Consider the following 142,480-nt stretch of genomic DNA (forward strand, 5'->3'; position numbering starts at 1 on the left):
GGGGGCTGGAGAAGGGGACGACAGAGGATGAGATAGCTGGATGGCATCACTGACTTGATGGATGCGAGTCTGAGTGAACTCCGGGAGTTGGTGATGGACAGGGAGGCCTGGCATGCTGCGATTCATGGGGTTGCAAAGAGTCGGACACGACTGAGCGACTGAACGACTGAACTGAACTGAACTGAACAGAGTGGTCCTATTTGTGTAGTTAAAATCCCCACACTGTACTTCTGTATGAGCTGTCTGTGTAAATCTGTACCTCCTGGCCGCTTGAGGTGGGTGGGGAGGAGTCCAGGGGCAGAGTGTTTTACAAGTGGAACATCCTGGTGTGTTACCTGTGCAACTCTGAATCTTTTACTAACTGGCAGAACAAAGTCTCACTTTCATTCTCATTCCTCAAGTTGGTTTAGGTTCACCATATTCACAGATTCCTCCCAACCAACTTGTGTTAAGTTCTCTTTCCTCCACCCATCTCCCTGTGCCAAAGAAATATCCCAGGAGAATTTTGCAAAAATGACATATTTGGTGGAGAAGGAAATGGCAACCCACTCTAGTATTGCTGCCTGGGAAATTCCATGGACAGGGGAGCCTGGCAGGCTATAGTCCATGGGATCACAAAGGTCAGACACGACTGAATGACTAAAACAGCAAACATGTTTAATGTATAGATTTGAGGAAAAGCTGCCTGCGCTACAGAGACTACAAGTAGAATCTGTAATAGGGGCGTGAATTATATGGGAATGAAAACTGGAATCTGGGGCAACTTTATTAAATCAGTTGGATGTTCCCTATGTCAACATCTAACACCTTTCATTTGCTCCAAAAACTCTCTTTTTTGTGGAAAGTGTCTGTTCAACCCCTGATCAAAGCTACAGCAAATGCAGGGTGGTAGGTAGGTTCCAAATGATTCAGGGTTTCTCTGTATCCCACGAGGGCTCGGGAAGTAAGACAAGCAAGGTCACAGAATCCTCCAAACAGAGATGATCCATCATGGGTACTGTGAACTGGAAACCTCCAGGCCCAAGGCCAGGAGCAGCCCTCCAATCCCACTGCAGCCTGGAGTCTGTGGGCTGGTGCAGAGCTCAAGGGAGGAACTCATGGGGTCTTCCTTCCCAGGCTCAGGCTGCGGGCCTCTCAGGAGAAAGAAAGTCAAAACATCACATGCCCAACTGCTCAGTCATTTGAACAAGTAGGTATTTCACATCCAATTTACTTATGAGACCAAGGTCAACATGCCCCAATGCTATAAGGATTCCCACTGCTGGGAGGCTGTGTGAATGTTACTGAGACGCAGAGACCAGCCAAGCCTCCCCCATGCCCACGCTGTCCTGTGTGGATAGCAGAGAGGCTCAGCTCTGTCTCCCTGTCTGGAGTGAGTGTAGGGTTTGCCTGGGTTTGTCCTCTTTCCTGCTCACACACAGTCACAAGCAGGGCGGGGGGTGGGGCACGGAGGCTGCTGCTTTGCACGGGGGTGGCAAATGTCACTGCCCATTGACTTACGTTTTTGTTCAAGAACTTGCCCTGGTACCTGTGGTTCAGGTGGATGAGCTCAGCTGCGCCCTCCTGTTGGCCATTCACCCAGGCACCCACGTACTTGCTGCCCGTCTCTGCATAGAAGTAGGTACCCTGCCCGTGCCTGGTGAAGACGAAGAGCACAACACACTTGGTTCTGCTGCAGTGAAAACCCTTCCAGGTTTATGAGACAGAAATTTAAATCCAGGGGGGCTTAGGCTGATGTGGCTCACAAGCAAAATGGCTTCTATATCTGGGCTCATTCAAAACACATCCTGCTCACAGTCCAGGCATGGCTGGGCACCCCTGCTGGGCAGCAGCAACCTCCTGCCCATCAGCTGGTTGGCTCAGGCAAGGGCCAGGGCTCCCAGGAGCTGTGGTTCAGCCCCAGCAGGTTGTCCTGTGCCCTCCATGGCCTGGGGCCCTTGGGCCTGTTTCCCAGGGAACGCACCTGACCAGCAGGGCATTGCCCACAGGCTCTCCCTAAAGCTATGAACTGCAGGGCCACGCTGCCCAGTGGGCTCCGGTCATGATTCTGTTGCTTAGTCACGGTCGTGTGCTCACGACATGAACCAAGCTGTGGGTCCGAGGAGGGGATCGAACCTTTGGTGGGCGAACCATTCTCCAGTGTAGGTGTCGTTGTTGACGTAGTAATACACGCCGTGGCCGTGCCGAAGGTCATCTGCCCACTCCCCTGGAGGGACCACACAGACGTGTGTGTATGCACATACATATCTCCACATATGCACGTATTTTATCATGCAGAACACATATCTTGTCATACGTAATAACATATACAAATAGAAATGTTGTTCAAATTAGATTAACATCGACACTGAAATCAAAATGACCCCAATGAGATTAGGCTCGTAAGGATTTGAAAGAATGGAATTAAATCCTAAATTAAATTGCTTTGAGCTGATTTAAAAAGCAGACGGAGCTATGTCTGGAGCCTGTTTTCTAAGATTCATGAAACAAAACAAAAGAGAAATCCCATCTCTAGTAGGAAGATCAGTGACACTCTCCACTATGGTCTCGGGTTCCAGCAGAAGTCCCGAGGCAGCCTCGGCTCTGGTTTCACGTGGCCAGCAGGCAGGCTGCTCCAGCCTGCCCCCATTGTCCCTCGCCTGCATTTACTGAACAAGTACCATCGGTTAGCCCTGGTTCTGAGCATCTCACCTGTGTGAATCCATCTGGTCCTCACACTGAAGAGAAGGAGGCAGAAACAAGGCGGAATGAGGTCCCTGAATAAGGTCACACCTATTGTCACCCCAGCTCCAGGGTTGGGCTCACAGACCTTTTTAGAAATCTGATGAAAACTAGACAATTTCTGCCCAGAAAAGCAGTCCAGAGTCTAACCTTTGCACATGGTTTGTAAAGCTCACCACCCACCCCTGCCTGTCGGAACTGCTTTCATCTGTTGTTGGGACTGACTTCCCTGGTGGCTCAGACAGTAAAGAGTCTGCCTACAATGTGGGAGACCCGGTTTCAACCCCTGGGTGGGGAAGATCCCCTGGAGAAGGAAGTGGCAACCCACTCCAGTACCCTTGCCTGGAAAATCCCACGGACGGAGGAGCCTGGTAGGCTACAGTCCATGGGGTCGCAAAAAGTTGGACGCAACTGAGTGACTTCACTTTCACTTTTCACTTGTCATCACGCAGGTGACAGTGGTGGGGGGAGCAAGAGTGAGGTTCATGTTAGGGGGCAAGAATCTTCCTGAGACGTAACTCTGCCATGTAACACAGAAGTTACAGCTACGGCAGAGTAAGAACACCTCCCAGAGCAGAAGCCCTCAGGGAAAGAATCATCATCTAAAAAAACAACTCCAAGGAGAAGAAAACCACCAAGCACCAACAGCCTGGGTCCACCCTACTACCCCGGGTCTACCCTCACCCCACAGCTTCCCTACCCCCCCAGCAAGAAGGTTTGCTTCGTGGTAACACTTCACCTTCATATCTCGATCCATCTGGGTAGATGAACGTGCCTTGGCCGTGCTTTTTGTTTCTAACATATTCTCCGACGTACCGAGCACCATTTTTAAATTTGTAGATCCCCTGAAACACAGTGATGATATAATTTATATCACTCCTGAATTTAATGATTGCTAATAGAGCATTAAATCGGGAAAACCACCCATTCAAGTCACCGATTCTGACCTGGCCATGTCTTTTACCATGCTCATAGCTCCCTTCATATACGTCCCCATTGGGCAGTCTCGCTTTTCCGTGTCCGTGCCGTTCACCTGCCTCATTCCGTTCCCCTTCATACTCCTGGACAGAAGATAATCACAGCTACTCTTTATTAAGCATTAACCATGTGCTAAGCATTTCATAAATTCAACAGCATTCCACTGAATTCTCCTAACCCTTGACCTTGTCTTACAGGTGAGGTAGGCTCCAGGCCTGGGTGACACGGAGCATCAGTCCAAGCTCACACAGCTGGTACCTGTTCATGGTGGACTTTCACTCTTTCCCTCCACTTTATTATGATAATCCTTTACACTGTAAACAAAACCAACCACTTGGGGGAAAATGCAAGATAGTCCAAGTTGTGTTCTTTACAAGGACATGTTGGAAGTATTAATAGCATTTGCAGGTGGAGCAGGTCCTGAACCCACCTTCCTCCAATAATCCATAATTTAAAATACAAATCATCCCTGGGTGTCCATGGCCTGAAGACAGCTTTGACCTTGAGGAAAGCTCTGATGTCAGGAGAGGAACAGGGGGAGCTGAGGAATGAACCAGGCTCAATGGTCAGCTTGAGTTTCCAAACTCAATTCAGTTTAACTTATTTTTAAACTCAAGAGACTTAAAGTTCAAACACTCATAACCCAATAGGAAAATAATTACATATCTACCTTTATAGTGGGCTTTCCTGGTGACTCAGATGGTAAAGAATCTGCCTGCAATGCAGGAGACCTGGGTTCGACCCCTGAGTTGGGAAGATGCTCTGGAGAAGAGAATAGCAACCCACTCCAGTATTCTTGCCTGGAGAATTCCATGGACAAAGGAACCTGGAGAGCTATAGTCCATGAGGTTGCAAAGAATTGGACACAATTGAGCAAGTAACACACACATACACACACACACACATCTTTAAAGTAAATCAATAAAAAACAATACTAGTGTCTCATTTCCCTATTGTCTCTATCCTTCATAAAAGACATGTTTCTCAAGCACCTAATTACATGGGTGTATTGGAGAAGGAAATGGCAACCCACTCCAGTGTTCTTGCCTGGAGAATCCCAGGGACAGAGAAGCCTGGTGGGCTGCTGTCTATGGGGTCACACAAAGTCGGACACGACTGAAGCGACAGCAGCAACAGCAGCATGTAAATAATAAACAATGAAATGGCAAGGGCACAGAGCATGATCTGACCTGGACTTGGATCTGGATAGACATTAGCACAAATTCAGACACATTGGCATCCCGCTCCAGTACTCTTGCCTGGAAAATCCCATGGACGGAGGAGCCTGGTAGGCTGCAGTCCATGGGGTCGCGGAGGGTCAGACACAACTGAGCGACTTCACTTTCACTTTTCACTTTCATGCATTGGAGAAGGAAATGGCAACCCACTCCAGTGCTCTTGCCTGGAGAATCCCAGGGGCGGGGGAGCTGCCATCCATGGGGTCACACAGAGTCAGACACAACTGAAGTGACTTATCAGCAGCAGCAGCAGCAGATACATTAAATCAAGGGCTTCAGGAAAAAAACGTTTTTGCAGTTTTTGTGCTTTCCTAGCACTGTTTGGCTCAGAAATTCATGCTCAGAATATAAGGCAAACTTTTATAACCTTACAAATTTGTTTCAGGGTTAGTCTAAATCAAAATGTATAAAAGACTCCCCTTCCTTCCCCAGAGACTCCTAATTATACCCAAAACGAGCCGCAAGGTTGGCACCTTTCTCAGTCCCTTGGACAACAAGAAGATCAAACCAGTCAATCTTAAGGGAAATCAATCCTGAATATTCATTGGAAGGACTGATGCTGAAGTTGAAACTTCAGGATTTTGGTCATCTGATGTGAACAGCATTGGAAAAGTCCCTGATGATGGGAAAGATTGAGGGCAGAAGGAGAAGAGGGCATAGTGGAAGGGTCGGAAGAGTCCAGCTTGGGATGACCAGCCATTCAAGGAAACTGCCTCCATGGAGGGTAACAGCAGGACGCTTTCAAAGCCTTCTATTTGGAAATCTTTGCCTTTAACGGGAGGAGGAATGGTGGAGGAGGGAGCGAGAAGGGATGTGGTAAGCAGACGTCATAACGTTTCACCTTTCAGAGCCAACTTACAGGACGCAGCGCCCGCTGTGGCCAGCATGGTCCTTGTCCTTGGCTGGGCCTCCCGGAGGGACTGTGGCGGGCCTCCAGGCCGCCCCACTCTCTGAACCCGGTTTCCAAGGGTCCACGCAACCCTGGGAGCTCCTCCCTTACCCGGAACTCTCACCCCAAGATCATTCTCTCCCTCCTCTTCCAACTCCTCCGAGCCCAGGTCCGACATGGCTTCGCCCCAGTCTGGATGCCCGCTGCCGCCTGCGCCTTTCTAGTCGGTAGGTACCAGCTGCCTGCACCACCGCGTCCGTCGTCGCCATGGAGACACGGCCAGGCTCTCTCCCTCCCAGCCCTGGCCGAGAAGCTGGGAGGCAGGGGAGGAGTAACCGTTAACGTTCGGGTGCTGTCATAGCAATGGGACGCAACCGCCAACCGCCGGTTGCCTTCCCGGAAGAGAGAGGGGTGGGGCCTGGGACCGGACAGCTTGGGAAGGAGCCAATGCCTGCCTTCAGGTGCTGTCATAACAACGTAAGGAGAGCCTCGGCCAATCGTCACCCAAGGAGGAGGGGGGGGCGGGGCCTGAGGCGTAATGGGTACCCACCTGCTCTCTTACCAGGACACCCCCTTTAACCAGCGGCTGGGTGATGCTGAAACTAGAAGGGGTGGAGGAAGCTCATAAGGCCAGCTCTGGAAAGGGCCTTGCCCCTCCTAGAGGTGGACACTGACTCTTCTCAGCCCTGGCCCTTGGTTCCTTGGGTCTCTCCATAGGCCCTGCCTGCCCCTCATTACCTTTCTGGGCTCTTCCGACCCTTCCATGTTGGCGGTCCACAGAGATGCATTCTTTGCTATCTTTTCTTGTGTTTGTAAGCATCTTCTCCTGACTCAAGGAGTCAGCTCCAACTCATTAGCAGATACAAGTCTACCCTGATGCCAGTCAGGTTTGACAGCCCTCCTCCATCCCAGATGTGAGACCAGTCTCCTGGGAGTTCCCAGTGGAGCTTGCTCCCTCACACACACGCACGCACATTCACACTCATTCCCACTCTTAAATGGGCCTCTCTTAAGCTTCCCTCCAGTTATCTGACACTCGGTCTGCCCAAGACCCCTCATGATCTCCTTCCCAGTTCCTCTTGTCACCACCCTGATCCAGGCCTTCTTCCTCCCCTTGTTAACTCTGGCAATAGGCTCTGGTTCAGCCTGTTTGTCTCCAGACTTAGGCACTCTTAACCACTTCACCCTCCTCCTCTACTCGGAAACCCACATGCAGACCAGACTGCATGCAGACCGCTGTATTCACTATCTCCATATTCAAATCCCAAGTCATCCTCTCAGCCTTCTGGTCCATCAACACCTTCCTATACTTGTTACATGATTCAGATAAAGCAAACCGTGAAAAAAAATAATAATAAATAAATAAATAAAGCAAACCGTGAGCACTGTCCCCAGTACATCCTTCACGTCCCCTCCTCTGTGCCTTTGCCTGTGCCAGATGCTTCCCCTGGAAGTCTTCCTTCTGATGGCCTTGCCTATAGCCAGAGCCATTCTTCAAAGACTGGCTAAGGAACCACTTCCAGAAAATGCTCCAAATTCATGATAAGGATGCCCCCGGGGAGGAAGAGGGGGGCAGGGTTGGAGAAAGAGGAAAGGACTTCACCTCTCTGTGTCATCTGTCTATTATCTATCTATCCATCTGTCTATCTAGTTTAAAGGTCTGAGCGTGACAATATGCAAAATTTAAAGTAGTGAGTTTTTATTAGTATGTATTAACCATATTTTCTCTGTATTTTTAACTTTTTACTCTATATATTGGACACCTTCCACCTGCAGCTTCTTCTGATCCTTCAAGTGAGTTGTTCTCACTGTCTTTCTGTTAATTCCCATTGTACCTTGAGCCATCTTTATCATACACGCAGGACAAGCTCTGTCTCACGTCACAGTCATCCAGGTGGTTTTCTGATTATTAGACACTCAGGAGCCACACTGCCCTCATCTCTGCCTCCCCACAGCACCTAGAAAAGTGTTTTGCACACAGTGGATGATCAACCAAGCCAGGGAAATCCAGTCCACGTGAGCCTTTAGATTCCCCTGGTGAGATGCAAATATGTTCTTCCTTTATCAGGTATACTTGAAAGCATCTCTATTTTGCATGTGGAAATAAACAAAGACCACCCAATGAGAGCAAGCAAAGACTTTTATTTGGGGCTTGCTCTAGTAAGACGGTCAGTCATGATCACTTATATTTTGAAAGAGACTAAGAAGCAGGCAGAGGAGTTGGAAAATTTTATATAGGAAAAAAGGTAAGAATTTAGTATCCTGCTTGGAGGCTGAGAGTATGGGGAAGCTGCTGGAGGGCTCAGGAGAACCCAGGCATCCTATGTGATTGGTGAGGGTAGAAATTCAGCTTTCTCTGATTGGCCCTAAGCTGGAAATGGGGGCAAAAATTAGGTAAACTCTCAGCTATTAACCATGTCCTGGCCATTTGGCGGTGCGTGTGTGCTCAGTCGTGTCTGACTCTTTGTGACCCCGTGGACTGTAGCCCGCCAGGATCCTCTGTCTACGGGATTCTCCAGGCAAGAATACTGGAGTGGTTTTCCATTTCTTCCTCCAGGGGGTCTTCTCTACCCAGAGATCATCTCCTGTGTCTCCTGCATTGGCAGGCATATTCTTTACCACTGAGTCACCTGGGAAGCCCCATTTGGAGCCTATTGTTAAAGGGGTTCTTGTTTGCTCCTGGATCAGTTAGACAAGGACTGAGTTCCTGCGGGTCTGGCCTACAGTAGGGTGGTTTCCTGGGAGGGTTACTGTAGATAGTGGGTTGGTTTCCTGGGCTTGCTGCTGCAAGTTGTGGATCAAACTTTTTAATTTTTAATTATGGCTTGGCCACTGTACATTTGTATATCTAATTCTTAATGTGTTTTTGCAAATTATACAAATAACTGTTTTATCTTAAATCTAAATATTGCATGGTATTCTTAGTGGCTTTTAAGGTTTAATACCTTCTATAATAATAATATTCCCAATTTTTAATTATTTAAATCTAATACTTTAAAAAATTGATCTGCTGCTGCTGATGCTGCTGCTAAGTCGCGTCAGTCATGTCCGACTCTGTGCAACCCCATAGACGGCATCCCACCAGGCACCCCTGTCCCTGGGATTCTCCAGGTAAGAACATTGGAGTGGGTTGCCATTTCCTTCTCCAGTGCATGAAAGTGAAAAGTGAAAGTGAAGTCACTCAGTCGTGTCCAACTCCCAGCAACCCCAGGGACTGCAGCCCACCAGGCTCCTCTGTCCATGGGATTTTCCAGGCAAGAGAACCGGAGTGCGTCGCCAGTGCCCTCTCCAATGGAGGGAAAACAGGTCTTAGAGTCATCTTCATTTAGTGGAAATATTACTCACCTAGAGCCAAAATGCCCAACTTTAAAGTCTGGGATCCCACAGCCTATTAGCTTTGGTGACCTCAGGGAATTCACCGGTCCTCTGAGCCTCAGTTTCCTATCCTGCTATTCTTGTTCAGTTGCTAAGGTATGTCCAACTCTTTGTGACCCCATGAACTGCAGCACACCAGGCTTCCCTGTCCTTCACTATCTCTCAGAATTTGCTCAAACTCATATCCATTGAGTCACTGATGCCATCCAACCATCTCATCTTCTGTTACCCCCTTCTCCTCTTGCCCCCAATCTTTCCCAGCATCAGGGTCTTTTCCAATGAGTTGGCTCTTCATATCAGGTGGCCAAAGTGTTGGAGCTTCAGCTTCAGCATCAGTCCTTCCAGTGAACATTAGGGTTGATTTCCTTTAGGATTGACTGATTTGATCTCATTGCTGTCCAAGGGACTTTCAAGAGTCTTCTTCAGCACCACAGTTCAAAAGTATTGACCCTTCTTTATGGGTCATAAAGCCTTCTTTATGGTCGAACTCTCACATCCCTATCCTGTTAACTGAGGGGAATAAACCCTTCCCAACTCAAACAGCTGCCCTGGGGATCAAAGATGACACTTTATTAGCACATTATTTATTATGATAGCTATATAATGCTATCAATAAAGATATTACAAAAGTATCACACATCATTAATAGAAAGTTCTCATACCCACCTCCCCCTAAAGGCATGTTGTGGGATGTTGCTGGGGCAGGAAGCAGTGAGTGAGGAAACACAGAGTTTCATCTAACTGGCAGCATTACAGAGCCCAAACCCATAAAGCAGATATACAAATAATCCCCAGGTCTTCCAGAACACACAGACCTTTCCCTCTGAAACAGCTGCATAATGGAAAGTTGCAGTCTTAACCACATCTCAGACCCAAATCCATCACTCTTAGAAAAACAAAACAATGTACAGGCAAATTAATGCGCAAGACCCTACAATTATATTGTTTGCTAGCTGCAAAGTTAAAAACATTGTAAACACCCCAAATGAACAACATTTCTTGTGGGAAAAAGTGGGGACTTCGGAAGGACCGATGATTGTGATTTTCTTCTTTATATTTGACAGATGCCACATTTAATTCAGTTGACCATGTCTTTCTATAATAAAACATCAAAACATTTTAAATATTAGAAATCTGGAATGAAATGGAAATACAATCAAGAATATGCAACTAGATGTTAACTTTTCCGCACATAAAAAAAAATGTCAGAAATTCAAATTTTCTCTCACAATGCCAGGAAGTAATAATGTTCTGACTGTGCTGGCAGTGTTTGAAGAATTTTATAGGAATTGTCTTATTAAATAATCACTGTCATTTCCCCCTTGTACAGCTAAGGAAAAGAAGTCACAGAGAGGTAAAAGACATTGCTCAAAATCACACAGCCAGTGGGATTCAAACCATGCCATCTGACTCAAGCTATTACTGTTAATCACTATACTCTACTGCCCTCCCCCCAGATCTCTGATTTAAAGGAATAACTATGGTTTTCTGGAAGTGACCTTAACCATCTACCAAGTGGAGAAACACTGGCTCAACGATCCTTTGATTAAAAAAGCCTGAAAGTGGTTTAAACACACCCTGCTCTGGCTCACACCATAAGCAGCTGGATGTCTAGCCATTGAGTTATTAGATCCTAAAACTTACAATTTGATTTATGCCTTAAGCAAATAAGTCAGAGTCCCCCCTGCCCCCCCAAAGTCCCTTGTGGCTCTGTTGGTAAAGAATTTGCCTGCAACGCAGGAGACCCAGGTTTGATCCCTGGGTTGGGTAGACCCCCTGGAGAAGGAAAAGGCAACACTCTCCAGTATTGTCTGGAGAATCCCAAGGACAGAGGAGCTTGGGGGACTACAGCCCATGGGTTAACAAGAGTCAGACATGACTTACTGACTAAATCACCAGCATCCCTCAAAAATATCTTTCAGTCAATCTATAGTAATTTCATTACCCTGCAGGTTTAGCAGTTGTCCAAATAAGGTAAAGTGAGGTAAACTTCAGGACTGGCCCCCCAGCTTCCTGCAGCAGCAACTAGCCCAGAGATGGCTTCCAGAAAGAAGTTGCTGTCGCTCAGGTCAGGCTGAGAGCCCCACCCACTCTCTCCCTAGGAGAGACCAGAAAAGGCCTCATTAGGTCCATGGGACCCCAGGCAGCCCCAGCCTCTGTGACCCTTCACCCCTAGGTGACAAGCAAGCATTTGGTGATCACAGAAGCAGAGCTTTCCAACTCTGGAGGCCTGCAGAGCGCTCACACAGCAAGACCATCTCTAGGAGTTTCTTCCCAGGAAAAGGGAAGAAGTCCTCTTCTACTTCCTCCCCTGGCCCTGGAGGTACTTCCATAATCCCCCAGCCAACCGGCCCCTCCCATCACCCCCCGGGAGAGGGTTCCCGTCCTCTCCCCTTCCCCCCTCCACCCCGCCCCCACCCCATCCTTGCGCAGATAAGGCCTCCGAAGGAGAAGGGAGGGGCTCGGCGGCGGCGGCGGGGCCTCGGGTGAGTGGAGAAGGCCAGGACCACGGTTTCTCTGAGCTCCGTTCCCCCAGGCAGAAGTTATCTTTTTGCTTTTCTTTAGTATAAATGAGTGCCCCTCCTCTCTCTACCTTCCCTACCCCCAGCGAAAAGGAGTGATGGAAACCCAGTCGAAGGTTCGGCGCTGAGGAGCTGAGAAAGGTGCCTTGTGCTTATAGGGTGGGACTACCCCAGGGGGAGGAAAGTGCCCTGGAGGCCTCCTGGGGGTCCGCTTCCAATCTTCCACACCTTTCTGACTCGCCTCCTACCGGGGTCGGGCTGCCAGGCAGTTGCCATGGCGACTGGCTGAGTCGAGGCCCTTCCCTACTTGAGAGTGCAGTGCTCTGCGAGGCCGCTCTGTAGTGTCGGACTTTGCGACCTCGTGGACTGCAGTCCGCCAGGCTCCTCTGTTCAAGGGACCCTCCGGGCAAGAATACTGCACTGGGTTGCTATTTCCTTCTCCAGGGGATCTTCCCAACCCAGGGATCAAACCCAAGTCTCCCACGCTGTGGGCCGATTTCTTACCGACTGAGCCACCAGGGACCGTGGGCGGCGGAGAAAAGTCCCAGAGGACTGGTGCAAATAGGGTTGGTTCCCTGTTTGTTTACAAACTGCTCAGATAAAAACCACAAACTTTTCAACATAATGAATTCAGGCCCATCTTCACTGTGGAAATGGAAGGTTGTTTATTAAAATACTTGTATTCTTGGGAATTGAACTCCTCAGTTCAGTTCAGTTCAGTCGCTCAGTCTTGTCTGACTCTTTGCAGCCCCATGGCTGCAGAGGCTTTCCTGTCCATCACCAACTCCCGCAGCATGCTCAAACTCATGTCCATCGAGTCAGTGATGGCACCCAACTAACTCATCCTCTGTCGTCCCTTTCTCCTCCTATCTTCAATCTTTCCCAGGATCAGAGTCTTTTCCAATGAGTCAGTTCTTCGCTTCAGGTAGCCATAGTATTGGAGTTTCAGCTTCAGCATCAGTACTTCCAATGATCATTCAGGATGGATTTCTTTTAGGACTGACTGGTTTGATCTCCTTGCAGTCCAAGGGACTCTCAAGAGTCTTCTCCAACACCACAGTTCAAAAGCATCAGTTCTTCAGCGCTAAGCTTTCTTTATGGTCTCACATCCATACTTTACATCTACACATGGCTACTGGAAAAACCATAACTTTGACTAGATGGACCTTTGTTGGCAAAGTAATGTCTCTGCTTTTTAATATGCTGTCTAGGCTGGTCATAGCTTTTCTTCCAAGGAGCAAGCATCTTTTAATTTCATGGCTACAGTCACCATCTGCCGTGATTTTGGAACCCAAGAAAACTGAACTCCTATATTTAAACAAACACACACTTAGAGGTGTACCTACTGATAGATATAAAAACACAGGCACTGCAATTGCTTTTTTTTTTTTTTTTAATAGAGTCTCTACGGCATTTAGTGGGTAGGAGTCAGACCCAAATTTGAAATCTTAGCTTTGTTTGCTTTTTTCTGAATAAAATGGAGGCAGTAGTTCACTGTCCTTTTAGGGTTGGTGTGAGGTCTAAATAAGATGTTTATAATGAGCTTAGTGTGTGCCCAGCACACAGTAAATCACCTGGTAAATACTAGCTATTATTATTAATAATTACATTGTTGTTGCTCAACAATAATAGTAAATGTTCACTATTATTGTTAATAACTACACTTCGGTTACTCATATATAGAAACAAACACGTTCTGTTCATCAGCAGTTCTCTGGGGACGCTTTGACTCCAGATTATCTTGGTCATTTTCAATTGTGTCTTCCTGGAGAAGCTCAAACTGCCAAACATGGTTCAGCCAGGTAATTGTGACAGTCAGAAGCTACTCTGTTAACAACAGATGATGTTTAATGCTTATATTCAATACCACTAATACCCATAAAGGTGGAAAGAGACAGAAGTTTCTGGAAATACACAGATAAGTAGGTTTCTATGTGTAAGGAGCTCTTTTAACTGTTTGAGGTTGTGTCTCTTATACGAGTACAGCTTCCTGGTGGCTCAGATGGTAGAGAATCTGACTGCCATACTGGAAACCTGGGTTCAATCCATGGCTCAGGAAGATCCCCTGGAGAAGGTAATGGCTACCTACTACAGGACTCTTGCCTGGAAAATCCCATGGACAGAGGAGCCTGGCAGGCTATAATCTATGATTATCACTCTTATAAGCGTGGCAGTTGACAAGAAGGAAATACAGATCCCTACACAGCTACCCAAGTTATGCAGTTTAATGGAAGGATATTGAGAACACTGTGGTCCAGAGAGGAAATAAATTCTTTTCCACTCAGGTCGTGGGATTATGCAGTAATTCATCACAACCAGACAGGCTAGTAGAGTCAGCCGGGGTGGAGACAGGAAACATCAGGAAGCTGGACAGATATTTCATGTTGGGCTGCAGCTTGAGGATACAGACTGTGCTCCCCTCCCCCACCTGATAGCTGTGCCGGGCACACAGTAAGCCCTCAATTGAAGAAGTTTATCTCAGTGGTGTTAGCTAGCATTTTGCGACAGAGTTGTACTTTATGCAACACTTGGAAAGGAAAGAAAAGTAAAATATATCAATTTTACATTCTTTTTTTCTTCTAGTTCATATCTTGTTTGTTTTTTTAAATTCTCCTTAAATCAGACTTCATTTTCAAGGGGCTCTCTCAGTATATCAGTTATAACTATGACTGAGTGTGTGCTGGGTCCCTAGTCAAATACTAGGGGTTATGAGGAAATGAGGAAAAAAAAAATTACAGGCTCATTTGGGACAAATTTGACATCAATCCATGCTATTAAAAAATTTACTGAAGCTATAATATCTGATGGCTACATGTTAATGCCTTATTCTAAAATGAATGTCCTTCCCGACTAGCAGATAAGAAGGTTGGTTCTGCATCTGATATTACCTGTGACCTTGCTATGACCAGCAGTGATGGTGGTGGAGACCCCATGGGACAAGGGGCTGCACCTTTCAGGGCCAGACGAGTCTCTCCGAGTAAGGAGCAGAGGAGGAGGCTGCAAGCTGAGTGACCTGTCCACACTTCCCAGAATCAGGCTGCCTGACCTGTCGGAGGTCATAAGGGTCAAATAAGATGTCGAGGATGAGAATGCTCCGGAAACGCCAGATGCTGGGGAAATGTAACATGCATGTTTAACTTACCTTTTGAAGTCATCGATTATATAATATTTGATGCATACAGAAGAATACATATTCAGAAATGTCAGTGACGTAACAAAGTCACTCAGTGAACACCTGGGAACCTCTCCCCCAACTAAAGAAATGAATGAAAAAATGAGGCAAATCATAACCCTCTGAGTGCATAGGTCTCTGTCCACACCTCAAATCTGACTCTACTGTAGAATTCAGTTGTATAGGATGAAGGGTTACTGGGCGGTGGGAAGGAACCACTATAAACACTATACTATAAGTATAAGACTATAAACTAAGACTATAAACACCTACTCCGCATTGCCTTCTAGAACTCCAGTCCTGCCCACTCCAGCAGAGTGACTGATCGCTGCTGCTCCCCTGCCTGCTGTAAGTCATTTCTCTTCTCTGCTAATTTTCTGGGCAAAACAGCATCTCAGAGTGCCTTTACTTTGTATTTCCTTGATTATCTGTGGAGATAAGGCCCCTCCCTCCCCCACCCCAGGGCTCCTTCTCCCTCTACATTAGCTATTGCCAACTATTTAGATCACATTTCTCCAGGACACCCTCATGGGTCCTTGTGTGTTATTCCCTTGTTCTCTGAAACACAAGACCCATGTTCTCTACCTGGGGGATAGTTCTTCAGCTTTAATACAGTAATCCCCCTACATACAAATCTTCAAGCTGTGAACTTTCAAAGATGCAAACATGCATTCCATCAGCGTCAGGCGTGAGTGAAACTGCAGCTTGCCCTTTGTCTCCTATTGCTGATGACCCTTCAGCTCTTTAATCTCCCACCTCCTCTCCCTCCTCCAGTCAGTAACTCTTCTTGTCTGTTCACTCAATGCTAGCCCCCATATGTCAGCTGTTGTCCTGGACTACTGTACTTTTCAAGGTACTGTTCTATAATACTAACATTTTTTTCTTTATTTTTTGGTTGTTTCTTTTGTAGATTATTTGTGTGAAAAGTATTATAAATCTATCCCAGTACAGTACTATATAGCTGATTGTGTTCATTGGGTACCTGGGCTGAATTTGTTGTCCTTATGAGCAAACTGGACTGGGAATGGAACTCATTCATACATAGGGGACTTACTGTACCTTCCCTAGATGTCATCTCTGGGGCCGCCTCTCCTGATGGCGAGACGCCTCTCTGGCTCCTTCTGACACCCCTCTGGCTGTGGTTGTTGCCCCCCCCACCCGCACCCCTGCCTAGTTGTGACTTGTGTTTCTGGGTCAACCTCCCTAGAGGGACCAGGGCCTTGACCCCTGCAGTCTAGCACACAGCCTAGACTTGGGTTATTAAAATTACTAAATGCTCTCAGAAAATTGGGAAAATACAGTAAAGTTATAAAGAGGTAAGTAAAGATGACCACTAACCCTGCCTTCCAAGACTTCTTGGATCCTCTGCTTATCCTCCCAGCCTTCTTAATTGGGGATGTATTTGTTTTTAATTGGAGTAGTTTTATTTTTCACTTACGATTATGGGGTGACACACCCAAGTGTCTTCAAAGGTGTTTTCAGGAACAATAGTATTTCATCTTAAAAGTTCCCACCCGTGTCCATGCTCAATCCTGTCTGACTCTTTGTGAGCCCACCAGGCTCCTCTTTCAGTGGAATTTTCCAGGCGGGAATACTGGAGTGGGTTGCCATTTCCTCCTCCAGGGGATTTTCCCGACCCTAGGACTGAACCTGCACCTCTTGTGCTTCCTACATTGGCAGGCAGATTCCTTACCACTGAGTAATGGGGGAGGCATTTCACCTTAGTTCAGTTCACTTCAGTTCATTCATTCAGTCTTGTCCAACTCTTTGTGACTGCATGGACTGCAGTATGGCAGCCTTCCCTGTCCATCACCAACCCCCAGAGCATGCTCAGACTCATGTCCATTGAGTCAGTGATGCCATCCAACCGTCTCATCCTCTTGCTCACTGGAAGGCTTGGCCCCGGGCTCCCCCAGGTGCTACCTTTTCTAGACCACTAGGACATAGTTCACTCTAGTCACCTCCTGACTCTCCTCTTTGAGGAGGGAGAGGGGAATATTCATTGGAAGGACTGATACTGAAGCTGAAACTCCAATACCTCCTCCTGCCTTCAGTCTTTCCCAGCATCAGGGTCTTTTCCAATCAGTCAGCTCTTCGAATCAGGTGGCCAGAGTATTGGAGTTTCAGCTTCAGTATCAGTCCTTCCAATGAATATTCCCCTCTCCCTCCTCAAAGAGGAGAGTCAGGAGGTGACTAGAGTGAACTATGTCCTAGTGGTCTAGAAAAGGTAGCACCTGGGGGAGCCCGGGGCCAAGCCTTCCAGTGACCAAGTGAGTGCCGAGGTCATCACTGGAAGCTGTGGTGGCAGCTGGCACTGTCACCCCGGGGTGAGCAAGGTGGAGTCAGCTGCGTGGGCAGAGAGCCTCCCCGTGCACAGCCAGACCTTCCCAGGCTCCATGTTGGCTGGGAAAAGATGGGTTTGGTAGAGAGAACATGAGTGCAATTGCCCCTCGGTTTCTGTGGGGAGTTGGGTCTAGAACCCCACCTCCAGCAGATACCAAACTCTAAATATGCTCAAGTTCTTTATATGGTATGCTATTTGCATACAACCCACACTCATCCTCCCATATACTTTATCTCTGTTGCTATTGTTTAGTCCTAAGTCCTGTCCAACTCTTTGCGACCTCATGAACTACAGCACGCCAGGCCTCCCTGTCCTTCACTATCTCTCGGAGTTTGCTCAAATTCATGTCCATTGAGCCAGTGATGTTATCTAACCACCCCATCCTCAGCCTCCCCCTTCTCCTCCTCCTCTCAATCTTTCCTAGCATCAGGGTCTTTTCTAATGAGTTGGCTCTTCACATCATGTGGCCAAAGTATTGAAGCCTCAGCTTCAGCATCAGTCCTTCCAATGAATATTCAGGCTTGGTTTCCTTTAGGTTTGACTGGTTGGGTCTCCTTGCAGCCCAAGGGACTATCAAGAGTCTTCTCTAACACCACAGTTCAAAAGCTTCAGTTCTTTAGCATCCAGCCTTCCTTATGGTCTAACTCCTGCATCCAACGTGACTACTGGGAAAACCATATCTTTGATTCTACTGACCTTTGTTGGCAAAGTGATGTGTCTGCTTTTTAATACGCTGTCTAAGTTTGTCATACCTTTCCTTCCAAGGAACAAGCATCTTCTAATTTCATGGCTACAGTCACCATCTGCAGTGATTTTGGAGCCCAGGAAAATAAAGTCTGTCACTGCTTCCACTTTTCCCCCTCTATTTGCTATGAAGTAATGGGACCAAATGCCATTATCTTAGTTTTTTGAATGTTGATTTTCCAGTCAGCTTTTTCACTCTCCTCTTTCACCTTCTTCAAGAGGCTCTTTAGTTCCCCATCACTTTCTGCCATTAAAGTGCTATCATCCAGATATCTGGAGGTTGTTGGTATTTCTCCTGGCAGTCTTGATTCCAGGTTGTGATTCATCCAGTCTGGCATTTCACATGATATTCTCTGCACATAAGTTAAATAAGCAGGGTGATCCTTTCCCAATTTTGAAGTAGTCCGTTGTTCCATGTCCAATTCTAACTGTTGCTTCTTTACCCGAATACAGGTTTCTCAAGAACCAGGTAAGGTGATCTGGTATTCCCATCTTTTTAAGAATTTTCAAAAAAAAGAAAAAAAGAATTCTTCAGTTTGTTGTGATTCATACTGTCAAAGCCATTTGCATAGTCAGTAAAAGAGAAGTAGATGTTTTTCCGAAATTCTGTTGTTTTCTCTATGATCCAATGGATGTTGGCGATTTCATCTCTGGTTCCTCTGCCTTTTCTGAACCCAGCTTGTACATTTGGAAGTTCTCGGTTCACATAGTGTTGAAGCCTAGCCTGAAGTCAGGTTATCTCTAGATGACTTCTAACACCTAATACAATGTCAGTGCTGTGTCAATGGTTGTTGATGTGTAACAAATTCAAGTGTTGTGTCTTGGACCTTTCTTGAATTTTTTAAAAAATATTTTTAATGTTTTCCATCCACTGGTTGGTTGAATCTATAGATGCAGAATCCAGAGGTGAATAGGGCCACTGTAGCCACATTCTCCCACCAGGCTGTTAACATATTGTTTCAAATAAAAGTACCCCCTCTTCATAAATCACCAAATACAGGCCCAGAGGGAAATTTAAAGTTCAACCCTGTGATTTATAACACATAATTTACCAAACCACACCTCGACTGAAAAGTGTCAAGCTTTGTGGAAGATCTCATAAAAAGATTCCAACTCGCAGACTTCCCTGGTGGTCCAGTGGTTAAGGCTTCACCTTCCCATGTGAGGGTCGCAGGTTTAATCCCTGGCTGGAGGCTAAGGTCCCCCATGCCTTGGGATAAAAACACCAAAACATAAAAACACAGAAGCAATACTGTAACAAATTCAATAAAGACTTTAAGATGATCCACATAAAAAAAAAATCTTAAAAAAAAAAGATTCCAACTTTCTTATCCTGTTTATCTGCACTAGCTCCGCTAGAGGGTGGGGGGCGGGGGGAGCATGGTAAGACTCCACTCCTTTGTTGATGAGCCAGATTCCTGTTTTCCTCTCCCTGACCTACTACCTATAGGCTTAAAACTAGGAGGAATTACAACAGACAGGTTAGCCCTGGGGTGGGGCTGGGGGGTTCCTGGCTGAAAGCATAGGTCAGTGCAAATATCCAGCAGCCCCTGTGGAGCCAGGGTCTGGCTATTCCCAGGGCTCTCAGGCATTTTCCAGGGACCACTCCCCTTATTACAGCACAGAAAAAAAGCAAGAAACATCACCGGGGGCTGGGAGCAGGGACATTTGACCCTGTCTTACACAGGCAGTTTGCCGAGGGCCACCCTTGCAAATGGGCAGGTGCCTCAGTGTTAGATGTTATCACAGGACAGCTCAGACAGTAAAGAATCTGCCTGCCAGGGCAGGACATGCGAATTTGATCCCTGGGTTGGGAAGATCCCCTGGAGAAGGGATCGACTACCTACTCCAGTATTCTTGCCTGGAGAATCCCATGGACAGAGGAGCCTGGCGGGCTCCAGTCCGTGGGGTCACAAAGAGTCATTCATGACTGAGTGACTAAAACACACACCCTTGCAAATGGGCAGGTGCCTCCATGTTAGGTGTTATCACAGGATTTGCAAAGCTACTCTCCGCAAAATGTGTGAAACGCAGGATGTGAAAGTTGCTTAGTCATGTCCGACTCTTTGCAACCCCATGAGGATACAGTCCATGGAATTCTCCAGGCCAGACTACTGGAGTGGGTAGCCTTTCCCTTCTCCAGCGGATCTTCCCAACCCAGGGATCGAACCGAGGTCTCCCGCATTGCAGGCAGATTCTTTACCAGCTGAACCACAGTATCATGAGGTCTAAAATCCTATCACTAATGAGTCATGGCCTAGGCTAAGCATGTGTGTGTGTGCCTTCTATCTTTTTATTTTTACGTTAATTTTATTATTATTACTATTCCATTTGAAAAAAACATGGCTTGGTCCTTTTTGTGCCTCTTCTCGCAGCCCAGAGGCAGCAACTCTCCACTCTGACCCTTTTCTCTGTTTCTAAAGAAACTATGAGTTCCCTGAGATTGTTCTGTCCAGCTTAGACCTCTTCTCAGCACTCTTGTTTTGGAGCCGAGCTCAGTCTCTGACATTCCCTAAGAATGTTTCTAAATACTGTTAAACCCCGCTGCCTGGGCCCTTCCCATCGCAGATGAGCGGCTCGGATGGGGACAGAGTGAGTCAGCTAGGGTTGAGTCAAGAGAATGGCAGCTTGCAGCACCCCAAGGCCTGGCCTTCTTTTTATTTATTTATCTTTGTCTGTGCTGGGTCTTCGTTACTGCTCAGACTTTGTCTAGCTGCGGAGAGCGAGGGCTACTCTAATTGCAGTGCCAGGCTTCTCACCGCAGTGGCTCCTTTCGTTGCCTGGCACGGGATCCCGACTGAAGGACGTCAGCAGGTGCAGCTGCTTGGCTGTAGCGCACAGGCTCAGTGATTGTGATGCCATGGCTTAGGCGCTATGAGCCTTGTGGGATCAGGGATCGAATCTGTGTCTGCTGCGTTGGCGGGTGAATTCTTCACCACTGAGCCACCAGGGAAGCCTGAAGGCCTGGCCTTCTTCTCTCTGGGCCCCCAGGGACCTAGCAGGCCTGCTTCTCCATCCTTGGTGGGACCACAACTCCTTGGCATGTGGACTCTTGTCTGCCTACAACACAGGACGTGCTTCTAGTGGGAGGCTTTTCATTCTGTTCTTTACCAACAACATTAGTAACTGAACCAAAAGCCTCCCTGGTGCACTGGTTGACCACCCCATACTGCTAGAATTCTTGCTTTTTGATCAGTAGAGATAAAACAAGATGCCTTCACAGTAAGTAAACATGTTCTGATGTTACCTTTCCTTATCTCTCCAATAATATTTCATGCTTTCTTTCCATGCCTCGAAGCTGGAGGCATTTTCTTGTGTTCTGAAGCCCAGGTTCCTCAAGGTTCCCTGCTGGGGCCCTCACCCACCTCTGCCCTCCCCAGGCAATGTCTGCCCTCTCTGGATTTGCACCTGCCATGCCTCGTGGTTTCCCTGCAGAGACAGAGCTTCTTGGTGGAAGGTCCTTTTTTTTTTTTTTCCTCTGTCTTATTTCTCATGGCAATCCCTGCTTCTACATAGAGCTCATTGTGCATGTAGTTCAGTTCAGTAGTTCAGTCATGTCCAACTTTTTGTGACCCCATGGACTGCAGCACACCAAGCTTTCCAGTCTATCACCAACTCCCAGAGCTTGCTCAAACTCATGTCCATTGAGTCAGTGATGCCATCCAACCATCTCATCCTCTGTCACCCCCTTCTGTTCCTGCCTTCAATCATTCCCAGCATCAGGGTCTCTTCCAATGAGTCAATTCTTCACATCAGGTGTCCAAAGTATTGGAGTTTCAGCTTCAGAAATTCCTTTAGAATTGAATGGTTTGATCTCCTTGCAGTCCAAGGGACTCTCAAGAATCTTCTCTAACACCACAGTTCAAAAGCATCAGTTCTTCAGAGCTCAGGTTTCTTTATGGTCCAACTCTCACATCCATACATGACTACTGTACAAACCATAGCTTTGACTAGACAGACTTTGTTGGCAAAGTAATGTCTCTGCTTTTAATATGCTGTCTAGGTTGGTCATAGCTTTTCTTCCAAGCAGTAAACATCTTTTAATTTCATGGCTGCAGTCACCATCTGCAGTGATTTTGGAGCTCCCAAAAATAAAGTCCGTAACTGTTTCCATTGTTTCCCCATCTATTTCCCAGGAAGTGATGGAACTGGATGCCATGACCTTCATTTTCTGAATGTTGTGTTTTAAGCCAAGTTTTCCACTCTCCTCTTTCACTTTCATCAAGAGGCTCTTCAGCTCCTCTTTGCTTTCTGCCATAAGAGTGGTGTCACTGCATATCTGAGGTTCTTGACATTTCTCCTGGCAATCTCAATTCCAGCTTGTGCTTCATCCACTCTGGCATTTCACATGATGTACTCAGGCTTCCCTGGTGGCTCAGAGGTTAAAGCATCTGCCTGGAATGCTGGAGACCCGGGTTCGATCCCTGGGTTGGGAAGATCCCCTGGAGAAGGAAATGGCAACCCACTCCAGTACTCTTGCCTGGAGAATCCCATGGAGGGAGGAGGCTGGTAGGCTACGGTCCATGGGGTCGCAAAGAGTTGGACACGACTGAGCAATTTCACATTTCACACTCTGCATATAAGTTAGATAAGCAGGGTGACAACATACAGCCTTGACATACTCCTTGCCCAATTTGGAACCAGTCCGTTGTTCCATGTCCAGTTCTAACTTTTGCTTCTTGACCTGCATACGGATTTCTCAGGAGGCAGGTAAGGTGGTCTGGTATTCCCATCTCTTTCAGAATTTTCCACAATTTGCTGTGATCCACACAGTTAAGGGCTTTACCATAGTCAATAAAGCAGAAGTAGATGTTTTTTTCTGGAACTCTCTTTCTTTTTCAATGATCCAGCAGATGTTGGCAATTTGATCTCTGGTTCCTCTTCCTTTTCTAAATCCAGCTTGAACATCTGGAAGTTCACTGTTCATGTACTGTTGAAGCCTGGCTTGGAGAATTTTGAGCATTACTTTGCTAGTGTGAGATGAGTGCAATTGTGCAATAGTTTGAACATTCTTTGGCATTGCCTTTCTTTGGGATTGGCATGAAAACTGCCCTTTTCCAGTCCTGTGGCCACTGCTGAGTTTTCCAAATTTGCTGGCATATTGAGTGCGACACTCTCACAGCATAGTCTTTTAGGATTTGAAATAGCTCAGCTGGAATTCCATTGCTCCACTAGCTTTGTTCATAGTGATACTTCCTAAGTCCCACCTGACTTTGGACTCCAGGATGTCTGGCTTGGTGATTGGTTATCTGGGTCATTAAGATATTTTTGTATCGCTCTTCTGTGTATTCTTGCCGTCTCTTCTTAATATCTTCTGCTTCTGTTAGGTCCATATCGTTTCTGTCCTTTATTTTGCCCATCTTTGCATGAAATGTTCCCTTGGTATCTCTAATTTCTTGAAGAGATTGCTAGTCTTTCCCATTCTGTTGTTTTCCTCTATTTCTTTGCATTGATCACTGAGGAAGGCTTTCTTATATCTTCTTGCTATTCTTTAGGATTCTGTATTCAGATAGGTATATCTTCTCTTTTCTCTTTTGCCTTTCACTTCTCTTCTTTTCTCAGCTGTTTGTAAGTAAGTAAGTGTCAGTCACTCAGTCGTGCCGGACTCTTTGTGATCCCATGGACTGCAGCCTACCAGGCTCCGGTGTCCGTGAGATTTTCCAGGCAAGGATACTGGAGGGGGTTGCCATTTCCTTCTCCAGGGGATCTTTCCGACCCAGGGATTGAACCAGGGTCTCCTGCACTGCAGGCAGATTCTTTACCAACTGAACTACAAGGGAGGCCCTACAAGGGAAGCTGTTTGTAAGTCCGCCTCAGATAGCCATTTTGCCTTTTTGCATTTCTTTTTCTTGGGGATGGTCTTGATCACTGCCTCCTGTACAATGTCCTGAACCTCTGTCCATAGTTCTTCAGGTAAACAGTAGGTGCTCATTTTTGGTGCCTCTCTCACATGGATGACCCCACCTTCCAGCAGGGTTGAAATTGCCTCTTTCTTAAGAGCAGGAGAAAGGGGTGAATGTTCCCTGTGAATAGAGGGTGGTGAAAGCCGAGCCTTCCACGTGGAGCTGTCCACTGCTATGTCCTCTCTCCATGCCACTGGACTCTTGGACACATTGGCACTGCCTCACAGACTGGCACCAAGAGATGTTCATGACTTTCCTTCTGATTTCCCAGCTGCATCTGCTGTCCCCTCCCCAAGGTTCCCAGAGGTTTCCCTGAACTCTCTGGATGTCCCCCCAGACGCCTCCCTCTTCACTTTCACAACTGACTCCTTTCGGTGACAAAGGGAATGGGGGTAAGACTCCACCCCACATGCCCTCTCACCTGCAGGGGGACTGCGCTCTGCTCCTGCCCTTCTCCTTCACCCCTTCTCCAGCCCGAGGCTCATTCCTCCTCACATACTCTGAATTCCTGGTCTTTCTTCCTGGAGTGGGACTTGTGTCATTCAAGCTTGGAGCTCCCTTTCCTGCCCACCCCCACCTTCCCTTCTGGCTGCTCCAGGACCTGGCCTCCTGGGGGAGGGGCTGACTCCAGTCTGGGCCGGATATGCGTGAGACGAGCTTCCTAGGACAGTGTGTCACCCTATAAAACCAAGTGCGTGGATCACAGCAGAAGGACCCAGGAGTCAGTTAGAAGAGGCTCCCACTGGCCAAGGACTGGGCAACGTGGTCCAGTGAGATTCAGGGAGGAGAGTAACAAAGGCAGTGGATGCAAACACAGCGACTGTGGCTCCGCCCACTAATGCTGAGCATGAAAACGCAGAGCACAGAAGACTCATGGCTCACTTTTGAAGAATACTAGAAAATCAGCTCATTATCTGGGCAACTGATGAATAAGGAATTTCACCCATATCCTGCCTCTCCTATATGAACTGTGCCTCAGAGTTAACTGAATAATTGAATGACTGATGAGGGGACATTTCTCTTTTTATACATATATATATATATATATATAATATATAATTATATTTATATAATTTTACTTATGTATTATTTACTGAGCTGGGTCTTCGTTGCTGCCCAGGCTTTCTCCAGCTGTGCTGAGCAGGGGTTACTCTTCATTGCAGTGCAGGGGCTTACTGCACAGGCTCTAGGGCACGTGGGCATCAGTAGCTGCGGCCCACAGGCTCCTTAGTTGTGGTTCCCCCGCTCTAGAGTGCGGGCTCAGTAGTCTTGGCACGTGGGCTTACTTGCTCCACAGTATATGGGATCTTCCTAGACCAGGGATTGAACCCGTGTCTCCTGCATTGGTAGTCAGATTATTTACCACTGAGCCACCAGGGAAACCCCAGCGGAGGTGTTTCTTTTTATAGAAGTATGCCAGCAAATAAAAAGGAAACAATGGAATTCTGATGTCAGCATCTCACAAGTATGGATTCTATCTCTAATGAAGTAATGAGTTTAGCTGCTGCTGCTGAGTCACTTCAGTCGTGTCCGACTCTGTGTGACCCTGTAGATAGCAGCCCACCAGGCTCTCCCATCCCTGGGATTCTCCAGGCAAGAACACTGGAGTGGGTTGCCATTTCCTTCTCCAGTGCATGAAAGTGAAAAGTGAAAGTGAAGTCACTCAGTCGTGTCCCACTCTTCGCGACCCCATGGACTGCAGCCTACCAGGCTCCTCCATCCCTGGGATTTTCCAGGCAAGAGTACTGGAGTGGGGTGCCATTGCCATCTCCAGAATTTAGGTGAGGCATGTCTGATACCGCAGAGGATGACCCAATGCTCGGTGCCTCTCTGCCTTGAATCAACTGGAATATGATCAGACCTCGAGACCTCATTGCCAGTTTCAGGAAATACAAAGGAAATGCACAAAGAATGAGTTTGATCATGTCATAAAGGGAGTCAGCACAGCACACAGTGTAGGAAGCTCCACAAGAAGAAGGGCCCAGCCTCCATGATGACAGCAACAAATGGCTCAGGACAAAGACAGAGGGCAGTCTCCAGATGGAGAGACCTAGAGACATGTCAGACGATACGCGGGTGGGCTGTTCGGGTCCCCACCTGAAAGTGAACTCAGAGCACGAGACCATTTACAGGACACTCAGGGGAGTGAAAGCATGGTCTGGGCAGTGGATGCTGCTACGGGATTATTCTTGCTTGGGGGAGCCATGATGATGGTAAAGTAGTTATGCTTAAAAACGTATCTTTTAGAAATATACACTGAAATTGTACAGGTGAAATATAATGTCTGGGATTTCCTACAAAATAATCCTGGGGCAGGAAGTGGGTCAAGACAGGAAACAAAATTGGCCATTCGTTGATGGGGCTTTGTTATGTTATCTCCATCTATGCTTGAAAATGTCCACACATTTAAAACATATCCCTTCTCCTCCCTAAGTCCCACTCCAGCATTGGGCCTTTCCTTTCTCAGTACAGCCAACCTTCCTGGAATGGTTTTCTGCTCCATGCTGTCTCCTCTCCCACACCCACCCCGCCCCATACCCATGGAAACCTGTTATCCCCATCCAGGTGAAGTCAGAAGAACCCGACTTCTTCGCAGCCTCCAGTGTCACCCTCGGGCTTCCTGGACATCACAGTCTTCTGGCTTTTCCCTCTGCTCCATCCTCAGCTTCCAGCCTGTCTCTGTGCCTGGCCCATAGGTGTTGGCAAGCTCTCTTCCCTCCTGGTTGTCTACACCCACATCGCTCACCAGCCTAGGGTTCTTCCACAGACTCCAGATACGCATGTCCAACTCCAGTCAACATCCCCACTGAATGGTCCTTCAGGAACCGATCGCTCAACAAACGTAAACTAATTCCCTGTCCCCGCCTCCGCCCCTCAAGTCTGTCCTCTGTTCCCTCTCTCTGTGAAGATGCCACCATCCATGTAACTGCCCAGGTCCAACAGTTGGCTGTCACCCACCTCCTCCTCATTTGCCTTTCTCTCACCTCTTAGACCTTCCTTCCATCTGCGCTCCCAGACAGCTGCCATCACAGCACAGATTGCTGCTGGAGTCCTCAGCCTTCCCCTCTCACTCACCCTGCTCATCCCTACTCCCCAGTCAGCCTGTCTTAGAGGCTTCTGCCCTGCAGTGCTCCCTCTGCACAGACTTCTCTTCTCCAAGCTCTAGGCCAACTCCTAGTGTGCTCCTGACATGTCACCTCCTGTGATCACCAAGTCTGGGTCAGGCAACCCGCTTTGGCACCCATGTCCCCTGTTGGACTTCCCAGGTGGCACAGTGTTAAAGAATCTGCCCACCAATACAGGAGACTCAGGTTCGGTCCCTGGGTCAGGAAGATCCCCTGGAGGAGGAAATGGCAACCCACTCCAGTATTCTTGCCTGGGAAGTCCCATGGACAGAGGAGTCTGGTGGGCTACAGTCTATGGGGTCACAAAGCGTCGGACAAGACTTAGCAACTAAACAGCAACAACAGTATCTCTTATTATAACATGAGTCGGTGTTGTGCCCTGACATCTCCACTAGCTGGAAGCTCTTGGCAAGGAAAGGACCACATTTGTCCCATGGTGCACTGTGTCCAGGGGGCTCCCTGGCTTCCGTCCCCTCCCAGGTCAGGCAGTGGGAGGTCCGGAGCGGAGCTGGGGCTGCGGATTCCCTGAATCTTTCCCCCGCTACTCCTCTGCTAAAGTCCCTCTCAGTCCAACAAGTCCCTGTGCAGCCTCAGCGCCCTGGATCCCAGTGACAGCCCACTCCCCTGACTTCCGCGGACCTCAGGTGCCAACTTCCTGACGCTGCTCACCTGGGAGTGCCCTCCCTAGCACTGTTCAGGCTTATATAGAACTTTATAGCCTTGCTCTGTGTTAAATAATGTTCCCCCTTTGCCCTGCTCCGCCCCACAAATTCGTGTTCTTCCTTGAAGCTCTGAATGTGGCCTTGGTGAAAACAGGATCACTGCAGATATAATGAGTTTAGTTGAAGTCTTCCTGGAGTTGGGAGTATAAACCCAGCATAACTGGTGTCCTTAGCAGAGGGAAAGAGAGATACAGACAGAGGGAGAAAAGACAATGTGAATGCAGACGAGCCGGGAGAAGGTGAAAACAGAGGCTGATGAGAGCCATGTAGCTACAAGAAGGCGGTGGCAGCCCTCTCCAGTGCTCTTGCCTGGAGAATCCCATAGACAGAGGAACCTGGAAAGCTACAGTCCATGGGGCTGCCAAGAGTTGGCACGACTGAGCAGCTAACACAGACACACACACCCCGACAAGGTCAAAAACACCCGGGATGGTCAGTGACACCAGAAGCTGACAGAAAGACGTGAAACAGAAACTTCCCTGGAGACTTTGGAGGGAGCACCGCACTGCTGACATCTTTCTTCTTTTTATCAGATTTTTTTTTCTTAATGTGGGCCATATTTAAAGTTTTTGTTGAATTTGTTGCAATATTGGTTTTGTTTTTATGTGGTTTTTTTTTTTCTTTTGGCTGAGAGGCATGTGTGATCTTAGCCCCCTGGCCAGGAATCAAGCCTGCACCGCATGCACTGGGAGGTGACGTCTTAACCACCAGACCGCCAGGGAAGTCCCCTGCCCACATCTTGAGCTCGGCCTTTTGGCCCCCAGAACCGAGAGACCGTAAATGTCTGTTATCTTAAGTCACCCAGTTTGAGGTCCTTTGTTATGGTCACCCCAGGAAATGAACCTGCGTCCTCCCTCATGCTCACATCAGCTTCTCTCTGAGAGGAACAGCCTGTTCCTGCCACACACCTTTGCTCTATGAATCCTGGGAAAGCAAGGCCCCTGTTGACTGAGGCCCCCGTGCCTGGCTCGGGACTGGCTCCGGCAGGCACCCAAGACATGTCTGTTGGATCAGAGTGTTTGTACCTCTCACTGGGTCTGTTTCTCTTTTTCTGAAATAAAATCAAAATAAACTCGAACTCGACATGCAAGTTTGAGGTTAAAAGCCGAGGGCCACCCAGGCAGGTGTGTTCAGAGGCAGCCCCAGGTCTGGGCACCCTGGGCTCATCTCTCTGGAAGCCCGGCCATCAGCTCTAGCACCGGCAGCCCACAGGCACTACGGTGCTGACCCATATGCTTCATCATGAGCTTGAAATGCTGGATGTGAAATGTCAACTGGGCTGGAAATTTATTTGTTGATTTACATAAGAAATGTCAACAAGTTGAAAGAAAAGGAAGAGTGTCAGATTCTTAAATATAATTTCAACTTTGGGGAAATGTGTGTGATTGTAAAAAAGACTTTTAGGTGATCACCTACTTTAACCAAGAAAGTGGCCCTGTGGTAACATCCCAGCTTGTCTCCCGTCCTGAGCTTACATGCAGCCACGTCAAGCATAAGACCTGGTATGCCCACTGGAGCAATTACATGTTGTCATTTCAAAATGTGAACTGTTTATTTGGAACTTTCATACAAATTTACTGTCTCCCTAATACTTTTCAAATGTTTCTTACAATCATACAAAATATTAACGTAAAAACCATATTTTGTTAAATATTACTATTTTGATCTTTGTAAAATTAATAGGGCTTTCCTGGTGGCTAAGTAGTAAGAATCCGCCTGCCAGTGCAGGAGATGCAAGAGTTGCATGTTCGATCCCTGGTTTGGAAGATCCCCCAGAGAAGGAAATGGCAACCAGCTCCCGTATTCTTGCCTGGGAAATTCCATGGACAGAGGAACCTGGTGGGCCACAGTCCATGGAGTTACAAGAGTTAGACACGACTGAGTGACTAAAACAACAACAGCAAAATTGATAGATGAATATTTCTGGCAAATATTATACAGACCAGCTCAGGTGCCTCTGGTTTTTCCCGGTGTGCCACACAAGCGTCATCGCTTTCTAGGTGAGAAATGGTGTAGCAACAGAGGGGCTCCCTGTGCTGAGTCCTCCCGCATCTTTTCATGCTGTTGGCGAACATGGATGAGGCCTTCTGAGTTGGGCAGGACCCTGAGAATCCCTTGGTCCCAGGCTAGGGGCCAGGAGACAGGTTTAGAAATAACCAGTACTATAGTGTTCATTGTGATAGATAAGTCAGGACCCAGAGGTTTCCGTAGCACCCTGGGAGAGCAGTAAACAGACAAATACTTGATCTGGGTCTTGAAGTTTGAGCTCACTAGAAAAGGCTGGCCTGGAGGGCCAAGGCAGAAATAGCAACTTGATGTGTGAGAAAGTCTTGGAAACTGAAGAACAGTCTGAGCTTTGGTCTTGGAGTCATGAGTGGGTTTGGGTCTTGCTTTCTAGCTAGTAAGGACTGGGGCTCGTTGCTGATCCAAATGGGGGTCTTGAAAGGGTTTTCTCAGGAACGCCAGGGTCCAGTCTGCTTTGGGAGGGCAGTTTGAGGTACTGGAGAAGTGGATTTGGGGAGGGAGGGCTTGCTTGGAGGCTGGGAGCCTGAGGAGCCCTGAGCAGAGCCCTGGGCAGGTGAGAGTGCAAGGTGACTTGGAGGGACTGGGAAGCCAGGCTGGGCAGGCTTGAATCCACAGGAATGGGGAGTTAGGGAAGGGAGGAGACCTGTCTGAGAGAGGAGGTCTGGGGAAAAACAGACCTCACCAAGGGGAGGCAGGAATCAGGAGACGGGCCGCCTCCCTTGCAGGGTGAGCAGCTGCCATCCTGTGGCTGAAGCGCAGGCTTCAGTGAAGTGGCAGTTCTCCTTCCCACATGGAGGAGGCGTCTCAAAAGCCAACAGAGCTGGGGTATTTGACACCCAGTTCAGCCAGGGGGAAAGAATGGCACGGTGTCCCCCAGGCACAGCAGGGCCCCCTGAGACCCTGGGTGGGTCTCCCAAGACTCAGGTGGGTGCTTGCCCAGAGGCCACAAGGCCCTGGGCCCTCTGTCTCCTACAGACTTCTTCGGCATTTACGGCCAGGCGTTGAATTTATTTTAGCTTCAAGCATAGTTTAACCATGCGGACACTTCTGCCTGGAGTTTCTTTTCTGTCTCACGGGGCCCTTCCCGGGAGCTGCTTTCCTGGGAGCAGGCACCTGGGCTGGGTTTGGATGCCATGTGTCCACCCTGGGTGCTCTGTGGGTCCCAGAGGAAAATAATCAGGCTTGGGCGGGGAGGGGGCGGTGCCAAGCGTCGGGATTAGGAGAGGGGATGTCTGCACAGGGGAGGTTGGTCTAGAGCAGGTGACTGAGAGCAGGTGAGGTGAGCCACGTGTCACATTTACACAGGTGTGATCAAAGATGGGTCAACGAAGCTATCATGGGCCCCATTTTCATTTAATACAACGTCAGTCTGAGTCTGACTCCTGAGAGGAGGTAATAGGAATAATGTTGGGGGCAGGTGGCAGCGGCAAGGCTGCCCCTTTAGTGCCATCCTTCCTTGGAAGCCGCGCTCTGGGTGGGACCTGCCTTGAGGACAAAGCGCCCTTGGGGAACGCCTCTTCGGCAGTGGGAACTCAAGCCCGGGCGCGCGCAGGCAGGTGCTGGCGGACCCGGGGCCGCGGGGAGGACTCCTGCGCGGCGATGCCCCGGGCTCCGCGTGGGGGCGCCCCGCCCGCCGTCCCCGGGCTATCAGGGCCCCCGGGCGGCTCCGGGGCCGGGGGAGGACGGGAGGAGGATGAGGCGGAGGGGAGGGGCCCGAGCCGGCGCCCCGCGGTCGCTGAAAGTGAAAGGGCCGCCGGGGCCTCCGCGCCGCCCCAGGAAGTCGCGACAGGAAGCGCCCGCGGCGGCGGGGCCGGGCGGCGGGGCGCGGGCCTGGGGGCGCAGGTGAGGCGTGGGGACCCGGACCGGGCGGCGAGAGGGTTTGCGATGCGCGGACCCCTGCCCACCGCCCGCGCCGGCCGGGCCTGGGGACTCGGGCGCCGGGGCCGAGCGACACCTGCCAGCGCTGGCGACGCGCGGAGAGCCGGGGTCCCTGCGCCGGGCGCGCGTCTTTGTGCTCGTCCCGGGCCGGGCGCGCCCCGGGCCCAGGGCGGCGGATGCAGCCGGACGGGGGTGGGTCTAGGGGATCACCCGGGCGCCCCGGGACCCGGGGGCGGAGGCGCGGAGCCGGTGCCGGGCCGGCAGCCGCCCATCGGAGCTCCGGGCGCGGGCGAGCCGAGCCGTCCTCCCGGACTCCTCCCGGGCCGCCGGGCCGCGGTGACAGCTATGCCGGGGGTCGGGCGGGGAGCAGGGCGCGGGGCAGTCGCGCGGCGGAGACGGGGGCGTGCCCGCCTGTCCTCCTCCGGGACCGACCGCGGGGAGGAGCCGGCGCCCGCACCCGGGGCCTTCGGGTTGTTTGTCTGTGAGCGGCTAGTCCCCAGAGCCCGGAGCCTCCGGGAGTGATTTACAGGACTCAGAGCCCCGGAAAGTCACCCGGCCTCGAGGCAACGACCTTCTGGCTTATTTTTCCTCCTGCCCCCACCCTCCTGCCGTCCCAGCCTCCGCAGCCGCCGTGCTGATCCCGGTAACCTGGCCACCCGGGACTGCGACCCCAGTGTTGGAGGCCCCTCGCCCCACCGTCAGGTTTGAATTTCTCTAGCCCGTCTTTCCTTTCCTCTCCGTGAGCTGCCTACCTAGAGAGTGCCCACCTGCCCTCGAATTTCAATCGTCTAAGGATGTCTGAGTTGGTAGCTAGATTAAATTTCCCCCATTGCTCCTTCTTTAAGGCCTTTTAAAATCAACCTTGAGAACCCAGGACTGGAGACCCCCAGAGTCTTACCACATGGTTTTGGAAGCGCCTTTGCAGGTTCTGTGTTGTGCAGACCACCTGGGGTGCTGCTTGTTGGTGGGAGAAAGCGATCGAGATGGAGGGTTCGCATTTGTATTGAAGCCCAGGAAAGAGATACTGGCTATTGTCATTAATCTTTAATATTGCTGACAGCCTAAAGCACAGACCATAGAAAGTGTTTTCTCTGGAAAGCAAGTTTCCCTCACTCATTCTCTTTCTCTCCCTCGTAAAAGAAGAATGTACGAAAACTTGTTTGCCTTAAAATAAGACCCAGCTTAAAAGCTTTGCCTTTAGGTAGATTATTTAAGGTATGCATGGTATTGCTTTGACTACTGACAACAGAGCTTCAGTTGTGGGAAGACCCTTTCTGTGTTATTCTCTTCATTGCTTGCCTTTGAGTCTCTTTTTTTACCTCCAGTGAGTACACAGGACTCTTCCCCAAATGGTGAGGCCAAAGGCAGAGCTCCAGAATTCATATTGCCTTCAGGTCATTCCGTTTCATAGTTTTACAGTTTATAGACTAAGCTGGGCTCTTTCACATGATGGGTATAAAAACATGCTTTGTGGATTGTAACAGAGATGCTGTGGTGGGGTGCTTCTGAAGTTGTTATCTTTGAAACTGGATATTCTTACACTTTTCCCTGCTGTGGTGGTGTGAGTTCCAGGTGTCTATTAAGAGCCATTTTTTTTAAAAAGTGCATGTTCTTTTTATGTACTTGGGTTATGTGTCAAAAACAAGGCTTAAACCAAGTGATTAGCTCCAGTTATGCTGTTCTCTCTTTGGAGGGGACCTGCCCAGAGGAAGCAAGGGGGGAGGGGATTGAGGGAAACTGGACCAACCTGAATTTGCCCCAGGTGTCCAGCGCCCCAGGCCAGCCTCTGGGCCAGCCATGGGGCTGGCAGGAGAGCACAGAGTTGTCAGCGGTGTCCTCGGAGCTCTTGACCAGCCCTCGCTGGAATGATCATTGGTCACCGGTCAGACTTTGGAGGAAAGGGCCTAATTAAATCAAGCTCTTAACGTCCAACATGTAAAATCACTATGTTTACACATCTTAATTGCACCGACGGTGAGAATTTATAGCACTGGAGTTCACCCATTTTATAGGAGGAGGAAGAACCATGGTTTTCAAAGGAAATCCAGATTTTTTTTTTCCTGCTGATTTTTCCAATGTCTTCTGGATTTTGTTTTAAAGTTCCAAGTTTTACCAGCCTTGAATTGAGGTTGATGGATTAGTTGATGTGTTCGTATATTCTTAGTCTCTCAGTCATATGTGACTCTTTGCTACCCTTTGGACTGTAGCCCGATCGGCTCCTCTGTCCATGGGATTTTCCAGGCAAGAATACTGGAGTGGGTTGCCATTTCCTCTTTCAGGGGATCTTCCCAACCCAAGGATTGAACCCGCATCTCCTGCACTGCAGGCAGATTCTTTACCTCTGAGCCACCAGGGGAGTCCCTTAGTGGGTATAATAGATGCAGTAGGATACTTCCAGATAAGCTGTACCTAGAGAAGCAGTGTCTGGACAGAGGAGGACATTTGCTTCTGACTGTCCATTTCTGGGTGCTGTAAAATTCAGACCAAATCCTTTACTTTAAAGTCATCACCCAAAAATTATTTCTCAACGTATGGGTGTGGTCACTTCAATCGTGTCCAACTCTTTACGACCCTATGGACCATAGCCTGCCCACTTCTCTGTCCATGGGATTCTCCAGGCAAGAATACTGGAGTGGGTTGCCATGCCCTCCTCCAGGGGACCTTTCCAACACAGGGATGGAGCCCTGGTCTCTTATATCTCCTGCATTGCCAGGCGGGTTCTTCACCCCTAGTGCCACCTAAGAAGCCCCTTCTCAAAGTATGTTTAGGTCCAAGTAGGAGCCCACTCATTTTGAGCAGAATTTTAATAAAATCTTTTTAAAATCTAGAGATATGAGCAACAACAGTGTTGAAACGCGTGTGGAACTTGATTCCACACGTCTCCTGGGTGCTGGCTCTGTGCTAGACCAGGGAATGGGGGCTGAGCGGTCGCCTGCAGTCCCCTGATGCCTCTCTTGATGTCTGCTGAGAACAGAACCAGCTCCTCCTGATTGGGCATCTCCTCCACACCAGGCTCTGTGCTCAAGGCTGTCCACAGATCGCACATCTCATTTTTAATAGCAACCCAAAAAATGTAGATGCCACCATCCCTGTTTTTTAGCTGGGGCAAGTGAAGGAACAGAAAGTTTGTGACATGCCTGGGATTACCCAGCCCAGGGCCAGCCACAAGGGCAGGTGGCACTCCAGGCAGGATGAGGAGCTGGTAGGAGCAAAGGTGTAGTTCTCCTGGCTGAAGCAGAAAGAGGGGCCTCATTGCCTCTCTGAGAGGAGATGGGGGTCAGGGGACGGTATGACAGCTTGTTGTTGTTCAGCATCGCCGCAGTCATGTCTGGCTCTTTGCAATCCCATGGACTGCAGCACACCAGACTTCCTTGTCCTTCACTATCTCCCTGAGTTTGCTCAAACTCATGTCCGTTGAGTTGGTGATGCCATCCAACCATCTCATCCTCTGTCACCCCCTTTTCCTGCCCTCTATCTTTCCCAGCATTAGGGTCTTTTCCAACGAGTTGGCTCTTCCCATCAGGTAGCCAAAGCATTGGAGCTTCAGCTTCAGGACCAGTCTTTCCAATGAATATTCAGGACTGATTTCCTTCAGAATTAACTGGTTTAATCTCTGTGCAGTCCAAGGGTGTCTTAAGAGTCTTCTTCAGCACCATTGTTCAAAAGCATCAATTCCTCAGCATTCAGCCTTCTTTGTGTTCCAACTCTCACACTTGTACATGACTACTGAAAAAACCATAGCTTTGACTACACGTACCTGTGTTGGCAAAGTGATGTCTCTGCTTTTTAATACACTGTCTAGGTTTGTCATAGCTTTTCTTCTAAGGAGCAAGCATCTTTTAATTTCATAGCTGTGTGACGGCTTGCCAAGGTGCGTTTTGAAATCTCACTCTAGAGGGAAGGCAAGTGTGAACATGGGGATCCTGAGGCCCTTAGGAATATTTTAGATCCTCTAAATTAGAACTATTGGCTGTTACTTGTCTGTTATCTCAAGGAAGTTGCTTAAAGACATTGAATATATTTCTAAGCTTTAAATCAAAATCAATGTTCCATCAAAAGTAGCCTTCTTTAAAAACACCATATAACCTGTGACTTTTCCATAAGCACCAAGATGGAACCGTACATGTTCCCGAGTGCGTGGTGTGCTCTGTGATGTAATGCATGGGTCCTCAAGATTCCTCCTCACCCAGCAAACATAGGAGAAAAACTGGAAGACAGCACACGTGGCGAGGTTGGCTTTGGGACGGGCGGCCAGGCCTCCCTGCCCCTTTCTTCCTGTCTTGCTCAGAAAGGGGCCATTTTCCAAGGCCCCTGCAGCAACCACAGGAGTGAGAAATGAGGAGGCTGATTCGAGGTATTCATCCCCATGGCATTACATATATTTAGACTCCATTGCAAAGCCACAGTCAAATGATGGGCTTGAAGACCCACCACCTGGTCCAGGCCTACGTTCCTCTCTGTTACTGTAGCTCAGACGTGGCCTGGGCCCCAGTGGGGGAATCAGGACCGGCTGGTTGGTGGCCTTCTGGTGACTGAGCACCTGGTGTGACCTTTGGGCTCCTGCTGGTCTCCTGTGAGTATGAACCTCAGTTCTGCGGAGTGCGGTGATGAAGAGTGAGTGGTTGATTTCTGGATGCCTTCCGGATGGAGATAAATTCAGCCGTTCTCTCTCCATTGCACCCTCAGAACATCATGTGAAGTTCCTTTCAGTGATGGTTGAATAAGCTGCCCACGCAGGGCAGACGCTCCACCCCCGCCAGGTGGCTTTTATGGTGGGAGTGCCCTGTGGCGCCTGGCTCTGCTCTGGGCTGGGTGACCGCACTGCGTGCAGTGACTTCCGCCAGGGCCTCTGACGACACCTGACCTTTCCACCCCTCCTTCTCCTTGTAGACGGCTGAGCCTCTGCTGGAGGGAAGAGAGGAGGCGAGTCCCCACGAGCATCCTTACTCGCTTCCTGGGATTAAGAACCTATTTATGAAGCATCTTATTTTATGACTGAAGCTCCACATCCAGGGAGGCGTCAATGGCCCAGCTTCCCCCTGGCATTCGCTTCATCATCTCGTTCTCCAGGGATCAGTGGTAAGTCGGGGCACCATGCCACCCTGCAGCCAGCAGGTCCCCCAGCCCCAGTTTCCTGATAAGACACATGTGGATGCCCGCCCTGCCCATAACTGTTGAATGGTTTATCCGTGGTGGAAGTGGTGACCAGGAACGCTGCTGAGTTGTCCACCTGTGGTTCTGCAGTGACAGACAGACTGAAAACCTCTGGGGTTCGCAGTGGCGAAGGATGAGTAAAATGGCTGTGGGTGAAATAAGTGTATTAACTCTGAACTGAATGAGTGGCGTCACTGAGCTGGGACTTTGGAAGAGAAAATGAAATCTGAACAAGTTAAACACAGACCAAAACACCGCTTTCTGTTCCGAGAGCACCTTGTGTGCTCTCTGAGAGTCCTTCTCCTAGGAGACTTGTGAATCCCACACCCACTCCTTGGAGGAGGCTGGAGCTGAGGGCGGAGTCTAGAGCTGGGCTGTCTGGTCTCTAAGCCACTCTCTCTCCTGCTGATCTCTGTCGGGAAGAGAAGTGTGTTCCCTCTACCCTGTTAGGTTGAATGACTCGGGGCATGTGAATTAAACTGACAAAGGGCAGATGCCAAGAGAGAAGACAGATTTAGCCACGTGTATGTGGGAGTTCACAGAAAAAGGTGACTCCTGGGGGCCTTAGAATTTGGGGTGTATATACCACCTTAGCAGGGGAAGAGAAGAAGGAGGGCACGTTTGGGAAAGCAGATGACTTTTTGGAAAGGTAAACAGGCCCTTGGGAGACTAGCAGGGAGCCAGGATACAGTTGTGACAGAGTCTGTTTCGGTGTGAGGTGGGTGCTTCCCGCCTCTGGTACTAAGTCTCTCCCAGTTGCTCCCAGGGAGGACTGATGACAGTTGAGTTGTTTTGGGGGCTCTGTTTTTAGGCAGATGAGAGATTTCAGAAACTCAAATGCCTTCTGCTCAGGGTGATGTTTATGCCACAGCGTGTGTTCTGGGTCCCCTAAGCTCCATCTCCCGGCCATGTGCCGCCTACACATCCTTCGCAGCTTCTCTGGCCAGGCTGGTGGCTGGTGTGCCCACAGGGTCTCAGAAGTGACTTCAGACATCTGGCTCGTCCTAGAACAGTTTGCTTGTCGATTCATTTCCCATCTAGTGCTAGTCTAGACAGAAGTGGTTCAGTACTTACCTTTTTTTAGTGGGTATTTATTTTTGTTTTCTTTTATAACTTTATTTGGATACAATTTTTCAAACTCACAGGAGAAAATGATAAGAATGTTACACAGAACTCCTGTAATCACAACCCCCACCTCCCTTTTTTTTAGGTTAAAATCTCAGAGATAGAGCATTGCTTCTCACACTGTAATGTGCATGGGAATCATTCAAAACTTGTTAAAATGCTGATCCTGGCTCAGTAGACCTGGGGTGGCACCTGAGAACCTACATCTCCCAGGTGATGTGATACTGTGGGTCCACAGACCATTCTTTGAGTAGCACAGAGATGGCATATTTGTCTTCATTTCTGTTCCATCTCTACCGCAAACTTGCTCTTTGACCTTGAAAGGTTATTTAACCTTTCTAGACCTCAGCTTCCTTGGCTGTAAGAGAATCAGTGTCAACATTCCTACGAAGGACATTTTTAATATATTTTTAGCAGCACTCTGATCTTCGGGGAGCTGACTTCCCTCCCTTGTGTGCAGCTGTGACCAGCAGGGGAGTCTCAGGATCTTCTGTCCCCTTACAGAAGCCTGAGATGGACCCCTGAGGCTCCATCCCTCTGACCTTCTGCTGTAGCCCAGGTCCAGCAGGAGGCAGGAGAGGGCCTAAGGTGGGCGAACCAGCCTCTCTGTCCTGGGACTTTGAATCTTGAGTAGAGTAAGCCTAGGGCAGAGCAAATGGACAGAGGAGCCTGATAGGCTACAGTCCATGGGGTTGCAAAGAGTGGGACACGACTGAGCGACTTCACTTTCACTTTCTTTTCATCTTCTCTCATCTGTGTGTGTGTGCAGATGTATGTACACACACACGCACACACTCACACATGCTTTTTCATGAACCATTTGAGAGCAAGTTGCAGACATTATACCCTTTTATTTCTAAATACGTTAGTATGTATTTCCTGTAAATAAGATATTCTCGTGTAACTGCTTCCCTGGTAGCTCAGATGGTAAAGAATCCGCCCTCAATGGGGCAGAGCTGGGTTCTATCCCTGGGTTATAAAGATCCCCTGGAGGAGGGCATGGCAGCCCACTCCAGTATTCTTGCCTGGAGAATCCCCATGGACAGAGGAGCCTGGTGGGCTACAGTCCATGGGGTCACAAAGAGTCAGACACAACTTAGCAACTAAGCATAGCACATATAACTGCACACAAAGATCAAAATCAGGAAGTTTAACATGGGTGTAATGCTGTTATCTAATCCACAGTCCATGTTCAAATATCCAATAATGTCTTTTATAGATTTTTCTATAGAGTTTTGAAATCTTTCTACAGATTTTTCTTTTTCTTTTATAGATTTTTCCCTGGGCCAGGATCTAGTGTGTGGTCACACTCGGCATTTAGTCATCCTGTGTATTTAGTTTCCTTTAATTTGGAACCATATCTTGGCCTTTCTTTGTCTCCTGTAAGCTTGTCATTTTGGGAGGGTACAAGCCATTTATTTTATAGACTTGCTTGTGGCTCAGCTGGTAAAGAATCTGCCTGAAATGCGGAAGACCTGGGTTCGATCCCTGGGTTGGGAAGATCCCCTGGAGAAGGGAACGGCTACCCACTCGAGTATTCTGGCCTGGAGAATTCCATGGACTATGTAGTCCACGGGGTCACAAAGAGTCAGACACGACGGAGCGAGTTTCACTTTCTTTTGAATGTGTCTGTCGTTTCCTCATGGTTGGATTCAGCTTATGCATTTTTGTCAGATATAACACAGAAAGGAGACAGCTCCTCACTGACAGTCATGGGGTTACAGATGTTGGTGGGGCTGAGGGGACTGGATGAATCATGTGGTGCTGGGTTGAAATTAAAGATATCAAGAAAAACTGGAGAGCAGGTAAGCAGAGAAATATGTGTGTGATGTGTGGGTATGTGTGTGTGTGATGTGTGGGTATGTGTGGGTATGTGTGTGTGTGTGTGTGTGTGTGTGATGTGTGGGTATGTGTTGTGGGTGCATGTGTGTAAAATGCCTGCTCTCGGCTGGAGATAGGCCCTGGAAACAGCAGCATCCCAGCAGCAGTGAGCACCCCTGGTGCTAGATCTTGGTTTCTGTGTACCATTTCCTATCGAAGGAGCCAGGCAGGCAGCCTTGGAGACTAAGATGGTGTCATCACTGGGCGAGGGAAAGTGAGATGAGCCGGGAATACCTGGTGTCAAAAAATAAGACAGTGCTTAAAAATGAAGTGGCTCCCACTGGCCGAATATGAGATGAGATTTTTTGTTGGCTGTGCTGGGTCTTTTTGCAACCCACAGGCTCTTCGTGGCTACATGCAGCCTTTCTCTAGTTGCAGCGGGTGGGGGCTACTTTCTAGTTGTGGTTCACAGGCTGCTCACTGCTGCAGCTTCTCTTGTTTGGGGCTCCAGAGCACACAGGCTTCAGTAGTTGCAGTGAGTGGGTTTAGTTGCGCCGTGACATGTGTCATCTTAGTTCCCAGACCAGAGATTGAACCCATATTCCCTGCGTTGGCAGATAGATTCTTAACCACTAGACCACCAGGGAAGTCCCTGGGATAATATTTTAAATAAACAATACTAGTAATGAGTTATAGCCCATTGACTGAAACGAGTCCATGCTCCTATAACTGAATAAGCATAAATGGGAGGAGGGAAAGCTTTCCCACAGTGGGATGCCAGCCACTGAGTACAGAGCATGAGTGTCCAAGCTAGATTGTCACCTTCTGAAACCATCAGGAATGCTTGGTTTAGGTAAGGAGCATCAGTAGACACACAAAATTGGGAGAAAGTTGGGTGAACAACTGGGTTAGCTACCTAACCTCAGAGTGTTTTCCCACAAATGGTTATTAATGAGTAGAGAGAAAATGGCATCTTCTCTGACGGGCAATGAGGCAGAGAGCCCCCAAACCAGGTGGTCAGTACTTAACGTCGCTGACATCATGGCCCCCTTTAGGGTGCTCTGGAGGGACTCCTATCACGGTATGTGTGGTTTCCTTGTTCCTAAAGTAAGATGTCTTCTTACTCATTTCTGTGCCAGGTCATTAGTGATAGTGATAGTGAAGTCACTCAGTCGTATCAGACCCTTTGTGACCCCATGGACAGTAGCCAACCAGGCTTCTCCGTCCATGGGATTTTCTAGGCAAGAATACTGGAGTGGGTTGCCATTTCCTTCTCCAAGGGATCTTCCCAACCCAGGGATCGAACCCGGGTCTCCCGCATTGTAGGCAGACTCTTTGCAGTCTAAGCCACCAGGGAAATCAACTGTTCAGTTATTCTCATCTAAAGCATTTTTTTTTTAACTTCTTATTTGCCTATTACCTAGATAAATAAGACTCAAGGAAGGAAGCTGTATTCTCCCTTAAGTCTCTGAACTAGGAGCAGGCTGCCATTTATCTGGGAATGCAGGCAGCATCTAGGACATTTCTGAGGATGCTTCGAAGGAGCATTGCTGGGAGGGGCTTTTATGGCTAGAAACTTGCGGTTAACCCAAATACTGCTGCTGCTGCTGCTAAGTCACTTCAGTCGTATCTGACTCTGTGCGATCTGATAGAAGGCAGCCCATCAGGCTCCCGTGTCCCTGGGATTCTCCAGGCAAGAACACTGGAGTGGGTTGCCATTTCCTTCTCCAATGCATGAAAGTGAAAAGTGAAGGTGAAGTCACTCAGTCGTGTCCGACTCTTAGCGACTCCATGGACTGCAGCCTACCAGGCTCCTCTGCCCATGGGATTTTCCAGGCAAAAGTACTGGAGTGGGGTGCCATTGCCTTCTCCGAACCCAAATGCTAGTCTTGTAGTATTGCTAGATACAAAGAATGCTACCTATTGTCAGACATAACTACAGAAAGTAAGTGGAACAATGATGAAGTTAAGGATCAAATTATTCATTTTTAATTGTATTTGCTTAGTATTCACAAGCCTAAATGTAGCACAAAACAGGAATCAAAGTATTGGATTATATTAGTTTCCTGGGGGTGCTGTAACAAGTCCACAAGCTGGGTGGCTTAAGAGGACAGAAATTAATTTCTCACAGATCTGGAAGGAGGAGCCTGAGATCCATGTGTCACAGGGCTGTGCTCTCACAGAAGGCTTGAGGGAAGGACACTTTCTGGCCTCTTCCCATTTCTGGCGGCTGCTGGCTGTTCATGGCAGTATCTGTCCTGCTCTGCCCTCATTGCCTCGTAACCTTTCCTCCCTGTCTATCTCTGTCTCCCCATGGCCTTCTATGAGCACCCATAGCTGGATTTAAGATCTCAGTGGATTTGACGTCGTATGTGAGTTATATGACGTCGTATGTGAGTTATATGATGTCATATGCATGCTAAGTTGCTTCAGTTGTGTCTCTTTATGACCCCATGGACCATGGCTGGCTAGGCTCCTCTGTCAATGGGGTTTCCCAGGCAAGAATACTGTAGTGGGTTGCCATTTCTTCCTTCAGAGGATCTTCCCGCCCCCCCCAACCCCCCCGGGGACTGAACCTGCATCTCTTAGGTCTCCTGCATTGGCCGGAAGGTTCTTTACCACCAGTGCCACCTGGAGTTGAATATTCAGTTCAGTTCAGTTGCTCAGTGGTGTCTGACTTTGTGATCGCATGGACTGCAGCACGCCAGGCTTCCCTGTCCATCACCAACTCCCAGAGCCTACTCAAACTCATGTCCATCATGTTGGTGATGCCGTCCAACCATCTCATCCTCTGCCGTCCTGTTCTCCTCCCGCCTTCAATCTTTCTCAGCATCAGGATCTTTTCCAATGAATCAATTCTTCACATCAGGTGGCCAAAGTGTTGGAGCTTCAGCTTCAGCATCAGTCCTACCAATGAATATCCAGGACTGATTTCCTTTAGGACTGACTGGTTGGATCTTCTTGCAGTCAAAGGACTCTCAAGAGTCTTCTCCAACACCACAGTTCATAAGCATCAATTCTTCAGTGCTCAACTTTCTTTATAGGAGTTGAGTGTGACCTCAGCTAATTACCTCTGCAAGACCTGATTTCCAAAATAAGGTCACATTCTAAGATTTATAGTGGACATCAGTTTTGGGAGTCACAAAGAGTGAGACACGACTGAGCACCTTTCACTTTCAGTTTTGGGAAAACAGCATTAAATCCACTACAAGATGGATAAAACAAATACTATCCAAAGTCCTTACTTCATAAATGATGAAGGAAGAAAGTAGGTGAGGATAGAATTACAAAATGGGAAAGAACTTCCAGAAGGCTATTTAGGCCTTTCATCCCCATAACCTAGGATAACCCCCAGAAGTGAGACGTCTGCTTGCCTTCCAGGACAAGGGTGTTTCCATGGCCATTAGGAAGGTACCAACCCCACAGTGTGGCTGCTGTGATTTAAAAGTGATCAGTGGGGCCGTGTTCAGACCTTCTGGAACGGAAAACTCAACCTCTAGTGGCCGGCCTTTCCCATCTCCCCAGGGTTCTACATAAGAAGATGCAGAAAGAGGGAGAAAGGACACGGAGTAGAGTCGACCTGATGGTTTCTAAATAAACGATAGGGGTTCCTCTTCAGGAGGCACATATTCCGTCTCTAGGAAATGCCTGGTGTGCAGTGTAAGTTGACCTTTGCCCTGATTCTGCAGGGCAGGTTGCCTCCGAGTACCCTGCTAAGGTCACAGAGCAAGTGGCAGAGTCTGATGGGCCTCCTGAGAGATAGTGCTATCAGCCAGGCTTACGAACATGCCCTGATCTTCCTAGACAATATCGGGCTCCTCAGGTGGTAAAGAAACTGCCTGCAATGCGGGAGACCTGGGATCCCTGGGTCGGGAAGATCACCTGGAAGACGGAACTGCTACCCACTCCAGTATTCTTGCCTAGAGAATTCCATGGACAGAGGAGCCTGACAGACTACAGTCCATGGGGTCGAAAACAGTCAGACACAACGGAGGGACTCTCACTTTCCCTTTCTGGTACTCTTGGGGCTTTCCAAGTGGCACTAGTGGTAAAGAACCCACCTGCTAATGCAGGAAACAGAGACCTGGGTTCAATCCTTAGGTCAGGAAGACCCCCTAGGGGAGGGCATGGCAACCCACTTCTGTCCTGGAGAATCCCATGGACAGAGGAGCCTGTCAGGCTACAGTTCATGGGGTTGCAAAGTCGGACACGACTGAAGCAACTTAGCATGGCAGGCATGGCTTATACTCTTCCCAGAGGGGCTGATTCATTAGGGTGTTTCACTTCCAAAACTGAACTGAAAACATCCAGAGGCAAGTTCTCCACTCTGTAGTACCCGATGACTGTGCTCTGGTCCATATCACCATGCATGGGGCAGTCCTGGGACCTCCATCCACCCTGCAGCCTCTGTGCAAGTGAGCTTCACTTGCAGAACCACCCATGAGGGAAGGAGGCAGGGACCCCAACAAAGAGGCAGGGACTCCAGAGAAGGAGGCAGGGCCCAGGAGAAGGAGGCAGGGGTCCAGGAGAAGGAGGCAGGGGCCCAGGAGAAGGAGGCAGGGGCCCAGGAGAAGGAGGCAGGGGCCCCAGAGAAGGAGGCAGGGGTCCCAGAGAAGGAGGCAGGGGTCCAGGAGAAGGAGGCAGGGGCCCCAACAAAGAGTCAGGGACTCTAGAGAAGGAGGCAGGGGTCTAGGAGAAGGAGGCAGGGGCCCCAACAAAGAGGCAGGGACTCTAGAGAAGGAGGCAGGGCCCAGGAGAAGGAGGCAGGGGCCCAGGAGAAGGAGGCAGGGGCCCAGGAGAAGGAGGCAGGGGCCCAGGAGAAGGAGGCAGGGGCCCAGGAGAAGGAGGCAGGGGTCCCAGAGAAGGAGGCAGGGGTCCAGGAGAAGGAGGCAGGGGCCCCAACAAAGAGGCAGGGACTCTAGAGAAGGAGGCAGGGCCCAGAAGAAGGAGGCAGGGGCCCCAGAGAAGGAGGCAGGGGCCCAGGAGGAGGCAGGGGCCCCGGAGAAGGAGGCAGGCATCCAGGAGAAGGAGGCAGGGGCCCAGGAGAAGGAGGCAGGGGCCCAGGAGAAGGAGGCAGGGGCCCCAGAGAAGGAGGCAGGGGCCCCAACAAAGAGGCAGGGACTCTAGAGAAGGAGGCAGGGGTCCCAGAAAAGGAGGCAGGGGCCCAGGAGAAGGAGGCAGGGGCCCCAGAGAAGGAGGCAGGGGCCCCAACAAAGAGGCAGGGACTCTAGAAAAGGAGGCAGGGGTCCCAGAAAAGGAGGCAGGGGCCCAGGAGAAGGAGGCAGGGGCCCCAGAGAAGGAGGCAGGGGCCCTGCAGAAGGAGACAGGGGCCCCAGAGAAGTAGGCAGGGGCCCTGGAGAAGGAAGCAGGGGCCTGGAATGACTGGCTAGTTTTCAATAACCTGTACAGCTGAGACAGCCTAGATATGAATGCAGGTGTATTATGGCCCCAGGGCTCTTCAGACCTGGACACAAGACAAACTCTATTTCTGGGTTTATTTATTCTATTTAATAGATATATTAAATATATTTTAATTTTAATATTAATATTTTAAACATTCTTAATAAAACTAGAATGTTTATAAGTGGAAAGTTCTGCGTAGAGAGTGGCAAACGTGAGCCCAAGGCCCATTTAAGTAGAGCCACTCTCTCCACATCCTTCTGGGCTAGGTTATTATGAGATTCTCCTGGTGGATAGCACACCTGTAAGCTGGTGGTACATAGCATCCCTGAGGGCTCCAGATCTTTCTCTCATATTGGTTCGGGAGGGGCTGGAGGTGACTCACTCTGAGAACGTTTTCTTACTCCTTGTGGAGGTGAGAAAAGGGAACTCTGCATTCAGGTGGGGGCTGACCGGGGTTGCCCCCAGCCTACACCAGCCCTAGCAAGTGGTCATCTGAATGACCAGTGGATCTAGCTGTGAGTTGGAGAGTCAAGTGTTGAAAGTTCCAGTGGTCCAGAACCTTCCTAAGTTAGCACAGAGGAGCAGTAGGTGGGATCATGGAGAGCTACCAGCAAAGAAGTGAGAGCCCCCTGACTCCCTACTGGGATAACAACTTTCAGAAACACAAGGACAAAGGCTGGACTTTGGTCACAAATCCACCGAACTTGCAGTCTGTGTTCTTTGAGGTAGGTGACAGAGTCATTCTGTTATAGTTGCACATTTTTCCTATCTGCTTATTGACAGGGACTTGAAGAGCAAAGAATCCTAGGAAACTCATCAGCAAGCATTTCCTTGCTGAAGGATAGAGCCTGGGGGCATTCATTTTATAAGTGTTTATTGAAAAGCTGGCAAGCCGGTGTGGTGCATACCCACTGAGCACAGGTGTTCCAGAGGTTGAAGTTTTGAGTCCTATTGTACTGCCAAGTCTTTTTTCCCCCATCTGAAATATGACTTTTTTTTCTTTTTTTAATCTGGAAATATTCAACTCCTGCCTTTTCTGGAGTTAGGACTTCTCTGGTGGTTCAGATGGTAAAGTGTCTGCCTGCAAAGCAGGAGACCCAGGTTTGATCCCTGAGTCAGGAAAATCCGCTGGAGGAGGGCATGGCAACCCACCCCAGTATTCTTGCCTGGAGAATCCCATGGACAGAGGAGCCTGGCATGCTACAGTCCATGGCGTCGCGAAGTCTCAGACATGACTGAGCGACTTCACTTACTTACTTTTCTGGTGGCCAGAGAGGCAGATACCCCTAGGAGTCTTTATGTTAGTGTAGGAAGCTGGCCTTGAGAACTAAATCACAACACTAGAAATGTGGGTGGAGATAGGAGGAAGTTGTTGTTCCATAGCTAAGTCATGTCTGACTCTTTTGAGACCCCATGGACTGCAGCATGGCAGTCTCCCAGAGTTTACTCAGATTCATGTCCATTGAGTCGATGATGCTATCCAACCATCTCTTCCTCTGCCGCCCATTTCTCCCAAGGGTCCTTCCATATTGAGGGCCTTAGAATGAGCCACCCTCCTGGGGTCGTGGCTCCCCTGCAGAGAAAGAGAGAGGGGGCCCCTCTGGGTTCTGTGGCCTCTGCCTTCACCTTGGTTAATGACCAAGTGAAGCCTGCACGCAGTTTGAAGGTCATTGGCATTTCCAGAACAGAACAGGATGGATTCTTCAGGGTTGGGGGCTGGGTCTCAAGATGCAGAGGGCCTGCCTTCCTGGCTGGAGCCCCTTGTCATCTCTTGCCAAGGATTTTTTCCTCCTGACCTGTTTTCTTCCCTGAAGGGTTGTTTTTCTATAGCCTGGTTCAAACGTTCAGACCAGAATAAACTTTCATCTTCTTGCTAGAGCATCTTGTCTGTCACTCCATACAGCTCAGCTGTTCCTCTCAAACTGCTTTTCTCATAAACCAGGGCTTTCAGCCAATAGTTTTTATGTCATTGACCTTATTCATAGCTTGTTGGCATCACTAAGTTGTTCTCACTGAGGTCAGTGAAATATTTATATTTCTTTATTTCTTGTGTCCTTCTAAAAAGTTGCAGAGAAGCTAAAAAGTAAAAAAATAAATATGATCTTAAATGCCCAGGATAGCAGGCTTGTAAGTCACTTGCAGTTAATTTTGTTACAAACTAAATAATCTTTTTTTTTTTTTTGGTCTACGCTTTAAACACATATGTACATCTGGGTCCTAGATTCCTCTTTGATTAGTTTTCCCCATGAATGTTTAATTTCAATTTACAAAGTAAAAGTGGCACCTGTTTTAAATATTCTATTGTAGTGATATGATATATAGGATTCATCTTTGATATAGGACTGAATAAATAGCATACAGCATAAGGAAATTTAAGAATACAGTTGCAATGTATTCTTAATGCATCTTTTATTATTTTGTTGAAGTATAGTTGATTTACAGTGTTGCATTTAATGTTTGCTGTACAGCAAAGTGATATGCATATTTATATTCATTTTCACATTCTTATCCATTGTGGTTTGTCATGGGATATTAAGTATAGTCCCCTGTGCCATACGGTGGGGTGTTGCTGTTTATCCATTCTGTGTGTGATGGTCTGTGTCTGGCAGTCCCAAGCCCCGACTCTGTCTCTCCTCCTTGTGGTTTCTGCCTTGGCAACCCCAGCTCCGTTCTCTGTGTCTGTGAGTCTGCCTGCATGTTGTGGATAAGCTCATTTGTGTCAGATTCCACGTATAAGTGATGCCATGTGTGTTTGCCTTTCTCTTTCTGACCTATTTTGCTTCGTATGAAATCTCTGGGTCTGTCTGTGTTGCTGCAAATGGCATTGTTTCCTTCCTTTTAATGGTTGAGTAATATTCCACTGTGAATGTGCGTGCGTGTGTGTGTGTGTGTGTGTGTATACACACCGCACCTTCTTTATCCATTCATCTGTCGGTGGATGTGCACGTTGTTTCCACGTCTTGGTTATTGTGAATGGTGCTGCTGCGAGCACAGGGGAGCACGGGCCTTTGTGAACTGTTTTTGCCTGGCATGTGCCCAGGAGTGGGACTGCTGTGTCATGTGGCAGCTTATATTATTTTATGTCATCCCTGCCACTGTTTTCTGTTTCAGGTACAGAGCCTTCATTTTTATTTTGACATTTTTGCTGTATGCAAGTTTTCACTTATCTCGAAAGCCTATCAGCATAGTTAAGGTAAGAAACCATTCAAAGCACTCGGTTCATTTCCTGCCTGTAATCTCTATAAGGAACAAGTTACTTTAAGAGCCACTTGTTGGGGGGGGGAGTGTGGGGGAGACTCGTGAGATGAATGGAGAAAATGGATTGTTTGAGAAGTAAGCTATTTTGCTGCTCTGCTTTTTGGTTTCTCTTTCTCCTGAATCTAAAATCTCTAAAATGGTTTTAGGATTTATAATTTCAGGGGTAGTATTATTTTCAGTTATATTCGTTGACCATTCCAGAATTCTAGGTCTTAGTTAAATACCTCTTCTGTCTTATATGGATTTTCTCTCCAAATATATCTGACCTAAAATTGCTCCCCAAATTGCTTCTGCGGTTATTAGGTTTTCATTCTAAGTCTGACAGTGGTTCTGCTTCTTCATTATTCTTAGAACACTGGGTTTCTGTGTGAATGATGGGTGGGCAGGAGTTATTAAGCAGGGGTTTAACTCGACTTGAAGAAAAGGAGATTAAAGTAGACATTCCTACATAATAGCCAGCTACAGCTTAGGGGAAAAGCAGGAATCGGAATGACATCATTTTGCCTGCAGACTGTCAGCAGGCTTGAATGACTTTTGACTCTTTATTCTAGAAGGACGAGGAACTCATCCAGGGCCACAGATAGTTCATTTACAGTTCGACAGCCCCCTCCGCCCCGCACCCCCCCCCCGCCCCCCACCCCCCCGCCCCCCACCCCCCGCTTTCTCCTCACTGGTGGGGCGCTGGTCCAGGACTGTGATTCCTCTGATCTTTGTGGTCCTGCAGCCTCTGCTCCCCCAGGGGCCCGAGTGCTGGACAGCTGCCCTCGTGGGCTACAGGCCAGTGGCAGCGCCAAGGCTGGTGCTTCTCTGGACAGTCCTGTGCTCCCTGCTCTCTAGCAATTCCCACCGGATGTGAAACATAGTCCATTCACCCCAAGGGTTCTGCCATTCCTCCTTGAGTTCTAGTGAGTAGGAATTTCCCCAGCCCTTCAAGTCACTTTTAATAGTCTCCCTTTTTTTGATATGCCAAGTTTTAATAACTATGGAAATGTTTGCAGACTTTAAAATGTGGTTTTCGAAAGAGAGAAAGGGACAGGGCAAGAGATGGTGGGCTTTTATCCACTCTACCAGCATCTCTAAAACCAGTACCAAGGACCAACCACCCCTGGAAACTTAAATTCAGCCCCTTCCTATCTTCCTGGTTAGGGAAATAAACATATGACTCAAGAAAGGCAAGTTATGAAAATGGGAGAGACGGTTGAGGGGGCCTTAGTGAGTGCTGTGGAACTGAAGGAGCTAAAGAGGTCTGGAGCTTTCCTGAGGTTCAGGATCCAGCCTAGAAGGCTGGGTGTGGATCCTGGGGCCAGTGCCCGACGTGCTAGGTGGAGGGCAGCTGTCACCCTGCAGCAGCAGTCGGACAAGTGAAGGGCCTGTGTCGGGACTGGGGTAGCCCGCAGGTGGGCTGGACACCAGAGGGTCTCCTTCCGATGGCCGCGTGCATCCCCACGTAGCCAGGGCCACTCTCCCGGCTTCCCTGTTGGGGGCTTGGGGCTTAGTGATGAGGCAGTCCTGTGAGCAGCTTAGTTGAGTTTTCATCAGTCACAGTAAGGGCCACTGGCTGAGCCCCCAGCCTGACCAGGTGCACGAGTCCCTTGTTTAATATCATCATCACAGTTGTCCTGAGAGCATCCCTTCGAGGAAATTGAGACTCTGGAGCCTAATTCCTTCACGAAGACTGGGGCCACGCCAGGTGAATTCCATGGGTGTTGGCTTACTTAAGGGTCCCTGCTCTTAATCTTGCTGGCTCAGGGTCTCTGTTGTCCAGTTGCTCAGTTTTGCCTGACTTTTTGCGACCCCATGGACTGCAGCACGCCAGGCTTCCCTGTCCTTCACCATCTCCCAGAGCTTGCTCAAACTCATGTCTATTGAGTGGGTGATGCCATCCAACCATTTCATCCTCTGTTGCTCCCTTCTCCTTCTGCTCTCAGTCTTTCCCAGCATCAGGGTTTTTTCCAATGAGTCTCTTCTTCCCATCAGGTGGCCAAAGTATTGGAGCTTCACTTTCAGCATCAGTCCTTCCAGTGAACATTCAGGGTTTCAGGGCCTCTAGGGTAGGTTTAAGTACCTGAGTACATTCACAGCATCACCCCCAGATTTTCCTCAACACATATATGGTCTGACTCAGCACCTTCAGTGTGCCTGGTTGTGGATTAGCCTAATCAGAACCCAGGGGCTTCTTGGCCTTCTGAGATGGATGACGTGTCCCACTGCATGTGATACCTTCCTTTGTAATGCCTTACAAGGCTTTCACATGCCTGATTTAGCTCATCTTATTTATAAACCTAGAAGCAATAATGATCCTGTTGACCCACGGGACAGTTGGAATTATCTCTCACCCATATTTATTAACACATTATGAACAAATAAAAACATATTTGCTTCCCTAGAATTGATCACCAGGGGCGATGCATTATATAGTGATTCACATCCTTTCATGTCATTTATAGCTATCTGACATGTCATGTCAGCATGAGGCTACTCTGTTCAGACTTACTGCTGATATCTGTCATTTTCTCTGATTTTAGTAGACAGCAAAAAGGAAAAATAAGTGATAAAGATGAAAACAGGTCTGGGAGGAGGTGGGGTTACAACCTCATTCTCTTTTCAGCTGCTCTAGATCTAGCCCCGCCTCCTACCTAGAGGCTGGAGGGACACTCAGTGAGGGACGCTTCCCAGCCACCCCTGCCCTGGGTTGGGCCAGGACAAAAGTCTGAAAGCAGGGGGTTCTCCAGAAGGCTGCTGGGATCCAGGTTCTCCGGGGGGCAGAGACCGATCTGAGTGTGAATGTTCAGCTCTCTCTGCACACGCAGGACCAGGAGGAGAAAGCTCTGAAGTCCAGAGGCCAACAGAAAACAAAGCCCGAGGGACTGGAAGTGCTCACCGAGGCTTTGGAGGGAAACTTACTATCTGGAGACTCAGGTTCAAGCCCTGGGGTGAGAGGACCCCTTGGAGGAGGCACAGCAGCCCATTCTGCAAAGAATGTCCAGGAATTAATTACCAAAGTGTGAAAAAGATAACATTTTTAAGCCACTATAATCCAATTATTATGGTATTACATGAAAACAAACAAGGAGGTCAGTAGAGTAGTATAGAAAATACTGTAGAAATGCGGTAAAATGGTGACAGAGGTGATGGGAAAGGATAATTCGTCTAATAAGTGGCGATTCACCTGGAAGCTTCATAATATTGAACCTCTGTCATATAAAATAGATGGATGAATTAAGGGTTTGAATGTGAAAAATGAAAAGTACAAATCCAAGAACAAGATCATATCCATTTTAGGGGTGTAAAGTGGGGAAACCCAAAGCAACGATGGACGGAGGGGTTGAAGAGGCAGTTCACAGGCGAGGGATCTGAATTTTAGGAGCTGTACTAACTGTGTGCAAGCTTGCTGGTATTCACAAGTGCAAGTTCAAGTAACAGTGCGTCACTTTATACCCACTGATGGGCAAAGCATATAAGACAGCGACATCCCTGGCGACATGCGAAGGGTCTGCAACCTTTGGGAAAGTGTCTGGGTAACACCTGTTGACATTAAAAATGCTTGTCCTTCAGTTCCTGTTTCTGGGAACTTTGTCCATAAAAATAAAAGCACTTAGGAATATCGGCATAAGCATCTTTATTGTAGCCTTATTGGCAATAAAAAAAAAGGGGGGGGCAAAGGGGGGAGGAAAAACCCGGGCTATTATGTGAACTTAATCAGCAGGTGAAAGTTTGAATAAATTATAGTAAATTCATATTCTGATATGTACAACTACTTTAAAAATGAATTAGAGCAAAATCAGTTGATGCAGAAAAATTCCTCGGAGGTATTTTTGAGTAAGAAGAGTGAAAGTGTACATAAGTCCATGTAGAATGATCCCATTAAAAAACAGACAGTGACCCCGAGGCCTCCCTGTGTGTTTCTGAACGTCTGTGTAAGTGGGTGTGTGTCTGCATGTGCAGGTGTGTGTCTTCATGTGGCACCCGTGACGCAGACGCGCTGACCACCACCAGGGGCTGCTGTAAGTGGGGCACCGCTTGTCTCTTCCCCCTGCTCTGAGCACTACCTCATCCACTCTTGCCGCTGTAACAAAACCCCACAGACTGGATGGCTGTAAAGAGCAGACATTTCTTGCTTGTGGTTCTGGAGTCTGGACTTCCCCAGTCATGGTGCCAGCATCATAGGTTTCTTCCAGCCTGCAGACAGCCACCTTGTATCTTCCTATGCTAGAAGGTGGGGGAGCTCTCTGGGGTCCTTTTTTTTAAATCTTATTTATTTTTAATTGAAAGATAACTGCTTTACAATATTTTGTTGGTTTCTGCCTGTATCAACATGAATCAGACGTATGTTCCCTCCCTCTTGAACCTCCCTCCCACCTCCGATATCCCACTCCTCCAGGTTGTCACAGAGCACTGGTTTGAGCTCCATGAGTCATACAGCAAATTCCCACTGCTTGTCTACTTTACGTAGGGTAATGTATATGTCTCCATGCTAGAGTAGCATGGGGGTCCCTTTAAAAGGGCACTAACCCCATTTATGGACTTCCCTGGTGGCTCAGATGGTAAAGCGTCTGTCTACAATGCAGGAGACCCGGGTTTGATCGCTGGGTTGGGAAGATCCCCTGGAGAAGGAAATGGCAATCCACTCCAGTACTATTGCCTGGAAAATCCCATGGACAGAGGAGCCTGGTAGGCTACAGTCCATGGGGTCACAAAGAGTCGGACACAACTGAGCGACTTCACTATCTATAACTCCATTTATGAGGGCTCTACCCTCATGACCTAATCAGCTCCTACAGGCCTCCCCTCCTAACACCATCACCTCAGGGGGTTAGGTTTCAACATACGAATTTGGTGGGACACCAGTACTCAGAGCAGAGCGGGCACCAGAACTTTCACTTCTCTTCCAGGACTGCTTCGGCATATTGCTTCCAAGAGTTCTCTTAACCCAGAGCTTTATAAAAGGAGCGTGAAGGACTAGTTAGAATAAATGGACCCACACAACCTAACGCGCTCTAGAAAGTTTTCTAAACATATGCGCTTGGTATAGATGATGTACACACTTGTATGTGCACATGCGTGCATCTGTGTACACACACACACTAAACTCCACGTGTGATCCAAAGGTGGAATGAAGCTGACACAACCCCATCCTCCTGATGACGCCTGAGTCCCCCGAGTGATTCCTGCCCCCCCACCCCATTGTCAGCTGTCAGCATCTTCTGGGCCCCTTCCTGATTCCCCCTGGGTTATCTCCTCCGTTAGAATGAGCAGCTTCAAGGAGGCCTTGGCCAGAGAACCCAAGAGCAAACCCGTGTTTTTGGAATGAATGAGCAAATAGAGTTTCTCAGGGTGTAGTTGTTCAGGTTCAGAGTTTGGAGCATAGGGTCTTCATTAATGTACATTTACATAAAAGACGATTATGCCTAAATGGCTGATGGGCAAGTGCATGAGCAGCCACGCTTGTCCCTGCCCCTCCCCCGCACACAGGGCTTCATGACGTCATGGCTGTTCTCTGCCTCCTTCCTTCAAGTTGATAACCTGTCCTCTCTTGCTCCCCACCCCCACCACCACCTGCCAATCACTGTGGCAATTCATTTTGTTTTGTGGTTTATTTTGCTGTTCCCGTTCCATTACGTATCACATGGACATTTATTAAACCATCATGAGCCCCAAGTACCAAGAATGTTCCATTCTGCTCCTCCTCCCCTGGCGTCTAACAACTCTTATTTCTCAGCTGCCACATTGTCTTCTGATTGATTGACTTTTAATAACTGCCTGCTGTGTTTTGATTAATTTCGTGTGTAAAAAATTTGCAAAGGAGACTGCCTTTATGAAAACAGAAGGCTAGCCGCCCCCCTCCCCTGCAAATGATTTTATGATATAAGAATCAGTTCACCTGGTGAGTTTGTTATGTTTTTACAAACTAAGATAATCTTAGTTTTATTAATCCTTATCTTCCTGCAAGCACCAAATTTCAGGAATATCCTCAGAACTCATTATACTCAAGTAATCTTCAACCTTTTGTTGCTTTTGCTGCAGCCTTTCCATGGGGTGGGGTGGAGATTGCATTTCTCATGTGAAAGCCAGGGGTGAAGGGGCTGAGTGAGAGGAGGGGCAGCTGGAGGCATCAGGCTGCCTCAGTGTGGGTGGACTCCCAACTCACAGCTTAGCCAGTTTCTGGGTGCTTCTGAGGACAAGCACTGGAGGAGGAGCTCTCCACACACACCTCCACCTGCTCACCTTTACAGCAGCGCTGGGGTGGGCTGCACTGTGCTGGCTCCATAACGGGCGGTGGGAGCTCAGCTCCCGTGACTCGGCCCAGGCTGGAAGCCGGAACAGCGGCACACAGTTCCTGGCTCAGAGGCTGTGCCCCTGACCAGCAACACCAAACCAAAACAGGAACCCTCTCCTGCTTGTTGATGAAACAAAAATGGGTGCTTTCTAATCCTTTCCATCCCCTGTGGATGGTGAAAGAGGATGTGGACCTGCCGTGGGAGCTGCATCTACAATGGTCCTCTTTGCAGATTTCCATAAGAGACAGGTGTTAGGAACCCCACATCAGCCTTGCTCACAGGTCCCTCCCTTGCATACCGCCTACAGGACCCTCGCATCCTGCCTGGGGCTCCTTCAGTGAAAGGTGAATAGACAGCATCGGTGGCACCTTGGGCCTGGCCCTGACGGCTTCCGAGAGAAGCATCAGGGGAAGGTGGGCAAACACACCCACTCCTGAGGGCAAAGACAGGAGAAGCTTGCATCGGGTAGCCGGGGAGGTGCTGGAATCCAGCTTCACGGAGAAGGGCAGGGCTTCAGGCTCCCCAGGCCCTGTCCCTCAAGTGGCCCGAGGGGGCCCGAGGGCACCGAGGTGGTGCTGCCCACCCCACTACCGGGCGGGTGAGCTCAGCTAAGGAAAGCTCTTTGCTGAGTGTCACCTTCAGTTTGGAAAGCAGAGCCTTGGCTAGTTTTATGGCCATGTTTATATTATAGCAAGAGAGCCCAGTGATGATGACAAAGCCGTGTGGCCAGAGTCGCTGTGTCCTGTGTGCCAGGCCAGGTCTCAGGGGTGTGTGTCCATGTAAAATCAGGAGGTGTCCGCTCTGGCTAACCACGGCCCTGGCCAGGCGGCCTCTTAAAGGACATCAGCCTCTTTGGTGACTCCCTTCTGAAGAGACAGGGTGTCCACGAAGCGCAGGTGGTGGACGGGCCTCCTGGCTGCCTGCACCTGGCGGACGGGGGTCCAGCCCACTGCGGTCCTGTTGCTGCGTGTCTTGACCCCGGGGTAGACGCCCCTGCCGGGCCCCCTTCCTGACATCCGCCCAGGCCTGGCCCCTCAGGCTGCTGTTCCCCCTGGGGGCCACCTCCCTGGCCTTGAGGACACCCCCCTTCTACCCTAACTCATACTGATTGGTTCATCTGAGCCACGTGTAGCGAAAACCCCAGAAAGCCCACAGCAGGAAAGAAGTGGGAGCCGGGGGCCGTCTGGGGAGCGGCACTGCGTGACTCCCACACTGCCTGGCAGATGCGTGGAGTCCTGTCTGCCACTCCTTGTGTTTCAAGGAACAAGTCACCTGTTTCAGGTCCCCAAACCACGATGGCCCGGGCTGCCATATGGCACTTTTCGAACGTGCGTGTCCTCCCCCAGGAGCACCCTGAGCTGGTTTTAGGCATGTTTTTGAGATACAATTTGCACAAAATAAAGTCCACAGACCTCAGGGTCTGGCCTGGCAAATATTTGAGGTCTGGCCCCTGTCCAGCTTTCGAGGGCTCCCTGTGCCTCGCCCCCGTCATTACCCCACCGTCTCTAGGTGACCACGATCCTCTCAATGTCACCTGGATTCTTCTCCCTCCTCCTGAGCTCATGAGCAGAGTCCTCCCATGTGTGCTCCCCTGTGTAAGGCTTATTTTGAGATTCAGCCTCTTGTCGACCTGAAGCTTGTTTCAATGATATAAATACAGCAGGATGGATCCATGCATCTGTTTTGGGCACGTGGTCCTGGGTGTGGCCCGGCTGCTCTGAGCAGTGGTCTCTGGGTGGCCGTACAGGCTATGCTGGCTGTGTCTCCGCTCAGGAGGGGCTGGGCACTAGGGAGCTCGGGAAAGGTCCTCATCAGCAGACATGCAGTGGATTCTGCAGAGACACTGACCCAGGGGTGCCTTATTCCCTGAGAATGCAGTCACCCTAGGATGGCTGCCCCATACTGCACCCCTGAACCCCACTGAGTTCTCTCTCTCTCTCTCTGGCTTCTGTCCACCCGACGGGTGTCCCAGGGTGAATTGCACAGCTACTGCACGGCTTCAAATGATGGGAAAGTCGGATTCAGCAGCCAGAGCCAAAAAGCCAGAGCTGCTCCTGCTCACCAGCTCCCAGACAATGGGACCGACTGTGGCTGGGCCCCGTTCGGTGAGTTCTCCGTCTCTTCCCCAGCCCCCACCCCAGCCCCCATGCTCACCCCAAAGGCTTCCTCCACAGGTGGAGACCCCAGAGCTGGCTGGCTGGCCTGGCTCCCCTGGCCCAGATGATCTTAGCAGCGGTAACAATGTCCTTGGATTGATGCAGCCACGCCTCCAGTTGCAAACTGGTCCCTCCTCCCAGCAAACCAGCCTCCCGCCTTCAGCTGCTGCTGTGTCTCCAGTGCCCGTGTGCAGGGTTGTCCCTTAGTGCAGGGGTTCCCAGCCTCCAGAATCTGCTGCCTGGTGATCAGAGGTGGAGCTGATAAAATAATAATAGAGACAAAGGGCACAATAAATGTAATGCACTTGAATCATCCTGAAACCATTCCCCTATCCTGGTCCATGGAAAAATTATCTTCCATGAATCCAATCCCAGGTACCCAAAAGGTTGGGGAACACTGGATTAGTGATTAGATCTACTGAAGGTCGGGCTTGCCAGGTGGCGCTAGTGTAAAGAACCTTCCTGCAAACCAGGAGACATAATGAGATATGAATTCGATCCCTGGGTTGGGAAGATCCCCTGGAGGAGGGCTTGGCTACCCACTCCAGTATTCTTTCTTGCCTGGAGAATCCCACGGACAGAGAAGCCTGGCAGTTCATAGGGTCCATAGGGTCGCCAAGAGTCGGACACAACTGGAGCAACTTAGCATGCATGCCTACTGAAGGTCATTTGCAGGCTGCACTTGTCCAAGCTGGAAGTCAGGACTGACAGGGCATAAGCTGTGGGTGGAAGCAAGAAAGCTTTGCTGGGGTGCTGGCCGGGGCAGGAGTAGGGGGTGATGGTGCTGAAGCAAAGCCAGGGTAACGTGAAACAGAACGAATAAACTACAGGCTCACCCCAGCGATTGGGATTTGACCCGATGGGAGGATATTTATGTGGTGATAATTTTGCAACGTGGCAACTTTATTTCCCATTGCTGCATTTTCTGTGTTACCATCTGAGGACACCACCCAGCCCTAGCGAGCAGAAGTCAGGATTTCACTGCCCCTCTCCTGGATGTATGCTGACATTTAGTGAAGGCTAAGCAACACTCTGGCTCTCCCATTGCTTCTCAACCCGTGTAGATCAGGACAACTATCAACAGCTGCTCGGAGCCCTGGACTACTCCTTCCTGTGCGCGTACGCCATCGGCATGTACCTGAGGTAGGTCTGACTGGGACCATGAGACACAGCTGGTCCGCTGGGTGCAGAGCAAGGCTCAGGCATGCTGAAGATCCAGCCCGGTCCACAGGCAGTGGTCCTCTCGTCTCTTCTCAGAGATGAGGTGAGGTGGGAGCCAGCGCACGCCCCAGATGTCCTGCTGACCAGGCAGACTGTCCTCAGATGGCTTATCCTGGCCCGGGGTTAGATGCACGGTGAACCCTGCAGGGACCTGGTCACTCTGGAGCAGGGTGCCGGCAGCTCCCCACTCAGCAAGCCCAGCAGAGCACCCTCTCCTCTGGTTTCAGGGACTGTCGTCTGTTTACTAACCTGCCTAGCATCAGAGCAGTTCACACGGGGTGTGCCTGGCGTGTCCACTGGATGCCCAGCTCAGCTGGACCAGCGCCTCCCCTGCCTGCCAGAGGCCATCCTGCTGGGCAGTTGGGGGTGTGGACTCCAAAGACACGTTGCTGGAATTTGATCCTGGCTTTGACTACTCACTCAGGTGGCTTTGGACAAGTCACTGCACCTCCTTGGGCCTCAGTTTCCCGTTTACAAAACTGGGGAACCAGTAGTTCTTAACTCACAGAGGTGTGCTGCTACTGCTGCTGCTGAGTGACTTCAGTCGTGTCCGACTCTGTGTGATGAGAGTTAAATAAGTTAGTATATGTAGGATGTTCAGAAGAGGGCCCATCTGTGTTCCCAGCATCTGTTACATATGATCGTCATTACCTTGTTATTGATCCAGTTCTGAAGTGACCTAAGAAGGTGGTAAATGTTAGCAGGTATAGGACATGTGATTGGCCAGTTAAAAATGGCTATTGTGTCATTCTAACCAGGTTTAACAAAAAAAAGAAAAGGCTTATAGGGACCAAGGCCTTTAGTCCAAAGAGACTTTTGTTCAGATAGAGAGATTTTAGAGCTTTGAGGATCTCTGGTTTCCCTATAAATGTTTACCTTCTTTGCTGAGACCCACCCAGACTGTGTTATTATCCAGCCCTGGGCCCCACCCCCCAGCTCAGGACCCTGTGGGTGGCTAGGTGGCTGGTGCCCAGACAGGCAGTTTCTGCTGAAATGCCGTGTTGAACTTATACATCTGTAGAGCAGCAGGGCTTGTCTGAGCGCAGCTCAAATAATAGCAGATGCAGGACAGAACGCGAGCCCAGCCTCAGAGAAGGACGGGGTAAGCCTCAGGTTCCCAAGGGCCTCGACTGTAACCAGCCAACCAGCCATATTCTACCCTAGGGTCGAATGTTTATGACCTATAGGCTACAGTTTTCCTAGACACCAATAGTCAATCATGTAAAAAGACCCAAAGGTTGAGTGTGTCTTTCTGTTACTGGAAAACAGTGTTTAAACGTGGTTCTCAGCTGGGAGAGACTGGAGCCACTGCTGGTTTTCTCAGCTGGAGAAGGAGGGCGCTGCTGGCATCGAGTGGGCAGAGACCTGGGTGCTGCTAAGTGTGGGACAGGACCCAGGACAGCCCCTCACCACAAAGAATTATCCACCCAAGGTGCCAGGGATGCTGAGGCTTAGAAGCCTGGTTTGAATAAAGTGGTTTTATCATTGCTTATTTATTGGCAAAGATAGTTCTTCATGCACTTCGCCAACAAAGGCTATTATGAAATAATATTACTTTATTATGAAATACTGTTATTTATTTCATAATGACCTAACTTGAAATTCACAGTAGACTTGTGACTCGAGGGTTTGCCTGCTTCCTTGCGTGGCCTTTCAGTGACCCCATAGCCTAGTGATGTGGACGGTGCTGGTTTAATAGATAAATCAGACCCAGTGACACCTGCATTGACCCAGCTCGATGCTGGCAGCTTCAATCAGGGGTGGTGTGGCTTTCATTACCTGTAGGAGCCTGATAAAATGCGGAATGCTACCCCTTCTGTTAGGTCTTTTCTTTAAATACTTTTGAACAGAGACCAAATTGAGGCTCAGTATTGTCTAGCAAGGCTGGAGGACTTTTGAAAGCCCAGCAATGGCAGCAACTCTCTGGAGGCCCATCTGACTCTGCAGTTGGTCTGTGACCTTGGACACCTCAGCCAGCCCCCCCAGGGACATGGCTCCTCTTCTCTGAAGTGAGCAAGATGAAGTAGATAATTTCTTTAGCTCTAAGGTGCTCTCGAGTTTGTACGTGATCAGGTTTCTACTCAGCTTGAAAAATGACCTGAATGCTGTTTATAATTTTAAATCACTTCCTCTGTTTTCATGTTTAAAAGGTCACTTACATGATACTGGGTAGATTTTCTTTCTTTCTTTTCTTTTTTTTTTTTTTTGCTAAATTCGAAAGGTAAAGCTCTCTAGGGTATTGGTTCTTGAGATGAAAGACCAGAATTTTGGAGTTTGTTCCCAGGGGAGGCAGGTGTCATTCTTCATTACGTTTCATATTTATCTGACTCCTAGAATAATTGCATGGAGGAAAATGAGACCCATAGGGTTGAGTGGAAAAGGCTCATAATCGTTAATGATTGCCCTCCAGCTTTTTTATTCAGTTAATAAGTGACAACATCAGGCTGTTCCATGGTGACATTTCCTACAGGGCAGTAATAAAGAGTATTTCCGATGGCACTGGGCAGCATGGTGTGACGGTGGTAAAAACCTGTTAAATATATATGCCCTAGTATGAAACTTTCACCCTCCCCAGAAGCACCAGAGCTATTTTATTGCACACCCACCACCTGCCAGGTGCTTAACCAAATTTACTTGTCTGAGAGCCTAGGCAGCTCTAGGAAGCAGTTCTCCCGAAAGATTAGCTCTTTATTGAGTCATCCTGTTGTTTAGAAGGAAGATAGAGGCTCTGCCCCCGTGTTTCAGGCTTTGCCTTAAAGAAAAGGCTCTGTCGGTCTTTAAACCAGATCACAGTGGTTGAGGCAGGAGGGTCGTCAGCAGAGTCCCTTTCGCTGCTCATCCACAGGCTTGCTGCCAGCCAGAGGGTCGAGAAACTTGCTCAAGGTCCCAGGTGGTCCCTTTTCCTGCCACCTGTCTACAATCCAACAGTTGCAACTTTAAAACACTATATATTCCCTGGCTATTCTTTTTATATAAAACAGGATTAAGCCAGCAGGACAAGTTTTTTGGTTTCTTCCACTGGCAGTCATCCTTTCTGTCAGAGTGTTTCAATTTTATTATTTGACAGTGACTTCTACTCTAAATAGAAAGTCTTAAAGGATGTCTCTGATTTCTGGAGAATAAATGCTCCACTGAGAAATAATTGTCATTAAAACTTCCTGGAAATTGAAGTGCTTTCAAGTTCTAAAAGCTCAGAGGACAGCATGAAAGCATCCGGAAAGAATGGCCGGGTCATTTACGTTATGGGCGTGTTCATTTGCTCCTGTTTGTCTTTCTTTTTTCTTGTCCTCAGTGGCATAATAGGGGAACGCCTCCCCATCCGGTGTTACCTAACCTTTGGGATGCTGGCCAGTGGTGCCTTCACTGCCCTGTTTGGCGTAGGGTACTTCTACAACATCCACAGTTTCGGGTTCTACGTGATAACTCAGGTGAGGTCTGGTCCATGGCTCACCACATGTTGGGTTTCCACCATGAGCTGGATGGGGTGTTCATGTCACCTCTGCCAAGAGAGAAGACTGCGGAGCATGGGAGAGGCAGCAGAGCTGTGTCCTGTCTGAAGTGAAGGTCAGCACTGGACCACACGGCCCCTTCTCTCTCCTCTGCTCTGAGATGCCAGCAGCCACGAAGTATTTCTTGAGGTCAGGAGTTGCCACTTGAAGAATCCTATTTGATTTTCCCCAGCAGGGGGATTGGAGCATGAAGCCCTATGAGACCTTCTGGCTTCATTTGAATGCGTTTGAGATGCTCTGTCCTGTCACAGATTTGACTTCTCCAGAGTTGGGGGATGTGGGTGTGACAAGGGGAGGAGAGGGTTGAGGGGCCTTGGGGGCAGTCAGTGGGGTTGCGGCCGGCCCCTTCTAGCAGGCCCAGTGCTGCCTGGAACACTCTGCTCTGCCCCTGCTCTATCCAGCAGCCCTGTGGATAATACTGACTGGACATGGAAAAGGACTCAAAGCAATGATGCTCAACTTCTGAGGCTCTCCAGAGAACCCAGGAGGATGTTCTAAGATCATGGGGCAAATTATATGTAATTTGCTCTTACAACTTTCACCACAGGACTTCAAAGAGTTTGGCTGTTTTTGTTACCAAAGTGATATACACTTTATAGTAATACAGAAAATTAGAATTCCCCAGAGTCGCAGCACATTCCTGGAGGGAAGGCTGAGCCTATTGGCCCCTGAGACCAGACCAGCGGCTCCCAGGCTGCCTCCTGGAGGCCAGTCCTTCCCTGCGGAGTTTGGAGGAGACTGGAGGTTGGACCTTGCTTTGTGTTGTCCCCTAAAGCTGCCCCCTGAGGCCACTGAGATGAAAGCAAAGCCAGTTGCCGATACACTTTCTAAGTCCCTTCTTCCAGTGAAAGCTCAGGGCGCTCTTGGCAAGCGGAGAATGTTTCTCCAGCTGCCAGGTCAAGGTTATGCTCTTTTCAGTGGAGCCTTAGCATCTATACCTTCTTGATGGTGGAAGGAGGAAAAATGTGCAATTTATAAGCTACATTTGTGGTTTCATCACAGTTCTATAAAACAGAGAAGGTTTTTCTCTTTTTATAAAGTTTTAGGTTGGAAAGACATGGGACAGCTAGGCCCCAAGCTGTTCATCTTTCAGCAAGAGATTTTCTTTTCTTTCTTCTCTCTGCTTATTCTAAAATTTTCATAGTAGGCACACATTACTCTCATAATAAGGTATATACATGTGTGCTCAGTAGCTCAGTCGTGTCTGACTCTTTGCAACCCTATGGACTGTAGCCCACCAGGCTCCTCTGTCCATGGGCTTATCCAGGCAAGAATACTGGAGTGGGTTGCCATTTCCTTCTCCAATATATATATACATATATAGGGCTTCCCTGGTGGCTCAGTGGTAAAGAATGTGCCTGGAATGCAGGAGACCTGAGTTCATTTCCTAGGTTGGGAAGACCCCCTGGAGTAGGAAATGGCAACCCACTCCAGTATTCTTGCCTGGGAAATCCCATGGACAGAGGAGCCTGGCAGGCTACAGTCCATGAGGTCGCAAACAGTCGGACATGATTGAGCAACTGAGCACACATAGACACATATATAGTTAAAATACAGGTTTGGTTATCAAAGCTCCCATTGAATGGGTTTCCGCCCCTTCTTCCTGTGAGGTCCGGGCTGTACACCCAAGCCCTGAGCATGGGCTCCCTCCATGTGCATGTCCCCCTCAGTGGTCCCCTCCTTTGCTCTCTGTTGCAGATCATCAATGGACTTGTGCAGACCACCGGCTGGCCCAGCGTTGTCACCTGCCTTGGGAACTGGTTTGGAAAAGGCAGGTGAGGAAGGCAGCCTGTTTCCAGCAGCTTTCATTCTTCTGATGAAAACTGGACCACTTTATTTTTAGTTTTTCTTCAGATTGATTACAGAAAAATCACCTTAGTCTACTCTATGAGATAAGATGCTTGAAACCTCTGGGACTTGGGGGTCTGAAATTCAGATGGGCCTTGGTCCCAGGAGATGCCCCCCGTTGCAGGCAAGAAGGAGTTTGAATCACCCTCACAAGCCCACCAGCAGCCTGGGCTTTACCTGGCCTCCCGGGAACCTGGAAGAAATCAGTCAGGGCCTTGCCCCAGGCCTTTGGAAGCAGAAGCTACACATTCACAGACTGGAAGGTACAGCGAAGTGTTGGCGGGTCCTGTCAAGGTCACGCAGCACCTGGTAGCAGAGCCGTACTCATTTCTGGACCTGACTGAAGTCAGAGGCCATCCTAATGTTCGTGTGACACACAGCACAGCCAGGACCACGATTAGAAAGTGATTGGAGATGCTGGACAACATAGGGAAGCTAAAACAGGAAACCCACTCATCCAGCTTTATTTAGCCATGTTCATCTGGCGGGTTCATCAGCATGAACTTTTGTTAACAAGATGTTTCATCAAATGATTGTATTCAGATTGCACGCTTGCTAAGTTTCTCAGTCGTGTCCAATGCTTTGTGACTTTATGGACTGTAGCCCTCGGGGCTCCTCTGTCCATGGGGATTCTCCATGCAAGAACACTGGAGTGGGTTGTCATGCCCTATTCCAGGGGGCCTTCGCCATGCAGGGATCTAACCCACTTCTTTATGTCTCCTGCATTGCAAGCGAGTTCTTTACCACTAGCACCACAGGGGAAGTAAAGTGAAGTGAAGTAAAAACTGCTCAGTCGTGTCCAACTCTTTGCAATCCCATGGACTATACAGTTCATGAAATTCTCCAAGCCAGAACACTGGAGTGGGTAGCCTTTCCCTTCTCTAGGGGATCTTCCTAACCCAGGTCTCCCACATTGCAGGTGGATTCTTTACCAGCTGAGCCACAAGGGAAGCCCTGTATTTAAATTGCAAAGGCACAAATTTAAATTTCAGGCTTTCCAAGAATTTCAGGAAAAGGCCACTTTCCTCTTTTAATCATAAAATGAATAAGCTAAGAGCGATGTAATTATACAGCCAGAGTAAGTGAAGATACAGCCATCTCATAAACAGCTGGTCCCGAGCCTTGCAGAGATGGTGTGTGCACTGCCTGTTTATTTCGGGGTGAGTGCTCAGTTGCTAAGTCACGTCTGACTCTTTGTGACCTCGTAGACAGTAGCCTTCCAGGCTCCTCTATCCATGGGATTTCCCAGGCGAGAATACTGGAGTGGATTGCCATTCCCTTCCCCAGGGGATTTTTCTGGCCCAGAAATCAAACCCGCATCTCCTGCATTGGCAGGTGGACTCTTTACCACTGTGCCACCTGGGAAGCCCCAATTATTTCTACATCAGCTCATGCACGGTGCAGGCACTGTTGTGAGGTTACGTGCTGACCCATTGAATCCCTGAATCCCTGAGACCTCACATGCCATTTCTTGCTGTGTTGCAGGCGAGGTTTGATTATGGGAGTCTGGAACTCTCACACGTCCGTGGGCAACATCCTGGGCTCCTTGATTGCTGGCTACTGGGTGTCCACGTGCTGGGGTCTGTCCTTCATCGTGCCCGGGGCCATCGTGGCTGCCATGGGGATCCTGTGCTTTCTGTTTCTCATCGAGCGTAAGTACCATGGCTGATGACCCCTCCCCAGGGTGGGTGGTGGCTTCTGGGGGATGAGTTTAGAAGAGACTGTTGTGGCTTCGTCCCGGGCAGGCATGCGGTTGCCCGGCTCTCCCAGGCCAGGCAAACTTCCTTCTAGTTAGGTACAGGCTTCCCTGATGAGCTGTTGTTCTCCTGGTCTGGTTGGATTTTCTGTTGTTTCCTGATTTCTGGAGTAAACTGATGCTGAAACTCCTCCCGCCTTGTCCCCTGGCTCTGCAGCATCAGGCGTACGTGGTCTACCTCCGCTGGCCGCATTGCTCACTGCCCAGCCCATGTGGCTGTACCCGCTCACCCCAGTCTTGCTGCCACAAACTGAAACGTGCCTTCCCAGTTATTTGCTCTCCGATAAGATATATCCTTGACAATGTTTTAAAACCATGGCATGACTTAAGCTCATATATCTTAATTAGACAAGAATGTTCTACCAGAAAATCCAATCCTTTGTTCCATCCTGGACTCAATACCAGACTTCTGTTTTAACTGCATTTGAAAGTAATTTTAAAAATCATGATTGGCAGGACAAGGATCCTAACAGTTACACTAACCGTAAAGAAGCAGGGGCTGCTTTAGCTCTTTGTGTCAGGGTATTCTAATCCCACAAGCTATTCTGATGAGTTATATTTGGCATTTACATCTTTAATTTGGTTTAAAGCTAAATAAAATCATATGGTACTAGACAGTGCCCCACTGTCAGCCCCCAGGTAGAGATGCTCTGGAGTCAAATGACTTCATCCCTGTGGAACATTAATTGCAGCCTCAGCTTTGCATTCAGAGCAGTTTCATCATCCAAAAGATTAAAGCATATGAAGTTTCTCACTTCTTTTTTCTTGTTTCTAATGGTAAGCTTTGCATGTTTAAAATAACTACCCATTTAGTGGAGCACACAGGAGGTTCTCAGGCCAACGTTGTCCTGTCAGTGAGGACAGAAAGTTAGATGAGGAATTACTGCCCTGCCACACCCAACCCTAGCTGCCCCCCAACCCCATGCAAACAGTGGGGGTGCTGCTCACCTCCCAGTTTCACTGTTTTCTCAAGGGGCTGAGTAAGCTTTTAGCAGCATCTTGAAATGGCCCGAACAAGTGAATCGTTAAACAGCTTATGGGTGGGGGAGCCTCCTTGCACACCTGTGAAGTCAGCTGTAGCTTACATGTCACCGAGGTTCCAGGAAAGGCCACCACATCGCCTGTTTTCCTCCAGGCTGTCTCCCCAGCACCTGGTGCCGGGTCACCTGGACTCTGCCAGGGCTCCTTCCACTCCATCACCTGGACAGTGACTCACAGGGCCCCCCACGAGTCACTCTGCCCAGTGTCCAGAGTCCACAGTGGCTCTTATTCTCCTCCTTAATTGACAAAGGGGCGGTTCTGGGGGAAAGAGGCGAGGTGGTGAGGGACGGAGCGTGCGGCAGTGGATGGGAGCTTGTTCGCTGGCCTGGCTGGGGCTCAGTCATCCAGGGTGGGACAGGTTTTCCAGGAACAAGGAAGTCCTGATTTCGTCTTTGAGCATCCTCCCCAGAGCCGCAGCTTCTGTGGTTTCTGAGGGGCTGGGAGATGCTGAGAGGGTCTGTGTGACAGTGATTGGGGGAGGGGTTCTCCCAGAGGTACTTTCCTACCTATGCACCATCCTCTCACCCCCTCTCCTGTTTCTATGGTGACCCAGGGGCTTTGTACCCCTTCCTGCCCCCCACCCCCAGCCCACTCTGGGATGAAATGCACCTGCCCAGGTTCCCCAAGGCCCTAAGATGTTGCTGGGAGAGGTATTTGCACTGACTTGGGGCACACTGAGCACTCGTGTCCCCCCTCCCTGAAGACTAACAGGGGTCCTGGGGTGCTGCAGGCTGGGGGCAGGAGCTGTGGGGCTGAAGTCCCAGCCACAGAGGCCCCCTCCCCTCCTTTCATCACATTCGTCTGGTCGATGCTGAGTCTCCTTACATGCAGTCTTAGCCTTTCGCTGTTACTGGTAAATATGTTCAAGGTTGTGCAAGGCCATCCATTGAGTTCCTGATCCCCGTTCTTCACAAGGCCCCTAGAAATGTCCTCTCACTGCTCCTCCTCCTCTGCCCCACACCTGCCCCCTCCCCTGCACTCCTCCCGGCTGGGGCAGGGATCTCTGCACACTCTGGTCCCCCCTCCCCTCGAGCATCACTCAGTCACCCAGTCCTGCCCTCTCTGCCTTGGGCAGCTCCTCTCTCCACAGGACTGGCCGTGCTTGTCTAAAGACCACTAGAGACCACACTCGGCTGCTCCCTCTGTCCTCGCCTGGCCTCCGCCAAGGTCCCCAGGGCCTAGCTCAGGGGGTTGTGCACACCTGCTCACGTGGTGTTTCTCCACCTTCCCACTGACCATCTTCCTCTTGAGATTGAGCTCTAGAGCCACTGCTCTGCATGCGGCTTTGACAGGATGCCAGTTGGTTGTGCGCCTGACACCTCCCCCTGGGACAGCCCCCGTAGCCAGCCTCGTGGGAGGAGGCATTTCTGTGGGCCCCTGACCATGCCCCCGCCCCCAACGCTGGGACCCAGGCACCAGGGCCCCACGTCCACGAGTCCCAACAAAGAGAGAAATGGGTGGGCAGGCTCGACCCGAGCCAGGTGCTCACGAATGAGTCTTTCCCTCCTGGTCCCGCTGTCACCTGTGAGCCGAGTCCACTGTCGACACTGTCACTCTAACAGGCTGCTGGTTGTCCTCTGCAGCAGAACAGAAGACCATGGGGTGCTTTCTGTCAAAGGGATCGGTACTGTATTCTTTCTTGTAACAAGGACGTGGCGTTTGTATGAATGACAGGAGGCAGCTATAAGCACACCCTGTGTCCAAGGGCAGACCACCTGCAGAGAGGAAAGATCAGGTCCGCGTGCATCTTGGTGATTTATTTCTGCCCCCTCATCGTCCCTGATCCCTGACTCAGGGCTGGCTGGCAAAGCTGCAGCTGTGTCCTTTCTTGGGGCCAGCAGTAAGGGACAGGCCGTCCCTGCTCATCTTTCCTGCCCAGGGCTGGGCCCAAGGGCCCCGTGGGCACCCTGTCCTCTGGTCCCACTAGGGCTGCCTGGGAAGGTGCCCTCGGACATATCCCAACCAAGGGTCACATGTGCCAATGTCCTACAGGTGAAAGCCCAGGAAAAATGCACCCTGGGGACTGGCCATGCCCACAGGGATGAGCCATTGGTACTGCCCCAGGGGCTCACATTATGGGCGCCGGAAAGCTGGGGGTTGAGAGGAGCTGATGTCAGTGCATATCCCCAGAGCCAGCAGGCCCACCAGGGCTCCCTGGGCCTACCCTCAGCAGAGGGTGAGCCAAGAGGAGCCTGCAGCCCAGGATCACATGTGGTCCAGGGACCCCTATACTATGTCCGCCTCTGTGTCTTGCAGGAGGGAACTCCGCTGTGGGAAGTTTAAAGTCCTGTGGCTCAGTTTGTGTTTCAAGGCAGTGAAACTGTCTCACCATCTTTTTATAAAAAAGACCCAGGTTCTGGGTGGTGGTGGGGGAGCAGAGCTGTTGAAAGGTAGCTTTCTGGATTCTCAAGAAGTAGGGTTTGCTTCCCAAGGCTACTCAGGGCAATAAGCTGAGCTCTCGTTCCCAGATCACATGGACATGGTCTTAAATTAGGAAAATGAAAAAAGCCTAGCTTCTGGATTTGTTCCTTTTCATGTCTTTCCCTCCATCAATGAAAAATTAATCAGTAGATTTAAGAAAGAATTGGGAAGTTTTATTTGAGCCAAATTTGAGGGTTGCTATTATCTGGGAAGCGTGTCTTAGAATGCTCTGAGAACTGTTCCACCAGTTAGAAGTCAGGACACAGATCAGGTTTTTGAGACAGGAGACTACATCAAATGTCATGTTATTGACAGATTACAAGTCCAGGTCTGAGCAGTGTCGCGGTGGGTCCTGTGACCCCTGACCAGACCCAGAAGGGATGTGGTCTTTAAGGACTGCTCTGTGGATGCTGGGAGAACATTGTTCTTCCTGGATGAGCGGATGTTCCTGCCAATGGGGAGATTTGAAAAGTGAAAGTGTCAGTCGCTCAGACCTGTCCGACTCTTTGTGAACCCATGGACTATAGCCCACCAGGCTCCTCTGTCCATGGGATTCTCCAGGCAAGAATACTGGAGTGGGTTGCCATGCCCTCCTCCAGGGGATCTTTCCAACCCAGGGATCGAAGCCCGGTCTTCTGCGTTGCAGGCAGATTCTTTACCGGCAGAGCCACTAGGGAAGCCGCGATGGGCAAGTCTGGTCTGTGCCTAATCCAGATACAGAATTCACAGTGAGGAGGAGAGGTCTCCAAGGGGCAGAGACGAATCTTCATGTTTAGATTTTTCTTTGCTTGCTATAAAATGTGACTTATTTCACACCTCCTTGCATTTCAGTAAAAGGCATTTTGTTCTATTTCAAGATAGGTGTTTTGTGCCCACTAGTCTTTCCTTCTTATTCATCCCATAACATTAAATGACTCATCCTAAATGTTATCAGAGTCCCACTGCTCAGATCTCCTGGTCATATTTTGTTTTCTTCTGACACTTATCCTTTAAATATGTCTGACAAGGCTGTTCTCCACAGTACACGTATGCTCTGCTTGTTTCTGTTTGTAAACTATTTTCTGTTCTGCAAAGCGGGCTTCAGATTCATGATGACCTGCGTTTGCTGGCACTGGTTGCCTGTTCTGCCAGCTTCAGTGCGCAGGGATCAGGCAGTCTCAGGGCCTGAGTGAGGGAAGGGGTGTGTACATGTGGGTTTGTGCAGGGATAGCCAACCTCTGCCCTCACCCCACCAGACAGGCTGCCTCGCGCATTGTCTTTTTTTTTTTTTTTTAATGGTTGTTTATTTAGTAAAAGTGTCAGATGATGCCTTGTTCTGGTTTAATTTCTTGTGTTGGAGGAAGCACCCAGACCTGATTCACACTGTTCCTGTTTGGTGTTTCAGATCCGAAGGACATCGCCTGCTCGTCCTCCCCAGCCACGGTAAGGACACGCTCTCTGCTTCTCGAGCCTTCCAGGGCCGTGTCTGGTCACTGTCGTCAGCCTAACCCTGTCTGTCCTGTCAGTGGGTAACAAATGTGCACACCAGTCCCACCCTCAAAATATTGGCAGTTTTAGGAAAAGATTACTAATAGTGGCAGTGAGCATCGCTGTCCTCGTGTGTAATCGGCCTTGTGCACAGCTCAGACATATGGAAGCGCATCCCTGTGCCGGAGGCATTCCTGCACTTGTGTGTGTGACCTGGGCTGAAGCTGAGTCATTTCCCTTGCTCAGTCCCCCTGACAGCTCGAGGAGCCCCTGGGGTGCCAGCTTCTCCAGGTCTCATGGGGAATTGGGGCTCCCCTTCCTCTTTCCAACTCTCAAAGGGATTCGGTCAGAGGGAGAGACTGGACTGATTTCTGGAGACGTTTCTTCAGATTCTACAACAGTCCCAAAGTTCTCTTTCCCACAGGAATTGTGCTCACTTCTTGTAGGGCCCTGGGGAGACCCATGGGTGGGGGGAAGAGAGGGCTTCTTGAGGGGCTGCAGAGGCCAGGGGCTGGGGCTGGGCTGGGCTGCTTCCCCTCTGCTCTGCCCCTACGCACCTGCCCCTCATCATGAGCAGAGCTCTGTGCCAAGCTGCACGTGCAAGGCCTTTCACAGGTGCTGACTTCCGGGCACAGCCCCGTCCTGGGAATTTCCCATCCGAAGGTCTTCTTTTCAGCATGCAGTTTTTATTTTTCCAGTTCTTTAACGATTTTGTTACAGAAATTTTAAAACACGTGAGAAAGTAGAAAGAATAGTGTAATGAGTGTGCATGTACCCTTTACCCGCTCGTCTCCTGGTGTCAGTACCCCTTCGAAGACCGCCCCCCTTCTCCTCAGAGTTTATTTTGTATGCAAATATTGGTCACCATATTATAACATTTTGTCTCTATTTCAGTGTGTGTTTATAAAATATAAGGATTCTTTTTTTAATTTATTTTAAATTTTTTAAAATTTGTTTATTGGCTGCTCTGAGTTTTAGTTGCAGATTCCAGAATCTTCTTGAGTCATGTGATCTCAGAAGTTGTGGCTTGCAGGCTTATAGTTGCTTTTTGTCATGTGGGGTCTTAGTTCCCCCACCAGGGATTGAACTCATGTCCCCTGCATTGCAAGGCAGACTCTTAACCACTGGACCACCAGGGAAGTCCCATAAGGACTCTTTTATTAAAAACAAACAAACAACAACAGAAAAGAATGGAAAAACAATAGGGGAAATCAATTAAACTTGTCAACAGAAAAAACACACAACCTGTAAGTTGTGAGTGATGTTTTATTCAGAGAACTCACTGAGGACTGAAGCCTGTCAGTGGCTCTGACGAAGTGTTCCAAAGAGGTAAGGGAGGGGCCAGGATGGATAGGAGCTTTTGCTGAAAAAAAAAAAAAGCAACATACTTCAGAAGATTATTGCTAATCACAAAAAACCAGACATCTCAAGAAAATGACTTTATTGCCCGTGTCTGTATGGTAAGATGCAGGAGGCTGGGCTCATTGAAATTATTCCTTAGATAAGCATCCTAGATATCTTAGCTATCTATGGCTAAGATCCTTTTTCATCTTCCTGAAACCCCTCAGGGCACACCTTAGAAGGGGGCTGTAGTGGCTGATGGCTTGGTGGCAGCAACATTCTTTGTTTATTGAAACTGGAAGGCAACATTTTTTGACCATAAGTCAAAAGTTGGTTCTTTGAAAAGATCTATAAAATGGAGACTCCTTTAGACTGATCAGGAAAAAGACAGAAGATTCACATTACCAAAATCTGGAATGAGAGAGGGGATGTTACTACCAACTTTATAGAAAGAAGCATAAAGGAATTCTATGGACAACTGTATACTAACAAGTTAGATAGTTTAGAATAAATGGGAAAATCCCTAGAAAAATATAAATTGCCTGAACTGACTCGAGAGAGAATCTGAATAGACCTATAACAAGGAAAGAAACTGAATTATTAATGAGAAGTTTTAATGTTAATACAAAGAAAACCCCAGGACTAGAGGACTTCGCTGGTGAATTCTGACAAACATTCAGAGAATTAATACCAGCTATTCACAAACTCTTCCAAAGAAATAAAAGAGAACACTCCCCGCTTATTCTATATTATCCTATAATATGAGAAAACAAGACATCACAAGAACAGAAAACTGCAGGCCAAGTTCTCTCATGAGTGTAGACGCAAAACTTAACAGAGTACTGATCCAGCAGCACATGAAAAGGGTTAAGCGTCACGATTCAGTGGGATTTATTCCAGTTTCAGTCCAGTTCAGTTCAGTCGCTCAGTCGTGTCCGACTCTTTGTGACCCCATGAATCGCAGCACGCCAGGCCTCCCTGTCCATCACCAACTCCCGGAGTTCACTCAGACACGTGTCCATCGAGTCCGTGATGCCATCCAGCCGTCTCATCCTCGGTCGTCCCCTTCTCCTCCTGCCCTCAATCCCTCCCAGCATCAGAGTCTTTTCCAATGAGTCAGCTCTTCGCATGAGGTGGCCAAAGTACTGGAGCTTCAGCTTTAGCATCATTCCCTCCAAAGAAATCCCAGGGTTGATCTCCTCACACTTGGTTTAACACCTGAACATCAATTAATGTAATACTTACCTCAATAGAATAAAGGACCAGAAACTCTGGGGTCATTTCAATAGAAGCAGAGAAAGCCTTCAACAAAATCCAGCATCCCTTAATGATGAAATACTCAGCAGACGAGACATAGAAGAGACTTGCCTCAACCAGATGAAGGGCATCGATGAAAACCCGCAGCTAACATCACACTTCATGATGAACGATGGGATGCTTTCCCTGTAACGTCAGCAACAGAACAAGGATGACTGCTCTCACCATTTCTAGTTAACATACAGAAGTTCTAGCCAGAGCATCTGAACGAGAAAATGAAATTAGAGGCACGCAGAATAAGTCAGAAGTGCCTCTTGTAGACAATGTGATCTTGTCTATAGGAAATCCCAAGGAATCCACCAAAAACCTATTCAAACTAATTAAAAAATTAGCAAGATTGCAAGATACAAAATCAGCATATAAAAGTCAGTTGTATTTCTATACAGTAGCAATGAACAATCCAAAAGTGAAATTAAGAAGGCAATTTTATTGACAGTAACAGCAAAAGGAGTGAAATACTCAGAAATAAATTTAACCAAGGAAGGACAAGACTGATATACATTGAAAACTACAAAACATTGTTGAAAGAAGTTGAAGGCCTAAGAAATGAAAATACATCCTGTATTCACGGCCAGGAAGACTCAGTGAATATTGTCAAGATGGCAGTATTTCCCCAGTGGACCTACTGATTGTGTGTAATCTATCAAAACCCTAGCTGGCTTCTTGGAAAAAATTGATAAATTTATCCTTGGTTTCTTATGAAAATTCAAGGAATCTAGAGTAGCCAAAAGAATCCTGAAAAAGAACGAAGCTGGACTCACACATCCCGATTTCAAAACTTACTACAAAGCTGCTCTAATTAAGGCTCTGTCTATGTTACTATTATAAGGTTAAACATATAGATCGATAGACGAGAACTGAGTCCAGACACAAACCCTCACGTGTATGGTCAATTGTTTTTTGACAAAGGCGCCAAGACCATTCAAGGGAAAAGATAGTCTTTTTAACACATGGTGCTGAGACAGCTGGATAGCCACATTCAAAGAATGAATTTGGAACACTTCTTCATACCATACACAAAATTAAAATGGATTAAAGACCTAAAGTGAAAGTCACTCAGTCGTATCCAACTCTTTGGGAACCCATAGACTATACAGTCCATGGAATTCTCCAGGCCAGAATACTGGAATGGGTAGCCTTTCCCTTCTCCAGGGGATCTTCCTAACCCAGGGATCGAACCCAGGCCTCCCACATTGCAGGCAGATTGTTTACCAGCTGAGCCACAAGGGAAATCCAGAAGCACTGGAGAGGGTAGCCTTTCCTTTCTCCAGGGGACCTTCCCGACCCAGGAATCGAACCAGGGTCTCCTGCATTGCAGGTGGATTCTTTACCAACTGAGCTATCAGGGAAGCCCCGAAGACCTAAAGGTGAGAGCGAAAACTATAAAACTCTTAGAAGAAAATACAGGAGGAAATCTTCATGATCTTGGATTAAGCCAGCCTCCTTGGATATGACACCAAAACCACAAAGCATGGAGGTAAAAACAGATAAATTGGACTTCACTGGATTTAAAACTTCTAGGCTTCAAGGGATACCATTAAGAAAGTGAAAATACAACCCAAAGAATGGTAGAAAACATGCACGAATCGTGTATCTGATCATAGACTTGTATCTAGATTATGTAAAGAACTCTGCATTCAGAAGAGTGTATCATTCTGTTTCTCCTTTGCCTTTAGCTCTTCTTTTCTCAGCTGTTTGTAAGGCCTCCTCAGACAACCATTTTGCATTTTTGCATTTCCTTTTCTTTGGGATGGTTTTAATCACTGCCTCCTATACAATGTCACAAACCTCTGTCCATAGTTCTTCAGGAACCATCCTAAAGGAAATCAATCCAGAATGTTCATTGGAAGGACTGATGCTGAAACTCCAATACTTTGGCCACCTGATGTAAAGAACTGACTTGTTGGAAAAGACCCTGATGCTGGGAAAGATTGAAGGTGGAAGGAGAAGGGGACGACAGAGGATGAGATGGTTGGATGGCATCACTGACTCGATGGACATGAGTTTGAGCAGGCTCTGGGAGTTAGTGATGGACAGGGAAGCCTGGAATGCTACAGTCCATGGGGTCGCAAAGAGTTGGACAGGACTGAGTGACTGAACTGAACTGAACTAAAGTATATAAAGAACACTTAGAACTCAGTAATAGAAAGACAACCTAGTTTAAAAGGGCTAAAAGAATCTGAAGAGGTGTTTCTCCAAAGAAGATAAATAAATGGCAAATAAACACATGAAAAGCTGTTTAATGTCGTGAGTCATCAAGGAAATGTAATCCAAACCATAATGAGATACCACTTCATACTCATTGCACTGGCTGAATCAAGAAGATAATAACAGATTGGAATACTCATACACTGCTGGTGAGGATATTAAAATGGTGCAGCCACGTTGGAAAACAGTCTGGCAGTTCCTCAAAACGTTAAGCATAGAGTTACCAGATGACCCAGCAATTTCACTCCCGGGTGCAGCTAACAGGAATTAAGTGCGCTGTGGCGCATGTGCCCCCAGTTGTGACTGACTCTTTGCGACCCTGTGAACTGTAGCCCACCAGGCTCCTCTGTCCGTGGAATTTTCCAGGCAAGAATACTGGAGTGGGTTGCCACGCTCTCCTCCAGAGGATCTTCCCAATCCAGGGACAGATCCCAGGTCTCCTGCATTGCAGGTGGATTCTTTACCACTGATGCCACCTGGGAACCAAGAGAAATTAAAACATATTTACTGTATACACACACATATACACACATACACTTACACACCATAACCCCAGTGGCTGAGCTGTATCTTGTCCAACAAGCCTATGTGGAGAGTGTTTTCTTCCTTCTGAACCTGCTGGTGTAAGAAGGTCTCTTTTTTTTTCACTTGTTAGAGAAAAACATTGGCCTATATTATTTCTGAAGGCCTTTCAGTCTTAAAAATGTCAAAGCCATTCATAAAAGTTAAGTTGCCTTAACCAGCATTTTTACGTTTTTTTATTCTTCGGTCTTATCACTTTGCCGACAAAGGTCCGAATAATCAAAGCTATGGTTTTTCCAGTAGTCGTGTATGGATGTGAGAACTGGACCATAAAGAAGGCTGAGAGCCAAGGAACTGTGGTTTTCAAATTATGATGCTTCAGAAGACTCTTGAGAGTCATTTGGACTGCGTGGAGATCAAGCCAGTCAATCCTAAAGGAAATCAACCCTGAATATTCATTGGAAAGACTGATGCTGAAGCTCAAATACTTTGGCCACCTGATGTGAAGAGCCAGCTCATTGGAAAAGATCGTGATGCTGGGAAAGATTGAGGGCAAAAGGAGAAGGGAGTGGCAGAGAGTGAGATGGTTGGATGGCATCACCGACTCAATGGACATGAGTTTGAACAGACTCTGGGAGATAGTGAAGGACAGAGGAGCCTGGTGTGCTGCAGTCTGTGAGGCTGCAAAGAGTCAGACAAAACTGAGTGACTGAACAGAAACAGTTGGAGTATAGCTGATTCGGGGCCTCCCAAGTGGTGCAGTGGTAAAGAATTGACCTGCCAATGCAGGAAATGGGGATCCACTCCCTCGCCAGGAAGATCCCCTGGAGAAGGGAATGGCACCCCACTCCAGTATTCTTTCCTGGGAAATCCTACGGACAGAGGAGCCTGGCTGGCTGCAGTCCATGGGGTCGCAAAGGGTTGGACATGAGTTTGCGATTGAACAACAGCAGTGTTCTTCAGTCTTGGATGATTCTTCAGGAAAGGATTTCACTTTTACCCTCTGTTATTCTGAGGGTCTGGAGTCTTGAGAATAAACTGAGCAGCCTTTGTTTTGTTTCAAACATTTGCCTTATTTTCCCTGGGTAGCATTTTCATGAAGACAGTATGCTTGCGGCAGTGAGCATAGCTGTCATTTCTGGTCATTGATTCAGTAATTGCTCTAATTAACTTTATTCCCTCAGCATCTGAGAGGCTACGAGAATGGTGCACACAGGTTCTGGCCACAGAAGCCGGTCCCAGCCGAGGAGAGGAGCAAGCCTCCGGTGAGTTCCGCAGTCAGGCAGTGGGGTCCTGCCTCAGTGACCCCTGTTGCCGACACCCAGGGTGTTGTGTTTCTTCAGTTCACATTTGTTCACTTTGTTTGGATGGTGAGCTGTGCTTCCTTTAAGTTTGTGACTCAGATTTGTGAGCGATTCATTCATTGGACAGCCATCTGCAGCATTTGGGGTTGCAGCCCCTCTCCAGGTGAGACTGTGCCAGGGCATCATCCCCTCACTCCTCACCCAACATCCGTCACCCCTGTGGACCTCACATCCTGGGGGGAAGAGGGCAGGTGTGGGGTGCAGAGAGAAAACTAACCAGGCAGAGCTGCCCAGGGGGGACTGAGCTAGTTCAGGCCTGGTCTTGGGAGCTTCCCTGAACCAGTGGCCTTGGACAGAGTTGTCTAGGAGGGCTGAGTCTGCACATACTGACCCAAGGGGGGTTTCATGTTGGGAGAGCATAAGGTGGGCTGGGAATAAGAGGGGGATCCAGAAACAGCCTAGAAAGTCAGCTTCCAGCCCCTTCACTGCCTGTCCATTATACAGAAGAGGAAGTTGAGGTACAGATGGGCTGAGCTCCATGCCAGGTTTGCCTCAGAAATGAAGAGGTTAGATGCAGTCCAGGGCTCTTCCCTGGCCTGGACCTCACCTGAACCTCTCCTCTTAGGATGCAGTCAGCCCTTTGTGTCCAGAGGACTGTGAAACCTGCCCATATGGGGGCCGACTGTTCTTAGCCATCGTATGCAAAGGATTGGAGTATCTGAGGATTTGAGTCTCTAAGGGGAATCCTGATACCAATCCCCTACAGATCCCGGGTACCAAGGGAGGGCTGTGCTCCCAAGAAATGCCTTGCATCGCTTTTGTCTGGCTGACCACACCCAGCTTCAGGGCCACTTTATATTTGGTTATAATCCTTGAAAGTGTACGGTATTCTCAAGTCAGTTAGCTTAAAGGATAAGTGTTCTAAACAGACTTCCTACATTTTTTTTTCTTTATTGCCCAAGGGAACTATTTCAGGTGGTTGAAATAATGGAAAAAGGAAAAATAGTATCTCATACAGTTTGGTTCTTGGATTTAGTGAAATTCAACTGAAATGTTTTCAAATCTCTACTCATTTCTGAGTTTCTGTCAAAATCAGGTATCTCAGATTGGGCTGATGTAACAAAAATATCATAGACTCGGTGGCTAAAACAATAAACATTTATTTCTCGCATTTTAAACATGTATTTTTGGAGACTGGGAAGTCCCACATCAAGGCTCCAGTAGATCCGACATCTGGAGAGAGCCTGCTTCCCGGCTGGTGGGCAGCTCCCTTCCCCAGGAACCCTCACTTGGTGGAGCAGGGAGAAAAGCCAGCTCTCTGCTGTCTCTTCCTATATGGGCACTAACCTCCTCACCCAACTCCACCTTTGTGACCTAATCACCTCTAGGAGGCCCCACCTCCTAATTCCATCATGTAAGAGATAGGAGTTCAACATACACATTTGGGGGGAACAGAAATACCAGTATAAAGCATTGGGTCTTAATCAGGGTCCATTGTGTCCGACTCTTTGCGACTCCATGGACTATAGCCTACCAGGTTCCTCTGTCCATGGGATTTTCCAGGCAAGGGTACTGGAGTGGGTTGCCATTGCCTTCTCCAGGGGATCTTCCCAACTCAGGGATCGAACCCGGGTCTCCCGCATTGCAGACAGACGCTTTACCATCTGAGCCGCCAGGAAAGCCCTTAATCAATGTCCAGATAGCTCTAATTCCTCTCCATTTGTTGCTGAAGACTTACCTTTTTCCAGAGGTGAGAGCCAGGCCCTGTATTCTAATGTAGTTGTGTGTGTGTGTGTGTGTGTGTGTGTGTGCGCGCTCAGTTGTGTCTGACTCTTTAGGACCCCATGGACTATAGCCAAGCAAGACTGTCTCCAGGCAAGAGTACTGCAGTGGGTTGCTGCGCCCTCCTCCCGGGGATCTTCCCCGCCCAGGGATCAAACCTGCATCTTTTGCGTTGGCAGGCAGATTCTTTACCACTAGAGGCACCTGGGAAGGCTCTCTAATGTGGTTACTGGCCAGGAAGGCTAGCCCTGTCTTATAAATGTGACTTCCTCTTCCTTTTTCTTTTTCTTCTACGAAAGCCTATTTACCAACATGTCACTAAAGAGACAGTGACATATTCCGAGGCCCCAGGAGGTCCTGTTTCAGGCTGACCTTGATGTGGACGTGACCAGGCAGGCGTTGGCCGTGGTGGAAGGGCATCTCCTTTCAGCTAGCCCCAGCGCACTATTCAGGCTTGGTCCCCTCCCTTCTGTCGTAGGAGGAGCTCACGCACCAGAGGTGGCCCCCGGGCCAGCAGGCAGGATGCGTCACCTGTTTGACAGCACACCCTGGTGTCCCCTTTCACAGAGTGACCAGCTCAGAGTTGAGCCTTACCCAGGCCCCTGACCACAGTGGCTTTTCAGCTGGGACTGCTTAATCCTTTTCTGCCCCAGGCATGACTCCTAATGACTTCATGGAAAAAAAATCATAAAGAAGGGGGTAGGGCGAGGACAAGAACGTGAACAGAGAAAGAGGCTCTGGGGTCACTTCCCATGTGGTGACCTGCATCCAACCTTGCGGGTTTTCGTGATGTCATTTTGGGGATGGTTGACATTTGTCCTCCTTATAGCTATGCGTCTTTTTTGTCATCTTTGGCTTCTCTAAGGGTCTTTTGTCTAATAATTCTTTCCACTTCTTGTTTTTTATCTTTTTAAATTTTATTTTTATTGAAGTATAGTTGAATTACAATGTTGCGTTAATTGCCTGCTGTACAGCAAAGTGACTCAGTTATACACACATATATTAACACATTCTTTTTCATGTTCTTTTCCATTATGGTTTATCACAGGATATTGGATATAATTCCCTGTGCTCTATAGTAGGACCCTGTTTATCCATTCTATGTATTCCAGTTTCTATGTGCTCATCCCAAACTCCCAGTCCTACTCTCTCCTACACCTCTGAGGGTCTTTCTGATGGGTGTGGCTCAGCAACCACTTAAAGGGTGCTGAGCGGGTGTTTAGATGCTAAAGGTTAATGACCTAGATCTAAGGGATTGAGGGGTGGGGCGGGAAGGAGGTCCAAGTGGGAAGGGATATATATACATATACATACAACTGATTCACTTTGTTATATAGAAGAAACTAGCACAACATTGTAAAGCATTTATACTCCAATAAGAAATTCTTTAATAAAAACAGAAATAAAGGTTACTCCATCCGACAGCTCCACGTGGGGCCAGCACAGGTTGAGGCTGGGCTGAGCCGTCTCTCATGCAAACTCCCGTGTGTGCTTGCTTTCATCCCGCGGAGCCTTTTTGCTCTGTGAATGTGTAAACCTCAGAGTGCGGGCCCTAGGCTGAACGAGCTGTCAACCCACTGAGGGCTCTCTGTCCCAGCAGATGCCCTGGGGGCTCTAGGCATACCGCTTCCCGTACCCAGTTCCCCCAGCAGGTCTCTGTTGGTTCCCAGAAGGAGGCAGCCTTGCTCTCCTGGTTCGCTTTGGAAACCAACCGCCCAGCCCCTGACCTCACGGATCCCTCCTCCAGATGCTGCAAAATACTGGCCTTAGGAGACTGGAACCACCCCCTCCTCACTCCCCCAGGTTGTGCACAGAGGATGAGCAGGTGTGGGCAGGAGGCCTGTCTTAAATGAAGACAAGGCTTCCCGGCTGGCCTGAGGGGCTCCTCATGGCTTAGGGCAGAGGGGCCGGACTGGGGCTTTGAACCCAGTATACAGCATACTGTACCCAGTGTTCTGAACAAGGAAGGGTCAGTGCCAACTCTGGGCTGTGACCAGGTGGGTTTCTGTGCTGGACCTGTGATTACTACCCTCCTGGCTGAGCAGTCTTTTCTCTTCCTTTTTTCTCATTATCTGGCTGCATTTCATGGTTCACCTGTCAGAACATTTAGTGTTAAAAAAAGTCTATCCTGCGGTTCTCAGCCTACTGACACAAACGACTTTCTGGGGGCCTGCTCCCAAGATTGCTATGTTGGGTCCAGGGTACAGCTTGGGAGTCTCTCAGAGTGCCCAGGAGATGCCAGGGTTGAGAACAATTGATTTCGTTTTCTACACAGGACGGCTGGTGCTAGTGGTAAAGAACCCACCTGCTATTGCAGGAGATGTAAGAGATACGGGTTCAATCCCTGGGTTGGGAAGATCCCTGGAGGAGGGAATGGCAACCCACCCCAGCACTCTTGCCTGGAGAATCCCAAGGACAGAGGAGCCTGGTGGGTATGGTCCATAGGGTCTCAAAGAGTCGGACACGACTGAAGTGACTTAACACACACACAGGACAGCTGTGTAATTCTCCAGAGAGAAGTTTATCTCCAGACTCAAATAGAGGGTCTCTGTGTTCACATACCTCTGTGGCATTGTCTTAAGGAGGATGCTCTGGTTCCAAGCGGGGGCTTGTCATCGGCATCCTGGAGCATCAGAGAACGTAGTTAATTGTGGCCATGCTCACCAGAGGCCAGCTCTCGATGTCTGAGCCATGCTGGGTGCTCAGTGCCCGAGGGGCTGCCTGTGCTGCAGCCTGCCACCCTGCTTTCCAAATTTCTGTTCTTCACCAGAAGAGAATTCTGATATCAAGAAACAGATGTGGCAATGCTTTGCCATTTTCTTTTTTTTTTTTCCAATTTAACTGCATTTTGAATACCGCTTGCATAGTTTATAGTGTGAGTGAGTGATAATCACTCAGTCGTGTCTGACTCTTTGTGACCCAATGGACTGTAGCCTGGCAGGCTCCTTTGTCCATGGAATTCTCCAGGCAAGAATACTGGAGTGGGTGAGATAAATCAATAAAACCTGTTTGATTTTGTGGAAAGTCTGGAATACATAGAAACATCTCTTTTTAAATCTTTGACCTTCATAGTACCATTATGAGGACATTTTTCAATCATCGTTGCTCTGATTTGATGTCCCACCCTGAGTTGGGGACCACTGTTCTTTGCTTTAATGATGATAAACTTTAGGGATGTCCAGAATCAAAATTTATGAAATATTGGAATTAGTTTATGAAGTTTAAAATAATATTGTTTGTGATCATGTGTGTCCTTTGTGAACTCCTTAACTGACATTTCATACAAATTACACATAATTCTGGGGCTTCCATGATAGCTTAGTTGGTAAAGAATCCACCTGCAATGCAGGACACCCCAGTTTGATTCGTGGGCCAGGAAGATCCGCTGGACAAGGGATAGGTTACCCTCTCCAGTACTCTTGGGCTTCCCTTGTGGCTCAGTAAACAATCCACCTACAATGCAGGAGACCTGGGTTGGGAAGATCCCCTGGAGAAGGGAAAGGCTACCCACTCCAGTATTCCGGCCTGGAGAATTCCATGGACTGTAGAGTCCATGGCCTCGCAAAGAAGTTGGACATGACTGAGCAACTTTCACTTTCACACATAATTCTACCACTGAGTGATAACCATTGTCAGTTTAGAATTTAGCTTCTTTTTCCCTGTAAAAAATCCAATAGTTAACCTACTTAAATAGGTTTATATTTAAACATTCAATGAGATCATAATGAAAATGCTTTTGAATGATGTTTTATTGCTTAATGTATCTAAGCACTTTCTCATTTCTTCAAATCTCACAACCTTTTTTTTTTACAGCTGCAGGATATGTCGGTTATGTGGATGTACTTTAGCAATTTTTCTCAATAATGGCGTGACATTAATCTTATCATATAAGTATTTTTCCACATCGAAAAGTATTTTTCGCAAATAGAGTCCTAGAGTTGAGTCAAAAGATTCTGCATGTCTTTGATTAGTGTTTCCCAAAACCACGTGCATGCTGATGGCTGTAAAAGCAATGGCCATGTGAGGATGCTGTCCAGGGCACACCCACCTCCCAAGTCGACGGCCTGATAGCACATTTTCTTCTCTTTCTCTTTTTCTGCGGGTTCGTCTCCAGGACCCAGAGATGCAGCGTCTACTGCTGTCGGATGGGAAACACTCTGGCCACCAGAACCACGTGGTCGTCCTCCCGGCAGACGGCGGGGGCGGCATGGCAGCCATCAGCTTCACAGGGGCCCTGAAGATTCCCGTGAGTACACGACCCTCTTAAGAGGGGGCATTTGTGAACAGTGTCTGTTTACTACAAATTACACATAATGCTGTGAATAGACACTGAGCTGTTAATGAGTTTAGAAAAAGAAATCCATGATCATATCATCTGCACATTGGAAATCCAAGTGCTGTCCTTAGTGGCTCAGTTTCGTTCAACTCTTTGTGACCCCATGGAATGTAGCCCACCAGGCTCCTCTGTCCAGGGGATTCTCCAGGCAAGCATACTGGAGCGGGTTGTTATTTCCTCCTCCAGGGGATCTTCCTGACTCAGGGATCGAAACTGTGCCTCCTGCATTGGTAGGCAGGTTCTATACCACTGAGCCACCTAGGAAGCTCATAGAAATCCATAGCATGAACCAGAATTGCAAGCAGATCAGCTCAGGACTGAATAAGGCTGCAGTGTTTTGTTCACCTGTTAATAGTTATAATATATATTATGTATGTATATTATGGATGTGAAATCCATGAGCTCCCAGAGCAGAGCATGCTGGGAGCTGTGCAAAGGCCTGTGAGCAACTGTGTTCCTCTGACATGGAGCTATGGAGGGGGACAAAGGCAGGGAGCCGAGAGCAGAGATGGGAGGAGGGGGAGAGCACACTGGCCCCTGGGGGCCACACTCTAGAACACTTGGCTCCTGCCCTTGGGTGCCTGTTCAGGGGAACAGATGCAGGCAAGGGCACTTCCCTCATGCTGGCCTCGGGGAGAATTGGAAGAGGGAACCCAGAGGCTCCACAGCAACTGTGCTGAGCTAGAAACCCAACAGTGCACGCAGAACCTCAGCATCACGGCACCCAATGAAGGAACTGAGAACTGTTGCTTTAAACAGAAAGTCCTGCCAGCTCCCAGATGAAACTGGGCTGCTGAGGACCCGGAAGCTGCTCTCCTGCCAGAAGAAACCACTGAACGTCCAGCCTGGACTCTCCAGGGTCCCTAACAAAGATCTCTGGGGGTTTGGCCTGCAGGAGATGCTAGTTCCAAATAACAGTTATTTTTAAAATTTGTTAATAACAAGTAGTAACTTTTCTGTTGTTACTTTATTGTGTAGCTGGGTCAAATACTGTTGCTAAAATTAAGGTGCCCACCATAAACAGAAGTTGGGTGGAGGCAAGAACAGGCTTCAGACCCCTGGCCTGGCCTGGCCTGACCTGGCCCTGCCACAGGCGGGCTGGGTGTGCCCGGCACAGGTGGTAACCACTCTAGGCCTGTTTCCTCACCTGTAGTGCAGGCTTGGTGGCTGTACAACTAGTTAGTGCTGTTCTTGGCATCAAATGAGATCATTAACTACACAACAGGCACAATGGCACGCACTTGGTAAGCATGAAGTACATTATACACACCTCCCATACTGGGTGTGACTGTGAAAATGTTGTTTAATTTCCAGAGCATTGGCATGAATTGCATATCGTGACCTCTGCTTGGATTTGAAGGGTGTTCATAGCTATGCACTGTGATAGCCTGGGAGAAGCAACCGGGGAGTCGGTTCCTTAGTGTTACCCGATTTCTCATACTCATTTCGCAAGTGATACCTGGACTTACTATCTCACAAGGGCCACCTCTTTCTACATGTAGACACGAAGTGGAACATATAAGCATTTCTCAATAGCCGCTAGACTCCACACCTCAGTTTCCTTATCAGAATCTACATGTCTCTTCTGGGTATCACTGAACTCAGGTCCAGCTGCTCGCTGCTTGAATTCAACACTTGAGAAGCAAATGCTGATAGAAAGGAAAGTTGCTTTAACCAGAGTAGCCAGCAGTCAGGGAGGAGGACTTGTGTCCCCCAAACCAACTCGAAGAGGCCACAAAAGTTTTTAAAGAGAAAAAGTAATCTCGGTTAATCACTGAGATGGAGGATCAGGGCCATCATCACCCCGTTGCCTGCAGGCTTGGCGACTCTTTGTGATTTTCCTCCAGATGCCGTGTTGTTCACACAGTTCGCTTGTGAGATTACTGAAAGGGAAGCCAAGGAGGAGATCTGGTCATCTGTTAATTATTTATTTTTCATTTTTACTTCTTTGATCTAGGGAAGAACTGACCAGTTAGGCAAAGTATTGTGTGAGCAAAAGATTTGAAAGATCTGGCCCCGGCCAGGAATGAGTAGAGTATGTGAGTGACTGGTTTAAGTTTAGTTAAAATGTAGTGGACAGTGACTGCAGCCATGAAATTAAAAGATGCTTGCTCCTTGGAAGAAAAGCTGTGACAAACCTAGACGGCATATTAAAAAAGCTGACACATTGCTTTGCTGACAAAGGTCCATATAGTCAAAGCTAAGGTTTTCCCTGTAGTCATGTGTGAATGTGAGAGTTGGACCATAAAGAAGTCTGCGCGCCAAAGAACTGATGCTTTTGAATTGCGGTGTTGGAAAAGACTCTTGAGAGTCGGAGAAGACTCTTGAGAGTCCCTTGGACTGCAAGGACCAGTCTACCCTAAAGGAAATCAGTCCTGAATACTCATTGGAAGGACTGATGCTGAAGCTGAAGCTGAAGCTCCAATCCTTTGGCCGCCTGATGTGAAGAGCAGTCTCGTTGGAAAGATTCTGATGCTGGGAAAGGCTGAGAGCAGGAGGGAGTGGCAGAGGATGAGAGGGTTGGATGGCATCACCGACTCAGTGGACATGAGTTTGAGCAAACTCTGGGAGATAGTGAAGGTCAGGGAAGCCTGGCAGTTTACTGTCCAAAGAGTTGGACATGACTTAGGACTGAACACCACCAGTAACAACATGTTATAGCTTTGCTAAAGAGACAAGACAAAAGGGGCCTCCTGCAGAGAGCTCCACCCTGCCAAAAGCTGCTTACAAATCCTGACTCGTCAGAACATCTCTCCATTTCTACGGGGTCATGGGCCAAGGTCTGTTTTCTGTCCTTCCCTCTCTTTCAGGGCGTGATAGAGTTCTCTCTGTGTCTGCTGTTTGCGAAACTGGTCAGCTACACGTTCCTTTTCTGGCTTCCACTCTACATCACAAATGTAGGTGAGTACCTTTGCTAGCAGCACAGCTGGGAAGTTCTGTTCACGGGCTGTAATCAGGACTCCCTTTTATCCACTGGTGTCTCTAAACTTGGGAAGGAGAGAGATGCATGATGCTCTTGAATCACATAGCATGATTAGTAGAAACGTGTAGACAAAGAGAGGTAGATGTGGAGACAATGAGATGGTTAGATGGCATCACCAACTCAGTGGACAAGAATCCAAGCAAACCCTAGGAGAAAGCAGAGGACAGAGGAGCCTGGCATGGGCCACGAAGAGTCAGACACAACTCAGCAACTGAACAACAACAGACAAAGAGAATCCAGATAGGAATGTTTTATTGCCATGATGAGAACCTAGATGGAGTTTAAAGGGCTGACCTGGTGTTCCCCAGCTGTGGCTACTGGTTCCCCAAGGGGCTTCCTATCTGGGGCAGCCTGCTTTTAAATTTAGGCTGCATCTGACTTGGTCACAGCAGCTGGTGAGCAGGGAGAGAGGCCCTGGGGATCTCAGATAATACAGCCTTCATGACTGACCTGGAAATCGCTTCCTGGAGCTGAGCTCTAACTCCGGGGCAGCAGACAGCTTGTCCTGCATTTCAGAAGTCCAGCAGGGGCTAAAGCTGTATGTTACTACACAGCAGACCAGTTTGTAGTAACATATACCCCATGTCCTGGGCGTGACCACAGGGGAAGACGGGAAAGACCAGCAGTTCTCTGAGCAGAGGTTCCTGTGTAGGGGCTGCAGCCACAACTGAACAGGGACCCAGACAGTCAGCAGGGCCTCTGGGCCCCCGAGTTAGGGATTTCGAGGACAAAGCAAAGGAACCAGGGTCCCTGGGAGGTGCGTGCCCTAGTGAATGTGAAAAGAGGAGAAATTTGGGGCATGGGGGCTCCAGAGCACAGACCACGTGTCCCCAGTGTAACTGAAAGCAGGGTGGGGCTGCTCACTGCTCAAAAGCTAATAAAGAGGCAAGGTTGGTAGAAAGGAAAGTTTGTTCTATGTTGGATGCTGGCAACAGGAGTGGGGGAGGGGTTGCATGTCCAAAGGCCAACTTCCCCTCACTGACGGCCAGCCAGTGGGCAAGAGCTTTTATACGTGGAGGGAGGGGCTACATGCAGAAACAGCACAGTCAGCTCTCACAGTCATCTGGATACTGGTCATTGGTGGTCTGACCAGGGTCATCTTGTTTTCAGTGCAGTTAATCTTCAGTTAAAGGTCCGTCTAGTCAAGGCTATGGTTTTCCACTAGTCATGTGTGGATGTGAGAGTTGTATTATAAAGAAAGCTGAACACCGAAGAATTGATGCTTTTGAACTGTGGTGTTGGAGAAGACTCTTGAGAGTCCCTTGGACTACAAGGAGATCCAACCAGTCCATCCTAAAGGAGATCAGTCCTGTGTATTCATTGGAAGGACTGATGTTGAAGCTGAAACTCCAATACTTTGGCCACCTGATGCGAAGAGCTGACTCATTGGAAAAGACCCTGATGCTGGGAAAGATTGCGGGCAGGAGGAGAAGGGGACCACAGAGGATGAGATGGCTGGATGGCATCACTGACTCAATGGACATGGGTTTGGGTGAACTCCGGGAGTTGGTGATAGACAGGAAAGCCTGGCGTGCTGTGGTTCATGGGGTCACAAAGAGTCAGACACGACTGAGCGACTGAACTGAACTGAATCTTCAGTTCCAGGATTGGTTTGTTTCCATTTCCTTGAGGCCAGTTCTTGGAACTGTGGCAGCTTATGTCACAACTACAATCTGGTCATCATTAACCTGCATTAACCATCATTTCACCAGGTAGGGGTTTTGGTGTCTGTAAGACAGCTCACAGGAGATGGCCCCAAATATTATCTATAGTCCTTGAGGAGGTCCTTGGCTTTGCTTAATAGCTACATTATTATTGTGTAGTCTCATTTGACTGTGTTCTTTTGTTTCTGCATTTTCTCACTGCTCTGATTAAACTCACTCTTTGGCTAAAGCTTTTCCACAGACAGAAGGCAGGTGGAGGACGCGGGCTGGGGGAGGCACCATAAGGTCCTGCTCCGTTTCACTAGCAGTATTGTAAGGACCAGCAGAGAGGGGCGTGAGCCCGAGGCAGCATGGCAGAGTTTCTCGGGATGGGAGTCGGAGGCAGTGAGGGGACCATCCAGCGTCACCCGTCAGTCTAGGTGGGGGTTGGGAGACACAGAGTTCTGTGCTGAGCATCCTGAGACCTCAGCCTCCTTCTCTGGGGGAGGAGGTTTCACCCCCTCCCAGGTCTGAAAGTGGTTGGGTCATATGGTCTATGTTGAGGGGCTCCCACGGGCCAGCCCTTCCCCAGGACGTCACAGCTGCCCTGAGGGGACACAGAGCAAAGGTGGGGTGATGCCTAGACAGAGCCAGGTGAAACCTCACCTTTCGGTTAGGAGTGTTCATTTTTCACACTTTCTGTGTGTCTGCCCACAAAGCACACTCCTTTTTTTTACATATACTCTGATAATTACTATTTTAATGCTAATCTGATCTGCTGCTACTGCTAAGTCGCTTCAGTCCTGTCCGACTCTGTGCGACCCCATAGACGGCAGCCCACCAGGCTCCCCCATCCCTGAGATTCTCCAGGCAAGAACACTGGAGTGGGTTGCCATTTCCTTCTCCAATGCACAAAAGTGAAAAGTGAAAGTGAAGTTGCTCAGTCATGTCCGACTCTGTGCGATACCACGGACGGTAGCCTACCAGGCTCCTCTGTCCATGGGATTTTCCAGTCATGAGTACTGGAGTGGGTTGCCATTGCCTTCTCTGCTAATCTGATCATGGATATCATAATTGCTGTTTGGTTTAAATCATGCTTGTGAAACAAAAGAATGTTGTGTGTGGCTTATACACTGCTGCGGCCTTCTCACAGTGACATTCTGCCATCATTTTTTTATAACTTTTAATTTTGTGTTGGAGTGTAGCCGATGAACAATGTTGTGATAGTTACAGGTGAGCAGCCAAGGGACTCTGCCATACATATATATGTATCCATTCTCCCCCAAAGTCCCCTCCTATCCAGGCTGTCACATGGCATTGAGCAGAGTTTCCTGTACTGTACAATAGGTCCTTCTTGGTTATCACTTTAAACACTCTGCTGTCATCCTAACAGATCACCTTGATGTCAAGAAGGCGGGGGAGCTCTCCACCTTGTTTGACGTGGGCGGGATCTTCGGTGAGTTCCTTTCCTCTTGTTCTACTTTGACAAAAGCGTTCACCACTGAGGTGGTGCATGGACACCCTCAGCCTGGACGCTGTTTGACTTGGCTCCCTACTGGGAGGCCCCCAGTGCCTGGCCTCTGATAGCAGGTCACGCCCCATCCTGGGCTCCCTGAGGACCAGGATACCTGGTAGGCAAGAGACTGGTGGTGCTAGGATGCTCACAGGCAAAGGGGCTTTGGGGCCAGCCTGCTCAAGGGGTGGAAAGGACCCAGGGAAGAGGTCCTCCTCTCCTTGCTGCTGTGGCAGTGCGGGCCCTGCCAGGCACGTACACCCCTCAGGATCCTCCGTCTGCCTTGCAGGTGGGATCCTGGCAGGTGTGATCTCTGATCGCCTGGAGAAAAGGGCCTCCACCTGTGGCCTGATGCTGCTGCTCGCGGCCCCGACGGTAGGACCGGCAGCCCCTCCGCCTCGTCACGGCCCCCACACCTCTGGAACAGCCCCCATGTCCTCCCACCCGCACACCTGCAGCTGCCGGCGCAGCTCCTCTTGGGGATCTGGTTTCCGGGACCTGGTGTCACCTCCACTCCGCTCAGGGCCCCCCACTCAGCCTCCCCTCCCCCAGCCCCCTGCCCCCTGCACACTGCGCACCAGCGCGGCTCCTCTCTCCTCCCTGCCTTCACGTGTGCATGTGTGGGCTGTTCTCTTTGGGGTGCCCTTCCCCTCCTCTCCCCTCCCCCCGCCAGCAGGCGCCTGCTCATTTGGAGCACCCCCACTGTGGCTGCCCTACCCGCTTCCCTGGGGAGCGCCACCCCTCCCCTCATAACCCAGGTTCCATTGCTTTTCAAGTGTTTAGTGGGCAGGTTACTCTCCCTCTGAGCCCCAGTTTCCTTATCTGAAAAATGAGGATGCCGGCAGCACCACCTCACAGGGTGAAGGCGAGGGTCAAGGGGAACATGGTTATACCATCACTGTTTCCTCAACATCATACATAGTATTATTGCTCATCAACTTGCACTGACTGCTTTGCCCATCTGCCGCTCCACTGGGCTGAACAAAACCCAATCTTCAGTTATCCTGGGGCCCTGGACATTGCCCAACACAAACACTCCGAGAACCTTGACGCACAAGCACTGACGGGGGTCCCCTCACCACCCAGGCCCTGGCATTCAGGGCTTATGGCCCAGGAGGGGACACGGGGCTCAGGGAGAGCTGCGCCAAACCCAGGGTCCTCCCCCAGGAGCTCAGGGTGGGGCGCTCCCAGGTTTCCAGCTCAGCAGACCTACATGTCTGCGTCCAGCCTGGGGACAGTTTGCAAGCATTTGGACACCTGTCTTTGGACAGCCTGCCAGGGCACCATGGCCTTCCTTCCACTGTTTGGCTGCTGCCCAAGAGTCACTTTTCAGAAATACACATTCCTGGGAAATCTCTCAGCTGCTCATAGTAAACCTTTGTTCCTTTCCTGTTTTGACACTGTTCACAGCTCTACGCGTTCTCCTCCATCAGCAGAATGGGGCTGGAAGCCACCATAGGTGAGTCCATGAGGTCTTTCTTTCCTTCAGCCATTTTTTGATCCACACAGCTTTGTGAGATGAACTGAAAAATCAACAAAGAAGCAAAGATGCGGCTTGCGCACTGTGGCTAAAATCATCCTTGTGTTCCTCCTTGGAGGGGGAACTTTCAGAGGGGCCCATGGGGATCCTGCCGGCAGAACTGAGGCCAAAGGTTTAAGGGCCAGTGTGGGAGAGTTCAGACCCCGGGGCTGGCCTGTGAGAAGCCCTGGGCGCCCAGTGCAGGAGTCCCTCAGAGAAGCCACATCCCCTGGAAGGCAGCAGGCGAAGCTGTGGTCCCCAAGTCCTGCACCCCCAGCATCACAAGCCTGGGGGCGGCCTGCCCTCTGAGCTGCTCCGTCAACTGCCACTCTGGGCATAGCTTCTATTTTTAACTTTGCACAAGCAGCTCTATCAAATTAAGGCTCTGACGTTGAGTAAATGTTTCTTTTGGTCTCACAACCCAGCAGAGGGGATTGGTAGGGATCCCATTAAAAGCTACCCAGAGGGCAAATTCTGGATGCAAGGGGCCCATGAAGTGACCCATTAGTCCAGGAGCTTCCACACAGAGCAATGTGACCCAGAAGGTGGTTCGGGAAAGTGAACCCAGGGTCAGGTTAGGAGACTGCATTTTGGGAATGGGCATGGTGGTCCCGCCCATCGGGGACTGGGCTGTGCTGGGGCCCCAGGTCTCCTGGGGGTGGCCGTCAGTGGCTGTGGGCAAAGAGAGGAAGTCCTGTCCGCTTCAGATGAGGCTGTGGTGGTGGCTGCATCCGGTGCTCACACACATCACGCCTGTGGTCATGTCTGTGGTCACGTCTGGGCTCGGACATCCAGGTCCTCACTTCCTCTCAGCGTGGCTTCTGCTCTCCAGGTTCAAGGAAACAGGGGCCAGGTTCTCTGAACTTGGCTTGAGTCTTTGGGAAAGTGTGATTAGCCCTACAACCATCTCAAGGGCAAGTTTAATGGAAGATGTTTATGACGCTCGCTCCAGCCGTGGCCACTCCTGGTGGTGTGGGCATATTTCCAGGACCGGCCCGTATCCAGCTCAGGGCAGGGCCAGCGTGCAATGCCAGGGTGACCAACAGGGAGAAGCTTAGATGGCAGAGGCTCCCCCGGGCGCCTGTCCTGCTGGCTGACCCCCCTCTGGGCTTCTGTCTCCTGCAGCCATGCTGCTCCTCAGCGGGGCCCTGGTCAGCGGGCCATACGCGCTCATCACGACTGCCGTGTCCGCCGACCTGGTGAGTACGTGAAGCTTATCACAGAGCTGGGGCCAGATGCTGGCGGGGCGGCCACCTCTTCCATCACAACTGTTGTGATGGGTGGTCTCTGATAGTGAAATGGTCTGTTTCGATGAACACACTTGTGCAGACGACCAGTAAGGATGCTAAGAGTCTTCTGAAGCAGATAAGGGGACATGGCCTCCCTCTCCTGTAAACCAGTGGCCCAAGGCCTGATGCCAGCGCCTGGCTCGCTCCTCTGAGCCACTCTGGCAGCCCTGGAAGCCAGAGGCCGTGACCCCTGGAGCCCACCCGTAGGCCTCAGCAGAGTCCAGCCCGCCGTGGGTGTCCCACTCTGTGCCCAGCCCTCTGCCGGTCTTGGGGACTGCAGGGACAAGCCAGGCGGGGTCCTGGCCCTGGGAGGACATGCTCCCAGGCAGAGTCCAGTGTGGTAAAGAAATGTTTACTGCACAGGGTGGTGAATTCCATGCGGGCCTGGGGATCCACGGGGGCTCCTGCCCAGTTCTTCCAGGAGGAAGCACTGCTGACAGGTGGCCTTTGACTCCAGGCCCTTTGGACCCGGAAGCAGCAGGGCCGTCTCATCTACCCGACAAGAAAGACGAGACATGTCACACGGGAGCCACGTGTGGACATCGGCAGGATACATGCACTGCACTGAAGTACAAAGTCCCCTGATAGGAAGTAGTGTCCATAAAGAACTGGGAGAGGAGAGGCAGTGTCCTGTACAGAAGGGCATAGGCAGGTCCTCTGCCCAGGGCAGGGAGCTCAACTCCCCTGTCCTCAGGGGCAGGCTGAGCACAGAGGATGGCATGGGGAGGGGGATCGAGTAACTTCTCAGGGGAGAAAGCCAACAGCACCCCGCCCCTCCGAGGTCACAGTCAGCACCAACAGGGAGGCATTAAGCTAATGCATGGATGCAGGGTGAGAGGTGATGCCCATGGTCCTTCACCTCCGTGATCTCCCTCCTAGAACCCACACCCATCCAATCACGGGAAACAAGGAAAGTCCCAGAAGCAACGTCTGCAAAGCTGCCACAGCCAAGAGGAGCCCCAGGAGTCACATGGACTAAATGTCCTGGCTGGGCTCCTGGGACACAGATTCAGTTAGACACTAGACAAAAAGCCAGGGGTCTGAAAAATCATGGATTTTCGTGATGAGGCATCAACATTGGGTCATTCATCATGATAAATGTAGCCCAACAGTGCAAGATGTTAACACAGGGCAAAGTGAGTGCAGGGCTTGTAACAGCTGTCCTCTCTGTGCGCATTTTCCGTGAATCTAAGATTGTTCTAAATTAAAAGCTTATTGAAAACCACACGTGGTGTACAGACTTGTGGGAGGAGGCCAGGCTTCTCAGCCGTCTGTCCAGCATGCCTTCCCCACACCAGCTCCCAAGCGCCCTCAATCTTTTCTGCCGGCTCCAGCGCTCAGCTTGGGGACAGGACGAGCACCATTCGTCTTTTCATTTTCCATGCTGGATGATACGGTGCCTCAGTGATGGTGCCAAGGAAAGGCTTGTTTATTGGAGAGAATTCTAAGAGTTCTTTTAACTAGAATACATCTGAGAGTGTTAGTCTGTCAGTCGTGTCCAACTCTTTGTGACCCCATTGACTGTAGCCCACCAGGCTCCTCTGTCCACGGGATCCTCCAGGCAAGAATACTGGAGTGGGTTGCCCGTCCCTCCTCCGGGGATCTTCATGAACCAGGGGTCAAACCCGGGTCTCCTGTATTACAGACAGATTCTTTACTGTCTGAGCTACCAGGGAAACCAGAATGCACTTGGACAAGTACTACTATCTCTGATGACTTTTTTACTACTAAAAACATTTGAAGCTTTGCATGCATTTCCAAGATGAGTCTGGGATGGAGTAGAGCTTCAGTCTCCTAATGGAAAGACGCCACGTTTTGCTTTGCACAGTGGTTTGGGTGGATTGTCGTGCAGGAAGTATAGGTTTATTTCTCACTTTGCCATTGCTGGGGCATGCTTCACACTGATGTTCCTTCCTCTCCAGGGGACACACAAAAGCCTGAAGGGAAACTCCCATGCCCTGGCCACCGTGACCGCCATCATCGACGGAACCGGATCTGTAGGTACGTGGATGTTTTAGCCCAAGGAGGTTCAATCATGGTTTCCAAGGGGAAACCATGACATCACATCTAGCTAGCAGACGCCCAGGATTCCAACTGCTTTTGTTTTATCAGGATCAGCTGGCCTTCTTCTTTTATTTATTAATTTTTTAAAATATTTATTTGTTTGGCTGTGCCAGGTGTTAGTTGTGGCATGCAGGGTCTTTAGTTACAGCATCTAGTTGTGGCATCTAGTTCCCTGACCAGGAATTGAACTTGGGCCCTATGCATTGGGAGTGTGGAGTTCTAACCACTGGACCACCAGGAAAGTCTCCGTCCTCCTTAAGACGTGAGCAGATCCAAAGCACATGCAAGCCCTGGAAAATGAGCAGCTGGCCCTGCCAACCGTCTTTGATGGGAGGCTCCCAGAGGAGACATGGTGTGTGGCTGGCGGGTCAAGGTTTCTTCAACGTGAGAGGACATTGCTCCAGGTTTTCCTCCAAGCCAGCAGTGGGAAAACTGGCCCACAGGCCTCTGGTCTGCTGACTGTTTATCACTGTCACTTCAAGGGGGATAGAATTCTTGCATGAATGCATGTAGGCTAAGTCCCTTCAGTTGTGTCCTACTCTTTGCGACCCTATGGACTATAGCCCGCTGGGCTTCTCTGTCCATGGGGATTCTCCAGGCAAGAATACTGGAGTGGGTAGTCTGCCCTCCTCTAGGGGGTCTTCTCAACCCAGAATTCGAGCCTGTGTTTCTCTTTTACATCTCCTGCATTGACAAGCAGGTTCCTTACCACTAGCGCCACTTGGAAAGCTTGGATAGAATCTTCAGTTCAGTTCAGTTCAGTCACTCAGTCATGTCCGACTCTTTGCGACCCCATTAATCACAGCACGCCAGGCCTCCCTGTCCATCACCAACTCCCAGAGTTTACTCAAACTCACGTCCATCGAGTTGGTGATGCCATCCAGCCATCTCATCCTCTGTTGTCCCCTTCTCCTCCTGCCCCCAATCCCTCCCAGCATCAGAGTCTTTTCCAATGAGTCAACTCTTCACATGAGGTGGCCAAAGTATTGGAGTTTCAGCTTCAGCATCAGTCCCGCCAATGAACACCCAGGACTGATCTCCTTTAGAATGGACTGGTTGGATCTCCTTGCAGTCCAAGGGCCTCTCAAAAGTCTTCTCTAGCACCACAGTTCAAAAGCATCAATTCTTCGGCACTCAGCTTTCTTCACAGTCCAACTCTCACATCCATACATGACTACTGGAAAAACCATAGCCTTGACTAGATGGACCTTTGTTGGCAAAGTAATGTCTCTGCTTTTTAATATGCTGTCTAAGTTGGTCATAACTTTCCTTCCAAGGAGTAAGCGTCTTTTAATTTCATGGCTGCAGTCACCATCTGCAGTGATTTTGGAGCCCAAACTTTTTCCCCATCTATTTCCCATGAAGTGATGGGACCAGATGCCGTGATTTTAGTTTTCTGAATGTTGAGCTTTAAGCCAACTTCGGATAGAATCTTACTGAAAGGTAAATGACAGGTGAGCTGTGGGTCCCAAAGCTCATGAGACGAGTGCCACCAGCCCTGTCAGGGGTCTTGGAGAGAACACATCAGCATGTTCTGAGGAAAGAAAGGGGGCAAAACAAGCCCCTGGCCCCTGTGAGCTGGGCGCATGGGACTTGGTGACAGCAAGCCTATCCTGATCTGAGTCAGGAGGCTGACAGGGATGTCCTTGAACTTTCCTGAGGCTCAGCTGGGGAGCTCGCACTCTGGGGCCACTCCTGCCAAGACCCCGAAGCCACCTGTGCTCTGCAGACCCTGGAACTGCAGGCGGGAGGTGGGCTGGTGTGGCCCTCCGGGCTTCTCCAGGAGGTCTCAGGTTGCATCCTGGCGTGTTGCTTCCCACCACAGGTGCCTGATGCTAGGGGGGCAGTGAGAGAGGGGGCAGGCCAGGTGGGACAGGCCCTGGGGGCCTGGAACACCCTCTAGCAGTAAACCAAGAGTTTGCTGGATGAAGGTGGCTCTGTGAGCATAGTTCCGCCAAACACTGGCCTCTCCTCGGCCCACCTTGTCTGGGGCCTGCAGACCCCTCCCCACCCAGACTCAGGGCCTCTCTCCTGGCCTGCCCTCCTCCGGGGCCCCGTCCACTGTCTGCTCTGTACTGTCCTCTCCATGCTTCTGCTAAGAAGCCCTGGAAAGGAGTTGGTTTCATTTTCTGCTGTGTTCTCAACACCCCCGGCAGTGCCCAGGATGGAGCGGGTGCTCAGTGCGTGGGCAAGGAGGGCATTGCTGGGTGGCTCTAAGGCAGGAGATCAGAGATAGGCCTGGGGGGTGCAGAGAAGGTCTCCCGACCAGGCTACTGGGTTTGCAAGGGAGGGCTCAGGGGACAGGGGCCGGGGCCCCCCTCAGCCCTCACGGCTCATGGGGATAGGGCCCCCCAGCTCCTGCTCCTGCCACATATGACAGTGGTCACCACTCTGGTGTCTGCAGGGAGACCATTCCCTTTGGGGGCTCCTCTTGCAGCCTTTGGGACAAGTCTGGGGAAGGGGCTGTGGGGGCAGGGTCGTGTCATGTGACGGATGTCCGTGGCCCACCAGCCTGCTATCCCGGCTCTCACAGAACATGAAAAGTTTCTGCAGCCTGGAAGATGTGAGGTCATCAGGAGACTCCTGGGCCGAGCGCGGTTCTCGGGGGCTGAGCAACCCGGCAGCATCCTCCCACCTCCTGTCTGCAGAGCCCTCTGTCTGAGTCCATTCCTGGCTACCACTGTGACACCCTTTTCTAAAAGCAAACAGAGCTCAGCTGGCAGTGCTGTCTGATTTTAAAGCAGAAGATGAGGGGTTGAAAAAGAGGAAATGATGAAGCAGCTGGAAGGCCACCTATTTCTTGATTTCCTTCCCAAAACAAGAGGGAAGAAGAAGTCCTTGGCCCAGGGTGGAGGCTCAACATCTATGCCTGAGGGCAGCTCTGAGCCGCAGGAGAAACCAAAGCCCAGCTGTGAACTCCTCCCACCCCCACGGAAGGATGACAGGGGGCGACTCAGACCTTCTCGACAGACCTTCTGACCTCTACGCTCCTCTGTGTTCAGTGTTGACCATCTAGAGTCATCACTCCCACCCGTGCGTCAGGATCTGGCTGGACTCGAACTCCCCCGGGCTGTGCCAGCCCCAGTGCATGAGGACCCGGAGGTGGTCGCCATGGAAATGGCGTGCAGGCTCGTCCACTGCTGCGTGTGGCTTGTTGTTTCTCTGCTTAAGTGCTGCCCAAGGACACCAAAGCCGAGCAAGGCTCAAGTGGGAGCACACAGTTTCAGCAAAATTCCAATTCTCAAGGGCGTATGCCCCGATATGTTTGTTAAATGTCGTAAATGTTGGTTCCTTTGGAGGCAGAGTTTGACTGATTATAAATGAGCCGAAAGTGCTAGCCTGCCCAGTCATGTCCGACTCTTTGTGGCCCCATGGACTGTAGCCACCAGGCTCCTCTGTCCATGGAATTTTCCAGGCAAGAATACTGGAGTGGGTTTCCAGTTCCTCCTCCAGGAGACATTCCCGGCCCAGGGATTGAACCCGGGTCCACTGTATCACCTGCATCACTGGCGGTCTCTTTACCCGCTGAGCGGTTGGGGAAGCCTAATGAGCGGAACGCCTTCTTGCAGTTCACCAGCTCTGACGGTTCCAGGGACTCCAGCTGATGTGTGTGATGTGTTCACAGTGCTGAGCGCTGCACCCCAGGGGCTGCAAGCTGGTTGTTTCTATGTGTTTATGCAATTCTTTAGAGCCCTGACGTTCTTTAGGTTCATTTTTATTTTCTCGAAGTAACACATGATGTCACTTGAGAAGCCAGATAGCCTTAGAAACCATCCTAAGTCTAAACTTAGAAACTATCTAAGAAAATATCTAAACTTAGAAACTGTACTAAATGCAAAATGATAGTCCCCTGCCCACGCCCGCTCCAGAGTTTTCTCCAGAGTCAGTGTCTTCTAGCTCTGAGATCACCGGAGGAAAGCCTCTTGTCACCCTTAGCAAGAACTCCACCTCTGACCTCTGGTCTTCCCCCTCAGAGGTCCCCAGCTCCCTGTATCTCTGCAGCCTCTCTGCATCCCTGCTCCCACCCCTGTGCCCTGGGCACCCAGGACCCACACAGCCTGGAAACGGATGCCCTTGATCCCTGGGAAACTGGGCTGTGTTTTCTCTTTGACGAGTTTCCTCCACTGTTTGTCTTCCTGGAAAACGTACTGGTCAATGTTTAGCTTTCTGCAGTCATCCTTCAGTTCTCTCATCTCTTTGTCTGCCTGTGTCTTTGTTCTTTTCCTCCATCTTCTCAGAGATGCTCTTGGCTTTCCTTTCGCACTTCTGCACTCAACTCTATTTTCACCATCACGGAGTTCTATTTGTTGGTGTCATTCTGCCCTTTTAATCCCACCTGTTCTTTCTTCATGGATGTAGTGCTATGACATTGAATCCTGGGCAGTTTCTGGTGCTGGGGGTTTTCAGACATAGAAGCGGGGGTTTCACACATTTCCGCTTCATTCTCTGTGGTTCTCGTGGGTGTGACACGCTTTCCTAGGAATCTTTTTCTCCCTGGTTTATTTCTTCCAGGTTCCCCTTGAACCAGATCGTTTTCTTTTAGGTCGAGGCTTTCCTCTGATACGAGTGAACCTTGGCTGTCCCCTCTTAAACATGTTGATGTTTAAGACAGAGCTTAATCACTCATTAAAAGGCCTTTCTGCGCAGCAGGCATGGGGGAGTGTATAAACTGTTGGTCTATGGAGTCTGAGTGGGGTCTGGAGGAGGAGACCCCCAGTACCCATGGGGGTGTGCCCCAGCGTTCCTGCTGTTGTGAGGGAGGGGGCGGTGTGAAGGATCTCAGTTCTCCAACCAGGGATGGAACCTATGCCCCTGCAATGGAAGCACAGAGTCTTAACTAGTGGACCACAGGGAAGTCCTCTTAATGTGTGTGTGTGTGTGTTTTAATTATGAATAAGGTGTTGAGGACTCCCTTATGTTTACTGGGCTTGGGTATTTGGGTGGTTGCGGTCCAGGGTCCTCTGCACACACCATGTATGTCCATTTCCTCGTTCCAGGAGCAGCGCTGGGCCCGCTGCTGGCAGGGCTCATCTCCCCATCAGGATGGAACAACGTGTTCTACATGCTCATGTTCGCAGACGCCTGTGCCTTACTGGTGAGTCGCCTCGCCTTTCCTCCAAGGCTTTCACAAGTGTCTCTGTGGTTGTTATGGTTGAACACTGGGGACGCTTTTTCCTGCAGACTCCCGCCGCTCCCAGGGGACTCTGGGCCGGTGATGGATCCCTCAGGCTCCTGGGCCAGGGCTCTTTCTCCCTCTGGCTTTGATGTGTCCAGAGCAGCAGCAGGTAGTTTCCAGCAGGATGGGCAAGAGGTCACAAGCAGGGGCTCCCTGGCCTCGGATCCTGAGCCCATCAGCTGTGAGTGGCTGGGCTCGTGTATGACTTGGGTGGTTCCTGAGCCCCTCTGCTCCAAAGCGTCCACCTGTGAAGTGGGCAGCATGGGGACACCAGGAACAGGATTACTGTGTTGTTGTGGGGATTAAAGGGGACGGTGCGCCGAGTCCAACCCGGTGCCCTGACATTTCCCCACCCCTCCTGTCTGCGATCAGCTGCACTGGGGAAGCACCTGATTCTTGCATCCAGAGGACCAGAGGTCAGAAGAGGAGCCGGGGCTGCTCACACAGCACTGAGCAATCCGCTGTCTGGGCCCCGTGGCCTGTTTTCTCCTGTGTGAGAAGATCAGAGGGTTTCCTAGGGATGGCGAAGGCCTGTCCCCACAGCACAGTCCTGCAGGGGCCACCTATTAGAGCGGCCACCATGCTCTCCCTTACCAGTTACCCTACACCGGGCCCAGACCTAAAGCCACCGTCTCCTCTCAAGTCACCTGGAAAAGTGAACGTTTACTCCAGCACAAATGAATTGAGCACCTTGGAAGTTTATATTTTCATTCCCAGAAGCCCTAAGTCACAGCTTCCCAACTTTATACACAACCAAATACCAACTCTCAGCTTATGAGCCTGTGAGGTGTGCAAAGCAGTTCCTCAGTAATTGATCACCTCCCAGATCATTTCTGCCAGGTAGCAGTGAAACTTCCATAATTATGGCTATTTAAAGACAGAATCTTCTTCTATTTCAGAAATAACGTGTATATATCCATTAAACTTCCATTTACTGCACAACAAAACTCACAAGAAAGGAAGGGACATCCCCAGGACCCAGAGATGTAGAGGCTACATGAAATTTGTACCCAAACTGATGCTGGGCGGTTATACCTCCCCCACCACCGTCCCCAGCCCCAGGTGCGGGGCCGGCCCAGGACAGGGAGCTGGAAGTGCAGACCCCCTCCTCAAGCCTGGACCCTCAGGGAGCTCTGGGTGCAGTGAAAGCATGACACGCACACTGGTGCAGAAGAGAACCAGGATCTGCGGCCTCGCAGCCTGCCCACCAAACTGGGCAGAAATCTTCCTGGAGGCTGAAAGTTAACCTTTAGTTAGTTGAAGGCTACAGGAACCTTCAACTTTTTAACTTATATTGTGTAAATACTACACAATAAGTGAAGTCGCTCAGTCGTGTCTGACTCTGCGACCCCATGGACTGTAGGCTATCAGGCTCCTCCATCCATGGGATTTTCCAGGCAAGAGTGCTGGAGTGGGTTGCCATTTCCTTCTCCAGCGGATCTTCCCGACCCAGGAATTGAACCCAGGTCTCCCGCATTGCAGGCAGACGCTTTACTGTCTGAGCCACCAGGGAAGCCCAGTATTACACAATGAGAATGTAATATTACAAAAAATGAGTAAAAAATGAGTATTAAAATACTCAAAAAGTGAATATTACAAAAAGTGAGTAAAACTGGTCCCAAATCAACTGAAAGGGACAAACCTCACCCCAGTGGCATGGAGTCCCACAGCTGTCACCCCGCTGCAGACAAGCTCATACCCCACATCAGGAAACAGTAGGAAATGGTCTGCTGTGATGGGGTGACAGGCACAACGGACAGACCTCCCCCCAAAAAACACAGGTAAAAGGGTTACCAAACAAACTAAAAATAAACATATTTAGCATTTCCCTGGTGGCTCAGTTGGCAAAGAATCTGCCTGCAATGCAGGAGACCTAGGTTCAACCCACTCTGGTATTCTTGCCTGGGAAATCCCGTGGATAGAGAAGCCTGGTGGGTTACAGGCCATGGGGTCGCAAAGAGTCGGACACGACTTAGCGACTAAGTCACCAAGATTATCATACTAAGTGAAGTAAAGAGGAAGACAGATACCATATGATGTCACATATATGTGGAACCTAAAATGCAACACAAATGACCTGTCTCTGAACAGAAACAGACTACAGACATGTGTTTGCCCAGGAGGAGTGGTGGGATTCAAGGATGGGATGTTTGGGATTAGCAGAGGCAACCTATTATGTAGAAGACGGATAAACAACAAGGTCCTACCGTATAGTACAGGGAACTGTATTCAGTCTTCTGGGATAAACCATAATGGAGAAGAATATAAAAAAAGAATATATGTGTATAAACAGTACTGCACATCAGAGACCAGCACAACATTGTAAATCAGCTGTATGCGCACGTGCTCAGTCGCGTCAGTAGTGTCCGACTTTAGCCCTCCAGGCTCCTCTGTCCATGGGATGGTCCAGGCAAGAATACTGGAGTGAGTTGCCATGCCCTCCTCCTGGGGATCTTCCCAACCCAGGGATCATACCTCAATTTTTAAAAGATGAAAAAAAAAAAAAAGAAAATGTTACTAAAATTGGCAAAGAAGAAACCAAATTCACGAGAAAAGAACAAGGGCTAAAAAAGACAGCTGGTGAGATGCAGGTGTAAGGAGATCATCCAGAATGCAGCCCAGGAAGAGATGAAAAATATTAGAGAGCAGAGACTGGAGGCCCTGTGCTGCCCAGGAGGAACTCTAAAGGAAGAGACTGCAGAGACCAGAACTCTCTGAAAAGAGCCGAGAACAGAAGCAGCCCCTGCGACGAAGTGCAGACATGGGGTGGATGCAAGGGACGTTGAGGGAGGATCCAAGCAGAAGTGCAGGCTGGCTGATGCACCCCTACCTGCAGATGGAAGACAGGCATGGAAATTCGGATCCCAGTTTACAAGGGACAGACCTGAAAAGTCAAAACGCGGAGAGGACAAAAGGGAAGACTCACACACACGACAGGCAAATAATAACTTTGAGGCTGCGGAACCAGCCAGGTTAGATGAGAAACTAAAGCCAAGTCACTGCAGGAGAGAAAGAGGGCTTCAGCAGGCGGCTGGGCAGCTCACTGAGGACAAGTCTTCAGCCTTAAAGACCAGATGCACCTCCTCTCTTTGCGGGTCCACAGGCCAGTTTCCCCTCCTTGCAGGTCTGAGGCTGGGCCGCAGTGATCCCGGCAGGTCATCCTGGGGGCCTGAGGACTGTCCAGCCGCACTCACGCCTGGGGGCTGTGCTCCCCAAGCCTCGGGCCTGCTCCTCACTCTCCAACTTTGGTCCCATGGGGCTGTGGCCACCCAGGTGGGCTCTGGGCCTGGCAGGTCCACTCACTGGGGGCATTGCACACAGAGGCCACTTTTGTCCTGAGAAGCTGGTGTTTGCCCTTCAGAATTGTCGCTGCGGCTCACAGGGCACCCCGCCCCAGAGAAAACACTCGAGGGTCCTTCCTCATCTCCTTCCTCTTAAGGATTTGCTTTCCGTGGTCATGGGCCCTCCCTGATACAATTTTGCACATATTGGACATGGAATTCGTATTGAGGAGACTCCAGCTCAAACTCAGCAAGGCAATGCTAGACCGTGGGGTCTAGAGGTTCAAGTTCACAGGATCGGTGTCTTTAGCCGGAGTGTGACGTAGCCACCCACACTGCTCTGAGCATCTGTCAAATCCCCACCCTCTGGCTCGGCCACCGAGATCCCAGGAGCCCTGCATGTAGGTTGGTCCTCGAGGAGAAACACCTGTTGTCTTCAACCTGCACGGCCACCATACGAGGCATGACTTAAGCTCCTTCCTGAATCTTCTGCGTCTAAGAAAATAAACGTTTCTGCTCCCAGAGTCTGCCGGTAGACTTGGTACTTGGCAGCTCACGTTTTATTGAAGGAGCCCCTGGAAAGCGCCTCCAGCATCCCCAACTGCCGGGGCCTCCTGGGCCCAGGGCGCCTGTGGCTTCCCTAGAGGAGGGGCCACACGAGCCAGGACTTCCTCGGGAGCCCCTCTCACAGCCCTGAGCAACTCACATCATGGGGGTTCCTCCCGGGGGGTGGGGGTTCCTCCCGGGGGGTGGGGGTGCGCAGCGCTTAGGAAAGACTAGCTCCCTTTTTTCCCTTGGATATTTTATGACTAATCTAGTTTCATTAAAACAGACGTCCTTCTGGCTGAAATCTGGCCTAAGGGCCTTATTCCCAGGAGCACGGCCTCCACCGTGATGCACGGGACTATGTGACCAGCAGCCCAGCAGCCCTGCCCTGAGACCAGGCCTGCAGGCAGTTGTGCCTGAGGTGGGGGTCGGGGGTGCCCGCTGCTCTGCTTTAGAATTTTACATTCAGAGGCACGAGGCAGCCCCCCGCCCCCATCTTGTGACACGGGGAATCGCAGACATGACGAACTGGAACTCGAATGCCGAGCTTGTTGGGCAGGGGAACTGGCAGAGTGGGGAATGGCTGTGCCAGCCCCTCCCCAGTGACAGCAGGGCGCCCACCCAGGGTCTCCCAGCAATAATGTGGTCTTCTCTTTGCTCTGGGCGCTTGCAGTTTCTGATTCGCCTCATACACAAGGAGCTGAGCTGCCCAGGGTCGGCGACAGGAAACCAGGTTCCGTAAGTGTCTCCGCCCGCACCCCACCCATGCCCATCACTTACTGTCCGCTGCCACCCCGGCTTCTCCTGAGAGGCCACACCTCACCCGTGGTCCCTGGCGCTCTACACCTCACTCACTCTCATTTCTCCTTTCCTAATGAATACCTGGTGGGGATGCGATCCAGGTAAATCTTTTCTCAAAATAGAGTGAAAAAATGTATAGGGAGTTTTCAGTTCTTCTCTTTGGGCTGCAGCTTTGGAACAAACAGCAGCTCCTGGGCTCTGTGTGGCTCTGCCCCCTTCCTATGTCCTGTCCCCTCCCCTCTCCCCAAGGCCAGGGGAAAGGGAGGCCTCAGGAGTCCCCAGCAGAGGGGGAGAAGCGGGCACCTGGGCTCTGCTCTTTGGCTGTGAATTGAGTGCCGCGGGCTGGGTGACCAGCAGCTTTTTCTTCCTCCTCTTCCAGGTTTAAGGAGCACTGAGCCCTCGAGTCCCATGAAGGAGGGCTGGGCCCATCCTTCACAAACTGTTTTTCAAGAAAAAGTTCAAATAAAGGATCCTGTGTTGAAAAGAATGATTTTACCCTTGCCTTTTGCACATTCACCTGGAAAAGACACACAAGCCACCTTGAGAATTCCTGGTACCGTGTCAACCAGGCCGTGGGGTTCGGGCCATGGGAGGGGAGCCCATGGGCAGTGCTGGCTGCCACCCACTGAGCCCCTCAAGCAGACACCTCCCAGGCGTTGGGCAGCCGCTCCACGTCCAGAGTGACAGTGGCCAGGACTGGTGTGGCACCCAGGCCAGCCCTGGTCTCTCTCAGGTATTACAGCACTGATGTCAGAGCAGGTGGAGCTCTGATGACAGGAACGCACTAGGGGACAGTAAGGACGCTGCAGGTGGTGGGAGACGCCTCTGCAAGGACAGAGCTGACACCTGCGTTCACAGCAGTGCGGAGCTCAGACCAAGGATGTCCCCAGCGCTTCTTCCTGCTCTTCGCCCACCCGAAAACAGTCCAGGGTGGACTGTGGTGAAACCATCAGAGCCTTCGGACAGGCTGGAGGGCCACCACGGAACCCTGGAGGTTCCTGTCACTGGAACCCCAAGGGCCATGACGTCACTGGCCCCATAAGTGATTGCCAGGAGGACAGTGAGGCCAGGCCTGGGGCTGGGATTGGCCAGTCCCTCCGCCCAGCCCTCTGTGCCCCCCAACACTGCAGACCTGGGCCTGTCCTCAGAGACTCAGCACTGGAGCGGATTTATTTATTGAAATGTGTGTGGTGTTATAGAAGCTTAGGAAACGCAAGTGGCGCCTTGTTATTTATTAAGACAAGCTCTGGTTGTTCTCTGGCCACTTGTTTCCTCAGTTGTTGCCCTTTGAAATAAAATGTTAAAAAAAAAAAAAAACAGGCAGAATGTTGGTTATTTCTGCTCACATCGCCATTATATTCAAAACAGAAAACTTCCGGGGAGAGCGCTGAGGGTTGGCTTCAGTCTGTGGTTTTGCAGCTGGAAGCGGAGACCGTTTCCAGCAGAGAAGGGGTCACCCAGAGGCAGGCTGGGACCTGGGACCCTTTGCTGCAGAGCTTGCACCTGGGCGAGCCTCTTCTCCAGCAACAACACAGAGAAACTGCAAGGGACTAAAAGTAACTGTGTGCGTGACAGCTGGGGAAATTCTGGACAAAAGATACAAAAAGACCAAAAAACCCAACTGCCACTTCTGAAGCGCAGGGAGCAAAAGGAGGATTGAGCATGCCCCACCCCGCCCGCACTCAACACCACCTAAGGGGTGAGCAAGCCACCTAAGCCACCCCTCCAGCCTGAGCCCTGGACACACCCCTCCCCCCTCCCCTCACCCCAAATAAGAAAGCAGCAAGCAAGCAGGTAACATTACTGTTCTCACTTCCCACTGCTGAAGCAGGGGCTCCAACAAAGCCTTGCCTGAGTTTCTTGTCTGGCCTCTAGTCAATTTGTATTGATCATGGGAGGCCAAGAACCCTGGTCAGTATCAACCTTGCTCAGGGTCAGCCCCTGGTCTACACATGGACCCACTCTCCAGGGAAGGGCAGGCAAGGTGACGGCTCTTCTGAACGCAGAGGTTTGCTATTTTATTATCAATATTTATTATTATTATTTTATTATCAAAACCTCACAAGAAGGTTTGCTATTTTATTAACAAAATTTACACACTTGGAAGGTTTCCTTCTAGGAAAGATAAAATTCCCATTTGTTAAAATGTTAGAAGACTCTTGAGAGTCCCTTGGGCTGTAAGGTGATCAAACCAGTCAATCCTAAAGGAAATCAGTCCTGAGTGTTCACTGGAAGGACTGATGCTGAAGCTGAAACTCCAATACTTTGGCCACCTAATGCAAAGAGCTGATTCATTGGGAAAGACACTGCTGCTGAGAAAGACTGAAGGCAGGAGGAGAAGGGGATGACGGAGGATGAGACGGTTGGATGGCCTCACAGACGCAATGGATATGAATTTGAGGCAACTCCGGGAGACAGTGAAGGATGGGTAGCCTGGTGTGCTGCAGTCCGTGGCATGGTAAAGAGTCGGACACAACTGGGCGACTGAACAGCAACAAAAAGTGGATTCCATACAGTTCTGTGCACAGTGTACTCCGCACATCCTTCTCTCCTCCGCTCTTCCCATCCCGTCTCCTCCTCTGCCTCTGGCCCGCAAGCCCAGGGCATAGCCTTCTTGTCCTCCCTCCCTGGCCTGGGCTATAAACACCCTCCCCTCCTGACTGGTCTCCAGGAATCGCAGCTGCCTGAGTTTTCTGCGCCCTGCAGACTGCAGGCCCCCTTGCTGCCACACAGCCCCTGTCCTTCTTTAGACACTAAATTGCATAAACAAGGGCGGGATGAGACTGATATAATCGTGCTGTTAAGTGATGCCCAGGGAATTCTTTTCTAATAAAATCTCGAACCCACTGCCCTCACCTCAGAGCGCAGTTCTCTCTGGGGCCTGAGCTGGTCAGACAGCCAGATGAGGTCTCGAGTTGACCCAATTCATTTCTGCACCTTCCCCGAAGAATACCCATCCTCTGCTACGGTTCAGCAACAGGAAGTTTTGAGGACGCGGTCACTGTTTTTCCCAACTCGGGAGACTAAGGTGTTAGAAGAAAATCTTCCATGACCCACGAAGGAAGGAGGGCGGCCTCCTGAGCCTGCCGGGGGACAGAAGACAGTGCCCTTGACGGCCCCTTTAGAGAAGGACGTGTCCACACACTATTTCTTAGAGCAGTTTAGCTGAGCCATCCTCTACCTGTGAATGGAACAGTTCGTCCTGACCTTTAAGGAAAAAAGTATATGATTTCAATAAGAAAATGCATCATCATTTCACCTGGAGCAGTAGCTGAGATAGTATCCTTCTGCAAACAGCCTGCCCGAGGTGCCTGCCTGCTTGCATTCATATGGAAATAAGACTGCCTTTCATGAATATCTATGTCAGTGGGATTTTCCTATTCAAATCCACAAAAAAATACCCCATATTGAATTGCAAGCTTGTGAGGGGGCAGGGAAGGAGCCAGAGAAGGCAAGGCTACAGTCCTTCAATCACAAAGGAGAGAAAGACTGCTCTCAGAAATTCGCCATAATAAATAGCCCCCCAGATCATAAAACCAGAATCCCCTCCAATTGCCAGCTTATAAAATCTAGTAGAAATAAATTACCAGGAAAAAAATGAGCTAGGAAAAAAATATAAGTCATAACTTTTTATCGTTAGATTCAGTACACATAAAACCACTCTACCAAATTGCTGTGGAAGTTTGTGAATGCTTTACTCCTGTCTCTGTTTAGCTTTTTTTTTTTTTTTTTTTAATTTCATTAGCGTATAGTTGATTTTAATGTGTTAGTTTCAGGTGTCCAGTAAAGTGATCCAGTTATACCTATATTCTTTCTTGTTCAGATTATTTTCCCATATAGGTCATTACAGAATACTGAGTAGAGTTCCCTGTGCTATACAATAGGTTCCTGTTGATTATTTTTTAAAAGACTTTTTCTACGTAGATCATTTTTAAAGTCTTTATTGAAGTTTTTACAATATAGTTTCTGTTTTATGTTTTATTTTTTTGGTCGTGAGGCATATGGGATCTTAGCTGCAGGGACTGAACCCACACCCCCTGCATAACCACCGGACCACGAGGGAAGCTTCCAATCACTTTAAATTTGGTGGAGTCGGACATGACTGAAGTGACTTAGCAGCAGCAGCAGCAGCAGCAGCAGTGTGTGCAGGCTTCCCCAATGGCCCAGCAGTAAAGAATCCACCTGCCAATGCAGGAGACGCAAGTTCAATCCCTGGGTCAGAAAGATCCCCTGGAGGAGGGCGTGGCAACCCACTCCAGTATTCTTGCCTGGAGAATCCCATGGACAGAGGAGCCTGGCAGGCTACAGTCCATGGGGTTGCAAAGAGCTGGACACAATTGAGCACGCATGCCACAACTCAGTGTGTGTATGTTAATCCTAAACTCCTAATTTATCCCTCTCTTCATCACAAGTTTCCCCTCTGGTAACCATAAGTTTGTTTTTGAAGTCTGGGCTTCTCTTATCCTGAACTGTAACCGGTGGCCCACCAGCCACACCTTGGATAGGAGATGAACTTGCTGGTGAGGGTTCTGCAGTGTGGTGTAGCTTCGCCCCAGGGGTGGGGTGGCAGGGTGGAGGGCTTGCCGGCTGGCCGTGGTCGTGCCAGAGCTGCTGTGAGTGGCTCACACAGGGCGTAACGTGAAGTGTCCCCACGGAGCCTCAGCAGCCTGGCTTCTAGGGCACCCCAGCACACTGGGAAGTGCCAACAATGCCTCTGTGGACTGGCCCGGCAGCAGGCTTCTGTTTCTTCAAACCAGAGCCCTTGTTCAAAGTCAGAAACAAGTGCTGTTCAAGGTACTAGAATCTTCCTGGGGAAGGGGCAGTGGGAGGCAGGGTCATGGGGCAGCCAAGGGTCCGGCCCCCAGCCCCACATCACTGTCACAACCAGCTTTGCTATAAACCATGGACCCCAAAAGAACACCCTCCAGGACTCCACACAACACGCACGGAGCCATCAACCCAAGGGCATGGCCTGACGACTACAGTGATCACAGCCCATGAAGCCACTGCTTACCCTGGGCTAAGACAGGGCCTTCAGGCCTGAGGGAGGGCTGGCTGTTCCTAAGGACCGGGATCAGAGTCGGCTGAGGGGGCTGGCATGTCCCTGCAACCCCGAGCTGCCCTGCACGTCAGTCATGCAGCCCCTTCAGACGTCCTCCTCCAGGGTGTCCGAGATGTCCCTACCGCCAGGATGCAGGTTTGGGCTCGTGCTCCACGAGCCGGGAAGGTCTGGCTCGCCAACTCCAGTCAAGCAGTCCCTTTTAAGCTGCCCTTTCACGGGTCTCCTGGTGTCGCTGCCCCTGAAGGCGCAGACCTTCTGATGTTCTTCTAAAGAAGCGTGGGTAAACATGTATCCCCAGCCTGTCTCCAGCCCGCCACGGCCGAGGGTGCTGACTGACTGGGGTGCTTTACCGAGGCCCCAGCAGCGAGGCCCCAGGGCAGTGGCAACTTCACGGGGAGCGAGTTCCCCACCAAGAGCCTGACTCTCCTCCCCGGGTACAGCACAGGAGCTGGCACCCTGCACCCGCACGAAGCCCGACCCTGAAACTGGTGAGTCGCCGGCCCAACTAAGATGCTCCCGTGACAGGACAGGAGCATCACCTCCAAACTCACTGGGAGGACCTCAGCTGAGGACCTGGTGATGTCTTGACAGAGTGTTGGGTCCCTGCTAAGCCATTGCAGGTGGGACCCTGCAGGGAGAGCAGGGCGAGTCTCGCAGCTTGGAAAGTGGAAGGGCAGGCTGTGAGGGATTTGCCAGTGTTTACAGATTCAGACCCCTCTCCTTTCCGGAGGTCTCAGAACCTGTGTCCTAAACGTTGTTTCCTTGCCTCTTTCCATCAGCTTTACCTACTGCTATTAGAACCTGTGTCCTAACCGTTGTTTCCTTGCCTCTTCCCATCAGCTTTACCTACTGCTATTAGAACCTGTGTCCTAAACATTGTTTCCTTGCCTCTTTCCATCAGCTTTACCTACTGCTATTTATTTCCCAATAGCACCAAATGGCTCACGTCTGGCCAGGTCACGTTCCACATATGTGAAAGTGTTCACAGATCTACCAGCGTTTAAAATAGATAAATTTAGGTTCTTTTTACTGCTTTGAGTCAATCTAAACTTACAACCTAAAGCAGATAACTCTGGCCGAAAGATGTCTCTTGCCTCGAAGTCGATGTGACTGGGGTTGCATTTGGCCAGGAAACCTGTAGGAGAAGCAGGCAGCTTGCTCCAGAAGGCAAGCGCTACAGCGGTCACTCCACACCTGCACCAGACCCCAAAGGCCGAGAGCAGCTCTGCCTTGCCTCCACCCCGGTACCCAGAACCAGCCCAGCCTGGGGGAGCCCCTCACCCCTTCAAGTACAACCAATCAATGATCGTCACTCCACAGTCATGTAGCCGGTATCCAGGGCAGAAGGTAGAATGTCACCCCACCCTGGAAAGAGCCTGGGGCCTCCCTGCCCTCAAAAGCCAGCGCTGTTCTGGCCTCCCTGGTTTCCCTGTATGGCAGTGAGCGAGGGTGAGTGTCCTGTCGTGTGCCAGTGCCTCTGGGCTCTTATGCAAGCCTCTTAGGAACTGCTGTCCATTGTCTTGTTGGAATGCTGGCCTTTTCTTTCTGATTTGCAGAGGACTTCTGCAGTGGGTTCATGTCTCGGGTGGCTGGTTTTCTGCTTGGCTGGTAGCCAGTGCCCACTTATTTATCAGTCACTGACTCAGGTGCTGCCAGGGGCCTTGATGGACGTGGTTTGTTGTTGTTGTTGTTCAGTAGTCAAGTCATGTCCGACTCTTTGCAGCCTTATGAGCTGCAGCACGCCAGGCCTCCCTGTCCTTCACCATCTCCCAGAGTTTGCTCAAACACATGTCCATTGAGTCTGTGATGCCATCCATATATATATACACACACACACACACACACACACACACACATACATGTGTGCATGCTAAGTCACTTCAGTCGTGTCCAACTCTTTACAGCTCTATGGACTGTAGCCTGCCAGGCTCCTCTGTCCATGGGATTCTCCAGGCAAGAATACTGGAGTGGGTTGCCATGCTCTCCTCCAAGGGCTCTTCCTGATCCAAGGATCAAACGCACATCTCCTGTGTCTCTTGCATTGATAAGCAGGTTCTTTACCACTCCTGCCACCTGGGAAGCCCTTTATATACATATACGCATACATACATATGTATATATGTTTTTTCTTAATTGGAGAGTAATTGCTTTACAATGTGCTGGTTTCTGCTGTACAGTGAAGTGAATCAGCTTGTGAATCCCTTCCTCTTGGTCCTTCCTCCCACCCGCCCCCACCCCGCCCCTCCAGGCCATCACCGAGCACTGAGCTGAGCTCCCTGTGCCCTACAGCGGCTTCCCACAAGCTGTCTTTGTGTGTCTGTGTGCAAGTATGTATTTGTGTGCCTGTGTGTATCTGTGTGTGGTTTATATGTCCATGTTTGCATATGTGTGTACGGTGTGTGTCTATGTTACGTGTGTGTTTGGTATATATGTGTATCTGGCAGGGGGGAAGTGGGGAATGTACATCTAATCTCCTACCGCTTCTGTTTCTGTTAGAACCCTCACCTGTGCAATACCTTCCTCTATTGTCTACATGTTTGTTTGAAGGGGAAGTGTCTTATTTTTATAGTCAGCACAAGTGGTAATTTTGAAAGCAGGGGTAACGCTAGAAAGAGAGTCCACTCTTGCAGGGTTATGTTTCAGCATGTTTTCCCAAGAGCTGCAGCAGAAGCAGGGCTGTGGAGCCCGGGGCCCTGCCACACCCTCAGGGACCTCAGCATCACCACCTGCACGAGCTCTGCCTTCAGAACCTCCAGCCCGGGAGCCGCACCCGTGGAGACACATCTGGGCCGCCTGGAGTCGTGACTTCAAACCTATCGGCAGGCTGGTGTCCTTTCCTCCAACACGCACACGGCCGAGTGTAGAGAAAGGCAGTGACTCTCGGGAGGAGCACACCCTCTGCTTCGTGGGGCCGATTCCGTGGGGCCACAAACTGCGACAGCAGACAGACCAGCAGTGTCCTGGCGGGGCTGGGGCAGTTCGAGGAAGAAACTAAACCCGTGGGAGGGGACAGGACAGGCAGGGGTTACCTTACATCAGGTGACGGTCTCTGGGGAAGGGATCGTTGAGCAGAGGACTCAGTGACAGGATGGAGCGAACCATCCAAGGACCTGCGGAGAGGGCGGGATGGTCAGTGGGCACCGGCCACAGAGGGCTGCCATTTTAACCAGGATGGGCCGGGCCAGGGAGGCAGGATGGAGGTGCCGGGGGAGGTGGGGAGAGGGGACAGGACCCTCGGTGGGTGAAGGGGTGGGTGGCGGGGATGACATGGGAGGTCCTAGGGACTGGGGACCTGCTGGAGGAACGGTGGTAGGTGGTCTGGGGGTCAGTGGGCCTTGGCGCAAAGACTCAGGAGATGGTGCTGATACGAGGCTGAGGTTGACCATGGAAACAGGGACAGATGTGGTGGGGGAGGGGTGAAGTTGGAAGTTACTGGTTAGCCATCCAGGATGAATTAGAGATGAAAGGGTCAGAGGAAAGCAGACCTGGGTGAAGGCTTGATTTTGGCCACAAAATCACAAGCTCAGAGCTGCCAGAGGTCACTTGACAGTAGAGGACACTGAGGGCCAAGGAGAGGCTCAGAGGAGACCCATCCAGGTGTGCTGGCCACCGTCCCTGCCCACTGTCCCCTGTAAGTGCCAAATCTAGGCGACCTCTGGTCACTGAGTGCCCTGGACATGCCCTTGTCTTTATGGCAATCGTTCCAGCCACCGTGCTTCATGCCTCCACACCCAGGGGACCAGCCATGTTCCAGGGGTTCTGGTCATTGATGGACAACCAGGGACTCCCCCACAGCTAAGGGACTGGGGAGCTATTGGGACCTGAAAACCTGCAGGTCTGAGAGGCAGGACCTCTGTTTTGTTTTCTTCAGTTCTCTGTTAACAGAAGCCAAAGACCTTTGCTACCACTAGAGGGCCTCCCCGTGCTGAGTCACAGAGCGACCTGGGGAAGGATGGCCATGTCCCTGGGGTTGCAGGGGGGCGGCGCTCATCTGCAGAGGCTCCCTGGGGCCCCAGCCAAGCCCCAAGCTGCCCTCACTGGCTGGGTTGTCAGAAGGTCCCTTTTTGAACCAAAGAGCCAGCGCCGTGTATCAGGTGGCCAGACTGGCAAGGGGATGGGAGGGCCTGGGGGCAGAGGGAAGAAGGGTGAGCCCTGTGCAGCCAGGTGGGCTGATGGGGGGCCTGGGAGACCCCGACCTCTGTGAAGCTCAGCCAGGTGGGGGTCAAGGAGGCCCCGACCTTTATGAAGCTCAGCTCCACCCTGCAGTGGGGTGACGTTCCATCACACTCAGTCACCACCACCCCTGCTCCCAACACTTGTGAGCCCCCGTCTTCCCCTCCATTTAAAGAAACAGCAAAGGGGCTGAGGTCCAGACAGTCACCTGCTCAAGCTCCCTGAGCCCCTGAGCCAGAGTTAGCATCCACGTGTCTGACCAAAGCTCACTGTCCATCTCTCCTTCTCTAGGGAGGCCAGAGAAACCCAGGCTTCCTTGTGATTTTGTTTTATGGGCTTTTTTTCATTTTTACTCTTCTATTTTCTAACACCAAAAGCATTTTGTACTGGGGTATAGCCAGTTAACAGTGTTGTAGTTTCAGGTGAACAGCGAAGAGAATCAGCCATCGGCACACATGTATCTGTTCTCCCCCACACTCCCTTCCCAACCAGGTGGCACATAACATTCAGCAGAGTTCCATGTGCTAGGGATTTGGGGAAGGTGATTGGAAAAGACTCTGATGCTGGGAGGGATTGCAGGCAGGAGGAGAAGGGGACGACCGAGGATGAGATGGCTGGATGGCATCACAGACTCGATGGTCATGAGTCTGAGTGAACTCCGGGAGTTGGTGATGAACAGGGAGGCCTGGTGTGCTGCGATTCATGGGGTAGCAAAGAGTCGGACACAACTGAGCGACTAAACTGAAGTGAACTGACGCACACACTGCTGTATTTAAAATGGATAACCAACAAAGACCTTTTTTTTTTTTTAATACTTCTTATTAGGGAATTTTCATGCTTGCATGAAATTGACATAGTAATTTCCACATACCCATCCCCTGGCCTCAAGTATCACTGTACATTTCCCCTCTGCTGCTGCATTTCTATTTCCCTCTAACAATGTTATGTATCTTTAGGCAAATTTTAGAATCATGTCCGTGACACAAACACCTTCACTGCCTCCGCCAGCAGCTTGCTCAGCTCTCTTCTGTAGGAGCAAAGATCAGACACTGGTCTCCATCATCCAGACAAGTCTCTGCCACCAAGAGAGCCAGAGTGACAAGGATATGGCGCTAGTGGTGAACCCGCCTGCCGATGCAGGAGATGCAAGAGACCTGGGTTCTATCCCTGAGTCAGAAAGATTCCCCAGGGGAGGGCAGGGCAACCCACTCCAGTATTCTTGCCTGGAGAATCCCATGGATGGAGGAGGAGGCTGGCGGGCTACAGCCCATGAGGTGGCAGAGTCAGGCATGATTTAGTGACTGAGAACGCAAGCACACACCCCAAGGATCAGAGCTGGAAGCCCTGGGGATGCAGGTCCTGCTTGAGACCTGACCCCGAGGGCAAGGGGCGAGCCACCCCCACCCCGCCCCAAAGTGGTCTCACTTCTGCAGGTGATCCCAGCTGAAGCAAAGCAGGAGGCTGACCACACGAGTTCTGGGTAACTTGGTCTTCCACTCACCTCCTCAGCTGCAGGATCTCACAAATCCTATTGCCTGGTGTTGAAAAGGAAGAGAAATGAGTAAGAAACTCAAGTCACCACTAAGTTCATTTTTAGAAACTGTAGCATGAAATGAAAAATGAGTGTCTCCAGAATACCAAGTAAGGGGAAATGATAAACGATGCCTCCAAATCACAGGAAATGCAAGGAAACCATCCAAGCGCCCATGACTCAGAGATGCCTGGGGGCGGGATTTGATAGAACGGGGACCCACTAGAGGGCTTTTGACTCAGTGACAAACTGATGGTGCTAATGACACTCTCGAGGATAGGTCAGCTCTCATCCAAAGCCAACACAGTGTGGAGCTCAGTACTTCTGGGGCCCCCAAATCAAGTGGGAACAAAAGTCCAGGCCTGTTCCCTGGGCCAGCACTCAAACAGGGACCCCCAAAGGGCTTTCAGGTGTGTGACCAGGGTTGTGCCAGGGGTTACTCAACCCCAAGAGCTGAGTCACCACCTCTCAGACACTGTCCTGTGTATGGACAGCACAAGCCAAAGCTGGACCATAACACTGAGTGCTGAGCTCAACCACCTCAACAAGCCCACTCTTCGAGGCTCACCCTCCCAGCTCTGAGGCTACATCACTTGGCTTTGTGATCCATCTGCTCCCCTGGAGTCCCTAAAAGTCCTCCTATCTCTTTAGTCCGCTGCAGCAGTAATTTGAGTTTTCTACCAGATATTCTTGCCCCTTCTAAGCATCAAGAAAATCCGGCTCGGACGGCAGAGAATCTGCTTGCAATGCAGGAGACCTAGGTTCGATTTCTGGGTCAGGAAGATCCCCTGGAGGAGGAAATGACAACAACCCACTCCAGTATTCTGACCTGGAGAATCCCATGGCCACAGTAGCCTGGTGGGCTACAGTCCACAGGGTCACATAGCGTCAGACTCAACTGAGCGACAGCACACACTGCACACACTTCCAAGTACACACAGCTGTTGCACCACCAGCTCCCTGCCTGTTCAGCCAACGTGTTGTGAGGGGGGTGACCTGTGTCCCTTCCCAGCTGGAGAATTGAATTGCCCGGGTGTGACCCTCCAGCAGCAGCAGACCCTCCAGAACACTTTTCCCTCTGCCACGGTGGCTGATGATGTTGAGATGTGGCTGCTTTGTGAACCTGGCTTAGATGTGAGCAGAGCCCCTGATGGCTCCAGGGGTCCCCACAATGAAACCTACACAACCGAGGGGCTGGCAGGAGGGTCAAGAGAAGATCATCAGAGGAAGGAAGAGGGTCCTTCTTGGTGGGCTTGTTTGGTCATTTAGTAAAACTGCCACCTGTGACCCAGGGAGGCAGGTCTTCCACCTAAGGACACCATTGCTCTTGGGGACACAGCTGGAAACTATATTTTAGTGTGTGGGGATTGGTCACTGTTGGATTCGTTGCAAAGATGTTATACGGAAAGACAAGCTCAGAAAATAATTCTCTGGTTTGTAAGTGGGGATGAAAGAGACAGAGAGTCAAACTCAGGAACTCACAGGATTAAAAAGAAGTTTCTGGCCTCCTGGGTGGCACAGTGGTAAAGAATCTACGTGGGTTCAGTCCCTGGGTGGGGAAGATCCCCGGGAGGAGGAAATGAAAACCACTCCAGTATTCTTGCCTGGGAAACTCCATGGACAGAGGAGCCTGGTGGGCTACAGTCCATGGGGTCGCAAAGAGTCAGACATGACTTAGTGACTGGACCATCACCACTGATTCTCAAACTCCAACAGCAAAGTGATGAAACTGAGGAATGCCCGGAGCAGCAGCCGCAGGAACCTCAGCCACGACCGAGGATGAGATCAGGGTGAGGTCAGTGGATCAAGGCGACTCCCGGAGAGTCACTGCAGGTGGACACGTGGGAAGAGAAGAGGCCGTGTCTCCCAGGTCAGTTCACAGGCTTGGGGACCACAGCCATATCATTGTGGAGGTAAGAGGACCATCCACCAAAGAAACTACAAACCGGGAAGAAAACTAGTGGCTACACTGCGTGAAGTCCCTCTGAATTAGTGAAGTCCAAGCCATCGCTTCCAGGAAACATGGGATCCTGCAAGCCTCTGGTCACAACGATTTCATCAGTCAAAGAGCTTGTTTGAGCTTGTTTGGAGTGCATTTCTACACAAAGACAGTTAATTCCATACGTGTTGTTGATTCACTAACCCTGAGCTCCTGCCAGCAGCTCCATAGCTCACTCCTGTAACCAAGCTCCTCTGATGCCCGTGCTTTCGCCAGAGGGCACAGCCCAGCCTCCTGCATCTGGGACATGAGACAGCACTCCCACTGTGTAAAAGTGTGGAGGTGTTAGCTGCTCAGTCATGTCTGACTCTTGGCGACCCTGTGGAATGTAGCCCACCAGGCTCCTCTGTCCGTGGGATTCTCCAGGCAAGAATGCTGGAGCGGGTAGCCATTCCCTTCTCCAGGGGATCTTCCCAACCCAGGGATCAAACCTGGGTCTCCTGCATTGTGGGCAGATTCTAAACCATCTGAGCCACCGGGGAAGCCCACTGTGCTCAGGGCCAACAAAATCACCACCAAAAAGCACAAAAATGTAGAAAAACTGGCACTAAATAGGCCAGGAAGGGAGGTTGGTTTGCCACACGGGCTGAAACAAGAAGGCGGAGTCATCCTTTTGCCCTCAGCTGGGGGCATGTCTAGGCCCTCAGATTCTCTGTCCTTCCCAGGCCCCTCCCCGGTGCATATCTGAGAAAGACATCTTAAGTTCCTTGGGTGATGATCTGAGGTTACAAATAAATTTTCTCAGGTAGGTGAATTTAAAAACACAGAATTCACAAATAACAAGGCACAGCAGTAGTTGGGGCTGTTTGAGAACTCAAACATACCCATTGGCCATGTTCTTGTGGAGCAGACAGGCTGGGAGAAGAGCTGGAGGGTCGCTCCCCTGGGTCCCATTCAGATGTGGCTGAGGAGAGGGCCAGCAAAGGGAAGACCCCCGGAAGGCAGGGCTATGGCCAGAGCTCGGTGGACAGGGCCCTTCCTGCCTCACTGGGGCACCAGGATGGCACAGACCCATGATTCCCGCCTACCCACCCTCCTACCCCTTTCTAATGGGCACATGGATCGCTGTCGTCCTATCCGGTTCCAACATTTTACAGTAAATATGGGGGGATAATGTGTCTTTTCATCAGTCTCCAGTTCCTGATATGATGGGGACCCCTGGGCATCACCCCTGATGCAGAAGCCCCCACACACACACATACCACCCAGAGAGCCAGAGAGCTCGGTCTAGGAATGACCGGGAAAAGGGGGTGGTGGGGGGGGAGGAGTATTCCAAATGTGAGGAGAGCGAACCCAAGGGAGCAGGCAGACATGTTGGCATCAGTGATGCTCGAAAGGACCTTGTTCCTCTCCAGTCTGGACGTGGTCAGTGTCCAGGCGGATTCCAGGGAGCAGACCCTAAGACAGAGCTGAGCAGGGGGGACATCTGTTAGAAGTCCCCTGGAATGGACGGCCATGGAAACGAGGGCTGGAAAAGGACATGGCAGAGGGAGGGAGGCGAGGAGCCGCCGTAAAGACCAGACCACAGCCTTGGTCCCCGGGCAGAGGTCTGAGCAAGAACTGCCCAAGGTCCCAGTGGGCCAGGCTTGTCCTCCTGGCTGGGCTGCCAGCTGCCTCTCCTGGGGATGTTCCTTGCTGCCCAGAGAGCCTCCTTCTCATGCCCGTCTGCCCACCAATGCCTCCACTTACTTTTCCTTGTTCCCGCGTCTCAGGTCCTCTGCTCCCTGCCTTAGCTCTGCTCAGCTGGCCCATTCCTTCCCCATCACCCATAAACTCCAGCCCCTGCTCACCTTGAGGGTGCTTCTCCGTCCACACAGAGCAGAGGACCAGGTGTGTTCAAAGCTCTACCATGGGGAGAATTTTCCCTCTTCACTCTCTTTATTTTTTGTTTTTACTTTTTCTGTTTTTTGGCCACATATGGAATGGGAGATCTTAGTTCCCTGACCAAGAATCAAACCTGTGACCTCTGCAGTGGAAGTATACTGTCTTAAACACTGGACCACCAGGGAAATCCCCTTCCTCACTCTCTTAAAGCAATCTGAGTGAGGCTGTAGGGTTGTGGCTGTGCCATCTGGGCTGGAGTGAACCCATCCCTGAACCAGGAAGGCCTTCCCCTCCTGCATGGGCCCACCAAGAGGGAACCTCCCTACAGCTGAGGGTGTAAGCTGGGCCTAGGGTTGCTGGGTGATGTGCCACCTGCAAGCCCTCTGCCCAGTTCTGCTGGTCTCAGATGCTCGTTTCCATCTGAGATGGGTGATTTCTGAGCCCCACAACCTTATGATTTGTGGGGGTGACAGAGCCCAGCTCACCCCGGATGAGTGGCCAGATATCCCATCTCTGCCGGCCCTCTTAGCACATCAGCATTTGTGTCTCAAAGGCACAGGATCCTTTGCTGCAGATGGCGCATCTTTCCTCCAGAGTCTCTGGGACCGGAGCTGTGGCTCTGCCATGAAGGCTGGCCGCAAAGGCCACGCAGCATTGTCCCACTGGTGACTTCTCTGATGGCACACAGTGGGCCTGGTTGTATGGCTGGAGTCTCAGGGCTGCTCGCTCTCAGCCCAGCCGGGCTGCAGAGCCCTTTCCTGCTCTGGGCTGACTCGCAGCTGGTGCCGTCTTCCCAGGGGTGGAACATGCTGCCTCCAGAGTCCACAGGGGCCTGGCCAGGCATCGTCTGGGGGCTGATGCAAGATGCAGGAACTGGTGGGAGGTCCAGGTCAGTTCCTGGTTAGGGGCCTCTAACCAGGATTAGAATTGTATTCGGGCTTCCCTGTTGGCTCAGCTGTTAAGAATCCATCTGCCAATGCAGGAGACTCAAGTTCGATCCCTGGGTCGGGAAGATCCCCAGAAGGAATAAATGGCAACCCACTCCAGTATTCTTGCCTGGAGAATCCCATGGACATAGGAGCCTTGTGGGCTCTAGTCCGTGGAGTTGCAAAGAGTCGAGCAAGACTTAGCAACTAACCAACAGTAACAAGAATTGTATTGCTGTGGTGGTTCTGAGTCTCCTTAGAGTTTCTCTTCCACCTACCAGAGCTCAAGTACCTCCCCGAGACTCCCAGGGTGCGAACCTCTTCTTGTTGCTTATCACCCAGGTAGCATGATGTCATCAGTGTAGTAGAGCAAGGTGATGTCCTTTGGGATGTCCAGTCACCTGGATCTCTTGGGACATAGAGGGCATGAAGTGACAAGGACATAGACCTCAGACTGTTTCCTCACCAGCAAAGAAAAGCCAACTTCGGGGGTAACCACATACCTGAGGCTGTGCTCACCTCTTTGGCAAAGAGCCACACCTGGAGGGAAGCTGCCACTGAGGCTGCTTCCTGGTCACTTCAGGATTCTCCTGCTTCTGCAGGGGCCAGATTGGCCAATCAAATGTAAGCTACGTGGAGCTGTGATGGAGCCCTCCACCCCTGCGTCCCTCAGATCCTTGGGTGTAGAACTAATCCCAGCGCCACCCCCATCTGGGGTGGAAGAGTGGTTTTTTTTTTTTAAATGTACTGTCTTGACCAGGGTTGGGGGCATTTCCAAAGACTTCTGCCTGTCATGTCCCATTTGTTCCTACCCCACAGACTGAAGACCCAAAGCCAGACTGCATCAAGTTTATCTCTCCTAATTATAATCTGGGGTCTGGGGACATGGCCATAGCGGGTTAGGGTCCCAGTGTATCTAGTGTAAGCCAGTCCTTGGCTACAACGACCTGGAAGACTACCTGGTTGTATCTACACCCACCTCAAGAGGGGGCTGCCGTGAAGCTTGGGATCCTCAGTTGCCAACATAAACTCTTAACTTATATCTGAAAGTAAAGATGAAAGTGTTAGCCGCTCAGTCATGTCTGACTCTTTGTGACATCATGGACTGGAGCCCACTAGGCTCCTCTGTCCATGGGATTCTCCAGGCACGAATACTGGAGTGGGCAGCCATTCCCTTCCCCAGAGGCTCTTCCCAACCCAGGGATCGGACCTGACTCTCCTACATTGCTTATGTCTGGTGATCATTAAAATGTTTGGATCCTCCCGCAGTGTATCACCACCCCAGGGAGTGGCTCAAGTCATTGTAAGAAGTCACGTGTGGCACGTTCAGTTCTCCAGGGGACCCAGGCTTCTCAGGTCGAGAAAGAGGACAAAGCGTTGTGACTCTGGAATGGGGCAGCTGTCTTCACCCTTCAGATGTCCATCCTTGCTTCCATCTCATGATCTACATCCTTGTCAGCTGCAGGTACATTTTGCTCCTGAGGATGCTACGCTGTATTAACCATGGAGCCCTGCAAGTTGCCACATTGACCTTTCTGTTCGCTGCAGTGAGAAAGGAAACGCTGCAAAGAAATGCTGCAAAGGACAGCTGCAATGAAACGCTGTCTGCATGCGTTCTGACTGGTCTGCACCCACACCGGCCCCTGTGGTTTTTATGTCTTCGTCTCTGTTGCTCTCGATGATTCTGGTTTCCGTGGCCCCTCTTACAGTGAGTCTTGTCCACAGATGAGGCCGCCACTGACTTCTTCCTGAAGTGCTCACCTCATCACTGCATTTCATGTGCCTTTGGTCAACAGCAAGACCTACAGCACTTCCCATGCAATAGAGCCATCTCATGGGTTTGGAGCTTACACGGTTCATCCATTCCAGCAAGCTATGTTACATCGCCCACCAAGGTATCCCACTGTATTCGTAGACCTTTCTACTTATTTTCATTCCATCCGTTTTAAAAATATGTTTTGGGATTATGTTACCTGATGCTGGGAAAGATTGAGGGCAGGAGGAGAAGAGGGAGACAGAGGATGAGATGGTTGGGTGACATCATCGACTCAATGAACACAAGTTTGAGCAAACTCCAAGAGATGGTGAAGGACAGGGAAGCCTGACATGCTGCAATCCATGGGGTCACAAAGAGTCAGGCACGACTGAGTGACTGAGCGACAACAATTATGTTATTAAGTGCATATGACTTTAGAATTGTTATAACATCCTGGTGCATCATGGCACCAAATGGCAATCCTCTCCAGTATTCTTGCCTGGAGAATCCCATGGACAGAGGAATCTGGCCAGCTGCAGTCAGTGGGGACACAAAGAGTCGGACATGACTGAGCAACTAACATTCCTGGTGAATCAAAGTACCCCTCTTTCTCATTTATAAATGTGCTTCTAGTGATTTGAAGCTTGAAGTTAATTTTGTCTGTTAGTATATGTACACTAGGTTTCTTTTCTGTGAGTATTTGCATGGCATGTTTTCTTTGTCCATTATTTTATTTTAAGCCATTTTTATCCTTTGTTATTTAGTCGCTAAGTCATGTCTGACTCTTTTGTGACGAAATCGACGGTAGCCCACCAGGCTCCTCCGTCCATGGGCTTTCCCAGGCAAGGATACTAAAGTGGGTTGCCATTTCCTTCTCCAGAGGATCTTCCCAACCCAAGGACTGATCCTGGATCTCTAAGATTGGTAGGCAGATTCTTTACCATTGATCCAGTTGGGAAATACCTTTCCGATACTGTGGGACGCAACAAAGCTGTGTCTAGGGAAACATCTTGGGTCTTAAATGCTTTTCTTCAATGAAAAGAATTCTTAGCCAATCTTTTTCAAATATTGCTCCTGCCAAGTCTTTTGTTCCCTTTTCCTTTTCAGACTCCTATAATTATTTATGAAATCTTCTCACAGTAACCTTTGTGTATTTATGCCCTATTTTGTATTTCAGTCCATGCTTTATTCTGGGTGTTTGCTTTGAACCTGTTTCAAATTCATTCTTTTTCTCATCAGCTAATCTCACATTCTGTTAAACTAATCCACTGAGTTTTCATTTCAATAATTATATATTGTAATTCTCAAATTTGTATGTGGATATTTACATTTGTGTTATGTCATTTTTATAGTTTTTAATTCTCATTGATTTTAGCATTTTGCCTGGCTCATTCCAGTATCTAGAGTTCCTGAGGGTCTGTCTGATTTTATTGCTCTTTGTTTCTGCTGGTTCTTATTAACACTGTCCTTTCTCTTAGAGAGTTCAGTTGTTTTAGATGGTGTGCTAGACATTGCACCTGGGGAAAATATTTTGTAGAAATAACTGATGCTAACGTTTTTCTCTGAGAATTTTTGTGACTGCCAGGCACCTGGCTGGCTATATTAGCAAGCTGGAATCATTTTCAGCTAATTGTATAAATTGAGATTCTCTGAGACATCATAATGTCTGAAAACTGGATTGAAATTTTTATGATGGTTTCTTTATTTTCAGTTCACTTTTTTCCTTGGGGGCTTCCCTGGTGGCTCAGATGGTGAAGAATCCACCTGCAATGTGGGAAACCTGGGTTGGGAAGAGCCCCTGGAGGAGGGCATGGCAACCCATTCCAATATTTTTGTCTAGAGAACCCCATGGGCAGGCAAAGGAGCTTGGTGGGCTACAGTTCATAGGATCACATTTCCTTAGATGCAACACTTTGGGGTCCTAACCCAAGGAAGAAGGCTTGCTAAGACCCCCAAACTTGGAGGCTCTTGATCTCCAGATGTTGTCCCCTTTTGCTGTGGGATGGCAAAGGCACTTCCGTGCTGAGATGGCAAAGGCCTCTCAGCGGCCTCTTCAGTGATCAGCAAGCTCTCTTAGTGGAACTGTTGCCCCAGATGCTGGGCTCATCTTTCCAAATTTTAATCTCTCTTTGTTGGCCTTGTGGATCAGTATTTAAGAATACTCTTTTTCAGATATTTTGTTAAAATATATCTTGTCCTCAGAAGGAGGGTTGACTCAAATTGCTTAGGTCACTCTTACTGGAAGCAGAAGTATTTATGCTGTTCTCACCGTAAATTTAGCAATTCATTCTTTTGACACCAAGAGATCAAAGCTTCAAACGAGCTCACTTTGGCAGCCTGACTTCGTCATTCTATATTCTGAATACAAATGAGAAAAAACACAGTCAAACTTTCTGCAAAGTTCAGAAGCCTGAGTACAAGCTGACCCAGAACCCTGAATAGGTTGCTTTTCAAACTCGTCTGTCAGTGGGTTGTCGAGAGGTCAGAGAGTGTGTTCCCACAAGGACAGCCCACCCACAAGAGCCCCGTCATGGGGATGGATGAGCCACTGAGACCACGTGAATTCTGTATCACAGGCTCAGAGGTGGGGATGGGAGGAAAATGACAGGAGGCAGAGACAGGACTCTATCCCTCTGCCGAGCACGAGGAGGGCCCAGGAGAACATGTTTAATGCAGAGCTTCTCCATGTTCTGAGCACTCCGCTTCCAAGCACCCTGTGCCTTCCCGGGTCCCCAGAGCCCTATGTCTTCCCAGGGACCCCAGTGCCCCACGTCTCCTGGGTCCCAGTATCCTGCATCTCCCCGGGTCCCAAGTGCCCTGTACCTTCCCACTTGCCCAATGCCCTCTGTCTTCCTGGGTGCCCAGTGCCCAGTACCTTCCTGGGTCTCCATCACCTTGTTGCCTTCCTGGGGTCCCCTGCCCACTGGAGAACCTCACCCACCCTGTCACCCACCCAACCTGCTCCATGCTCCCACTTCATCTCATCGTTGTCCCTCAAACTCCTCCTCTGTAGGCCATCTCAGCTCATAGCTGACGGAGGGAGGAATCTGCTCAGACTAATTTCATGTTTTTAAAGAGGCACCTATTGGAACAGGCAGCTTTATCATTTTGGGGAGCGGAGGTAACAGAGCGGACAGAACGCTTGCCGAGAAATTTGGTGAAGGAATCCCCGGAGGAGGGCACAACGGGAGAGACCATCTCCGAGGCGCCTCCACTGTAACTAGTGTGTGTGTGTGCCTGCAGAGTTGCTTCCCTCGATAGACTTTGTGACTGCTGGACTGCAGCCCGCCAGGCTTCTCTGTCCATGGGATTCTACAGGCAAGGGTACTGGAGCGAGTTGCCATGCCCTCCTCCAGAGGATCTTCCAGACGGGGACTGAACTTGCATCCCTTGCATCTCCTGCCTTGCAGGCAGATTCTTTACTGCTGAGCCACTGAGGAAGCCCACTGTAACTATTTCATTCCCTTACTTAGATCCTGCTTCTCCAGCTCTTTCTCTCCCTCCTGTTCTGAACCCTAGGATCTCTCAAGGTTCCAGGTCTCAGTATTTTTTCAGTGGCTCCGGGCAGAATGGTGTCTGTGTTGTATCAAGGGGACGAGTGACAGACGGGGGAGGGGAGAGGGCAGGGCCAGCCCCGAGGCTTCTAGACCTTCTTGTCCTAATAAACCAGGGCATCCATCAGGCTGGGATTATTTACAGTCACATTTTTTAGGTTTGTGTCTTAACTGAATCAAATTTGGTTTACATGCTACAGTGTTGTTGCTCTATTTTTTTTGTTTGGTTTTTGCTTTCATTATCAGTTTAAAAACAAATCAAAGTCAAGCTTCCGTTCCTGGCAGGTCTCAGTTGCCTGTGCTTTACTTTAACGGACAGTTCGGTTGTGCTCAATTTTTCTAGAAACAGAAAACCTTCCTAGTTTTGTTGAAGCCACAAGAGGAGCCCACGCTGAGCCAGTGGAAGGTCATTGGAGGACCCGAGAGTTTTATAGCCCTTGGTCTGTTGGCCAAGCTTGGTCCCCCACCCCGCATATCAGCTTGGCCTTTCCCATTTACAGGTGAAGGAGTGAGGCTACCTGAAGGTCATCCCTGCCGCTCACGGCCGCCCCAGGCCTCCACCAACTGCTGTATGACACTGTGTGCATTTCTCTGCAAACCCCGTTCTCATGGTCTACGGGGGTCTGATCAGACTGCCTGTGGTAGAAAACCACTTCACCAAGGGGCTATTTTTGGACCACAAAACTTTGAAATTTTTTTTCCCCAGAGGGACCTCTCTGGGCTTCTCAGGAATGAAAGGATGTTTGGCACCCATGACCCACTGCAGGTCTGGGCAGTTTACTCCCTGACGGTGTAGTTTTTTAATACAACCTGCCAAACTCCAGGGGAGAGGACAATGTCTTGTGGACAGAGGCCATATTCCCAGTGACCGTTCCTGCGTTTCCTGATGGGCATGGCCTCAGGCCTGGGCCTCGTCTGAGGTCTGCCCGGCCAGCATGAGCTACAGGGTCCCACAAGGGGGCAGGCTCTGTAGGTACCCCAGCTCCATGTGTATCAGCCCTTCCATAGCAAAGCTTGTCCCAGCACTGACCCATCCCTGAGGGTCACAGAACCTAAGACCTGAACTGAAGAGGATTTTAAGGGCTTCAGATACAGATGCTTAAATGATCTTCCCAGGATCCCAAGGATGCTGACTTGCCCAGGACCCCAAGGACTTCCCTCTACCCATCCCTGTCTCCCCTCCAGCCCCTACGGCCACTTTGGCATCCCAAGGTGGCCGGGATCTCCCTCACGGACACACGGATACACACACTTCTGTGCGTGCACACTCAGTCCTTGGCCAAGTCCAGCTTTGCGCTGGTTAGTAAAGGTCTCTCTAGCTCCACCAACAGGTGTCATTCCGACCAGGAACATCGTCTTGCGCCTCCCAGGTATGACATCCCAGTCAGCAGCATAACAGGGGGTGAAATCCTGGTCACCACGTATCGTGAGTGCACAGGTAAGATGTTTGTGAACGAGAAGCAGCAAAGCTCCCCTGATGATGCAGTTGCAGTAACAGAGGGACGACTCAGAAGTGCGGCTGGGAGAAACAGATTTGAAGCCTTCCAAGCCACACGCCAACATCTTTAAAAAAAAAAAAAAAGATTTATTTGGCTGCATCAGGTCTTAGTTGTGGCACTCAGGATCTTTAGTTACAGCATCTGGGATTTAGTTCCCTGACCAGGGATTGAACCCCAGCTCCCTGCATTAGGAGTAAAGAGTTTTAGCCACTAGACCATCAGGGAAGTCCCCTGACTTCTCCTTAATCCTTGAGTGTCTGATAGGTAAAGGATGGGACACATAAGGGGGAAGATATCTTTACATGTCCCTCAGAGCCTGCATATCTCAGTGCCTTCCTCCTTCCTGCCCTAACCCTCTCTGTACAGTTTGTCTGCTGATCTGCAAAGCTTTAGACATTAACTCCATTGCAATCCATGGATGGAGGAGCCTGGTGGGCTGCAGTCCATGGGGTCACTAAGAGTCGGACACAACTGAGTGACTTCACTTTCACTTTTCACTTTCATGCATTGGAGAGGGAAATGGCAACCCACTCTAGTGTTCTTGCCTGGAGAATCCCAGGGACGGGGGAGCCTGGCAGGCTGCCGTCTATGGGGTCGCACAGAGTCGGACACGACTGAAGCGACTTAGCAGCAGCAGCCATTGCAATCACTGATAAGCTTTGCCATAGCTGTTGGTGGTTTTTTCCTAGGTATCCTAAAAATGTACCCAAGAGAGGGATACTCATGGTGAGCAGTGGCTGGCCTCTATTGGATGGGGTGGATGGTGAGTTGGGCTTTCAGCCCCAGGCTCCCTGGTGATCATAGGAAAGAAGGTCCTGGAAGAACAGGCCAGGTGGCAACAGACCAATGGGCAGAGAAACCCGTCACCATGTGGTCAGGGATAATGGACCCTGAGCGCCAGCGGCTATAGGGCTGCTGACACGCAAGCCTGTGTCTGGCCCCCATCTGATCCCTTGGGGGTATCTTGAGTCCTCCTGTGTCCAGTTTGGTCAACAGACACACACAGCAGACAGCCTGGCAAGAGTACAGTGACCTCAAGGATGGCTCTGGCTGACTCCACGGAGCCAGTGACCTATACCCGGGCACTGAAGGGGAGAGAGGGGTGTCCAGAGGCAGCTGTGCCGTCATGGCCCGTGTCTGAAGGCAGCGGTGTCATAACAGACTCTCCCCAGGGAGTACACCATCAGGCTGCAGGGTCCCCGCCCCCTTCCACACCATTTTTCCAGCTTCTCTTAGATTCTGTGCATGTTGGCTATTCAGGGAGGGTTGGCTTCCACTGTTTTAAAGCAAGAATCCAGGCTGGTAGCCACCATTGCAACCCCAGGCATATTCCCCGATGGCACACACCCTTTACAACCACAGTGCTCTTGCTGACGTCCTGAAGTGACTGGCTCTCTCTTTCTTTTCAGGCTGCAGCCCAACCAGAAGACCTTGATCAATATCTTTGACCCTGCAGTGCATTTATTAAAAAGATTTTTGTCACACGGGTGCCTTCTTGTGGGGGATTATTTTTCTCATCAGAAGAAGGGAAGCTGCCACTGTCTGTTTAAAGGTGAGGCTCAGACCACCTCCCAAACTGCTTTCTACCCGGAAACCATCACTCCGCTCGTGACCCACTGCAGTACCCCACCCACTGACTGGGGCTGAGGCTTGCATCTTCGCCATGGGCATTACCTCTTGAAAACCTTTCACGAAGGAGGCTTAAGGACTTGGTGGCTAATTTAGGTGGGTTTCACCCCTTGAGTGTCTCTGCAGGGTCCCTGAGCAGCCGACCCCTCCTGCAGGGACCCGGGTGTCCTGCGCATCTGACAGCAGCCTCCTCGTGTATTCAGTCCCCTCCTTGTCACGGTGGGTCCATAAAAAGAAACACTTTGGGTTATTTTAAGTGGTTGCCTTCAAACAGCAAGACCACGTACCCAGACAGGATCTTGTGGAGAGCTCAGACAGGCACAGAAGCAGAAATCTTGAATAGGTCCATTTTCTCTCTCAGAGTCTGAAACTGGAAAGTCCTGGCCCTTGTACACGAGGAGTGACCCTGCCTGGTCCCCATGCCGGCAGGATACTCCGTCCACTGCTCTCTTAGCATCCCTGCTGAGACTTGACTTGTCCCGGGGCACCTATGGTGGAAATGCCCAACATGAGTGGGGTTCATGCAAAGCTGGTATTCCAGAAAGCCCCCACCTTTGTCCACAGGTGCCTAAAGGTGAGGATGGACTATGCCATGCTCACTGGAGTAACTGCTAACTTGAGTTAACAAGAGTTAATTCACAACCTCCCAGGAAATGGCGCCCTAGCACACATCTGGGCCCTGTGAGCCAAACCCTCATTTCTCATTCCAAGACTTTCATGTTCTGTGTAACACTAATGAGAAATCAGATCTCCATCCCTACTTCAGAAAGATTATGAGGCACCGGTTCTGGCAGCAGAAAGTGGGGAGAAACAGCAGAGCTCAGGCATGAATGCAAACATCTGCCCTGAAGCACACCATCTTCCAGATGGTGGAGCGAAAGCACGTCCAGAAATGTAAACCAGCTCTTTTGTATCAGCATCGCGATGAACGCAATTAAAAGCTAAAAATAGGAAGACATCTACCATGAAGACACAAAGACATTTAAAAAGGAGATGCGTCAGTCCGTGTGCAGGGTGGGCAGGTGGTGGGCATTAAGCTCACATATTTATTGCTCTCCAGCAATTTATTGGGAGCTTCATGTAAACAAGACGTAGGTTAGGAAGCAGAGATGACTAAACTGGTTGTGAAAGACCCACTAAACATCCCTAGCTTTCTCTACACTTGACCGTCAGGAACTAGGAAAGCCCACTTGTTCTTGTCACCGAAGATGAGGGACTTAGGGGCATTCTGAGTAGTTTTATGAAAGGTACACATTTATCCTACTTCTTCATAAACTGAGAGTCCAGCACTCCCATTTGACAATTCTATGAGTCAGGGTTCTGCGTAGATGCTCTAAAGCTTCACACACACACACACACACACACACACACACACCACCCCAGGCCTGCTTCCCACTGTCATAAAACCATGACCATTAGCCCGGAATGTTAAGTAGTCAGAAAGCTAGAGAGCAGAAAGCCCTCTCGATCTTTGCCCCAGCTCCTCTGGATCAAAAGTGCAGCAGGATGTGGGTGTGCCTGTTGCAGGGGCCCCAGAGCTCCTGTGGTCCCCACCGACAGTCTCCATCCCCTGAATGGAATTAGAATTGCTCCTGGCAGATCTGTCTCCACACTGGATGGTGAGTCTATGAGGGCAAGTTGTGGCCCCTCAGCCTGGGTCACTGGGGTCCAGCTCAGCACCCAGAACATCCTGATGCTCAAAACAATGCTGGAAGATGAAGGCATGGGTGCACAGATGGTGCCCTGGCCTGTTTGCCATCAGCCTTCATGAGGGCGTTGCACAGATGTCTCAGCTGCAGGATTCAGTCACCAGGATGCGCCTGCTCCTGATGAACTTAAAGAACTGACTCCCCTCCACATGCTCTCCTGTAGCCCTCCAACACCTGGTCTCAGAGCGGGATGGGTCACCACCCTGCTGGAAACACCAGGGGGCATCTGTCTGTCTCCCTGTCCATCCTGAGGCAACAGGAGCCTCAGTCCCCAGTAAGATGGGCCTCCCATCACCTTGTGGAGGCTGGTTTCATCTTCTACCTCCCAGACATCACTGCTTTTATCCACTCATTTCCAAAAAAATAAAAAAAGAAATATTCCCATTGTGTGTCTGACATCACACTGGCTGCCATGGAGATGACCGAGGTGAATAAGACATCCTCCCGGCCCTGGGGGAGCGCGCAGTCCACTGGGGGTGGGACATGATCAGTCAGGCACACTGCCGAGAGAAGTCCCAAAGCTCCAAGCCACCCCCTTGGCCCCGCTGAGTCACGTCCCCCCGGCTCAGCTCACTGACTCAAGTCCACGTCGACGGCGTCCCCAGTGCCAGCCCTGCCTCAGCGTAGGGGGTCTTAAAAGCGCTGCCTCTTCTATTTTGATAGAGTGTCTGTCACCTGCATTTCCATTTCGGGACAGGCTGTCAGTCTCTGCTTCCCTGCGGTGCACGTGGAGATGCGTGACTCACGCAGAAGAGGAGCTGAGGAAGGCTGGTCTGTTAGAGCAGCAGTCGAGATGGGAGCGCTGCCCTCTCACAACTCCCTGTTCACTCATCACACGACCTTTCAGGGTGCTCAGCCCCCCAGGGAACCCCAGTCACCAGGCAAAGAGGATGGGGGCTTCCCACTGAGCCAGGCTAGGAGGCTGACCCACATTTCCTCACCAGTCATGCCCACCCAGCCCCCACCACAAAACTCCTGGCACCAAAACAGTTGGATTCTGACTTTGCAGCAGTCGGGAAGCTACATAAGGCTTCCCAGCACCCACCCAGGTGCTGTTTTAGAGATACATGTATCAGGCCTCCCCTCAGAGATTCTGATTCCTGTGGTCTTGGGGGAGTGGAGTCAGGCATCAGCATTTTTAAAACTCTCCAGGAGACATCTAGAGTTGAGAACCCCACTCTGCAGAACTTCTCTACACTGAGGACTCAAAGCCCTAACAGAGGGTCTTCTTTCTCCTGGACTCAGCTTGTACCCAGCCCGGGAGCACCTCCCGCAAAACATCTTTGTTTGAATTAAAATAGTGACTTCAGAAATTCTGAGATGACTTCAGCCTATTTCATGTGAGAAGCTATTATTTCTTTTCCAAAACTATAGAGTAAAATATCTGTTCTTCTCATCTACCAATTTACAAGGTGAAATTTTGCAGGAGACAGAAACCCATGTGTGTGTGTTAAGTCACTTCAGTCATGTCCAACTGTTTGCAACCCTATGGACCAGAGCCTACCAGGCTCCTCTGTCCATGGGATTCTCCAGGCAAGAATACTGGAGTGGGTTACCATGCCTTCCTCCAGGGGATCTTCCCAACCCAGGGATGGAGCTGAGTCTCTTACATCTCCTGCATTGGCAGGTGAGTTCTTTACCACTAGTGCTACCTGGGAAGCCCAACAGACACCCGTTCTAGTTATAAGATTAGCCTGAAACTGTACTCTTCCCTGGAGCCGGGGTTGAGTACATGGTCATGGTCAGACCTGCCCTCCATGACCCCTGCCACATCAGAAGGTTCTGGTTTGTCCCCACTGTGCTCTAAGCTCCCACAGACCCTACCAACATCTGTTCCAGGGATCAGGCCTCCCGGTTCTACAAGGAGGCAAGACACAGACCAACATGGCCTCAGCCACACAGCAAAGAAAGCACTGTGATGTTCACACCTTCTAAACACATATGCTGTGAGGCCTTCAAGAGGAAAGGAGCTGAGAGCTGAGCTCTGCTGTGTCTTCAACCTGGAAGATTGCGGAGGCTGCCGGTAGGGCCACTTTTGGTGCTAAGACTGCGATATTCTCTTATGTCCCCGGAAAAGGCTTCCCCGAGCCCTGAACTATTTCTTTCTGTCCTTTCTTTTATTGGCTGATGCTGTTCATGTATGATGATCAGCCTTCGTGTCCATCGTGGTGGTGATCACAGACTGACCCAGAGAGAAGGGAGAACCCAACCACGTGGCCTATGGACAGGTCCCCAGCACAGACACCCAGTGCTCCCGACCACCCAAGACCACCCACACCTCCCTTCCCCATCAGCCTCCCCAGACAGAACTTGGGGCTTCCCTGGTGGCTCAGAGGATAAAGAATCCTCCTGCAATGCCGGAGACACGGGTTTGATCCCTGGTTGGGGAAGATTCCCCGGAGAAAGGAAATGGCGACCCACTCTAGTATTCTTGCCTGGAGAATCCCACGGACAGAGGAGCCTGGCAGGCTACAGTCCACGGGGTCACAAAGAGTTGGATGCGAGGAGTGACTAACACGTTGACACCGTCAGAGCACTTGGCCTGGAAGGACGAGGGTGGGCAGTGCTGTTGCCGCCATCCCGCGGGTGGGCTGCCACCGTCCTGACGCCGGACACGGCTTCTGTCCCCTCTGGCCCTGCTTTGTGCTCTCGGACAGTTATTGGGGTGCTGACAGCCCGACCTCTTCCCTTCACGGTCGAAGCTTTCCCACCTTACAAGCAGTGGAGGGAACTCCCATAACGCCTTCATCTTCCAAACATGCCTCCTCAAGCTCCTGCTTCACACAACACACTCCAGGAGCCGCCCCAACCCACTCACACTCCCCTCGTCTGCACTAATACAACTAGATCTGCCCCATAGACCCAGGAGGTTGTACCCCCCACCACGGTGCTGCCAGAAGGCCAAGTGGGGCTAAAACCAGGCTAATCTCTGGGCAAGTCAGCTGGGAGCTCCTCCTCCCACCCTCTCTCCCCAGAACATGGTGAAGTCTTCCTTGACCTCTGTGGATTGAAGCTGAGCCTGTTGAATAGAATCAGAGGCGGGGACTCAGCCTGACTGCGGAGCTGGGGCCTTGGTCTCCTCCTGCCCCTGGGCTGGGGTTTTGCACCATCGGCTTCTCCAGTTCTCAAACCTTAGAGTTCAGACAGGAGTGCCTGCCAGCCATCCTGGGCCTCTGGTTTGCAAAACGGCAGATCCTGGTACTTCTCAGCCTCCCTCACCGTAGAAGCCAGCTCCTTAGAATAAATGTTCAGGCACCTGATTCTCTGGAGAACCCTGACATATCTGGCCATCCCACCTGGATTCCAGGCAGTGTGACAATGCCTCAAGCCTGTCCCGCACGCCCTGAGAAGACGCTGTTTAGAGACCAGCATCCAGTAGCAACAGAGGCTGACGAGACTCTGCTCAAAACCTGGAGTCTGACAGTTCACGTGGAAGAGATGCAGGACAACTAGCAGTGAAGGATGGTCTTCCGAAAGAGACCTTTTCAGCCTCTGCAGTTGTTCAGCCACTCAGTCATGCCCAGCTCTTTGCGAACCCATGGACAGCAGCACGCCAGGCTCCTCTACTCGCCACTATCTCCTGAAGCCTGCTCAAACTCATGTCCACTGAGTCAGTGATGCCATGCAACCATCTCATCCTCTGTCATCCCCTTCTGCTCCTGCCTTCAATCTTTCCCAGCATCAGGATCTTTTCTAATGAGTCAGCTCTTCAAACCACGTGGCCAAAGTATTGTTGTTTGGCATCAGTCCTTACAATGTTGATTTCCTTTAGGATTGACTGGTTTGATCTCCTTGCAGTCCAAGGGACTCTCAAGAGTCTTCTCCAGCACCACAGTTCAAAGCATCAATTCTTCAACTCTCAGTCTTTACAGGGTCTGATCAAAAGTGAATGATTTATCTTTATGTAGGCGGCAGGCCTACCTCTTGTCTTCCTGAAAGACTGACAGTCAACTTTCTCACCTTATTTAAAAGGTCCCTGCAATAAAATGTGAGCCTTGAAAGCCGAGGTCTAGAGGCAGGTGTTGCTGAGAATCTATGAAACCCAAGACTTCTTCCAAAAAGGAGACATGGGAAAAAGTGTCCCTATCAGGCCCCCATGAGTGGGTTGGAGGACATCCGGTGCCATGGCCTCGGGGGGAGGGTCAGCGAGGAGGCCTCACTTGGCCCCCTCTAGCTTTCCCCTGAAGCTGATCACAGATGTGAGCCTGGCTCTTTCCAGCTCTCCTGGCTCATCTTCAGTGCCACGTGATCAGACAGGTGTCAGCAGGAAGAATAGACGTGTAGACACATTTTCCGCACTGATGCTCTTCTCTTCCTAACACTCCAAGCAAAGGGCTCCACACCCCACACCTGCCCCACTGATACATGGAGCCACGCTGTGTCTGCCTTACTCAGGCATCCCCCAGCTGAGTCTGGTCCAGGCTGGCATCTGAAGGGAATGGATGCTCCCCTTCCCGCCCTCCCCAGTTTGCAAAGAGGAAGGACCTACCTGAAGCTGAGGGGCAGGCTGCCTGTGAGCAGGAAGCAGAAACTCTCTTTACATTTTCATCATGCCCATAGGAGGTATCTTTTTTCCTAAGTTTTTAGACATTTTTTTTTTCGACTAATTCAATAAATTCTAATTTATCTGGGCTTGTGACAACCATCTCACTATTTGTTTTCCATGTGTCCACTATTTGTATACCATTTCATCTCCTTTATTATCCTCTTCAAGATTTTGAAAGTATTTCCTATGAGCATTTCCTCCTCTCATTGTTGGAGTTGTAATCAAATAGGAAAGGAAAAATAACAGGAGGGAAAACCAGAATTGACTCATAATCTCTTTAAGAGGGAAAAAAGAAAGATTGTGAAAAACTGCAGGATTCTATAATGGTAAAGGTCAGTAGAAATAGAGGAAAAATGTTTAAATAGCTTTGTTGTTGTTCAGTCGATAAGTCATGTCTGACTCTGCAACCAGATGAGCTGCAGCACACGAAGCTCCTCTGTCCTCCACTATCTCTCGGTGTGTGTGCTTAGACACCCAGTTGTATCTGACTCTTTGTGACCCCATGGCCTGTAGCCCACCAGGCTCCTCTGTCCAAGGGTATTCTCCAGTTAAGCAAACTGGAGTGGGTTGCCATGCTCTCTTCCAGGGGATCTTCCCAACCCAGGGATCAAACCCAGGTCTCCCAAATTGCAGGCGGATCCTTTACCATCTGAGTCATCAAGGGAGCCCACGACCTCTCAGTGTTTGCTCAGATTCATATCCATTGAGTCGGTGTTGCTATCATTCTCTGCCACTCCCTTCTCCTCCTGCCCTCAATCTTTCCCAACATCAGGGTCTTTTCCAATGAGTCAGTTCTTCACATCAGGTGGTCAAAGTATTGGAGCTTTAGCTTCAGCATCACTCCTTCCAATGAATATTCAAGGTTGATTTCTTTTAGGATTGATTGGTTTGATCTCCTTGAAGTCCAAGAGAGTCTTCTCCAGCACCACAGCTCAAAAGAAACAATTCTTTGGCACTCAGTCTTTTTTATGGTCCAACTCTCACATCTGTACATGACTACTGTAAAAATCATAGCCTTGACTAGACAGACCTTTGTCAGCAAAATGATGTGTCTGCTTTTTAATACACTGTGTAGGCTTGTCATAGCTTTCCTTCCTTTTAATTTCGTGGCTTAAATGAATAGAAATTAAAGATGGAGACAGGAGGTTCATTGTTCTCTCTGCTTTGTGCATATTTGGAAATTTTCAAAATTATAATATCCTGAGCACCAAACAGAGGCAAGTCCCTCTGAAACCTGGAGGGGGTCCAACAGCCATGGTGGAAATTGACCATTCTGTAAATGAACAGGAAACTTGGGTCATACACAGTTTCAATCTTTGGGGGCGTGAAGACAAGATTTAAAACAAGAATTTCTGTTACATAACCACCCCCTCTATAAACTAAGTAGGGTTCTACATGTCCAAATGTGCTGTCAAAATGAATTCACTTAGAGTCCTGGCCAGTGTAGACAGTGGCACACAAGTGCAGCAGGATAAGTCTCTACTCTCCCAGGTGTTTGGGGGACAAATCACTGTTTCCATAGTGACCTTTATCAGTCAACATTTTACAACCTTCCAACATCAGAAATATTTGAAATTACATACCAAAATTTTAGGGCTTCCCTGGTAGCTCAGTTGGTAAAGAATCTGCCTGCAATGCAGGAGACCTGGGTTTGATCCTGGGTTGGGAAGATCCCCTGGAGGAGGGAATGGCAACCCGCTCCACTATTCTTGCCTGGAAAATCCCCGTGGAAAAACGAGCCTGGTGGAGTGCAGTCCACGGAATTGCAAAGAATCAGACACAACTGAGCGACTAAGCGCAGCACACAAAAATTTTAAGAAAATCAAACTCATAACCTAAATGTTTTCAAATTAAGGGATTAATGGACAGTTGAAGTTTTATCTATTCATAATTTGGTCCATTGCAATAAAAGTCCTGCCTGGTTTTTTCTTTCAATTAATACAGGAGTAATTTATTGGGTCTTGGGAGATTAAATAGAAACTTTACTAAATTTATTATCAAAATTGAACCATGTTTAGCAAGTTAATTTCTTTGGTGATGAGATCAATGGCAAAGTTTGGTTTGTTAACTGGAAAACTGAAGCCCTTACCAAGAAAATTAATTTTGCTAAATTTACACCCAGTTTAAAATATCCCAAAGGGTTTGACATTTCCTTCTATCGATCAAAGTCTATTAAAAGGAACTGCTTCCAGTTACCAAACTTATAAGTAAGACCTCTTATACAAGGAAGAACTAGCTATTCAGGTTCTCAACTTTTATAATATGAAGATTATTTTTTAAAACCAAAGCCAATTTCTGAGTTGTGTTTTCTATGCCAAAGCCAACCTTGAGAGTGCCAAAACTCTCACATTTAACACAAGAGGGAAGAACGCAGACAGAAGCCAGCCGTCTACAACAGTTGTAAGTTGCGAGTGTGCTCTAACCACAGAGCTTTGTGAAGTTCCTTCTGGCCTGGAGCGGGGCTTTGCAAGGGACTCTTAACCTTAGAGACTGGGAACTCAGGAAGTCAACTCTGTGCATCTCTCTGCCGCCTCCTCACCCACCCCTTCCTGCCTCAGCTCCACGTGGAGCTGCCCAGCTTGCACTCAACAGTATCTGGCTGCCCTCTGTTCCTCTGCCCCTGACACCCTGCCCCCGCCATTGCTCACTCCACACTAAGCCCCCACCCCACTCCAGCCCACCACGTGCTTCTTCCTGGGGCCCCGTGAATCACACACTTTATCTCCAGTCCTCAGGATGGCCAAGCACAGAGCATGGCTGGGCCGGCTGAGGCCACCTTCCTGTTCCATTCAGCTCGCAGACACTGAACCTGCCCTTGAACCCCACTCTCCCAGGGAGGGGGTGAGCTTGCAGGGGACATAAGTCCACCAGAAATCTAGCCTTCTCCAGAGTCAGGGAGCCTCAGGGGTGGGGTCCCCAGCCCCACCTGCACAATTGCATGTTCCAGCATCTTTTCATGCTGACACCTGGGGCCCAGTTTCTAAAGTCAGGACAGAGGCTCACCCAGCCTTCACAAGTCCAGCAGAGAGGCAGCTCAGAGTTGAAAACTGTCCAGGTGTCATCACCCTGGCACGTCTTTGTGTAGAATTCCCCATGCTCCCTCCCCACCGAGGACCGTGAGGAGCTCCCTCATCTGTGTGATGCTCTATGACCTGTGCCCAAGGAGCCCTGGCCCTTGTCTGTCTGGGAGCACAGCTGGGCCTCACCGTGTGTTCAGTGTGGGATCTGCCTGACCCCACAGGGCATCCGTCAGGTGACTGCCCCTGTTCCTACAGCCCTGGAAGCCCTGGGCTGTGTTAAGGGCCTGACTCCATCTCCATGTTTGAGCTGGGAGTCTATCAGCTGCCCCCACTGCAGTGTAGCTGCCAGCATGGTGAGGTGCCTGCACAAAGGCAGCAGTGGGGGAAGCTCTCATCTAAGTGCAGCTCTGGGGTCACGGATAGATGTGTTCCATGCCAGTCTACCCATCCGGCTGTTGGCATAACTGATACCATCTTGGGTCCATTCAGACCCTCCTATCCTTCTGCCCACCCTACTCAGGACTGCACTGTACGATAAACACCTCTCTGCCATCAAAGGCTCTGTCGGGTTGGGACTTTTCTGGTGATTCAGTGGCTAAGACTCAGTGCTCCAAAATGCAAGGGTTTAGTCCTTGCATCAAGGAACTAGATCTCACATGCCACAATGAAGACCCAGCACAGCCAAACAAATTAACAAATAAAAATAGATTTAAAAAAAAGACTCTGAAGTGAACACTTATGGTTTGATAAAGACCTTTGCTGGTGTCTTCCTGGCTCCACGAGACTAGTGACCAATCATCGTAACTTAGGAAAGCACACCCTATTTCCAAGCATGTACCCCACACCTTGAGTTAACTGTAAAATTGTCACAGACCCCTCGGGGACAGAATACAGCAGAATGTTTCTGCTCATGGTCTGCCTGATCCCACCCTGCCAGTTGCTTTTGTTCCGTCACTAAGTGGTGTCCGACTCTTCGGGGTCCCATGGACTGCAGCACGCCAGGCTTCCCTGTCCTAGCTGAGCAAACTGTCTCCCCAGGTTTGCTCAGATTCATGTCCCTTGAGTCGGTGATGCCATCCAACCATCTGATCCTCTGCCACCCCCTTCTCCTTTTGCCTTCAGTCTTTCCCAGCAGCAGGGGCTTTTCCAATGTACTGGAGCTTCAGCTTCAGCATCAGTCCTTCCAATGAATATCCTGAGTTGATTTCCTTTAGGGATTGACTGTAATTTGATCTCCTTTGTGTCCCAGGGATTCTCAAGAGTCCTTCACCCTGCCAGTAAATTACCTAATAATAAACTGATCCACTGATTAGATGGAGCTGCCTGCCTCATTCTTCATCTTAAGATGCCTTCTCAGTAGAGTGGGCACTTTTCCTCCCCTTTGTCCTCCAACACCATCTCCCTTTGCCCCCTCAGGGCATCCATCAGAGGTAGGGGGCCAGCCTGACTTTCTGCTGCCCCACCTGCATTTTGATAGCTGAGCAGTGTTGCATCAACCAAAGTGGAGCCTGAGACAAAAGGAAAAACATACACCCCAATTCACATGTTTTATGTACTATCATATGGTCTTTTTTTCCTTTTTTTTTTTTTTTGCTGAAGCATTAAAATAGTTGCAAAGACAAAAAGTCAAAAGTCGATGTATTAAAACTCACAACACTATTTTATTTATAGCAAAACAGAATTACTCATAATTTTTTACTTCAATTTAGTTCATTTAGAATTATTGAAGATAATTACTTGGGTAAGAAAAGTTGTCAAACATGGAAAGTCTCAAGTAGAAAAAAGAATAGTCTGAACCAAAGAATGGGCCACACCAAAAATGAGCTGTGGGGTAAATTACAGACTTAAGTGTGACACGTGGACCACTCAGGCAGGGGGTGTCGTTAATGAAGGAAGGGGGCTGTGCTTGTGTAGGAGTGGGGGATGTGTGAAATCTCTTTTCCCTCAATTTTGCTATGAACGTTAAACTTCTCTAGAAAAACTGTCTTAATGACAATAACATCTGAGAAAACCATAATACAAAAGATGCATGCACCCCAGTGTTCACTGCAGCACTATTTACAACGGCCAAGACATGGAAGCAACCTAAATGTCCATCCACAGATGAAGATGTGGTACATATATACAACGGAATATTTCTCAGCCATAAAGAATGAAACAGAGTCATTTGTAGAGATGTGGATGGACCTAGAATCTGTCATACAGAGTGAAGTTGTCAGAAAGAGACATACAGATATTGTATGTTAACATATATATATAGTCAAAGCTATGGTTTTTCCAGTACTCATGTACGTATGTGAGAGTTGGACCATAAAGAAGGCTGAGAACCAAAGAATTGATGCTTTTGAATTGTGGTGCTGGAGAAGATTCTTGAGAGTCCCTTGGACTGCAAGGAGATCCAACCAGTCACTCCTAAAGGAAATCAGTCCTGAATATTCACTGGAAGGACTGATGCTGAAGCTGAAGCTCCAATACTTTGGCCACCTCATGCAAAGAGCCAACTCATTGGAAAAGACTGTGATGCTGGGAAAGATTGAGGGCAAGAGGAGAAGGGGGCAACAGAGGCTGAGATGGTTCGATGGCATCACTGATTCGATGCATGTGAATTTGAGCAAGCTCTGGGAGATGGTGATGGACAGGAAAGCCTGGCGTGCTGCACTCCATGGGGTTGAAAAGAGTTGGACACGACTTGGCAATTGAACAACACATCTATATGGAATATAGAAAAATGGTATTGATGTACCTATTTGCAGGGCAGGAGTGGAGACGCAGAGGTAGCGAAGAGACTTGTGGACACCGAGCCGGAAGGAGAGGGTGTGATGAACCGAGAGTGTGGCACTGACATACACGTACTTCCGTGTGCAAGACAGCAAGCTGGCAGGAAGCCGCTGCAGAGTGGAGGGGCTCAGCCCGCTGCTCTGTGAGACGGGATGGCATGGGGATGAGGTCCAAGAGGGAGAGAGTGTGTGTATGCACATAGCATACACAGAGTGTGTGTATGCACGTTGTTGTACAGCAGAAACTAACACGATGTTGTAAGGCAATTACACTCCAATAAAATAAATAAATATTTTTTTAAAAAACAGGCATAAAAGAATAATACACCTAAAAAGATAAGATTAGCGAACAAGTAGATTTTGAAAATGCTATTGATAAGTCTGCCTCCAGGTGAAGCGCGTTGAATGGTGCCCCCACTCACCCAAAAGGCATGTCCATCTGGAATCCATAAATGTGACCCTGTTTGGACTAAGCGCCTCTGGAGATGTAACAGACTTAAGGAGCTTAGTATGGGGTCGTCCTGGACTCGGGTGAGCCTTGAATCCAATGACAAGTGTCCTTATAAAACACCAGGGCGGGAGGAGACACTCAAGGGAAGATGATGTGAACACAGAGACAGAGACCCGAGTGATTCTGAACACCGAGCTGAGGATGCCAAGAACTGCCAGCCGCCGGCTGAAAGCTGGAAGAGACACAGACAGACCCCCTGCTGAGAGAGCCTGCAGAAGGACCAGCCCTGTGTACACCTTGACTTCTGCCCTTCAGACCAGGAGACAAACGCTTTCTCTTGTTCTAAGCACCGCCCACCCCCCCACCCCAAGAAGCCCCCCCACCCCCACCACAGTTTGTGGTCTTTTGTTACAATAACCCAGCGCACTTGACAAACCAAGGCCTCACTTTTCCCTAGACTCAATTAGATTTGGTTCTGCACTGGTTTTCATTTTAAATTTTGATATTTTGTTGATGGTGCGTTTTTTAAAATTTAATTTTGATTTTTAGAAATGTTGGTTCTTCTATATGGCTCCAGCGAGCAAACACTGGGCTAATGGAATTAACAGGCTGGTATGAGTAAGATGGGCTGCCTTAGGTGCCTTGAACTATGCAGACACCCCCACAGCCCCAGTGGGTATGGACAGGGGCCACAAACATGTTCCCATGTGCCCAGCCACAATATCCACTAATGCCTCCCTACGACCCACCTGGTCATCAGGTCTCCATCCGTGCTCCTTCCATGTCTCTGGCCGAAAGGCTAACCCAACGCCTTTGACTGTGTGGATCACAATAAACTGTGGAAAATTCTGAAAGAGATGGGAATACCAGACCACCTGACCTGCTTCTTGAGAAGTCTGTATGCAGGTCAGGAAGCAATAGTTAGAACTGGACATGGAACAACAGACTGGTTCCAAATAGGAAAAGGAATACATCAAGGCTGTATATTGTCACCCTGCTTATTTAACTTCTATGCAGAGTACATCATGAGAAACGCTGGACTGGAAGAAACACAAGCTGGAATCAAGATTGCCCGGAGAAATATCAATAACCTCAGATATGCAGATGACACCACTCTTATAGCAGAAAGTGAAGAGGAGCTAAAAAGCCTCTTGATGAAAGTGAAAGAGGAGAGTGAAAAAGTTGGCTTAAAGCTCAACATTCAGAAAATGAAGATCATGGCATCTGGTCCCATCACTTCATGGGAAATAGATGGGGAGACAGTGGAGACAGTGCCAGACTTTATTTTTTGGGGCTCCAAAATCACTGCAGATGGTGATTGCAGTCATGAAATTAAAAGACTCTTACTCCTTGGAAGAAAAGTTATGACCAACCTACATAGCATATTCAAAATCAGAGACATTACTTTGCCGACTAAGGTCCCATCTAGTCAAGGCTATGGTTTTTCCTGCGGTCATGTATGGATGTGAGAGTTGGACTGTGAAGAAGGCTGAGTGCCGAAGAATTGATGCTTTTGAACTGTGGTGTTGGAGAAGACTCTTGAGAGTCCCTTGGACTGCAAGGAGATCCAACCAGTCCATTCTGAAGGAGATCAGCCCTGGGATTTCTTTGGAAGGACTGATGCTAAAGCTGAAACTCCAGTACTTTGGCCACCTCGTGTGAAGAGTTGACTCATTGGAAAAGACTCTGATGCTGGGAGGGATTGGGCGCAGGAGGACAAGGGGACGACTGAGGATGAGATGGCTGGATGGCATCATGGACTCGGTGGACGTGAGTCTGAGTGAACTCCGGGAGATGGTGATGGACAGGGAGGCCTGGCGTGCTGCGATTCATGGGGTCACAAAGAGTCGGACACGACTGAGCGACTGAACTGACCTGAACTTGCCTCCCACCGCGAATCACCTAAGATCAGCTCCTCAGTCAGCTGCACTCTCAGGAAGTGGATGAGGACCAGCTGCACCTCGCAGAGTCCTGCACCCCCACCCTACCCCCCCACAGGGTCCCTTCATCAGTGTCCCCCGGGCCATACTGTGAAGACAGCCCACCGACTGGGACTCCCAGCTTGCAGCAAATAGCGAGACCCTTCTCTTCACCATTAATTGCTCACAGGCATGCTGGGCGTAGGGGACATGCAGACGGAGCAGACAGGCCTGAAGGGTCCCTGTTCCCCACTCAGGAGGGTTTCTGGTGCCCTCCAGGCTGCTCCGGCCTGGTTGTTCTATGAGAACTTCCATCTGCCATGGGATTCCACTGCAAATCTTCAGTTTCATGGTTGGGGCCACGTGGTCCTGGTGACCTCTTTCAG

General features: G+C 49.8%; 2 protein-coding genes and 1 non-coding gene across 7 annotated transcripts in view; 2 read left to right on the forward strand and 1 right to left on the reverse strand.

The window, feature by feature from the left end:
- Positions 1-7,187, reverse strand: part of RSPH1 (radial spoke head component 1) — a 15,441-nt gene extending 8,254 nt beyond the window's left edge. Inside the window, exons 1-5 of the mRNA XM_069581638.1 lie at positions 5,951-7,187; positions 3,669-3,782; positions 3,461-3,566; positions 2,116-2,206; positions 1,501-1,636 (exon numbers count right to left, since the gene is read on the reverse strand). Coding sequence (XP_069437739.1) covers positions 1,501-1,636; positions 2,116-2,206; positions 3,461-3,566; positions 3,669-3,782; positions 5,951-6,004 — 501 coding nt within the window. The 5' untranslated portion in view covers positions 6,005-7,187. The remainder of the gene's footprint in view (positions 1-1,500; positions 1,637-2,115; positions 2,207-3,460; positions 3,567-3,668; positions 3,783-5,950) is intronic.
- A 15,160-nt stretch (positions 7,188-22,347) lies between these two features.
- Positions 22,348-22,419, forward strand: TRNAS-GGA (transfer RNA serine (anticodon GGA)). The gene has a single exon. It is a non-coding gene; the product is annotated as a tRNA-Ser (tRNA).
- Positions 22,420-31,005: 8,586 nt separating this feature from the next.
- SLC37A1 (solute carrier family 37 member 1) lies at positions 31,006-105,036 on the forward strand. Of its 5 annotated transcripts, XM_069581656.1 has the most exons (21): positions 31,317-31,600; positions 32,254-32,338; positions 36,527-36,715; positions 48,251-48,332; positions 56,648-56,780; positions 57,896-57,974; positions 61,345-61,480; positions 63,260-63,336; positions 64,895-65,061; positions 70,012-70,049; positions 76,667-76,747; positions 82,683-82,814; positions 85,715-85,805; positions 88,924-88,986; positions 89,333-89,418; positions 90,454-90,502; positions 91,688-91,761; positions 93,774-93,852; positions 98,913-99,010; positions 103,592-103,656; positions 104,099-105,036. In XM_069581656.1, exons 3-21 carry the CDS (start codon positions 36,660-36,662, stop codon positions 104,112-104,114), a joined length of 1,602 nt encoding a protein of 533 aa, XP_069437757.1. In that variant the 5' UTR covers positions 31,317-31,600; positions 32,254-32,338; positions 36,527-36,659; the 3' UTR covers positions 104,115-105,036. The 5 variants fall into 5 exon arrangements, with proteins under 5 accessions (XP_069437774.1, XP_069437767.1, XP_069437757.1 ...); XM_069581673.1 differs by lacking the exons at positions 31,317-31,600; positions 32,254-32,338 and adding an exon at positions 31,006-31,150; XM_069581666.1 differs by lacking the exons at positions 31,317-31,600; positions 32,254-32,338 and adding an exon at positions 31,052-31,310.
- Positions 105,037-142,480: the final 37,444 nt, after the last annotated feature.

This window comes from Ovis canadensis, chromosome 1 (assembly GCF_042477335.2).
Source record: "Ovis canadensis isolate MfBH-ARS-UI-01 breed Bighorn chromosome 1, ARS-UI_OviCan_v2, whole genome shotgun sequence".
Classification (NCBI taxonomy): domain Eukaryota; kingdom Metazoa; phylum Chordata; class Mammalia; order Artiodactyla; family Bovidae; genus Ovis; species Ovis canadensis.

Bases quoted from the DNA above. Each gene is read 5' to 3' on its own strand.
- SLC37A1 (XM_069581673.1), top strand. From the start codon at position 36,660: ATGGCCCAGCTTCCCCCTGGCATTCGCTTCATCATCTCGTTCTCCAGG. The intron at 61,481-63,259 runs GTGAGGTCTGGT...TCTCTGTTGCAG, and splicing joins GGTTCTACGTGATAACTCAG to ATCATCAATGGACTTGTGCA. The intron at 63,337-64,894 runs GTGAGGAAGGCA...GCTGTGTTGCAG, and splicing joins AACTGGTTTGGAAAAGGCAG to GCGAGGTTTGATTATGGGAG.